At 39.4% G+C, this 133,177-nt stretch overlaps 5 protein-coding genes across 10 annotated transcripts; 1 reads left to right on the plus strand and 4 right to left on the minus strand.

Annotated features, from left to right (window-relative positions):
- Positions 1–789: 789 nt before the first annotated feature.
- On the minus strand, positions 790–34,409 carry tfb1m (transcription factor B1, mitochondrial). 3 transcript variants are annotated; one of them, XM_079633908.1, is made up of 8 exons: positions 34,348–34,409; positions 33,190–33,341; positions 32,886–33,037; positions 23,778–23,886; positions 21,802–21,953; positions 20,655–20,774; positions 4,499–4,626; positions 790–1,755 (listed from the first exon to the last, which is right to left on the minus strand). In XM_079633908.1, the coding sequence occupies exons 2-8, from the start codon at positions 33,320–33,322 to the stop codon at positions 1,476–1,478; spliced, it is 1,074 nt and encodes a 357-aa protein (XP_079490034.1). In that variant the 5' UTR covers positions 33,323–33,341; positions 34,348–34,409; the 3' UTR covers positions 790–1,475. The 3 variants fall into 3 exon arrangements, with proteins under 3 accessions (XP_079490034.1, XP_079490036.1, XP_079490035.1); XM_079633910.1 differs by having other exon boundaries at positions 879–1,755; positions 34,256–34,373; XM_079633909.1 differs by having other exon boundaries at positions 879–1,755; positions 34,151–34,367.
- Positions 4,770–10,419, plus strand: LOC307009811 (claudin-20). 2 transcript variants are annotated; one of them, XM_079633912.1, is made up of 2 exons: positions 4,770–4,887; positions 9,470–10,419. In XM_079633912.1, the coding sequence occupies exon 2, from the start codon at positions 9,560–9,562 to the stop codon at positions 10,289–10,291; it is 732 nt and encodes a 243-aa protein (XP_079490038.1). In that variant the 5' UTR covers positions 4,770–4,887; positions 9,470–9,559; the 3' UTR covers positions 10,292–10,419. The 2 variants fall into 2 exon arrangements, with proteins under 2 accessions (XP_079490038.1, XP_079490037.1); XM_079633911.1 differs by lacking the exon at positions 4,770–4,887 and adding an exon at positions 8,935–9,062.
- Positions 34,410–36,210: 1,801 nt separating the features above from the next.
- On the minus strand, positions 36,211–89,514 carry orc3 (origin recognition complex, subunit 3). Its single transcript, XM_079631976.1, has 20 exons — positions 89,295–89,514; positions 89,102–89,156; positions 88,895–88,986; positions 88,662–88,794; positions 85,313–85,417; positions 83,405–83,553; positions 82,914–83,053; positions 82,217–82,376; positions 82,002–82,115; positions 71,996–72,129; positions 71,853–71,916; positions 69,621–69,737; positions 68,513–68,592; positions 57,308–57,441; positions 55,294–55,373; positions 39,409–39,503; positions 39,185–39,326; positions 36,919–37,035; positions 36,746–36,825; positions 36,211–36,525 (listed from the first exon to the last, which is right to left on the minus strand). Exons 1-20 carry the CDS (start codon positions 89,328–89,330, stop codon positions 36,420–36,422), a joined length of 2,133 nt encoding a protein of 710 aa, XP_079488102.1. The 5' UTR covers positions 89,331–89,514; the 3' UTR covers positions 36,211–36,419.
- Positions 89,515–99,899: 10,385 nt separating this feature from the next.
- On the minus strand, positions 99,900–108,108 carry LOC307008808 (uncharacterized protein). 2 transcript variants are annotated; one of them, XM_079631977.1, is made up of 10 exons: positions 107,624–108,106; positions 107,089–107,355; positions 106,587–106,796; positions 106,145–106,501; positions 105,193–105,287; positions 105,030–105,080; positions 104,406–104,787; positions 104,128–104,307; positions 103,338–103,479; positions 99,902–103,054 (listed from the first exon to the last, which is right to left on the minus strand). In XM_079631977.1, the coding sequence occupies exons 1-9, from the start codon at positions 107,649–107,651 to the stop codon at positions 103,376–103,378; spliced, it is 1,674 nt and encodes a 557-aa protein (XP_079488103.1). In that variant the 5' UTR covers positions 107,652–108,106; the 3' UTR covers positions 99,902–103,054; positions 103,338–103,375. The 2 variants fall into 2 exon arrangements, with proteins under 2 accessions (XP_079488104.1, XP_079488103.1); XM_079631978.1 differs by lacking the exon at positions 103,338–103,479 and having other exon boundaries at positions 99,900–103,054; positions 107,624–108,108.
- A 4,539-nt stretch (positions 108,109–112,647) lies between these two features.
- LOC307009161 (uncharacterized protein) lies at positions 112,648–119,570 on the minus strand. 2 transcript variants are annotated; one of them, XM_079632686.1, is made up of 10 exons: positions 118,826–119,568; positions 118,296–118,562; positions 117,792–118,001; positions 117,350–117,706; positions 116,404–116,498; positions 116,241–116,291; positions 115,617–115,998; positions 115,339–115,518; positions 114,549–114,690; positions 112,649–114,259 (listed from the first exon to the last, which is right to left on the minus strand). In XM_079632686.1, exons 1-9 carry the CDS (start codon positions 118,851–118,853, stop codon positions 114,587–114,589), a joined length of 1,674 nt encoding a protein of 557 aa, XP_079488812.1. In that variant the 5' UTR covers positions 118,854–119,568; the 3' UTR covers positions 112,649–114,259; positions 114,549–114,586. The 2 variants fall into 2 exon arrangements, with proteins under 2 accessions (XP_079488813.1, XP_079488812.1); XM_079632687.1 differs by lacking the exon at positions 114,549–114,690 and having other exon boundaries at positions 112,648–114,259; positions 118,826–119,570.
- Between the last annotated feature and the right edge of the window lie 13,607 nt (positions 119,571–133,177).

Consider the following 133,177-nt stretch of genomic DNA (forward strand, 5'->3'; position numbering starts at 1 on the left):
GCAATCTTGACATCGCAGAATGTTCATTATAGCCTTAATAAAATATAATAATAAAATAGTCAACCTTACATATAAAAATTACACTGCTCTGTTTAAATAGTCATTTGTACAGTTTGTGCCGTTCATAATAAAATGTTTTAATTTTTCTATATTGGAACGTAAGTGTACAAAGTACAAAGCCTATAAAAAGAATAGTTTAGCATCCAAAAATGTTAATAATATATATATTATTATTATATATATAATAATATATATGTTAAAAATAGGGGGAAAAAAAGATTTTACATAATATATATATATATATATATATATATATATATATATATATATATTTTATTTTATTTTTTATTTTTTTATATATATATATATATATATATATATATAATTAAAGCTGCAAGCAGCGATGGAGGGCCCAAGCCGGTGGCACCGCCACCCGGTGCCTTTAGTTGCACTAAAGGCACCAGGGTGGCGGTGCCACCGGCTTGGGCCCGCAATCGCTGCTTGCAGCTTTAATTAAATTAGGGGCCGCTAAGACGACACCGTTCTCTCTACACAGTTTTTAAACGCGAACCTGTGATAAACACTGATGGCGCTCACGTGCGCATCAAGAATTAATTCTATAGTTATGTGCATTTGAATATGTGCGCAGGTTTGCCTACAAACCAAGCCTTAAACTACTTGTCTGGCCTTAACATTTTGAAACAGAATTGTATCACTTCGGGGTAGATGCGCGAAACCGAAATGATCCCAACAACGCTTTATCTGTAGAGTGGTAAAGGGATCCTTCACAGGGGAGAGACTTGTCTTTAATGTTCAAACTGAAAGTCTAGAGTAAGGTCTCAACATAAAGAACATCAATCTTACTAGCACACATGTATCCAAAAGAATATGTTAAATAATTTATTCATCAAAGTCAAATTATTTTAAGGTAACGATGGCAAACGTTTTCCTCTGACAGATGAATGCCGCCTCCAGCTGTAAAATGATTAAAGCGTTTCTATAGCGGTGTTATGATATGACATGTTTTGTGGGCAACCCCGTCTCTTCCTCTGATCAATACAGAGCGAGAGACTAGGGGCCTCTGTTGCGTTGAAACGTCAAAGACTGTTTTTATAAATATATGAATGTTGCCGTGGATTTTAATGTATGCACACTCTAAGATCAAATCTGTGCATACACGAATCAAATCAGGCTCGATGGGACTTATTTCTAAAACATGTATTTTTTCTTCCAATTTATAAAGCAGTCCACAATGTTTTTAATTTCTACCATAACTTTATTTTAAGCTCCTTACATCTTTTAAATGCTTTTTTCACCAAGCCATTATAGAGTGCTTAAGTTAAGTGTTTTATTTTTTTACTTTAGCTGATTTAGCTACTGTACCTCACTGCTGGCTAGTCATCCACACTCCATTCAAGAACAAATTCATGCCAGCTACTGAAAATGTCACATTAAGAGTCTGCTGTTGCCTGAGTTCAGCGGTTGCCAATGACATTTTCCTCTATTGTGGTGTGAAGGTGAAGCCCTTTACGGTTGCTGCCCGACTGTCTCTTTTCCTGAAGCTTGAGTTTCAGCTCCTCTCTGAATTCATAGTCGATGAGGCCTTGATTCTCCTTACAAAGCTGGCTGTAGGCGTCTGCTAAAGCCCTGAAGCCGGAGATGGAGATCTCAGTGGGCCGCAGTGTGGGATCCACATCAGCACTGCGCAGCAACTCTTCCGTCAGTTCCAGACGCTGAGACTCGGGGAACAGCATCCTGCAGGAAACAAGACAACACTCATCACACGCTGACACAATGAGTTAATGTAGAAGACTTGAAAAGTGGCATGGAAGTGACGTTATGTGGTCTGTGCTTTGCTTTTCTAGTTTGACAAGCGCTGTGACGCATGTGGTTTATGCATCTGCTTGTATTACAGATGTTCCCTCTTAGAATTGCCTTAATGTATTTACTTTGTCCGAATGTTGTTTTGAATGTTGCAAGTTAGGAATTCCAGTGAGGAAAACTGTCATGTCTATTTCTAGAACAAACATAAAACAAACAACCGAACTACTGTATAAAAAAGCCATTCACATGAGCACGTTTAAACTGTTTTATACTTTCATTAATATGATTGGCTACTCCACATACTGTAGGAAGAAGACAGGGCAACTAGTAACTGACCTGATGCAGACACGGCTGAAGCGGACTGATAGCGGCTTGTTCTGGACGAGGTTCACGAGGTAATGTGAAAATAAGCAGCGCAGCCAGAAATCTGCCAAACTGGCCTTCACAATGATGCATAATTGCTGAGTTACTTCCAATCCTTTTTTTGTAACACTGTATAATGCATTATAAAGGTATTTATAATGCATATTATAAGCTAATGCATTATATCTTTTCATAAATAATTGTAACCAAAATTAAAATGCATTATAATACTTGCAGATTCCTAGTTAAATCTAATATTGATTAGTTGACATGTTTTTAAGGATTATACTCCAAAGGTGTTCAATGAATAATGCATTATAACTGTGGTTACAATTATTCATGAGACCATACAATGTATTACAAGGCATAATCAGTTTCATAATAGCTTTATAATCCATTATACATAAAGGATTAAGCATTACCCTTTTATATATATACTGTATATATATATATATATATATATATATATATATATATATATATATATATATGAATATATGAGAGAGAGAGAGAGAGAGAGAGAGAGAGAGAGAGAGAGAGAGAGAGAGAGAGAGAGAGAGAGAGAGAGAGAGAGAGAGAGAGAGAGAGAGAGAGAGAGAGAGAGAGAGAGAGAGAGAGAGAGAGAGAGAGAGAGAGAGAGAGAGAGAGAGAGAGAGAGACTAGTTTGGGTAAGCAGTCTGATGCAAATGCAAATGCCAGAGTTAGACGGGGGTCTTGGGGTGTGTTCACACTTGACATGTTTGGTTCGATTAAAACAAACTGGTTTTATTTGGTTCTAGTTTTATTTTAATTAATGTGAACGCTGCCATCCGAACCCTGGTGCGCACCATTCCAGCGGAAAGATGAGTCTTGGTCCGCTTCCAAACTAACTCTGGTGCAATCGCTGAGATACACTCCTTTACACACTTTATAAGCTCTTCACGAGTTCTCAGCCTTCATATGATGCTATTTTGACCAGCTACAGCGAGCACATTTAGCCCCGAACACAGCATTGTGAAAAGCCGACCATTCAGGTTGTGAATGTATCCCATGCCTTTAGGTTCAGTATCTTTAGGTTCGGTGTTAAAATTATGTGAACATGAGTCTTCTATAACTCAATGTTAGGCTGCATAGATTAGGTCAGCCGGAACTGGGAACACTTCCCTTAAATCCTGATGTACTCGTTACATCATAAGAAGAATGGCATCTACGCTAATTTTAGTGTCTTTGTTTATCCCGAGGTTTTCCCGCAGCCTGCCGGATCCAGGCCGTATCCAGATCTGACGAAGGACCTTCGCCTGGACCTGATGACAACGCAGTGCTGAAGTGCCAACTAGCCTCTCCCTATGGAGGATCCCTTTACTAGCCTACTCTACAGATAAAGCGTTGTGGGATAATTTCGGTTTCGCGTATCTACCCCGTAGTGATACAATTCTGTATACATTTTTTTAAGGCCAGACAAGTAGTTTGTATAGGCTTGGTTTATAGGGAATTACAAACCTGCGCACATATATTCAAACGCACATAACTATAGAAATAATTCTTGATGCGCACGTGAGCGCCATCAGCGTTTCTCACAGGTTCACATTTAAAGTCTGTGTAGAGAGAACGTGTCGTCTTAGCGGCCTCTAATTTAATAAATGATCCTTTCGACGGAAGTGAATCAATCAAAACTAACTTTAGCTGGAAAATAACATTATTCAAGAACCGCTATAAAGCCAAAACAATCTGTTACCTTAAATTATACGTTTATCACTGTAAAGCAGCTTTGAAACAATCTACATTATTAAAAGCGCTATATAAATGAAGATGACTTGACTTGAACGCTAAAAGGACCAAGGCTACCTTTTTGTTGGTCTGGACTAGACGAGCCAAGCGAACCGAACTACAAGTGTGAACACACCCTTGGCCTGTCTAAAAGGTTGTAGTTCAAGTCTATTTTTCACAACCTTTGTTTTCACGAGTTCCTTGTCCACACAAGTCATGTGTCCAATCCTGGTCCCGGAGAACCACTCTCCTGCAGAATTTATCTTGAACCCACTGCACACCTGCCTGAAAGTTTGTAGTAATCCTGTTTCTATTAAACGCCTCGATTAGCTTCAGGTTCACATCACCCCTGACTTTTTTTAAATATACATATACCATGTTTTGCTAGATGCACCAAGGTACACAACAGTACATTGCGCGGACTGTACTTCAATCTCTCACAACCTTGTTTCCTTCACCTCTAGATATGGTGTCTACCCTGATTAAGGGAGCCAGATTAAACACATTGAGAAGCAAAGAGAGTAGTTTTGAAAAGTAGTTGACGGAAAGCCTGGGAAATGCTTACTGGAGTCCTCTGCGACAGTGCTTCCTCCGGAACTGGAAGGCGTTCTTGACAATCTTCTCGACCAGCTTGAAGGGCTGCTGGATCTGGGGCTGAGCCAGCGGAGTGAAGTGCACCACCCCCACATCCACCTACGCACACCGCGGGGTGATGACACACACACACACACACACACAACAGTGTTAGAGTCAGACATGGAGACCATATTCAGGAGCTACTCCCACTCGAGTGAAGGGGAGAAACGGAGTGGAAACTAGCCAGAAAAAGGAATATACGCATGAGGAAAAGCAGAGGGTTGGGAGAGGAGGCAGTCGGTGATGCTGCACGATGACGGTTGCTACAGTAACACCTGTTTAAAGGACCATCAAAACAAGCCTCTTCACATGTGAATAGTAAGTCTCTTGTTACACTGTTGTTTCCTAAATGTTCTTATTACCAAAGCCGAGTGCTGCTGTAGGGGGTGTTCAGCTTTTATCTGCCCTGGTTCAACGATCAGCACAGGGGACGTGATTCTTTTCATTATGCAAAACCAGTACAGACGTCTGCGGTTCCCAGACTGAAACATGTTTCTCTCACGTAATTATGCTGTGAAAACATCATTTTGATCGGTCCCGAACCAGTTACAAACCTATAGCAGTGCATTATACCTGTGCATTATTCAGTCTTCTATACAAATGTGCGGGAATGTCCTTAATGGACATGTGGGATGGAGATAAACAAGAAAATGCAAACTGATGCAAACAGCTGCATGGCTCGCTGTAGTTGAACATAAACATTGACATCTGGTTGAGTTGCAATCATGCCGGACTCTTGACTTTGGATAGATTATTCCACTCTTGGACTTTAAATGTGAACAGGATACACGGCTGTGAAGCTCTTTCTGGGGTTTAAGGCTAGAAAAAAGCAATAGACTGGAGATGACAGAAGTGAAGATGTGACAAGAGCTTTCAGAAACCATTGACTCATCTGCCTCAGCTGTGCAGGACTAGAACACATTCAGGAAATCAATTTGGCCCACTGTCATTTACCCCACACCCGGGACGCTGGTTTTAAACGAAACACTCGAGCCCTTTTCCCAGGGGTCTGGCGTTTTGACCAGGTACATTCAAGTCCCTAACAATTCAGAAAGAAACAGGATTTAGGAGCAACCAAATAAAGTTATATATGTATATACGCAGTGGCTTGTCTATAATATACCCTTACATTTAATTTAATATTCAACAATAATATCGATCTGCCTGCATTGACACTATTATACAAGAACTAAACTGGACGATGGCATCACGGTTTACTCCAGAGCGGCTATATATATATATATATATATATATATATATATATATATATATAAACTAAATTAATAACTTTTTAAAAACAAAAATTAAACTCTGAACTTACTTAAGCTGGACTGTGACGCTATTTTTTTCTGGAAACAAACTTTTTTGCATTATTTTCCTGTTATCTCTGTAAAGCTGCTTTGAAACAATCTGACTTGACTTTGACCAACAAATAATTCTCTTCTGGTAAAATAGACTTGTGAGAAACCGTCACCTTAAATCAATCCCATGCAACTGACGATTGAAAATACATTGTTTGCCGTTAGTAAGTATCATGGCCTGCGACTCCACGACTCTCTCCCAGACAACATTCCTGTCTTTGAGTGTGATCTTACAAGAAGAAAAACATTGCACACTACTGTCATTAACAACCTTCACACATTGCAAGTAAAACGTATCACTATTTGCACCTCAGCAGAAGTGCTCCATTACTGCAAAGGGTGTGAAGTTTAATTTGTCATTTCGAATGGAGAATGATCAAATCGAGGTGGCAGTCCCTCGGGGCAATCTGAGTAACCATTATTTCCTTTACATAACTGCCAGAGAACAATGGAGTCCGCAGCTGGGAATGCATACAGTGAGGGGAAGGAGAAAATAGTCCTGCAATGAGTATGGATACATTAATCATGACAGCACTTTCTAAAGACAACCACTCGCACTTCGGCTCAGATGAAGAAGCAGAAAGAGAGGATGTAACCGTGAGGCTGACAGGGCTTTTGCTAGAGAGGCTTGTTTTTACTGTGAGGTTGTTCGTCCCACGCTCCGTGAATCGCCCAAGGCATTGATGCACAGGCACTGATGTGCTTCTCAGATGTGAAATGGTTCTCATGGAGTCTCTCTCCAGCCGATGAGACTACGGGCTTTTAAGGTGTCCGGCTGAAGACAAGGCAAGATGGACAGCGAGAGTACGCATGGTAAGAGGGCCAAACACACAGTGGCCCTATATTTAAAACTTTAAGAATGCCAGGTCAGTGAAAAGCATTGTCAGGGTACGTTTACACGACAACGATATGTTTAAAACGGAGAAGTTTTTCCTTTGAGTTTTCTGCATACAGACGACGCCATTGTCAAAACGATCGGATCCACGAAAATGACTAAAAATGCTGTATTCTGCTGCCAGGCCATTAGGAGGTGAAGAAACACTATAGACTGAACACGTAGTGCATGTGCATGACGCCATCGTCTTCAGAGATGTGCGATATTGTTGTTTACACGGAGACCGTTTTCAAAAGTTTGCGTTTTCAGGCACCCAAAAGTGCATTGGTTTTACTGGAATTCAAGCATTCATTTAAGCATTTTCATTGAACAGTAAACTCACAAGAAAAAGCACACAGGCAATAAATCAAGGTAGTGTGGAAACCCATGCACTGCCCTCGTGCACAGCAGAGAGTAATTTCCATTTATTATCATGAATTTAAACAGCCATTTCTGTAGCAGTCGCAATAAGACCATTTTGACATCTGCGTTACAGGCAAACCGCGACAGCTGGGTAATGAAATGACTCCAACAGCAACTGTGAATAAACAAATGGATCTCATCCTAAACAATAAAAAAAGCACAAACAAATAGGGGGAAAAACACCCCTTCCCTGAAGAAATGACAGTTTCGATGTGCACTCAAGCTTCTGCATGTGAAAGCTAGAGGTGATAAACTCAAGGTAACACGCATATAATAGCTTTCTGTGCCTTAACACGTCAGCTCCCAACACTTCTATATTCCCTGGATACAGTGCATGTAAACAGCACCCCTTATACACTTATTTATTTATTTATTTTTCAGCACAATCCAACCATCAGCACTTAATGTGTGTCCTCCAATGCGAGGGCATACATTAAACCCCCACTAAGGCCCAAATGCATGTCAACTGAGAATCACTTCCGAAAATAGGATTGAACGATATACGATAGAAATCCTGATTTTTAAACCTGATAAGAGTTTACAGAACTTGTTTACAAAAAACTATCTAGATAGATGATAGATAGATAGATAGATAGATAGATAGATAGATAGATAGATAGATAGATAGATAGATAGATAGATAGATAGATAGATAGATAGATAGATAGATAGATAGATAGGATGACATTGATTCTGTCCTTTTGTCATTTCTAAACGAATGGCATATAGCCACTCCCACCCTGCAGCGAGGAGAGGACGGATGGAGGACGGAGGGGGGTGCAGGGGTTTATAGCGGTGGGGGTGTATGGGTTTATAAGGGTGAGGGCGCAGGGGTTTGGAGGGGCAGCAGCTGTGAGTTCATCCTCCTGCAGAGTGAATGTTGCTGCTCAGTGCTAAGTCAAATTATGATTAGGGTGATAGCGGTGCATTGCCACTATAGCAAAACAGGTGAAAGGGACATGCCCATTTACCATTATACATAAAATTGTATAATTTTTAGTGGGTAATGGTCTGTGACAGAAAAAGGGACATGAGGTTTGGTATACAATACCAATTTTTTGCCACAGCTTGTTAGAATTCTAGACATTTAACTTTCAGTAAAAAAAAAAAAAAAAAAAGTATTACAAAAAATGTAAACAGCATTTATTCTGATAAAAGGCTGTTAAAAAAATAACAACGATGGAGAAGTTTATGCATTGAACACAAGAAGAAATATGTTCAACAAGATTAATGACAGATTTACAAGATAGCCTCTCTGTGGGTGATCTTAATAGCCATTTTTGCTTATTAGTAAATGTAATAATTTCAGGACATTTTCAATATATGTAAGCGTCTTTTGATATTTTTCAATAAGAATTGATCTACTCAATATCCAAAACATTTAAATCTATATGCCGGTAAATTAGATAATAAACACTAGGCTATTATAATATGAACAAACCGCAAACTCTCCGTCAAAATGTTTCTATGACGAAAAATGAGACGAGTTAAAGCGTTGAATATCGACGTTAAATATAATAAAAAAGCTTACTAAATGCGATAATAAACGGGGTTTAAATCGCTAAGAGAGCAAATAACAGACTTTCATGCGCGGGAAGTTGAGAGCTCGCTGCTGCGTGACGTAGAGCATCATTCGAGCAGCTTTGAAAACAGCCTCGGCTCTCCATCACTAATGTCCGCTTCTGCTGGAGACACAGACACCATGAACCGAGCGCTAACGACACATCTAAGGGCGTTCATACTCGGTTTACATATTTAGCAGTTTGTAGGTTTGTGTGTGTGTGTGTGTGTGCTCGGAAACCTGACGCGTCACAGCTCGCTCTGCACCAGCCGAGGTAAGTACAGGCTTTCTGCATTCCGCTCCGTGTTATAAACCGCTGTGAGTCATAACCGAAAATATTTCTGTTATTGCCTTAGTAACACGAGATTAAAAATGTGTTGTGTGCTCGTATGTCTGAAACGATACTTTATGTAATTTACCTGACCGTATGGAAAACTGATTCAGACTCCCGTGATCAAATATCGCATCAATGCGTGTATGTACTGCCCCCCCCTCCTGCTAATAACTCAGCTCTCCAGTCTAGATACATGTGTGTGAGGCATGAACAGAAAAGCACTAAAATCACAGTAAGGAACCTGCTTCCTCATCATCCTGTGTTCACGCTTCTCTTTGTTCCCAGTGCGCTGGGGGAGGAGGAGGAGGAGGAGGACACTGGTTTAATTCTCTCACTTGTTTCCTCAGGCAGGCGGTGGTGCTGAGGAGTCTCTGCCGAAGGAGAAGGGACTGAGCAAAGCCTGTGTGAATGTTGGCCGGGTTCAGGAGCGCGGCAGGATGGCGTCCACAGGCACGCAGATCTTCGCCTTTGTGCTGGCATTGCTAGGCATCCTCGGGGCCACGGTGGCCACGTTACTGCCCAACTGGAAGGTGAGCGCGGATGTTGGTTCGAACATCATCACGGCCATCTCGCAGATGCAGGGTCTGTGGATGGACTGCACCTGGTACAGCACTGGCATGTTCAGCTGTACGCTTAAATACTCCGTGCTGGCGCTGCCCGCGTACCTGCAGACGGCACGCACCACCATGGTGCTCTCATGCGTGTTGGCAGCACTGGGGTTGTGTCTGGCCTCTCTGGGATTGAAGTGCACTCGGTGGGGTGGAGGACGCCGGGCTAAACGCCACGCTGCCATGGCGGCCGGCTCATGCTTTCTGGCCTCTGGCTTCCTCTGCCTCGTTCCTGCCTCCTGGTACACAAACGAGGTCATAGTCAGTTTCCTAGACGCCAATGTGCCCGAAAGCAACAAGTTTGAGCCGGGCGGTGCCGTCTATGTAGCCTTCATCTCGTCTGGTTTCCTTTTCGTGGGGGGATCCATTTTCTGTCTGTCCTGCTCGGGTAAGCGACACGGCCCACAGGATTTGATACTTCTCCCTCCAGACAAACTCCTCTTGCAGCAGCAACAGCAACTTCTGCAACAACAGCAGCAACAGGAGCAGCTCCAGCACCAGTACTGTTCTCTCTCGCCGCTGGATAACAAGACTGGATACAGCCTGCAGGACTACGTGTAAGAGACCAACCGTCCAGGAGTGCAATGCACTGCCACTCCACCTCTTGGCTCTTGTGATTACAAAAATGAAAGGGCGAGAGGGACCCTTTTCCTTTCCTTTCCACCTCTCTCCTTTTTCAGATCAGCAAGCACAAATGGTGGAAGTATTCCCTGAAGCGTCGTCTTGAAACGGACAGATTGCGAATGCCGAGGGGCGAGTGGCAGAAGCGCTGCAGTGGCACACGAAAGCAGTGTGAAAGACTGAGCGAGATGATAATAAATGCACATATCCAGCATCACAGTAAATCTTATTAAAGTGTTCCTCTGGGAAAGGATTAGCAACAAGGAAATGTTTATGCTACTTATAAATCCCCAACTCCCCCCCGCCCCTTCCCAAAGATCTGAACTCAGAAGCAATCGTTTAGCTGCTAACAATCGTTCGGTAACCTCTGTTTAAAAGTAAGATGGCAATATGTCTCTAAGAGGCAATAGTATGGGAGAGAGCCCTTGTTTGGGAGATTCTTAGCTTTTCTTTCTACTTGAGTAATGGTTGTGTTAATGAAATATCTTGTCTTATTTTGGTAGCTGATAGGATGATTGATATTCTGCCTAAGCATGCTTTCTGGAGCCTGTGCATAATGCAGTGGAATGCCTGATGTAGACTGAATTGTAGCCATATAGCCTGTGCCTAAAGAGCTGTAGTTCATACACCACTGAAACTGTTTGGAGACAGTGGGAGGAGAGAGGGAACAGGGGTTGCTGGGTCAGGCATGTTTGAGAAACCCATATGGAGGCTGAGCGGAGACTGGCCCTTCTTACGTCAAATGGACAATGTAATGTTGTTCTGTTCAACATTTTAATACTTCGCCCCAGACAAAAGCAAGCTGCCTTCAGCTCAGCGCATGCTGTTTGCCGTTCTAACACACACACACACACAGACACACACAGAGACACACACACACACACAGAGACACACACACACACACACACTGCTGCATGTGTGCTTTTTACTCATGCTGCTACTCACTGCCATGGAAACGGGATTTTAACACCCAAATGCGTGTATTGTCTAGGGGTCGTATCTCTCTGCACACTCGGAGGATCCTGAAGGCCGTCATGAATCACTCCAGATAACAGCGAGGGGGTTTGGGTCGGTGTCTAGAGACAAAGCCTCTCTCAGACGGGAGGGTCCCGGTCCTGCTGACCAACTCCAGTGTAATCAGTGCACAATATATGTGCAGCAGTTTGGTTTTAGAGACGTAAATAACATCAACACAAGCGAAGACGAGATTGAGCTTCAGTAATTGGCAGCTCTTTCACGGCACCTGATGAGTCTGCAATATGGTCATGTCCACTCTCAATGGAAATCTGCTTTGCCAGATGACGTCTGCTTGTCTTACAGCCACACGTCTCCAAATGCCTCGGCGGTGGATCTGCTGACAGATTGTGTCCTACAAGGGGCTCTTAAAATCGCCTTAAAGCAATATTTCGGGTTATTCTTAACGTCTATGGACATTATCTGCGGCATGCTGTCAATTACCAGAGAAAGGGAAACAGTTATACATTTACAGTGTTTTGTGTCTTCCATTGTTATTACTGTAAATGTCTTACAAGTGTAAAAGCATTTCTCATTTGTCTTCACAGACTTGATATTAGTAATCGACCTCTAGCCACCAATGCAGTTTTACATATACACCGAAGAAGTCAAACCGACAGCATGCCACATATGCTGCCCATAGACCTCAATATTCTTTTAATAATGAGTGAGACACTTCACAATCATACTGGACCTCCCTCAGTGCTTGCCATCCCGTTCTTCCTGAGCGCTTGCAGTATGGACAGCCAGAACAGTTGCATGCCATGTGCCAGTTTGCCAATGCATGTACACACAAACCCCCCCCCCCCTCGCTTCATAAGCATGCAACATAACTTGTGCCAAGAGTTGAGTAAGTGTGTGAGAGCTTGGATGCAGCCGTGCGTTTCTATGCTGCTGAAGGGAGGAATGCAATCTCAGTGTTGTTCTACTGGCAGAAAGAGCTTTGGCAGTGATGGATGGCACAGCGCATTCTTCCTCTCAAGCAGATTCCCACAGGAGAGCAGATGGTTGTGCCCAGATCGCCCCCTGCAGGCCGAGCGGGCACTCGAGGGCAGATCACGCCAGCGCATGGACAACAACAACCGCACATGTACCGTTACTGAATGCAATAACCACTCCTCCTACCCTCCAAAGTGACAATGCACTGAAATGTTACAATTGTGAATGTGCCAAACCCATGACTACTTTGCAAATGTATGTGCAGGTGTACCGTTGTTTGCCAAATGCAAGATGATTTAAAGTTTTTGAAAGACTGTCAATTTATAAATATGAAGTTGATCAACTTGCACACTTTCCCCCCTAAAATTCCCAAGCACAACGATTCCAGGATCACAAACTGTCCGGCTTCAGCGCGGGCCGGCTTGACGGGACTGACACCATTTCAATTGTGCTTTGGGATTTCATTTTCATTACAGCTCTGCAAAGATTGCATTTATTTTTATTAATTTCCTGAGAGCACTGTTCAACACCCAAGCATGTTCACAGCAAATCTTCTTTATAAGAAGACAAACATTTACACCTTTAATTGTGTAACCTCATTTGAAAGCAATTTATTTTTTGTTAGCCAAACATGCTAAAAGATACACTGACTGAAATAAAGATGATCATCTGTAGATAGTATTACCAATAGAGGTTTTGTAATTATAAAGACAAACTATTCATATATTGTTATGGTGCAGCTTGTTTATTAGCACGCTAGAAGGAAGAAAAAAAAAAAGTTTCATAAGACCCAGCCCTCGTTTTTGTTCAGGGGCCAATTTAATGATTCCTGGTTGGATAAATAAGGCTTATATTTTGGTGTATGCTTCTGCACTTCTTAATTTTGCAGAGGATATGGTTCAAATATTTCTGTACTGTTCTCTCAGTGTGCTTGTGCAAGTAGTTATATTTTTATTAATAAAAAAATGGTGGAAGCATATGTTCTTAAAAAACATTTAAGTCTTATTTAATTCATTTGTGCTGTTTTGTTCATGAAGACAACAGCCTCAAGCAACAAATGACATACTTCTGATTTATGAACAGACCAGGAACACATTCTTTCATATTTAATTTACTGTGTTTTTAGACAACATCAAACATTAATAAATAAAATCAGCATTATTTTTTTTCTAGATAACCACTAGAGTATTGAACGAAGAAATGTATTCTTTGAGTTGTAAACTATGCAAACTTTATTTAATTTAAAGGATGATGCATTTCAATTATAAAGTACATTTGTATCACAGCATATTTGTAGTCCTGCCTTTAAATAAGGTTGATCTTTTTGCTGGAAAAAATCTGCATCACAACATTGAGAATTTGAAAGAAAACAAACGTTCATGTAACCTTTATTACTGCACCCACACACCGGACGCGAATAGCGCGTCAGGCGCGAGTGATTTCAATGTTAAGTCAATGCAAAGACGCGTTACACGCGTTTTACGCGCGTAACGCGTCTTTGCATTGACTTAACATTGAAATGACTCGCGCCTGACGCGCTATTCGCGTCCGGTGTGAACGCACCATTAGGGAGATATGGTCCTGATCACATAACACAGCTTGATTCCACGAGAGCTAATGAAATGAAATCTGTGTATTACCTTCACTTCATTTCAAAGGTCTTTGCCCTCCAGTAATGACAGAGCCAGGATCAGGGCTCAGATGTTTGAAAGATCCTCAAATCACAAGACTAATATAAGCAGGGATTAACTTCACTGCAAACGTGCACACTCACAACCCTGTGATGACCATATTCTGTGGAACATCACACAACAGGGGCCAAACACTTCTTGCAAATATGAGGTGCCAGTTAAATCATTTCTGTCATGTAACACCAGCTAAACTGATGAAAAACCATCGGCCATCAAAAGCCCATCAGCAGTAATGGCGGCCGAATCCATAGACCGTCAGTCATAGCCAAGCGTTTCTTTTTATCATTATTATTTTCTTTTAGATTCAGTGTTATCTTTATAATGAGCAATGTGGAAAATAGAATAGACTGTCAGACATGACCTTGTCCTGATGGACACACTCCTGGGTCTGTACACACAGACGCACACACACACACACACGAATGATAATACTGCCCTTGCTTGGTGCATTGTGAACTGCTGACACAGGCAGAATTGAATGCCAAGATAAAAGAGCTTGCATGAAAACCAAATTTTTTCCAATTCATAGAATTCAATATTTCCATCCAAACAACCACTCTAGTGTTGGGAGACATTTTTTAAAATGCTAGTGTAAATAAAAAAGATTGAAGCAGGTTTTACAAGAAAACACAACATCAGTCTTTCTACTTCAAAATATCATGTTTTTATTCAATGTGTTACTTTTAATTATGAAATTTACCAGCAATTTCTGAGTGAAAATTTGCTTCAAAAATCCAGTTTAAGTGTAGATCTTACTCTACAAAATATAAAATAAAAAAAATCTTAAAATTGTCTGTAAATTAACTACATTAAGCATTTTTAAAATGTAAACACACAAAGGAGAATAAACTAATTAAATGTATATATATATATATATTAATAAAACGAATAAAAATGGCAAGATCTCTAAAATATCTAGTCAAAACTACTAATGATATTTGTTCAAAATTCAAAGCATTTTATATTAAATAGAATATTTTTAGATTCAGCTTGAATCATAATAGACAGAGGACGTCTGCAGGCATTCTGAGACATTGAAATAACCTTCCTTTACTCCTGATACCTCATTTGACCCCATTTATTAAAATTGGAACACTACTTATACCAATTCTGACCCCATTATTCACTCTGTGAGGTTTCATTGGCTGCTGCACCGTGGGACCATCACGGAAAATGGAGAAAAAGAGTTTAATGATCCTTAAAATGGACACAAAAGGAAAAAAAGGGGGGGGAGAAATCTGGCCTTGCTCTAAAATATCATATAATGGTTGTTGAAATGACACCTTTTTATGTCCAGGGAATCATTTCAGATTTATTTAGGATGTCCTTTTTAAACCTGTCAGTTCAAACTACGCATTTATAGAGAATATTGCCACTTTTCAGAGTATGTACTGTAACCTCCTAATGTTTTGTTATTTTGTATTATACACTGACAATGGTTAGTACATGGAAACAACTTCTACAAAGACGTCAAATGCTCATAAAACCAAAGAACCAAATCCAGAAAAACAAGTAACACCACGCCTGCCGGTAGAAGATACATGTACTGTAGATATACAAAAGATAAAATACGATTGTTTTTTTTTAAAGGTGACAATAGTGCTGTTGTCAGAAATCTTTAGATTAATATATTTGAATTACCATTTTTATAATGTAGGTACTGCATGATTTTAAAACAATTGGCATAAAAAAAAAAAATAGTTAAATATATTTGTGATATGAAAATTGAAGAAACTAGGATAAGCTGACAGTGATGTCAGTCTAGAAATGTTTTTGCATTACATCCTTAAGTAATTTAAGTAAGTTTGTGTTCTGCAGGTTTCCTAATGAACTGAAAGACTTTGGCAGGCCTTTTAGCTCATCTTATTTTCAATTTCCAGTCAAAGAAATATTTACAAGGATTAAATAAATAAAAATACAGCTATATTTCCGGGGTGGCCATATGTACCTGTCCTCCTCCCACATCATGTGCAAATGTCATCCACCCACAAGTGTAGTTGTGTATGACCATCTCCTCAGAGGTGCCAGTTCAGACATTCCTCTCGATATCCAGACAAACATCTGCTGGAGGAGCGCTTCACTCTCTCTCAGATCAATCTCTGTCACGAGCCCTTCCTCCAGCCGTGTGTGTGTGTGTGTGTGTGGGAAGGACACTGCAGTAGCAGCTGGCTCCGCACACGCGTTCGCTCAGGGGACGGCGCTCGTGAAACGCGTGGGGGGGGGGGGTTATTGAAACACTTTAGCATCTGATGACGAGGAGAAGATAATTACATTCATTTAGTCATTCTAAAATATGCAATTATTCTGTCTAAAAGCAGAATTTTGCAGCAGACGCGATGTGGGCGATGACAACTTCATCTGATTGCATTGCAGCTGAATAAGACAAACATGCTAGAAGTGAGAACTTTCCTTTAGATGCGACTAATACAGTAAATGTCAACATGTGGCATAAGTGCTGGGGTTGAGGCCTAGTGATCCACCAGGTGGGGGTGTCAAGTGCGGTCCGTGACGGAGGAGACCAGCAAGTGCATCGTGGGCCTGAGGACATACAATACACGGCCAATCACAGCGGACACGAGGCTTCAAGGACAACCACAGTCACTCAATGTGACAGAACAAGGTGCCTTGCAGCGTCCACACAAAACTGCCAGACAAAAAAAAAAAAAAAGAGCCACATAAAAAATAAAAAAGCACCCCTTGTGGCACGCCGATATCAGCTAATGCTCATGATTATAAATAGAACTGTTCTGTTCGGAAACGCTAATTCCCTCCGACCTTACAAAGGGCAATGAAACACGGTGGATCTAATAACTCAATCCATATTCCTGCATTGCTCTGCTCTACATTTACACTGTTCTCTAAATGCAGAGAACAAGCTCCTGCTAATTACCATACTACAATACTCACTTCTCTAATCCACTTCATTTGACTAGAGCATAACAGGAGGCTGTGTATTATACGACATGTGTGGCAACTTATTCCCAGACGCATCTTCTCTCTAAACCTTCAATAAATCCTGTTAACTTTGCACCTACTTATTTCAGAGAGTTTTGTGCATTGACCAACAATAACACCAGACTCTATACTCTGCAAAATATGTGTAAAAAAAAAAAAAAAAAAAAAAAAAGGTTCCTTTTTAAAACATTCTGTGTTGAATCATGCACAATGATACCAGTATGATACCATGTGAATTAAGTTCAACAGTCATTTTTACAGTCAAATATATCACTGATTACTTGTAATCTTAACTCAATTTAATGAAAGCGATTATACTTGTCTCTGTCATAACCATCTAAACTCTTTTATCATGGAAAATGTTAACCAAATTAATGTAGTGACAAAACTACTGCAGGTTTGATCATTGATATTCAAATTCACTCAAAAATATTCATATCAATATTTATTTTATAAACATTTTTAGCAATGTATTTTCATATTTGCCAGAAATAATATTTGTCATTAAAAATTAAGATTTCTTTACATTTTTTCCCAATTTACAAAAGGAAAATCTGCAACAACTAATAAGGAAATTAAAGAGCTATAATGTTATGCTTCAAAAATTAACATTTTTTGCAAGGCATAAAAAAGATGTACAAGTTCAACGAATAAAAGATTGCCTGATCCTTGTAATCTAATAAGATCTTTATTGTTGATCCCTGATAATCTAAATGATTTTTTTTTTCATGTTGACTTTAAAAGAAAACTAGAGCTGGTTTCAGTCGTCTAGGGTGAGCCTCTTGAACACAGATGGCAGTTACAAGCAGTAACTGCGCAGTCTGTACAGCAAATAAACTGGCAAAGGCAAACTTGCAGTATTACATTCTTGAACTAATATCAAAGAGAATTCACTGCTTGTAATGCAAGCATAAAATGAACACATTGGATCTATCAGTCTCTATGGCCAATAGATTTTTAGTGGTGCTTGCTAGTGCAAAACTCGCCACAGTGATGTTTTGATGATATTAATATGCGGTTAATATAGGGTGATCTGCAGAGCCGGACAGTAACGGAGTACATTTACTTGAGTACAGTACTTAAGTACAATTTTGAGGGATCTGTACTTTACTCGAGTATCATTTTTGGGGAGTACTCATGACTTTACTCAAGTACATTTGAGAGTCAAATATTGTACTCTTTACTCCACTACATTTCTATCCATAACCGTGAGTACTGAGTACCCGTTACTTCTTCTAAAAAAATAAAAAATAAAGGAAAAAAGAAAAATCTCGGAAACCCTCAATTTGTTGTTTCCCTCTTAAACGTGACTGGATTGTGCAGGCGCCACTGATTGGGACAGCCTATCAGCAATCAGCTTTCAGGTTCAGGTTCAGAGGTGTGTCAGAACATTGCTATATTTCCTTCTTTGCTGGTTTAGGTTTATTGATTTGATTGATGAAAAAACAGAGAAACTCACATGTACACACAATTGTTAGCTGAATTTTCTTGTCTGATATTACACATTAATGTAAGCTGAGCATTTGCTTTGATGTTCTTGAGTATGCGGTGTGTTTAACACAGTCAGGTTCAAATGTGGGTGCAAAAAATCCATTAAAACTCTAGCAGAGGTTTGTCAGAGCGTTGCCATTGTGCTATTGCCTTGTATTGCCTTTATTTAATGTTAAATAAAGCAACATGGTAAAAAGATGAAAATGACTTGATTTTACTTTCAATTCCTTTTACATTCTCCAAAGTATTAACATTAAAAATGTTCATAACTCCATGTAGGACGTTTCTGTACATAAATGTAAGCACTGTGGCAGTAGTAATGCAATATTTAGAAAATTTACTCTTGTACTCTTGATACTCAAGTACTTTAAAAACAAGTACTTCAGTACTTTCACTTGAGTAGACATCTGACTGTAGTACTTTTACTTGTACTTGAGTAAAATTTAGCAGGGGGTATCTGTACTTTTACTCAAGTAATGAAGCTGTGTACTCTGTCCGCCTCTGGTGATCTGGATGATATTCATATGCAGTTACTATAGGGTGATCTGGATGATATTAATATGCGGTTACTATAGGGTGATCTGGATGATATTAATATGCGGTTACTATAGGGTGATCTGGATGATATTAATATGCGGTTAATATAGGGTGATCTGGATGATATTAATATGCGGTTACTATAGGGTGATCTGGATGATATTAATATGCGGTTACTATAGGGTGATCTGGATGATATTCATATGCAGTTACTATAGGGTGATCTGGATGATATTCATATGCAGTTACTATAGGGTGATCTGGATGATATTAATATGCGGTTACTATAGGGTGATCTGGATGATATTAATATGCGGTTACTATAGGGTGATCTGGATGATATTAATATGCGGTTACTATAGGGTGATCTGGATGATATTAATATGCGGTTAATATAGGGTGATCTGGATGATATTAATATGCGGTTAATATAGGGTGATCTGGATGATATTCATATGCAGTTACTATAGGGTGATCTGGATGATATTAATATGCGGTTACTATAGGGTGATCTGGATGATATTAATATGCGGTTACTATAGGGAGTTCAGGTTGGCTACTATGCTAGATGGTTTTAAACCTCAATACTCCCTACCCTCAAGTGTGTACAATATTCTGGTCCCTAAAATATGGCTTGAGTCTCTCCTTCAACCCAAGTCTATTCACTTTTTGGCCGATTTTATTATCCACCAGACAGAAATCAGATCTTCTCAATAAACCACACAATGTGAGGTCATTATATCCACAGCTCAAACAGTGTGGGATGAGCAACACACTGAAACTGTGAGCAACAGGATTGTGATGCTTAATTAGGAACTACACTATTACAATAACTGCATATTCGGTCATACTCAATGTGAACAAGATAATAAGCAGTGATTTCTCATTTAATACCGATTATCATTCTACCTTTCCATAAGATTAATGTCTTCCTGACATCAGACACCTGAAGACAAACACCAGTGAAATCTGATCATTAAATATCACACAACTAAGATTAAAGGTCTAAATGCGAATTTCCACTATTCCAGAAATGTGATTTTCTCTTTCAACAGGAAGGTCATTAGATCTTACAAGTGTTAGCCTATGTTTTTATCCCCAAAGAGCACAATTAAGCCTTTCTTCTGTCTACTGCATTATCACTCTCGAGGAGATGTCTCAGTAACTTCTTGTGTGAAACCTCATGAAGCAGCGTATTTCTTTCATCAGCGGTGTAGAAGCCTTGGTGTGCAATGAAATAATCATCCGTGCCATTTAATCCAAGAGAATGCTCAATTCGTCCCACTTTCCTTTCTTCTTGGTTCAAAAGCACTCTGGCTGGATAAAATATTTACAGACAAGGGTACTTTATGTGCAAGGTACTTTCTTTCAGAAGACCCCTCTTATCCACAAACCCCTGGCTTTCCCCAAAAAACCCCAAAATCAGTCCTACACAACCCAGTGGAGTAAAGAAACAAGGCTAAAATCTCAAACCTCCCCACCCCGTACGAAAGAGAGGCGTACCAAATACCCTGTGGGCATCATTACACACTATGCGTCGCCATCTCTGATTCCATATCCGAGACAACATTGACTCTGTGCTCTTCTAATGAGCGAACACCCACATCCCTCCACACGAGCAGTCACACACAGATACAGAGATGTAAATGGCAGAAGAAAGAGACGAAAAGACTTACGCTTGGTTTTGGAACAAAGGCTCGTCCTGGGATGGTGAAGCGGCTTTTGACAGTGCAGAGATATTGAGCCATGACAGAGAGACGGCTTCGCTGGCGGCTTCCAGTGCTGGCGGTTAACCTCTAAACATTAAACAGGGGACACAGATATTGGTTTAAAAACCTTTGAATAAGAGAAGGCGTTTTAAGACCTTTTTAATGCCACTCCAAATGATATGCAAGTCCAATATCTCATTCTAGACATTTTCCCCACAACCATTTCATCCCAAAACTGAAAATGACTTAAATATTTCAGGCTTCAGCTTAATGTTGTACTAAATGCACCTTTGTTAAAGATACTTTTTTCAGGATAGCAAACTGTTAACTAAAAAAATGAAATCTCATTATCATATCAAGATTTTACTCCGACTGTTTTGTATGCTCTACAGTGTGTGCCAAAAGGTTCAATATACACATTATCTATTATAAAATAAATTGTAAAGCAGCAAGACATACATCAAGCCATATATGAAAAAATGTCCTGTAGATGTAAAAGACTCTTTGTTAAGATCTCAACTACTGTTCTTATAAAAATAGAATTTCTTAAATAATGTTCAACATCAAATATTTGATGAAAATCCATACTTTAAATAAAATGATTGTGCCCATGGCTCGGTTGCTCCGTTGATTTGACACTGAAAAGAAAAATTCACCGGCCAAAAAAAAAAACATGTATTTGAAGCTTAGCAGCGGTTACATTTCGGCTTGGAGTCAGTGAAATTCGATAATGTTACAAAATAAATACAAAATCTTCACTTCTTTAACTGTTTTTAACATGAATTTTCACATTAACTTAAGCTACATTTTAAGGATCTGCAGACAACCTCTGATGCTCAAGTCCTCCGGGTCAGACTATCAATTACAGTAGCTTCTACAAATATGTCTTATTATAGTATATTCTTTCATTTTATTTTCACCATTTGTTTCCTGTGTGACTTATTTTCACAAAGTAAAAATGTTCTAACATGATCGATAGATATGATCAATTTCATACACCAAACACTACTGGTTGTTGACCCCTGTTGGACATCAACTACATTTGTAAACTAAACTTTTTTTAAAACCTTGTTATTCGTGGCTTTGCTCCGTTTGGAGGCAGTGTTGAACTTACTTCAGCCACCTCTTTCTGGAAGGTCAGTGTAAGCCTTGTACGCCCAAACATAAAGGAGCCAGTTCTGTTGGACATCTGTTCCAGCCACTTTATAATGAGAGGAGTCGACACATTGAAGGGCAGGTTCCCAATGATGTGCAGGTTGGGGGGAACTGAAACACACAAACTCATATTATACACTGAATAACCTTTTACAAGCACTTATATACAACAACAGAGTACACGACCTTTGTTAAGCTGGCCCTTAAATCAACTAGAAGAGGATCCTGCTTTTGTTATTATAAAAATACAAACCAAATTCAGTTACTGATCAATTAATACATAACCTCACTGCATGCTATTGTACACAGAAAAACGCATACATTCATAAGACTGAATACGGGGTGGCAGAGATTCAGGTCAGCTGACCTAAGCTTGTTTTGTGCCAGTAAGAAAGTGGTTGTTCTATCTTGCTGTTCTAATAATGTGCTGAACAGAGAGGCGATGCATGGAATGACTGCAGAGTAAATTTTGAAAGATTGGGTGTAATGCAGTTCAAGCAAGAACTGGCAGCCAAAGCAAACAGACTGACAGATTAAAACAAAGTTAAAGGTGGGGTATGTAATTCTCTTTTTTGGCCATTTTTTCAAAATCACTTAAAATCTTATTCCTAACCCACTTACAGCCACTGAGTTAGAAGCACTGAAATAAAAATTAAGCAATTTAATAATTTGTGCAACGGGCAGGACTCGAAAAACTCCAGCCAATCATTTCCAAGACCACCTAGAATCATTTGACAGTAAGTGCGTCAATCAATCGGTCGTACCATCCCCCCCTCCCCCCATCCATGTCCATGTTCTTTGAATGGGTGGAGTCAAAGGAAAGAAGGTAGGACCATTTGAGTTGAGTATTTTCAAAATCTGCCAGCCGTTTTGCAAATCACATACCCCACCTTTAAGCTGCAGCATTTGGACATGATCAGTGGGATGTAAGGAAAATAACAAATGTTAGCCTATTTTCTCTTATTATTGAAAATCATTTTAAACCAACTCAAATAACAACATTTCAGACAGGACTTTAGGATTCCAACCAATTCTGCTCATATATTTAATATATACAAAAAGCCTCCTCCACAAATATCGGCACCCTAATCAAATATGAGCAAAATTATAGAAAAGGATTGTGAAAAATGTGTAACTCTCAAAAAACAAGTTTCTCGAAATTACTGGCACCCTTAGAAATTCTTAAGAGTAAAATCTAAGTCAATTGGGCAACTTCAGTCCTGGAGCGCCACTGTCCTGCAGAGTTTAACTCCAATCCTGATCAAACACACCAGAACAAGCTACTCATGTCTTCAGCATTACTAAAAAAGATTTATCAGGGTTTGAGCTCAACTCTGCAGGACTGAAGTTGCCCATCCCTGATCTAAGTGAAGTGTGTTTCCAAATTCCCTCGGAGTGATTAGGAAAACTTACAGGAAGTTGTAAGACATGATTTCCAGCTTCACTGAGGTATAAATATGAGGTGACTATAGCCTAGAGTTTGCCAAGAATAACAGGTCCCATTCAAAGGTCCAGAAAAACACACCTCAAAAGCAACGCAAAAAAAGAAAAATGGTCATGGCCATCCGTGTCACTGACCTACTGTATATATTGTTTGTCCACTGACCTATATATTTTCCCCATGGAAATGATGTGGGATGAGCTAAAGAAGAAAGTACACAAGTGTGGATCTCTGAATCTGGAGGAATTCAGAAGGGGGGGGGGGGGGGGGGGGATTGTTAATTTCCAAACAAAGGGAAATTAAACTGAAATATGAAATTAAAAGGTGCCAATAATTGTGGCACACATTTATACAAAATTTGTTTTAGTGCAAGACTTAAATTGAATTTGTAAGTTTTCTGGATAAGAAGATAAAAGGAATTTTGCCACAACCTGTTTTGCTCATATTTACCACGGACGCCATAATTATTTATTGAAATTCATTGTAGTGTTTACCATCGTCCCATGTCTTGGCTATGTGAGCTGGGAATCCTCTTTCCAGTCTGTGTGTGAGAATATCTCCATGTGCTATCCTCATTCTTCCAGGGGCAGCCTCCGACAAAAGCTGAAGAACCAAAAGAAGACTCAAACAGTTTAATATCAATGCTTATGAAGCCTAACAATAAAATTAATTACAGTCCCAGACAGTAGAACTAAGTAACGTGCGCTGTAAGAGGAAAAAAAATCATCATTGGTAAAAAAGTAATCATAGGTCTACAATGGCACAGGTGTGATTCGGCTGCATCCACACGGACATGTGTCACTAAAAAGTACAAGACTGGATCAGCCGGTGAACAATAAATATAATCATTACTCAGTGCTTCTGACTCTGAGGCTTCAAGGCTAGACTACTACTTAGCATTGAATGCTAGAATGAGACGCTCTAGTAAGTCCACGTCAAGGTTTCCGCCACTGTGCAAAAATACTATTAAAAATAGATTTTGAAAACTACTTTATAAATGTCTGACTTTCTATAAATGCAATACAATGAATGACAATCATCTGTGGTCACCCAATGACTTACATCATGGGCAGTTTAGCATTGGGAGAATCCAAAAACACGGTTTTTTTTTTTCCGCCTTACATTTTATGCTTTATGAACTTAAGCGACCTTGGTGCTGACTTTTTTTTCCCACCAATTCTTTTTCATGAATTGTAATGAGCGCAAAAGTTTGTGGATGTAAAGGATACATGTGTCAAAACACAGTACATCTTAGAATGAAGGCCTCGAAACGAAAGCTATATTCCAAGGACACTTCCATTTGAGACGACCTTGATGACACACACACACACACACACACAAGCTTTCATTTCTATCCTTGTGGGGACATTCCATAGGCGTAATGGTTTTTATACTGTACAAACTGTATATTCTATCCCCTTACACTGCCCCTATCCCTAAACCCAACCATCACAGGAGACATTCTGCATTTTTACATTTTCAAAAATATATAATTTAGTATGTTTATTAACCCATTCCCCTCATGGGGACCGCTGGCTGGTTCCCACAATGGAGGTGATCTCAGGTTTGCATAATAAACCAACCCCCCCCCCCCCCCCCCACACACACACACACACACACACACACACACACACACACACACACACACACACACACACACACACACACACACACACACACACACACACACACACACACACACACACACACACAATATTATACAAACTACAAATCATTCATTCGACACTACATCAAAAAAATGGAGAACATAGAATCCAAAAAAGTATATTGTAACAAAGAAAACACATTTTGCAATTATCTAAAAAAAGTATAGTAATGACAACTTACAGTAGTAAGGTGAATAAATTGTAAACTGTAGGCACTGCAAGTGTAGTATTGTACTGGATATATGGTCAAGTCAAGTCAAGTCACCTTTATTTATATAGCGCTTTTTACAATACAGATTGTATCAAAGCAGCTTCACAGTGATTACATGAAAATAATACAAAAAACAATTTCATCATCGTCCACCTTTAAGGCAGATCTATAATATTGTTGAATATTAAATGTCCCCAAACTAAGCAAGCCAGAAGGTAAGGCAACAGCGACAAGGAGGTATGGTATGGCCATCTGATATGGTAGGCCGATCAGATGTCTGTACCGTATATTCATCACTTATACAGTGTGTATATTCACAAAATACAGTGACCCAACTGCAAAAGCCAAAAGGTGACAGTAAAAAACTGTAAATGAAAAGCATGTTACTGTAAAGTACACTCAGAGTTGTGTAACTGCAGAATCAAGGTCAGTGGTCCGGCTGGAGGAGTTTCTCTTGCCAAGCAAAGGGAAAAACCTGATGTGCCAGATCCAGCCTTGAACATTCTCCACACCATGCTCTTCCTCATCCTCGTCCTCCTTATACACCTCTTTTACACATACTCTTCCTCTTATATTATTGGTTTCAACATTCAGTGCAACATTTTGAGTCAGTTTTGGGACTCTGAACTGACTTGTATTATGTACAGTTGGTTTGATCACATCATTAGAAATACGTGTGAACTGTTTTGAGTCGTTGTGTGTAAATGATGACAACAGTGTTGTAGTTTAACTTTCGCCTGCCTGTGTTTAGCGTTTTGAAAAAACAAATGCATCACAGTGCGAAATGTGTTTTAGTGAGTGAGAATGTGTTTAGAGTTTTGCAAAAAGAGTGCATGAGATTTGCAAACAGTTTTAACTACATGAACTTGTTTAATGTTTTACAGAAAGAGTGAATTATTTGACAAATTGGTTTAGGCTATTGAGAATTTGGTTCAGAGAATGGGATTTAGTGTTTAGCAATTCAGAAAAACTTTAATACACAAAAAATGTCATTTTGTACAAATGTAATTACAAAACAAAACAAATTACAAAAACAAATGTAATATCACTCACTTTATTAATGTTTTTATTCTACATGTGTTGAGGGAGATTTAAGGTATTTTTTTACATTTATATAGGCCTAAATAAATGTAAGAATATTTTTTTAACAGATTTTTATTTTTAAAAATAATTCCTATGTAAAATTCACTTTTTCAAAAACCCATTTTTCTCATTTTCATTCATGGACAATGTGCCATGGTTTAATGGAAGATTGCTGCCATCAATTGGAGAACAAACTTTTAAAATTAAAATACATGAAATTTCCACTACAGCCAGTAGATGGCTTCAAAGCATTCTTCTATTTTTTTGCAGGCAATTTGAAAAAGGAATAGGCCTATTTCACAAATCATCATCAATCGGCTGCGAACAAGACGGTTTCGCAGTCGGTCACAAGTTTTCTCCATTCTGTTCGATTACTGCCAGCTCTTCGCGTCTCGTCAGCAGTTGGTGGCATGTCATTGTTAATTAGTTTGCCGATGTATGTATGATATAATGTGCGTGGCTTTCCTCGGCTTCGTTTGCCATGCCGCTCTTGGGGTGCATATAACACATATTTGTTAATTTGGTCGTTTGGGTCTCTTCTAAGTGAGTGGCCGACGAAGCGTAGCTGTCTTTGTTGAATTTGAAGGATAAGCTGGTTCTTTTCGACTGCTTCGTATACAGCTTGATTACTTATTCGATCCATTTTCTTAATGCCGAGCATGATTCTGTACCAACTGGTGGCGAAGCTGTTGAGTGAGTTTTGCATTTTCTGGTTGATGATCCAACTTTCGCACCCGTACAGGAGGATGGAAATGCAAGCTGCTTCAAAGATGTTTAGTTTGAGTTTGATTGGAAGAGTTTTTGATAGAAATACATCCTTCATTTTCCAGAATGCTCCCCACGCTTGTCCTTTTCGTGCTCTGATATCTGCTTCGTCGACGCGATGTAAGAGCCAAGATACTTGAAGTCTTTTGTCCACTTGATTTTTTGTCCATCGAATTCGATGAATTGATGTAAGTTGATCGGCATCTCTGGCCCGGCAAGCTCTTGGTTGCTAAATGCTTCCGTCTTTTTAATGTTGACCTCAAGTCCTACTCGTTTTGCCCACTTTGCTGTTGTTTGAAGTTGAGCTTGCGACTTTTCTAGATTTTGCTGCTTGTTGTTGTCGCCGCCCTCGAGCAGCGCAATGTCGTCAGCAAAATCGAGGTCGAACAGTGAAGTGGCTGGGTATCTCGATGATCTAGATAGATTCGTCGTGAAGCCATGTGAGCCCGTTGATGTTGCATGCTCTTGTTCTGCTTTCTTTAGGACAAAGTCTATGACGATGATGAATAGAAAGGGAGCTAGTGTGTCTCCTTGAAGAACGCCAGTTGAGATGTTGAACTGTTCTGATAGCTTGCCCTCGACCATTACTTGACTTTTTGAGTTGTTGTAGATAGTGCGAATCACTTACGGTTTTATCAGGAATTCCGTAGTGTCGCAAGATGTCGAACATGACGTTTCGTATGAGCGAATCGAACGCTTTCTTAAAGTCGACGAATATGATGTAGAGGTCTAAGTTCTTGTCGATGGCGCCATCGATTATTCGTCTAAGTATGTGAACTTTTTGACCTCGTCGAACGTGAATGGGCCTATATCGATCTCTAAGTCTCTGGTAGCTGGCTCGATGTGTAGATGTTCCGTGACTGTTTCGTTGTTCAGTAGAGTTTTGAAGTAATTTTGCCATTCGTCTAGCAGTTCCTTAGGAGAATTGATATCGCTACAATCTCTTTTCTTCATTTTATGCTTGTTTATTGATTTTGTTCTGCCGCTGATCTCATTGATAACTTCCCATGTGGTTCGTAGCCTGTTTGCTTTTACAGCTTCCTTGAGACGCTCGAGTTTCTCTGATAGGAAGGCGATCCTGTCCTGCTGGTAAGACTCGAGAAGCTTTTGACTTAGACCGTGGCACTCTTGTTTTTCTTTTCGGTCTCGTTTGGCTCGGTTTCGTTGGTCAAGTAAGTTTGTTGTTCGACTTGAGACCCAATTTTTAGAGGCTTTTTTCTTGATAAGACCGACTGTTGATTTAGCCGCTTTTTCGATAGTTGCTACAAAGTGGTCATATTTAGTTTGTACGTCTTGTTCGTCTTCGCTTAGCACGCTGAAGTGATATTTGATTTCGATCGCATATTTGTTTTGTAGCTCGTTATTCTCTTTTAGCTTCCTCCAGTCGTATTTTGGTCTCTTATTCTTATTTTCGACTGGTGCGCGCAGACTGACTCTTATTTGCGCGTTAACTATGCGATGATCTGAGCCGACATCTACTGTGTTATATGCTCGAATGTTCTTCACTGAGTTTGCCCATTTTACGCTTATAAGTATGTGGTCAAGTTGTGCTCGGTTTTTGTCGTCGTTTTCCTTTCTGTTTGCGTCGGGTTGCCACGTCCAGATTCTAGACTTCTTGTGCGGGAATCTGAACTGAGCAGATCTTGTGTTTGTTGTCTCGCAGAATTCTACAAGTCTACTGCCATTGTCGTTCGTCTTCTCGTGTAGGGCATGTTTGCCTACTGCTCTCGGGTTCGATATACTGCTGTCGAGGCCGATTCTTGCGTTGAAGTCACCCAACTCGTCTTTCTCTGCTTTTGGCTTTTCTTCGGTTGGTGCGTATGCGACAATGACAGTTGTTGTTGGATTGCCAGCGAAATTCGCTTTCATTATTCTGTCTGACACTTTAGTTGTTGATGTCATAGTTTTGGCTGCTTCGCTGTTTGTAAGAAGGCCGATTCCTCCGACATGATTTCCCTGAGATGTTTGTTGCTGAGCAATAGTCGAATCGCCATTCTTTATTGTTGTAGGTTTCTGTATATGTATTGATGTTGTCCGAGGCTGGTAGTCTATGCTCTTGTACTGCTACAATATCTATATTTTTGTCTTCACAGCCATGGATGAGCTGGTGAAATCTTTCTGATTGTTCGAAAGTTTCAGGTGTTGAGAGAGTGCCATCTTTGTTTGTTCTGCGTAGCGTTCGGACATTATATGTTGATACATTTGTTGTTTTACGATGAGAGAAGTGGCGGTGGGAAGCCGAGTTGGTGGTATTTTTGTTGTCCTGTGTTATCGCTGCGTTGTCGGGTGTATACACAGTCATGAGCGAATTAATCGCACAGCGAAGCGACGAAGACAGTTTGTTGCCCGGAATGGGTACTTCTTTTGTGACTTTCGAAGTTTGTTTAAGCCATGCGGGTTACTAGCCCTGCACAGCCGATCGCATTTTTTACGTCATGCGCACGACTTGGCTGATTGCATCCTATGATTTTCATCTCAGGATGGGTGGTGAGGTCCCACACTCTACGCCACAAAACTGCGTAGAGTGTTCACAAAACTGCAATGGAAACATTTTTTTTTTGCATTTACAGGTCATCTGACGTACATAAAAGTCGATCATTCTTTAAAGATGGTGCGGTATGTTTTGAGAGAAGACAATACTGACTTCTTTATTAAATTCATAAAAGAATTATGGGAATTTTGGATTCTAAACAACAAAGAAATGCCACAATTTATCAAGACCTCGAAGCAGATACACCCAGAGAAGGATACAAGGAGAAACACCCAGAAACACCTCATACGTGGCACTGCAAAGTATACGGGTCTTTCCTTGCCATTAATGCTTGGATAACATGCCTACGTCTCCTTGGATTATGAATAATAATGGCTAGTGCAGTGGCTGGGATATACAGTGGGGAGAACTGTACTTACAAAGCATGTAGAAGTCTGTAATTTTTATCATGGGTACTCTTCAACTGTGAGAGACAGAATCTAAAACAAAAATCCGGAAAATCACATTGTATGATTTTTAAATAATTAATTTGCATTTTATTGCATGACATAAGTATTTGATCACCTACCAACCAGTAAGAATCTCAACTCATTACCTGCATTAACTTCACCAGTTTGAACTCGTTACCTGTATAAAAGACACCTGTCCACACACTCAATCAAACAGACTCCAACCTCTCCACAATGACCAAGACCAGAGAACTGACATCAGGGATAAAATTATAGACCTGCACAAGGCTGGGATGGGCTACAGGACAATAGGCAAGCAGCTTGGTGAGAAGGCAACAACTGTTGGCGCAATTATTAGAAAATGGAAGAAGTTCAAAATGACAGTCAATCTCCCTCGGTCTGGGGCACCATGCAAGATCTCACCTCGTGGGGCATCAATGATCATGTGGAAGGTGAGGGATCAGCCCAGAACTACACGGCAGGACCTGGTCAATGACCTGAAGAGAGCTGGGACCACAGTCTCAAAGAAAACCATTAGTAACACACTACGCCGTCATGGATTAAAATCCTGCAGTGCACACAAGGTCCCCCTGCTCAAGCCAGCGCATGTCCAGGCCCGTCTGAAGTTTGCCGATGACCATCTGGATGATCCAGAGGAATGGGAGAAGGTCATGTGGTCTGATGAGACAAAAATATAGCTTTTGGGTCTAAACTCCACTCGCCGTGTTTGGAGGAAGAAGAAGGATGAGTACAACCCCAAGAACACCATCCCAACCGTGAAGCATGGAGGTGGAAGCATCATTCTTTGCGAATGCTTTTCTGCAAAGGGGACAGGACGACTGCAACGTATTGAGGGGAGGATAAATGGGGCCATGTATCACGAGATCTTGGCCAACAACCTCCTTCCCTCAGTAAGAGCATTGAAGATGGGTCGTGGCTGGGTCTTCCAGCATGAGAACGACCTGAAACACACACGCAACTAAGGAGTGGCTCCGTAAGAAGCATCTCAAGGTCCTGGAGTGGCCTAGCCAGTCTCCAGACCTGAACCCAATAGAAAATCTTTGGAGGGAGCTGAAAGTCCTTATTGCCCAGCGACAGCCCCGAAACCTGAAGGATCTGGAGAAGGTCTGTATGGAGGAGTGGGCCAAAATCCCTGCTGCAGTGTGTGCAAACCTGGTCAAGAACTACAGGAAACGTATGATCTCTGTAACTGCTGTCCGTAGCTTTTCCTCTTTGTCGCTGTTTGAAATCTGCCATTACAGTTATTCGCAGAATTATCAACTTTACGTGAGTTGTGCCTCGGCACGGCACAGCGCGGATGGATGCAATATTTTGAGGAGAATGTACGGCTGTATATTATGTCACTGCGCCGGTGTGGATACTGTCATTCAGAATCACAGATTCTACTTTTTGGAAGTATGACCAACATAATAATTTTCACCGGAAAATGTCATCTAAAAAAGTAAGTAACATCCACTTTTGTTCTGACCAACTAAGGAAAAAAAAAGAAGCATTGCAGTAAATTGCGCTGATTAAATAACGATCGCTTGTCATATCACGTCAAATCGTGCAAATTATACTTTGTTCTCAAATTGTTAATGTTAACAACACCAGCATTGCGTGACTAAGTTACACGTATCATGTATGTCAGTAGCCTACTCAGTAACTGAATGAATTAAGCGAACAAGAGCGGTATACGGTTACATAATTGAACCGTTGAAATTTCTTAGCGTTACCTGTCCAGCAGAAGAAAAAAAGCCGTGTTTGTGTCCGTTTTGAACCCCTTTAAAATACGGAGTTCACGCCACCTTTCAAAAGCCCTTCAGATATTTATCCTTTGTTTTCGCATGGGCCGGTTGCAGTGTCTTTTTTTTCCTCCTGTAGCCACTCCAAAGTCTTTTACTTTTTACAACGGCTGAATCTCACTGGTGATTGTCGTTTGAACCTTTCTGGATCCGCCATCAAATAAATAAGTTTAATTATATCAAGTGCTGTGAGAAAAGACTACAAATCTCCACCTCCAGCATCCTCACACGCAATATAGCCTATTAGCCGAGACTCTTCTTTATGTGTACAGATGTGACGTAATGATGTAAAGACAGGCTCGAATTTCCCGCGGAAATCCACCAGTACCACTAGAATTAAAAACATTATTACAAGCTTACCGTTTTGAATTGAGCTACGGCAAGCAGATACATTTGAACACTGGCTGGTTATGTACTTGCTCAATTTTGTTTTGGATAATTTTTAACCCAAAAAACTTACGGACTGGAGCTTTAATTAAAAATCATACAATGTGATTTTCTGGATTTTTGTTTTAGATTCCGTCACTCACAGTTGAAGAGTACCTATGATAAAAAATTACAGACCTCTTTGTAAGTGGAAACCCTGCAAAATCAGCAGTGTATCAAATACTTGTTCTCCCCACTGTAAGAAAACCTACTAACCTCCGTTGCCATGATTCTTGGAATTACTTATTGGTGCGAGAAAAAAAAAGACGTTTAGTTACATAATATCGGTTAATGGAAACGCCGTCATGTCGCTTGTACTTTTTTATCCACGTTAAGAAAATATCGCAAAGGTTTTGCACAAATCTGTAAAGGAAACATGACTAATGATTTATTTCTTTTCACAAGTTTTTTTTATTTTGATTTATGTTTAGACATTTTTACCCTGAATAGCGTATATGGGTTAGCAACAATTGTTGTACACAACATTGTTAAAAACAAAAAAATGAACACTACTTATTTAAAACTACATTTCTTTAAAGTTAATAATAAATAAAAATTGGCCAGGTGACACATTTTAAAAAGTACACCAAGTCGAATGAACACTTCTGTCTGCCAGATGAGCAGTTATCAGCTGGTGTCAATCTCAAAATGGCCACATTGGGCATGACCAATTTATCGCTCTACCAAATACATTAATGTGCAAACCTGTAATCCTGGCATGAAGCGCATGTCCTTCTCCACCACTAATAAGTCTGCCGCTCCAGCTTTGAGAATAGACCTGGTGAGACCCCCCGGTCCAGGTCCAACCTCACACACATGCGCATCCTTCAGGTTTCCCGCCTGCCGGACAATCTTATCTGAAATACAATCCATTTGGTTTAAAGTTTACATTTAGTCTCCACATAAAGAGTGTGCTACGTTATTGAAATGTGCCAAGTATATAATATATACCTTACAATATTTCCTTATTAACACATTTCAAAATAGAGTGAACAGTAGTTGGACGTACCTGTGAGTCGCATGTCGAGGAGGAAGTTCTGAGAAAGCTGTTTCTCGGCTCTCAGGTTATACAGTTTGATGATCTCCCCTATGGTAGGCAGGGGGGGTAACCGAAAACAGGCCAGTTTCTGTGTCGCTGCCATCGGACTTCAGTTCAGTCAACTGAAAAACATGAGTCTCTTCTCAATTACAGTGGGGATACAAGAGTCTGAGCAAAATTTGAGTTGTATTAGACAATTAACATGATTTTCAGAATTTCTTAGTATTTGGTATGTTCCCCTTTTGCTTTAATGACATGCACTCAAAGTGACATGGATCAGGTTTTGAACAAACTTCTTTGAGTTATCAGAATAATGATTTTGTGTACAATTTCCTTCATTTAACATTTCCTGCCGTTGAATCTTAAATGTCTTAAAAGTTTTATATAACTTTTCATTATATGAAAAAAATCCCAGATTTTCAATGTGATCCCAGATTTCTTTTGAGAACCCAAATGCACAAAGAAAAACGTATTGTCATTATGGACAGTCCTGTAGTGTCACGAGCTATTTTTTACAGTCTATGGTCACGAGGCTTCCTCAGGTCTCATCCAGAGGATAGTTTCGATTGAATTCGTAATATTCGAGCAACACCTTGTGGTTAATAATCTGAACTGCAGCGACTTTGAGTCAAACTGTCGATTTAATACTTCAACTGACATTATTAATGGTAAAATATAATACATAACGTTAAGTTAGCAGTTTCAGAATTATCTCAATTTATGAAAACATTGGTTTAATTAAAATATGTATAAACTATAATTCAACAAAGGAACCCTGCGAGTAATAACGACTAGTCTGCCCTGGCTCAGAGAGCACTCTTGCTTAGATAAACAGTGTATAGCATAAGTGTTTCATATTTGTATGAAAGCAAAGGCATATATCCCTGGATGAGAGATTTATAGAAAGGATTGCATGTTAGAATATAGTTACCTCTAGAATGTAAAAAGACTCCGTTATGCTAACAAGTCAACACGGTGTCTCTGTTTCATCAATTTAAAATGCTTTAAAAAGTGTTCAAAATATTTTATTTCTTACTTAGCAACATTATTAAACAACATATATCTTCAATAAGAACGCCGCTGTTTTATGCCAAAATACAACACAAACAGGAAACACGTTTTCCTCACCAGTGCAGCTGTCTTCCGATAGCGGAGGCGGTAACCATGACGCTATAATCATTTTATCCAATGAGGTGTCTACAATGATCAAACTAACCAATCAGGTCGAGAAGGGGCGGGGACTTTTGGTGCCCTTGAAAATGTGTCATTTGACGTCGTAGTAGCTCATAGTAGCCACCAGAGAAGCTTTACTGTATATTTTCTTTTCCTATTTGTTGTACTCTATATTCGTTCAATATTTCCATACTATATGTTGGACTATGGTCATGTTTATTATTTGTAATGCGACTGGCATTTAATAAAAAAATGTTTAAAGAATAAAAAAAAAAACAGACTACAATTGCAGACTAAATAGAATTATTAATAATTTTAAATATTAGTCCATGCGTTATAGAAGAGCATGTCCCAGGGCATTTGGGGGGAAATGAATAGGGACACTAAAATAAAGTGTTACCTAATATTGAAATATTCGTATAACAAACAAATCACACAACCTCAACAAATATTTGATTGAAACACGTTTTGCTTTGATCACAGCCAGTCCTTTTGAATAGGAGTATAACTCATTCCACAAGTTTTTTTCTTCTTCCATTGCTTTAAGACTCAGGCTGGGCCATTCCAGAACATTCTTCTACTTCTGAAAGCATTCCTCTGTTGACTCAGTTCTGTTTGATGTTATTACCATGATATAGGATAAAATTCCTCTTCATCTTCAGATTTTTAATGTACTCCTGCTGGTATTAAGCCAAAATGCATGGCATTTGCCACCATCCATGATTGCTTCTATTCTGCCCCAGAAGAAACAGCCCTATACAGGCAGCATAATGCCATGCTTCATGTGGTTATGGTGTTGTTTGGGTGATGAGCAGTTGTCTTTATGCCAAATGTACCTATTAAAATGATGGCTAAAAAGGTCAATTTGGTTCCATCAGACCAGAAATGATTTTACTACAAGGCTTTGGATAGATTTAGACAGGCTATATTTTTTCTAGAGTATACTTTTGTGAGTGTGAGTAATGGCTTATGCAGAATACAGGATATTGTTGTAACACACAGTGACCAGTACTTGCCAGACATTTAATGTTACTGCAAGTCTGGAGTCTGCTGGCAGCCTTGATGATTTTCGACAAGTTCTCGATGTTCTTTGCAATGTCATTGTCCTTCCCCTTTGTCTCGACCTGTTGATGACCTTTCATGGCACATCTGTTCTGGTAATACTTCTGTACCCTTCTCCTGATTGAAACTTCTTCACAATGAGATACCACACAGCCTTTGTAAGCTCTTTGCTGGCCATGGGTCTACAAGATGCTGAGAAAATCCTACAGAAACAGCTCGTTTCAATCAGCATCACTAACATGACGACTGGAGGATTAGAATTACTTTATTTAGTAAGTTTAAATGTGATCGGTTCATTCCAAAACGAGTAACACGACCCATTATGAAAGAGTGTGGACACTTATGCAGACAGGCTAGGTTTTTATTTTTTTCTCCCCTTAATAGCTCTTTGTTTGTTACATTCATCTTATTATTTTCAATATTACATTAAATGTTGAAAAAGATCTGGCATGACTGATGACTCATGATTCTGAGCATGTACCGTAATAAACACATAATTGCTCGCTTTACTGTCCTAATGTAGTGTATTCACAAATAAAATAATCTTCAACCAGCACTTAATTTACAGTTATTGAAACTGCTTCTGCAATTGTGGAATTTCATTATTTATGTATAATTATTTGTATTGTTGTATTTTTATGTTGTCTTATAAATATAATTTTGAATATTGCTTTTACTTTCTGTAGGCTCAATTTGAAAATGAGCATTTTTTCTTTACAGAACTATCGCTTTCAAATATTTGTAATAAAAAAAAAACATCTTTCAAATTCATTTTCATGTTTATTATCTCATATAGTTTGATCAAATTAAAACTTTACAGATCCAATTCATTCAAATATTTGACAGACATTAAAACAGTATTTTTTTTTTATTCCAATTGTAAATTAACAAACGGTAACAAAAATGATTTTCTGAATGTCAGGCCAATCTCTTGTGTTCAGTAAACTGCTTTGTAAATGGTTTCTTCAACATCCTCCCCAAGTCAGTCTGGCCACATGATCAGTTTTCTGTTTTGTTGATTTAACAAAACCAAGAAATTCCAACTCAGAAACAGCCTGAATGAAACGAGCACTGTTAATGTTAAGAGAAATAAATAAGAAATGTGCTTTCATAGACCTTTTTAAAAGATAAATAAGAGTGAACATTAACAATCTGTTCATTTATGATAGTCACATGCTTTTACCTTAAACATTCTCTCTAAAGAATGCATTAACAGTACTTTTTAATAGTAAAAAAAATATTATATTAAGATCAACACTTTCATAACTAAAGAAAAGTCAAAAAAGGATACTGCTTAAGGCTGTCAAATTTGCCCTTCTCCTCAGAATCAGCATCTTGGTCCTCAGCAGCGGACATCACAGTTACAAATGCCTGGAAATGACACAAACAATGACAGGTACAATCCACACGGTTAGAAAAAGATAACCCACCGCTATATGTGATTTTGATTTAGCATGTTCATACCTCAAGCCAGTCATACAGATTTATGAGTCTTCCACACTCGAGATGAAGCTTGTACACAATGCAGAGGTCAGGAGCAGCACTGGAGATTGTGCCAGCATTCGTCTTCAGGCTTTCATTCTGCAGCAACAACAGAACACAGTAGCAGAACTAATAAGACGGCTAGTTTGAAGAATGTTGGAGCATTGTATCCCATTGACCTTCACTGAACTTTTTTCTTTTAAAATATCATCTTTTATGTTCCACGTCAGAGTCAGTTTTAACATAAAATGAGGATCAGTAAATGACAGAATTTATTTTTGGATGAACCTTCCCTTTAATTTATGGACTCTGGCAGCCTGCCCAAGACATAACTCAATCTGTGACTTAAAAGTGAAAATATAAATATCGTACGAGTATGTTGGCCAGCTTGGCCTTAAGGTTATTTATTATAATAATAATAATAATAATAATAATACTTTTTATTTATAGGCGCCTTTCAAGGCACTCAAGGACACCGTACAGCATAAAAGCAAATCAGTAAAATACAAAGCTATGCAAAAACAGACATACAGACCAAGCATACAATCAAACTATAAAGTTTATAAGCTAATGTGCTCCAAAACAATGACAAAATTCCCATGTAGTGGATATATGTGTTGAAAATTGACAGTTTATATCCACCACCACTGCAGATCAAAAACTTTGACATTAGGGCTGTGCAGTATGTCGTTTCCACGGTATAAAATGTCTATAGTTTGAAATTTTGCTATATCTAGTATATCAAGGTATGTAAATATATAGCACTATTGACACTTCAGAGTGATGAAATGAATGAGAGTATAAAGAGTGGACGTGCTTGATGTTAAAACGGTTATAAGCGCAATAAGTCAGCTGTGCTGTTAGTTTCTAGTAGGCATATATATCTGTTAGGGGTGGAACGGTACACTGAAGTCACGGTTCGGTTCATACCTCCGTTCAGACATCACGGTTCGGTACGAGTTCGGTACAATGCAGGGAAAAGCAAAACAAAAATGCAGAACGCAATTTTTTTTTAGCATGTCTCAGGCTGTACCAGTACATACAGTCTCTCCCCTGAGCAGCAGCGACAGCCTGCCCTGAAGTGTGTAAATGGTAATTGGACTGCATTTATATAGCGCTTTCACAGACCCAATGGCCTCCAAAGCGCTTTACATGTTGCCTACATGTTGCTGTAAAGTAAGATGTAAACAAAATAAGACAACCATCTATAAAACTGAAAATAAACCATCTCTTATTTATGTGCGGACGCGCGAGCGTGCACGCGGCAAAAATGGCATCATTATCGATCGCGTTGGTTGCGCAAGACCACATTTCGCATGGCGGTGTGCAGTGCACGGCTTTTTAGCGCGCGCGGCTCCGCATCCGAAGATGTACGACTTCGAGCCGAATCTGGCCGAGCGTGTACATCTCACCGCACCGGCACCCAGTCCTTGCGTCTAAAATTAGTTGCTTACATTAACAAAATGAGCCTACAATAGCAGACATAAGCCCTTTATATAAAAATAAATGGCCATGTTTTATAAAAAGGTTCACAAAACTAAGAAAAAATGTTTAGAAATGATGTAAGATAACGTTAATTTAGTTGTAGGTTACGTTCTCATATCCATTTTTTTTCTAATGTCACAAGGATCAATCTGGTTTACTGCTTTACACGATTCTTTTGTAGTGTGGTTTTGGTGTAGCCTACTAAAGTGTTGTTGTACTAAAATAAACATTCACGAGTGTACCTTACTTCTTCTCACCGCTGATTCTGATGGTTTAGAGGACATGTAAATTCATGCACCGAACCGTGACGCCTGTACCGATTCGGTTCAATACGAATACATGTACCGCTCCACCCCTAATATCTGTGTATCACGTGGATTTCTACTTGCATTCACACATTGGTAGTTAAAACTCAAATGTTGCATCACAACCCTTTAGATGAATTCCTCACTGCAATTAAAGTTTCTGAAATATACATTGCATTACCTTTCATATCTATACAGCGATGCTTTCCAACCACCTATTGCAAAATGCATCAATGGATGCTCACTAAATGGGGAGTATGACAGTGCTTCAGCTTCATCAAGTGGACCTGATTGACACCTATAGAAGCCATTCACAAGAAGCTTTTGCTGATGTTTTGGGGGGGTTTATGCCTTTGAGTTTGGGAAGCTCTGACAATACAACATATTGGCTAATGAAAATGTAGGCCAGAAACTAAGATGGGAATTTAAATGTAATAGCAGAACGAGGGGCGAGTTACCTGCAGGTAGTGGAAAGGATGGCTGAGAGCGGTCTGGATGGATGTGCGAGGGCTGACATTGAGCCGCTGTCGCAGGACCGCTGAGGAACTGTAGTAGCACACTTCACTGAGTGGCTGGAGTTCTGCTGGAGTCAGGTATTCTCTGAACAGAGGCCCACAAACTTTTTGTGAGATAAGCAAATAATGAAGCACACCACGCTTATAGTGTTGTGTTGTCTCCTTACCTCACAAGGCTGTCGATAAACTCGATCACCTGGCTTCGAAGCACTTCATATGGATTCACTCTCTTTGTCCTTCGGGACTCTTTTTCGAGCAGCGTCTGCACATAGAATCATGTCAATAGTTCATTTTAAATCCACCAATACTATTTATCCAAAGCTGAACCAAAGTACTTGATATATAGTATGGTCTGAAGACTAGTACTTAGTGTTGGCACGATACCAACATTTCAGTAGTCAGTACATATTAGGGCTCTCACTTTTGTGAAAAAATCCTGTTAGATTTTTGAGACATAAGTGTTCATTGAATCGATTGTAAAACCGACTGTCGGAATACCGGTAGAATTCACATTTTTGTTGTAAAAAGAGACACATTGTGCAGAAGTATAATTTGCTGTTATTGTAACGTCTGTCAGAGAGTTTGAAGTCTGCCCAGATGAAGAACAGGAAAGACTGGTAGTCTTTTATAGATGTTTCCTCTCAGTTAAGCACACTCTTCACACACATGTCAAAAAGCAAAAAGGGAAAAGAGAACACTCTCAAACACGCTACTAAGGGTGTCACGATTTCGATTTTAAATCGAAATCGATCGAAATTAAGTCACAATCTCGATCATCGAATTAAAAAATGGAATCGTCGATGCTGCCACGCCCCCATGTCACGTTCGATCGGCTTGTCAAGCAGAAATCTATGCGTCTATGACAACTCGAGGTATCGCACACACCGGACGAGAAGCGTCGCGTCTTTGACAACTCGAGGTATCGCACACACCGGCGCCGCGGCGCGTCTATGACAACTCGAGGTATCGCACACACCGGACGCGCACTTTCATGTGGCCTGCAATATTATGTTTAAGGACATTATGGAATTAAGATCATGTCTATGTTATGAGGCTACTGTACAACGTTGCTTAGTCTGCACTTTATCTCTATCTCAGAGAGCGTCCGTTAACTGAATGTATCCTGAAAATCCGATAACATCAGCAATTTTCATTCAACCAGCTGATTTCTGTAAATGAATGTAAAACATGTATATTGCAGCAAAGTCATAACGACGATTTGAGACAAATAAATGTATATAAAATGTATTAATTTATAAATGTAATATACAATGTGAATGGCGCTCTCTGGCGCGGCAGGATTCATTTTGAACAAGGTCCTGAGCCGTTGCTGGGCGCCGCGGACAGACGGCGAATGGCGCCGCCGGTGTGTGTGTGTGTGTGTGTGTACACTCAGAGAATAAAGTGTTAGAATTTTAAAGACGTGGCTCTGCACAACGCATAGATTTATCTGTTAAACTGTTTGTTTGTTTGTTTTGCTGTGAACTTGAATGTCATCTTCTGTGAAGAAGAATGCAGTTACAAAAGAGAAACTAGATCGCAGGTTATTTTGCTTTAGTTTCCAATTGACTGAAGAAGTATTGTTACATTATGTTCTTAATAAATGTTTTAAATTTGACAATGTAGTGTGGTACATTGCGAACAAAGGTCAGATATTATGCATAAAAGTTTGGTCTAAAAATGGCATAGCAACCTGTGCTAAAAAAAAAGAGAAAAAAAAAAGAGTAAAAACCGAAAATCGAATCGAACTGTGACCTTAGAATCGAAAATGTAATCGAATCGAGGATTTGGAGAATCGTGACACCCCTACACGCTACAAATGAAAGTGTAAGTAAACACATTATAATAAAACAGCAGGAGAGCGGTCATCTTCCTCTTTGCGCGAGCATTCTCACTCACTGTGCGAGCGCGCTCACATAAGAACAGCACGCATACAATAACGTACGCCATAGAAGTCATCTTAAAGGCATGGTTCACTTTAAAATGAAAATTCTGTCATCATATACTCACCCTCATGTTGTTTCAAACCTGTATGAATTTCTTTCCTCTGCTGAACACAAAGGAAGATATTTAGAAGAATGTCAGTAACCAAACAGTTACCAGGTCCCATTGACTTCCATAGTAGGAAAAAAGTATACTATGGAAGTCAATGGGACCCAGAAACTGTTTGGTTACTGACATTCTTCTAAATATCTTCCTTTGTGTTCAGCAGAGGAAAGAAATTCATACAGGTTTGAAACAACATGAGGGTGAGTATATGATGACAGAATTTTCATTTTAAAGTGAACTATTCCTTTAAAGGCATATCAACATTCAAGTCATGAACACTACTTAACACTAGGTGGCCGTTACATTATGTGTGTTTGCCAGAGCCTGCAAGTTGCTGTGTGACGCGCATTCGCTGCGGGCATATCGCGACGAGCTGGACGCGGTTGGTCCGATCGATTGTGCAATCGATTTTCGAACGTAAAGTGACAGCCCTAGTACATTTTAGGGCTATCACCGACAATGTCACGATAAGGTATGCATCACGATACTAAAGCCATGATACGATACGCATCACAATATGAATCAATTTGGAATTTATATTTCTTTTGAGCAGAGTTTAGTAACAGTAATATCCGTTTATTGAATAGCCAGTCTTATAACAGTTGTGATAACTGAAAAACTATTTAGTTTTTGTCATTAAAAAAACAAGTTAAATTAAAAAAAGTCACAAAAAAAGCTTAGAATGGCTCTTTCTTTCACTTTTAAGTCTCTGCCTCAATAACTGAAATGACAATTAGTGTCAATTATAGTTGCTCAACGCTCAATGACTAAACAAAACTTAAAACATTCCATAAAAGCAAAAACTATAAAACTTAAATTTAACTTAGTTTTTTCTAACTCTTTTAAACATCTAGTAGTTAACGGTTTGGTCTTAAGTGGTGGAATGTGCACCAAACAAAGTCATTTCTTCACATTACATTGAAATCATTTTAAACGATTACATCTTCAGATTTTTATGCAGAAGCAACAATTGATCGACATGCTCAGGGTTAAGAGAGAAACTCTCTGTGCAGAAGAGAGTGACAGCAGAACGTCTTCATCATACAACCGGGGAATTGTCGTTTCTGTGAAAAACTGACGTGTTGGTATTGGGTAACTCTCGTGAAGCAATTGTCTGAAGCCGTTATTCTCGACAACGCTGTATGGCCGTAAATCCTGACATATGAAGCGCATTAATGCATTTGTAATCTTTTGAGATTGATTTAAATTGTAAAAAGTAGTGTGAGTACTTCAACTGAATAGTTTAAAATCGCTTGAATGTTTAAACGGGTAAGAATTAAAAAGACGTGCAAATGGTAAACTTTAGTCACGATGCAATGCTGGCCCGATTGTGCAAGTGACAATCCCGTCATGTCCGTCACACGCGAGCGTGTAGCATCACCGCCTGCAGCGCTTGACGTTTGCCTTGTGGTGAGAGAGAAGACGCAGCACCGCTGAACACTCGAACACACCTGAACCTGAACACACACCGCTGTTTGTGAAATTGTGTCTTGCAGAAAGTTTTAAAATGACTGATTTGATTTTATAATCTATGTGGATTCATTTACTAATACAACTTACATGCTAAAATGTCAATGTTTGTAGAAATTTAACGCATTATAAGTGGGAGACCTGCGGGAATTATTAAAATTATGCGCAATACCCGTAATCCCGCGCCGCAATTCGAGTTCATGGCGATGTATTGTTGTATCAATATTCTGAGCACAGCCCTAGTACATATACCAAGTGAATTGTCATAATTCTTGATACAAATTAAAATAAAATAAAAATGCCCGTTGCTGATTGAGGCTGTCAACACAGGATGTGTCAAATTGAACGCAAAAAAATTAATTTGATCTGTTGGTCAATGTAGCACAATCATATGATGTCAGAAATTTGATGTATTTAACGTGTCGACAGAATCACTTAAACCCACGCAAGTATGTTGCAACAGTGCGCATCATACACTACACGATAATCTGATTGTAATCGGAATAATAGCAGTCGGAATAAAATAAAAAAAATTATCACGTAACCACGACAATCTGAATGAATTGGCAAAATACAATTTAAATTTCATTCGGATTGTAAGGAGTCGGTTTAAACCCTTTCTAATCTGTTCCATGGGACATTAACACTTGATTGGATTGAAAACTGAAACTGGAAAGTTCTGTGCACGTGCAATGACTAGGGATGTCAATTTTCATCTCAAATTAACAATCAAATCATCGATTAATTGTTAGCCTTAATATTGTAATATGCGTCTGCTGCAGCGGCCAACAGCATGACAGGGTCTGCAAACGCTATCTTCCTCACCAAATTAATGAGAATGGTTTTTAATCTAAATAAAGGGCTAGTAGGATTGTAAAATGTTTCGATGTGATTGATCATTTCATTAAATTAATTATTTAAAAATCAAATATAATGACTATTACTAATACAACGTGTCACCACCGCCGCCTCAGATGCAGAATGTGTGACTGTGGACGAGCTCTCCCTGAACACCGCACTGAAGACGGCAACTAAACCCAATGCATTTACAACCATTCAATACAATAGTGTTCTCATGTTATGTAATATGTCAGACCCAAATTATTCATCGTTATTTTAGTCGTGCATTTCTGCTTGAGCTGCGCGCGCTGAATTAATCTATAGTATCCAGCTGCAGACCCGCAGCACCACCAGTTTCAGAACGCCAGCGCCAGAACCGGAAGTAAGGGGCGGAGCTTACATTCTAACACCAGCGCCAGAACCGGAAGTGAGGGGCGGAGCTTACGTTCTAACACCAGCACCGGAAGTGAGGGGCGGAGCTTACGTTCTAACACCAGCACCGGAAGTGAGGGGCGGAGCTTACGTTCTAACACCAGCACGGGAAGTGAGGGGCGGAGCTTACATTCTAACACCAGCGCCAGAACTGGAAGTGAGGGGCGGAGCTTACGTTCTAAACCTAACGTTTTGGAGCGTAATTTGCTTAGACACGAAACGGTATGCTTTTATTACACACGAAACGTCATACTTTATACGTATGTTATATTGATACATTAAGGTACAGAAACATTGGGCTTCAACATATTTTTAATATCGTGGTCCGTTGTATGCATTTATATTTACTATGGTTCTTTTTTTATAATAATTTTGACAATGTATTTACCTACATATTGTAAATACAGTTGTTATGATAACACATTTATTTCTATTTGTATATAGGACAGTTAAGCTGTCATTTGTAACTATACAAGAATATAGAAACTATTTAGCTATTTTAGTAAAATGTTCTTATTAAAGTGGTACTACAAGCAGGAGTATGTTGTTTGTGCACCACAAATTGACACTTACCAATCAGGTATTTCAAATAATTGTAAACTAGCATGAGAGAAAATGCCACAAACTATTGTAAAGTGACACTGACACATACCATTGTTAAATTAATTATGAAAACTGGCACCAATCATTCAGAAGTGTGCTGGACCTTGATACTGGCTTTTCACAATGCAGAGTAGTGTACATCTGTAGATCCTATATCTATTATAATGTGGATACAGCAAGTCAAATATTTAAACAAAACATTCGGGCATCTCCAGAAGGAATTTATATTAAATTAATTTGTAGTTATTGTAGACTTGTATTGCTTGTCTCAATGTCAATAACTCAGCCCCTCACTTCCGGTTCTGGCGCTGGGGTTCTGGCGCTGGGGTTCTGGCGCTGGGGTTCTGAAACTGGTGGTGATGCGGGTCTGCAGCTGGATATATCTCGAATGAATAGGCTACCGTAGGAGCACTTAGTTTGCTAGCGCGTTATTTAACTCAAAGAACCGCATCCTATATGAGATTCATCAGATATATTAAAATATAATTATTATAATTATTTCTGCACAAAATGACGCGAATGCACAAGTGAACTTGAACCAAGTTAAGTAAGCGCTCTTCCAGGAGCAACGCGACTTCCGCTCTTCCGACACGGCAACTAAACTCAAATAATGCACAATGTTTTATTACAATATTGTTCTTTTTATAATGTTATGCAATATGACAGTCCTCCCAATAGTCATTATTAGTCGTGCAGTGTCGTTGAGGCTGCGTACAAATGCATCCAATATAAGATAAATCAGATATAGATAGGCATACACAAAATAAACACAATATTACAACTTACATTTGCACAAAACAAAAGGCTGCAAATGAACACACAAACTTATAGTAGTCATAATGAAGGTGTAAAATGGTCCCAAACAAAACACGCTCGCTTTGTTTCGTGGTTGAGCAGCACGCACATGAACCTGCTTAAAGGATAATTCTGGTATTTAACACCTTGAGTCTATATTGTAGTTTGTTTTGGATGAACAAGAGTGGTGGACAACATTTTTTTGACAATGGTTCCTCTCTCGAGTTTTTGACTATAATAGAATTGGCCATGGACCCATTTAACATTGGAGTCAATGGGCATGTCCGAAAATGTCATATTATAGTCTATTATAGTCAAAAACTCGAGAGAGGAACCATTGTCAAAAAAATGTTGTCCACCACTCTTGTTCATCCAAAACAAACTACAATATAGACTCAAGGTGTTAAATACCGGAATTATCCTTTAATCGATGATCGAGAAGTTGTATAGATTAAATGTATTATCGACAATTAATCGATCGTCGATTAATCGTTAACATCCCTAGCAATAACGTATCATTGTCAATATAAATATTATGATAAATGATAAATATTAACCCTCTGGGGACCAAGGTGTTTTTGGGGCCCTTGGGATGTTTTGAAATGCCCTGACATTTGTGCTTTTTTCAGTTATTTATAAACATGTTAATGGCAAAGGTGTAAATTCACTCTATATAGCACAAACAGGGCTACTATAATATGTGAGCAACATATATGTACATGTTTGTATTTTTAAGAGAATAATGTTTATGCGTGGTTATTGAAAAAAATAAAAATGAAAGTTGCTGAAATAGACCACAAAACGCATACTAAATATGTGTTCCGGAGACTTTTGACTAATGGATGCTGTCACTTCGAGTTCTGGCTTCAAAATGATGTGAAAAACATCCTGCCTAATCGTTCACATAAAACAATACATTGATTTAAACTTTGTAAGACCGTTTTTTTGTAAGACCGAGGATTATGCATGGGTGTGGTGATGGCCCATCAATATTAATGAGATTCAGACCCAGGGTGTGACAGACACACCCCCAATGGCCCATCATGAGGCAAGCCTAAACAAAGAGCTTTGCATCTTTTTTGTTTTTCAATCTGTTTTATTGTAATTCCTTTATGTGGAGGAACTAAATAGATTCATCAAGAGAGCTAGTAAATTCAATTTAAGAGGAACTGAAGTCTTTCAGAAAGGAAAGATGTGTCTCAATACAAGGTGTCAGTCTGTGGAACAATCTAAATAGTGAAATTAAAACTTCAACATCGTTTTTTGTTTTTAAGAAGAGTGTAAAAGCATTACTAATAGAAAAATATAATGCATCAATTTAGCAGGAAATGTGATATTTGATTTATGTCTTTGTATATGTGTTGCAAAGTAGATGTGTGTTGTAAGCGCACCTCTTTGGAATTGTAATTTAACTTATGTTGATAAGGGGCAGATATTATAAGTTTATCTTCTTTCTGCTCATTTTCATTTCTTTTTCAAAAGAATGAAATGAAAATATAAATGAAAATGAAAAATGAAAAAATGAACTAAATGTTCAACTGAAGACACAAGTGAACATTACTTGCCTGGCATTTGGTGTGTCCTTCTTTTTACCAAGCTGTCCTTTGCAAAGCACACAAATCTTGCGACCAACTGTGCAAAAAGGAATATTTCGCAAAACTGCAATGGAAACAGTTTTTGCGCATTTACAGTCACCTGACTTAGAAGATGCGGTGTGTTTGGGATCCGTGTACGCAAATAATAATTATTATTATTATTTTATTATAACATTTATTAGGCTACATATTTAGAGACGCTTTTATCCAAAAAAGGAACAAAGCAATTCGTCAAATGTCATTCATAATACGGGTTAGACTGCATGGCACGGAGCCGCGGATGAGAACACTTGCATTTTCCTATCAACAGTGAAACAACTTAAAATAGCCTACTCTTATCATTTCTGGTCATACAGAAAATAATAATACATTATTCGCAACTACTTGTATTTGTGTAAACTCACAATAACAAGAAAGCGTTGTGCTTTTGTAAAATAAAATAAAACAATCAGGCGCGCTTTCATGATCTCCGTGAACTGGAGCGCGAGAACTGAAACAAAATATAGCCTATGTAGGCTAAAGCTTGAAATGTCCACTTTAAAACGAACAAATTCGAATCGAAAGCTAATACCTTCTGATTATGTAATGCGTATGAAAGGAGCATTTCTCTCTAAAAGCGCATCTGCTTAACAGCGGAGATGGAGATGTTTTTAGCCACTTAGAAAACAATAGTTTATTAATAATATTAATGGCTCTTCTCATTCAGCACTGCGGGAAAAATATAAATTCCAGGTTCTAATTTGGCCATAGAAAACCAGTAAAATCGACATGTTTTCCATATTAATTTGTGAAAATATCTGTAAAATATCTGTAATAATAGTGGGTAAAATATGTAGCCTACTTACTCTTTCTGATTTCTGAATCTGTTGCTAAGCGCACTCCGAGTTGCAGGCGTAGGTAGTGATGAAGCTCCATTCCTTTTAAAAAAGTTGAAGAATATTGTGTCGTGCCATCTTCCCAACGCGCAGGTGACTGAATGATGAAACTAAAAGCATTTGCTTGGGGGCGTTTACCTGTTTTGCATAGATGGCTTAACACATTATCTTGTGAATAGCGTGCTCCGTCAGTAGGCGTGAACGAATTAAAGTCAATGAGCTCGTAATGAGCTCGACTGGAATCGCTCTCTTTTCATATAGATTACAGAAGCTGAGAATATTTGTTTTTTATATAAATTACTTCATTTGAAAGATGCGATCTCAAGCTTTATGCCCGTGGGTATGTTTGCCCGTTTGACTGAATTTTCGCGGAGTTACAGATCATTTTCGAAACGCGTTCATTGACAGAGAGAGTGCAGAACTCGCATCATGTTAATTTTTCTTTATTTGGCAAAAAGCAAAACACTTTATTTTTATTGTGAGTATACAGAAAAAAAATAAAAACTGAACAGGATCGATTGATGTATAACAAGAAAATGAAAGATCAAAATTAACAGAGCATTTTGAGTTTATTTTGCATTGCTAAAAAAAAACACGAGCAAAACGCGCGGGCGCGTTCTTGGTCCCCAGAGGTTTAAGTCTGCATTTTAAAACAAAGAAAATAAGCTATAGTAAGAGGATGGTTAGTATGCGGCAACAGAGGGAATCTCTGTATATTCATGCATTGTGCGCATGTTTTAAAGTCTGTGACACAAACGCACACATCAACACTATCACTTTATTTAGATTTCATGTAACCGTCATGTTCATTCCGGTTGAAACAAATGGTGTCCATTTAAACATAGCTAGTGATTATAAACACAAACCAGCATCAATATTAAGTACTTCACACTGTCAGATAGTCAAGTAGACTGAAGTTTGGGAAAATGTAGTAAGTTTTTTGCAGCTAAATGAGGATAAAACAGAGGTTTTAACTCTAGGTTATCCTGTAAGTTCCTTACCTGCTCTGGAAGTCCAGTTAGATCCTCTCTCAACAAATGTACGCAAACAAAAACCTTGGGGTGATCTTTACTCACTATTTTTTGATAAATAAATTAGTGCTGTTAAAGTCCTCTAAAGGAATCTTTTACCATTAGATCTTTTGTAAAGTTAAATCATCTTCTTTCAAGCAAAGATTTAGAAGTTGTGATTCATGCACTTGTAACCTCACGATTAGATTATTGGAACTCTCTTTATTCTGGTCTCCCTCAATCTTCCTTAAAACGATTGAAATTTATTCAAAATGTGTCCGCAAGACTTTTGACTGGGTCTAAAAAGAGGGACCATGTCTCCCCTATTTTAGCATCTTTCCACTGGCTTCCCATTAAATTCAGTTGATAAAATCCGTATGTTTGTATTATTGTCCGGCCGTGCACCGAGGAATATTAGTGAACTTTTGTGCCATACTGTCCTGCTAGGGCACTTAGATCTTTTAATCACTTGCTCTTGACTGTGTCACGGTGTCGCTACAAATTAAAGGATGATCGGTAGGTTTGGGAATCGAATACTTGAGGTCAGGAATAGGATATTGGTTATAATTTTTCGATTACTTTTATCGATTCCTTTGTGAGCATTTCAATATGACTTTAAACCATTCAAGCGCGAGACGACTCGTGCACTGTTTTTTCTGCTGCACACACGCCTAATATTCCTGCTGGCATCTCTATAATAACACTAAACAAACAACAAAAGACAAAGAGATAATTCACTCGTTCTCAACTGAATAACTTTTGTAACTCCACTTTATAAAAAAAAAAAGCATTATAAATATAGTGTCATTTTACATTTGATTACAGTTTCTGTACCTGAAAATCTTACAACACTTTACTTCAATCACATCTTTGTTCAGTTGTATCTATTTGCAGGGCTCCAGACTGCGACCAAATGGTCGCATTTTGCGACCAAAATTTGAGTGTACGGCTGAATTTTACATCCAGTCGCACATGTGCGACCAGTCATTTTTTACACGTTAAATGTGGAAGGGGCTTATCAATGAATCCGAAATGTGTGGCAGGCTAATGAGTGCGAGAAGAATAGGTAATGGCCACTGTAAGTGGCTAATGTGTGGAGGGGGAGGGCCCTAGAGATAATCGAGCGCGCGTTTAAAGGGGCCATGACATGAGAAACCAAATTTGCCTTGATCTTTTGGTATATAAGAGGTCTTTGTACCATTAAAACGTCCTGCAAGTTTCATAGCTTAAGACGTCCTCCCCATTATAAACGAATCATTTATTTAATCAAGCTCGAAATACAGCTCGTTCTGGATCCATGGTAAGAAGTGACGTCACGGTACGAAGTGACGTACCAGCGTTTGCATATGACCGCCTCCAGCACAAGACAACTACGCTTAAAGCGCAAGACAACTACGCTCATTTCGTATCGTAGTCGCGCCCGCGCGCTGCACGCCTCACAAGTGTTCAGTCGACGGACAGCGAGTGGGTCTGTGTACAGGGAAATTACGATGCCACGCAGATGTGCTGTTCCTGGCTGTGGACAAACAACATCTTTGAATACGCTGCGAAAGATCCAGACGTCAGGGAAAAATGGATGCACTTTATTTTTTGCGGACGTCTCAGTCACGGCAGTGTTAGTTTAAGCGTTTGTTCTATACATTTGAAGTATGACTGTTTTGAGAACAGACTGTTTTGAGCTTTGCCAGAAAACTGTTGCTCAAAGATAAGTCCGTGCCGACTATTCTGGGCTCAACAACGACGACGCAAACTTACTTTTTATCATGGCTAATATGAACACATTTGTATAAGAGAATCTTGAAAATATGTCGCCTTTCTAGTAGGCCTACATGTGATAGAAAATTAAAAATGTTGCCTTTATCAATGCTGCATCTTCAAAGATGGCCTGTGCATGCATTTTTGTCCGTGGTACACCCGATCATTTAATTGGAATTAGTTAAATAATGTTAAACTGTTAGCCAATTAAGCTATAGGATAATTATGCAACAATAATAGGGCTGTAACGATTTACGATATTAAACCGAAATCGCGACACTCAGATCCACGAACCTGTGTCGCGGTATGAGAAGGCAGATCGCGATCGACACACCCCTTCCCAGACTTATCTTTCTCGTCCAGAATAGATCCTAGGGCTGTGACGGGGTCTTTTACATATTAGGTATGGGAATTTCAAGCAAAAATAATATTCGAAGATCGCTGGGTATCATTTGATTATTATTCAAAAATCGCACCTCTCCCCCACACGCACACACGCGCGCGCGCGCGAGCACACACACACACACAAGCAAACACCAGAGCAAGTGAGCAAAGCGCGCGGTGTTTGCTTGTATGTGTGTGTGGCACCGGCGCGCGCGTGAACTGGAGCTCACCTCATAAACGAATCGAAACTTAGAAAGCTTGAAATACTTTTACTTGATTTAACGTTAATTCAAAACATAAAGAAATGGCGGCTTAGGCTAATTAGGAAGTGTGCATTTCTCTATATAGGCGCGTTCACTTTGTGGCAAGTGTTATTCCTGCGCTTGAGATGCGGGTCATGCGGAATAGGCAATATATTATTTGTGGTTTACAGCACAGACAGTAAGCCTCGGTTACCTCAGAAGAATTTTTAACATGCTCGAATCATCTCCACAATGGAGTATAGTTCTGTTTGTTTTTCAAAAGTATTTTGTTACAAGAAAACAGAGTTATAGCTTTAGCTATTTATTTATTTATTTGGCTTTTAAAATCCTTCCTCCTCGCAAGAATCGCGGTTTGTATCGAATCGTGGGTCAGAAATCGGGATACGAACCGAATCGTGGGTTTGCTGTATCGTTACAGCCCTAAACAATAATCCGTTTTCAAGTGTCTCGGGTTAATTTTTTTTTATTAATTCAAAATAGTTTCACTTTCCATGTGGACACGGGCTGATCCAGTCTTCGTTGTTGTGGTGATGGTTCATTTTCCTCTGATTCCTCATCTGATTCCGGCTCAAACATAATAAGGTTTTATCATTGCAAGAGCCATCGCTTCGCATGCATCACCCGCTATTAAACAGTTGCGCCGAATCCGCAAATGTTCTGGCTGGGGGCGTTAATAATTGATGCATAGGCACTGACATTAGCCAATCATAGCAGTGGGCGTTAACACTGAACTCTTAAAGGGGAAACACCCCCAAAACAGACTGTTTGAATCAGAGGATGAGAAACAGGGTGGGAAAAGGTCATAAATCACTACATTTTAAAAAAAAATTGTAAAAAAAACTATAGTAATACTATAATTGCACCTAAGGGAACATAATAATAAAATAAAATAAACCATGTCATGACCCCTTTAAACGTCTGTGGGAAGGAGACGGAGACAAATATCACAGACTGCTATGAGCGTCTGAGCAACGAGCAAGCGAACTATTGACTCGTTCTTCCGACCTGCGGCTACTGTGCAAGTTAAATTCACTTGCTGGCTTACCAAATAATACATTACAACAGCGATAATCAAAACGATTACTCTTTGTAAACATTGTTCAATGCAAGTGCCAAATGCTCGAACATGACCTGTCATTTACGCCGTCATCACCCGGGAGTTGATAGCGCACGAGCGCCGGCGAGACCTGAACTGCAGACGTTACCATCGGTGTTTAAACTAAACTCATTTATGTTTTGCCAATGTAAACATTCAAGAGCAAGACGTGAAAGAGAACTCGTGTCTAGATTTGTGAGCGCGCGTGCGTGTATTCGTAGGCTACTCATCTCAGACAGCGCACAAATATTGAGTTATCTTTCAAGTCGAAAGTGCAAACTTTCATTTGCACTTGAATGGACAAATTTACACAAAACATGGCCGTCTTGATGAGTATCCTAGCAGATATAGTATCTGTTATGCCTTAAGCTCTGAATTAAATACCTTTTGTAACTTTAATAAGGATTAATCTTTCATTTATACAGTCAAATATGCAATGTTATTTTACATTTGATTATTTTATTCAATTTCTGTACCTGAAAACTAATGTTAGACCTGAAAAGCATAGTTTATATTATTAGTAGGCTATCTTTGCTCTATTGTATTTATTTGTGCTTTTGCTTGGTTAGATTATTTCTTCTTATTTTCTTAATTTTTTCTGACAGTAGTCTTTTTCCCCCTGAACACATACCGAATCATACCGAAACTGTGAACCTAAAACCGTGATACAAACTGAACCGTGAGCTATTTGAAACGTTGAAGCCCTAGTACAGTGTCACAGTCGGATGATGATTCAGAGTGAGAGGTTTTAGTGGCGAAAAAGGCCGAACCCACCATTTTCGGGAAGACTGGTTGAGGTAGTACTGTACTGGTAGTACTGTAAGGAGACGAATTCCATAAACTGCGAATGTTGCAGTCGCTACCCCATAACTGCGGGGAACACAAAGTTTGCCGACAGTGCAGGCACTTCACAGTTTAAACACAATACTCTATTTAATAACAAAGCATAGAGTATGCGGTGTTAATAAATCAACTGCCGGTTGCTTTTAGAAGACAAGAGGCTGTAACGTTAAATCAGAGCGCAAAGGCATTGTAATTTCTGCATCTATTATCAAAGTATTTATTAGTAATACACTGGAAATGAGTAGAAATGTGAATATTTGATAAGTATGTTGATTTACGGTGTGTGCTCCTAAATTTTCTTGTTGTGCCCCTAAAATTTTCAGTTGGGGGCCACTGTGCTCCTAGTGAAAAAAGTTAGTCTGGAGCCCTGTATTTGTTGCGATTGCTAATTTTTTATTTGCTCTTTTTTAATGTTTATTGTCTTTAATAATGCTTGAAATGTTTAGTTAGGCTAGTTGTTTTTCAATGGTATATTTAAACCACAGGGATTCTTTAGCCTGTTGATTTTTGTTCATGATATTCAGCTACAATTAAATGTTTTGCAATAAGAAGTTTTGTTTTCTTTTACCTTACTGAAATCGAAATAATGAATCGATAGGAATCGGAATCGATAAGCAGAATCGAAATCAGAATCGATAAAATTAAAACGATAGCCAACCCTATTGATCAGCCTTTTCTGTACCCCGAAACAAGCGCTGGAATGGTCTCCTCGATCATGTGAGGTCTGTGAGGTTTTTAAATCTACTCTTAAATCGTCTTTTTATTCGTTAGCTTTTGGAAACATGCAATTATTGTTTTTATTGCGTATACCTGCTTTGTACTGTGTACATAATTTTGGATCAATCTATATTGTGTTTAAATGTGCTTTATAAATAAAGTTGTTCTTGTGTTGTTGTTTTACAGTAATTTTATTATTTTTTACTTTAAAATGATGAACCAAAGCAAGATCATGCTGTATTAATGCCTCCTGTTACAACATCTGTGTCTTATTCACAGTACCTGAGAATAGGGCTGTAACGATACAGCAAACCCACGATTCGGTTCGTATCCCGATTTCTGACCCACGATTCGATACAAACCGCGATTCTTGCGAGGAGGAAGGATTTTAAAAGCCAAATAAATAAATAAATAGCTAAAGCTATAACTCTGTTTTCTTGTAACAAAATACTTTTGAAAAACAAACAGAACTATACTCCATTGTGGAGATGATTCGAGCATGTTAAAAATTCTTCTGAGGTAACCGAGGCTTACTGTCTGTGCTGTAAACCACAAATAATATATTGCCTATTCCGCATGACCCGCATCTCAAGCGCAGGAATAACACTTGCCACAAAGTGAACGCGCCTATATAGAGAAATGCACACTTCCTAATTAGCCTAAGCCGCCATTTCTTTATGTTTTGAATTAACGTTAAATCAAGTAAAAGTATTTCAAGCTTTCTAAGTTTCGATTCGTTTATGAGGTGAGCTCCAGTTCACGCGCGCGCCGGTGCCACACACACATACAAGCAAACACCGCGCGCTTTGCTCACTTGCTCTGGTGTTTGCTTGTGTGTGTGTGTGTGCTCGCGCGCTGCGCGCGTGTGTGCGTGTGGGGGAGAGGTGCGATTTTTGAATAATAATCAAATGATACCCAGCGATCTTCGAATATTATTTTTGCTTGAAATTCCCATACCTAATATGTAAAAGACCCCGTCACAGCCCTAGGATCTATTCTGGACGAGAAAGATAAGTCTGGGAAGGGGTGTGTCGATCGCGATCTGCCTTCTCATACCGCGACACAGGTTCGTGGATCTGAGTGTCGCGATTTCGGTTTAATATCGTAAATCGTTACAGCCCTACCTGAGAATGAATAAACCATCACCTTTGTACACAGAAAGGCATATCACTGTTTGGAAGTGCAATTTGTGTATAACAACATGCTTTCTATAATCTATAATGGTTGTCCCTGTCTAAATGTACACATTACTCATTACATCCATGTAAAACGTGCTAGAAAAAAACTAATTCCAGTTTAGCTAAATAAGTCAACAAATCCTTTACCTTTTGAAGCTGAAAGAGATCTGTTCTTCTGTTCTTCTCCAAGATGACACCATCCCCAGTGGACTCTTCTGAAGTGACACCTGACAGGCAAAGCAATGTATTACTAAGGGTATTTACAGTACATCTAGTGATGACATTTTTAATAAACAATTCTTTGCAAATGATTGCAAATTATAAGCAACTCAGGCTGGCTTATTGGCACACAAACTCTAAATAATCAAATACAGCATAACATAAATATGATGATATATCTTAAAGATCTCGACACAGAAATAAAAGTGCATTATTATTTGCATGCCCGTTTTTTGCAGTGAAAACAACCCAAAAAAAGAGAAAAGGTTCCGACCCCTTGTCTAGTCTTACAAGTAATTCATCAATTTTTTTATTTCAGGACTTTTTAGTTTAGTAACATAAAAGTCAGTTACATAAAACAATACATTGCTCTATCTGAATCATAAAAATAAGACTACTATTTGATTACTCTTTTTATTTGTGGGTCAACTATCCCTATAAATCGTTGTTAACACTCCAGCGGTGAGAGACCTGACCATGCCCACCAACATGAGAAGGGGGGAAAAAAAAGAAAATTGTCTAGTAACACGCTGACAAAAAGGATATAATTTTTGGAAATATTTACATCTACTCAATCGTCAGCCCAAACCAAAGGACGTTAACATTCTGTTTATTATGAGCATGAACTGAAGTTATGCTGTCTGCTGTTTTAAAACCAGTTGGATTCTGATTGACTTTCAAAGTTTTTATAATTTTTATCAGCTGGAAAAAGTTATTCTAATGACATCATTTCTGTCAGGTCCATTAAGTCAAGAACACACAACAATAAAAATAATTTAGAATTTGTATTGAATAGATTGCAAACAAGTTGATTTTCCTGAATTGAAATTTGGAGGTATGGCTCTGTTCAGGGAGTCCTCTGACCTTTCATGAGCACCATGAAATAGCAGAGAGTCAGAGGACAGCAGCAGCAGCAGCATTAGGGAACGCTCACAGTTTAGGACTGTGAGAGTTGAAATATCCCCCTGTGAACAGAGCAGGCAACATGACGTCAGCAATTGTCATGTTATGCATAAGGAGGAGCTGGGGAGGTGGCGGGCAGCATAAGTGAGCAGCAAGCATAAATGAGCAAGCTGAATGAGCTTTAAATAGGGCGCCTTGTTTGAGCTTGGCCATTGAGCAGCGAGGGGAGTTAACCAGCTAATGCAGCTCAGCTGGAGCAGCTCAGCTGACGGGACGGTGTTGTTAGAAAAAGCATTAGCAGCGTCTTGACTACCTGGCCTGCCAGAACTGACGCTGACGCTCAATTTGTCAGTGTCATTATTGTTATGGTGTGGGCTTCTATATTCTCAAAGAATTACAACGATTATTAAAACATTATCATTATAGCTGTTGTCCTTGGTGTGAATGGGCACTTCATTCATTCATTCTCGAGTTCTGAAACTTCATGTAAATACAAATTGAGCTTTCCCTATGCCGTCCAGAGATTAAGAAAAATGTGTGGATAAAATTGTCTACTGATGATGCCACATGTATACTAGTGTTAAGAATACACAGCTCACACAGTGAATGTACATGGGACTTGAAGACGCTCACTTGAGGTGGATACATGTTTTATTAGATAAGAAAATGAGCATGAACTACCGTAGAAACATGTTTACAGAATAAATTGATTGATGTGATCTGAGTTTACAAGTCAACATGGCTTGAGAAGTCACAAGAAAATATCAGCAGATCAATATTTTTGCATAGCATTCCAAATGTTGATCTGAAGAAGATTGCCATTAAAATTATTAATAAAATGAATTACATTTACTAACAAAGTTCAGTTTTGTTCCCAAAAATAAGGCATTTCATATTCTCATCCAATTTCTCCAGAAGTGATTACCGGTAGTTTGTTCTCTTGAACCCACTGAATGGAAAAGCAACTAGTTTGTGATATTCTGATTATTTCTATAAAATACATTTGAAACTTGGATGGAAACCACACATACTGACTTACCCTCCAGCGCTTCTAATCTGCCAATAAAATCTTCCACTTGTTGCAGAACATTCTGCATTCTTTTGGTTTTGGCAGATTTAAGAATCTCAGCACACTTCTCTAAAGCTGCAACAAGCTCATCTTTTGCAAGAATCCTGGGGAGAAATAATCAAGAGTGACACTGAAACTGGAGCAATTCCTCCAATAAATACAGGAACCACTGAATCATAAAACAACAACAACAACAACAACAACATACTCATCAGGTGTTTACATTCCAGCTTCTATGACTATGTTCATTGCAAGAGCCAGGTTTAGTTATTCAAAAATAAAAATAAAGATGTTTAAGTATCAGTCTATGGAATGATATTCCGGATATTATTCAAAAGGAATTGCAAATACAATTTGCAATTGCGTTTTCAATTTGTGGACGCATAAAATGTGACAATCCAAACGCAATTGCAAATCGCGCATTACCGTTTGCATTTTCATTTAAGCGAACGCACACTGACAGCCACATTTCAAATGGAAAAGCAAAGTCCGTTTGCAACTGCGTTTCCCATATCTGACGAGTTTTGACCCTGTCATATATAAATAGCAATTTCAATTACCACGTCTGCTTTTTCACTTTCTCAGCGTCGCGTATGTAGTCCGCCAAAACTCAAATGGAATCGCAATTCCCTACTATTTCCATTTCCGATGCCTTACACGGAAAACCTGTCAATCCGTGTCAAGGCTGGGATTATGCTATGGGGCGTGTTTGTGTTGGAAAGTAATGTCACTCACAGTCGACGGCATTTGTCGGGCCATGCGTTCATATTTAGACTTTATAAAATCATTATTTTAACATTTACAATCACATTTTGTCAAAGTTCATCTATTGGAGTATTACTATTGACAACTGTGTCACATTGAGAAATGGAAATCCTGAAAATGAAAGTAAAAAAAACACCATTTTATTTCCATTCATTCACTTCAACTGTAAGATGGAGGCTGCAATACCACTGTTGTCCACTAGAGGGATCAGCAGGATTATATTTGTAATCTTTTTATCAGCTTTCAGCATTGGCTAACAAACAAATGCTTAATGCAATATATTTTTTATTATGATGGACGTGTAACGTGTGTAAGCATGCATAATGGAGTTAACATGGTTTGCATGAAAACCATGCAAACTGGTTTGCTTTAGTGCAAAATACTGGTAAAAATCAAGACTTGTAAAATGAAAGTAAGCCCATTCTAGTATGATTTAATATGATTCTAGTATGATTTACCATAGTGTACCATGATTCATCTTAGTTTAGCTTGATTTACCATGTTACAGGATGATTTACCATGATATACTAGGATTCTAGCATGATGTACCTTATTTACTATCATTTACCATGTTTCTAGCGTTATTTACCATGATTTACCACGTTGCTAGCAATTATGTGAAGCATCAGAACAAATGAAGTGATAAACTCTGACAAAATATGATTCTGTTATAATAGTAATTGTTATGTAAGGGATTTTTTAGTGTCTAAATATATGAATGCAAAAGCACATGTGAAAAGACTATTAATAAGTAGAATGTCCAGCAGAGGGCAGTAGAAGACCACTTATTGGCTCTTTCATTTTACAAGTCTTGATTTTTACCAGTATTTTGCACTAAAGCAAACCAGTTTTTCCATGTTAACTCTATTATGCATGCTTACACACGTATTACACGTCCATCATAATAAAAAATATATTGCTTTAAAGTAACACCAAGTAACATTTCCTCTGCGGTCGCCCTACTGGTTGGAAGCTGAATTGTCCATTAGCGCTGTCGTAAATAATTTAGCCTACCGCAGCCTGGCTGTTTAGCGGGCTCTGTGTAAAGGTGGCCTGAGGAATTCAACTGACTTTTTGTGGATTATACGCGGGTTTTTATGGACTACTACAGCATCCCGGCGGCTAAACAGACTGTGGCGAGGTTGCGTGAGTTCATGGAGGAAATGTGTTGACTGCGGCGTCTCGCCACGCTTCGCCCGGTATCTTTTTTTTTTTTTTTTTTTTTTCCCTTCTCTTCGCGGAGGACATCTAGTTCAGTCCGGACAATTTATGTTTGATTGACTGAGTATTTGATCTGCTGGGACATTGGGTTTCTGGGGTTTAAATGTGTGTGGAATTGAGTTGCAATGTTTGTTTGATGTAGCCTATATCGGAGCGCGGCCGCGCCTCCAGCGCTGAATAACTCTGTGTTGCCCGACGTGTATAAACCTTATATATCTGTCAATACACGTTGTTGAACCTGAGTATTGTGAACTTTTCGTTAATGTACAATTATTTTAAGTTTATACATGTATGATTGCTTGTTTATTTTGTTGATTTAAGGGGTTTCTTAACCAAAAATAAGCTGGGTTCTGTCTGTAATCACCCCAGTATACATCAGATCCACCCGTTACCTTATGTTTTGCGTGATGTACTTTTCCCTTACTCTTTTAGTGTAAGGTAAATTGTTAGTATGATGCATGATTTACGCTTACAAAAGCGTCCGAATTTGAGGAAGTGGTGGGGGGAGTGACGTATGCCGTAAAGCACTCGAATTTTGTAGTTCTTTTTGTGCACGGGTTCCGACCCGAAACCCGAAGTTACATAGTGCCAGTAAAAGCGATACAGACCACGTCAGGCTATGGCAGACGTGTCATTTAACTTATTTTAAGTCGATGTACCATCACAAGGGTCTTGGAAATATATTATGAAGGTTGAAAAGCTACTTAGTGTTACTTTAAGCTTTTGTTTGTTAGCCAATGCTGAAAGCTGATAAAAAGATTACAAATATAATCCTGCTGCTCCCTCTAGTGGACAACAGTGGTATTGCAGCCTCCATCTTACAGTTGAAGTGAATGAATGGAAATAAAATGGCCTAAATGGCGTTTTTTTACTTTCATTTTCAGGATTTCCATTTCTCAATGTGACACAGTTGTCAATAGTAATACTCCAATAGATGAACTTTGACAAAATGTGATTGTAAATGTTAAAATAATGAAATTGCTATTTAAATATGACAGGGTCAAAACTCGTCAGATATGGGAAACGCAGTTGCAAACGGACTTTGCTTTTCCATTTGAAATGTGGCTGTCAGTGTGCGTTCGCTTAAACGAAAATGCAAACGGTAATGCACGATTTGCAATTGCGTTTGGATTATGTCACATTTTATGCGTCCACAAATTGAAAATGCAATTGCAAATTGCATATAAAGGCTAGGAGAATCAGAACAGTGCAGGACAAGCGTCAGCGTCAGTCTGCGTGAAGAACGAGAGCGCGCAAGAGGTTTTTTCTTAATATTCAGTTCTCTTGTTGTTTAGTGTATTATTTTCCAGAAAGTAGGGCTATTTTCGATTCTGTGGTTACTTGTACATTTTACCTTCAAACAAATCTGTATTTGAATTAGACGCGTGACTACTTTATATAACAGCCGCGTCTGAGAAGTGGGCTATTGCAGTTTAATTTATATAGCACTTAAGTGTAGCTGTCCATAGAGGCAGTTTCGATTTTCTCCCATTTTCGGATTATTTGCTTTGCCTGTGTTAATTGCTTGGACTAGCAGCTGTCCTCACTCAGGCGTTGAAAGCACTATATTTCTGTAGTGTGCGCGCTGTCGCGCAAGCGTCAGCGGAAGCGTTCAGCTCTCCTCGTGTGAAGACCGACTCGGGTAAAGACCATCGACTCTACCTGCGCGACTCCACCGAGCAAGGACACCGACAAGGCACTTAAGTATCCTATTCTCCCTCTTCCTTTCACACAGGTATAGTATTTCCCTACTAATTATGTGTTTTCAATACATTCCTGTTGTCTCTCGACGACGCTCTCCCATCACGCACAGAAGGCAGCGCAATACTGCTAATCTGTGTCCCATTCTCTCATCCTCTCACACACCTCTCTCTATTTCTATGGGTCTATGGAATTGTCAGTCAGCAGTCAACAAAGCTGACTTCATTCCAGCCTTTGCATCTCACTCTACTCTTAATATTTTAGGCTTAACTGAGACCTGGATTCGTCCAGAAGACTCAGCAACCCCGACTCCTCTCTCTAACAACTTCTCCTTCTCTCACACTCCTCGCCAGTCTGGGAGGGGTGGGGGCACAGGTCTTCTCATTTCTAACAATTGGAATTACTCAACTCTCTCCTCTCTCTGCAATAACTACTCGTTTGAATATCATGCTATTATACTTACATCTCCCATTAAGATCCATATTGTAGTCATATATCGCCCCCCAGGTCAACTGGGAAGCTTTGTAGAGGAGCTGGATGTGCTGCTGTCTTCTTTCCCTGAGGATGGCACCCCACTTGTAGTCTTTGGTGATTTCAACATTCATCTAGAGAAGCCGCATGCAACAGACTTCATCGCTCTCCTAGCCTCATTCGATCTCAAACGGCTCATCACCTCAGGTACTCACAAATCAGGCAACCAACTGGACCTGGTTTACACACGCAACTGCATCACAGACAACATTTTGGTGAAACCTCTCCATGTTTCTGATCATTTCCTCATTACATTCAATCTACAACTCACTACCCATGCTCCACCAACCCCCCTACCAGTTACTTTCAGACGAAACCTGCGCTCACTCTCTCCCTCCCATCTCTCCTCTGCTGTGTCATCTTCTCTTCCCTCACACTCACACTTCTCATCTCTGGATGTTAATACCGCAACAGATACTTTATGCTCCACTTTAACTTCTTCTTTAGACAATATCTGCCCTATCTCCTCCAGGCCAGCACGTACTACTCCCTCTAACCCCTGGTTATCTGAGGTTCTTCGTGAACACCGGACTAAACTCAGGGCAACAGAGAGGAAATGGCGCAAATCAAAAGACACAACTGACCTTTAGGGCTGCAACTAACGATTATTTTAATAATCGATTAATCTGTCGATTATTTTTTCGATTAATCGATTAATCGGATAAAAAATAAATAAAAAAAAGCATTCATTCCCTTTATTCAAAAACAGAAATGACAGTGCAAATTCACAGTGCAAAAAAATCTTCAGAAAGTGCACAAACAGTGCTCCTTGATAGGGATGCACCAATACCATTTTTTCAGAACCGATCCGATCCGATAACAAAACCAATCCGATACCAAGGCAATTTTTTTTCAAATCAAGTAGAATTTCTATAACTATGTGTGTTGAACTGATAATCACTATTTTGTGTGTTAAACACAATCTACTTAATACAGACAACTTCATTAAAAAAAATAAAAATAAAAAAAAATAAAAAAAACACCATAAATGCTATTATAAACTAGAATAGTGGATAATTAAGCATACAATTTAGTCTAGAAAAATCACAAGTGCACAATAATTGTATTAAATCTGAACATGAAAAAACATTTAGTGAGGAACAAATATTAGAATAAGTGTAACACTAAATTTGGTCAAACGTTACACATTGCTCTTTGTATTGTTGTAAAATACATTCATGAAAAACAAGATAACAAAAATCAAAAAGATTAATTATTTTATAGCCTACTATAAAATTGAGACTAAATTAAATGTATAGCACAGCGGTTTAATGAGGCAGCAACATGATGGATAGTACAGAACTAGAAAGGCTATTAATAATCGTTCATTGCGTCGCTGTATTATGATATAAAAGGCTCCAATACAGTGCGGCACACAGCGCTTATGCGCATCGCGAGCGCAGAATGATGCGCTTGAAGCAACACGAGTCACAGCGCGCTGCGCTTCGAGTCCACATTAAAAAGTTCAAATCACAAAGGAAAGGCATATGGAGCGTAGTGTATTATACAGTATCTATCTATGCAATAGTTTATTGAGCATTTTCTTTTAACAGTTTTAAATGTCAGTTACTGTGCGCGTGAAGAACAATTATAGTGCTCTGAGTCTGACTCCAGTGTTGAGAGAAACCCGGTAGAAAGTAACATGATGATGCAGCAATAAAGTCTAGCAAGATAAAGTTGTTTAATGCAAAACCATAGACCTTTATCTACAGATCACGTATAATTATAGTAACTTTGAATCATCTTGGAGAGAGTTTTTCATCGTGTTGTTGACCGTCGTAACCGAACGCGACGCGCTGTTTGATGCTGAATGGAGAATGACTGACAGCCGCAGCGGAGGGAAAAGTGTACGTGATCTTGAATTTAATGACTTAAATATTAATTTCTATCTCACATTATACTATATAATGGCTTCAGAACACTTATAATATAGTGCACGACAACTTTATGATGCTTTATAATGTTTTTGTCCCTTTTGTGGGGCTTAACAATAGCACAGAATATACGCACAATTTTTTTTTTTTTTACATCTCCGTGTCGCGCGACACAACGAATCGATAATGAAATTCGTTGCCAACTATTTTAATAATCGATTTTTATCGATTTTATCGATTCGTTGTTGCAGCCCTACTGACCTTAGTATGTATCAATCTCTGCTCTCTTCCTTTTCTGCTGATGTTCATGCTGCAAAATCTTCTTATTTTCACAACAAGATCAACAGCACCGCTAACACACGAACTCTTTTCAAGACATTCAACTCTCTCCTCTGTCCACCTCCACCACCACCCACCTCCTCTTTAACTGCTGATGATTTTGCTAACTTCTTCACCAACAAAACAACAACTATCAGCAATCAGTTCTCAGCTCCACACACACAGGAACCCAGTCCAACCCCTCCCACTCCCAAACACATTCTCTCCTCATTCTCTCCACTAACCGAGGAAGAAGTATCTAAACTTCTCCTCTCCAGTCACCCCACCACCTGCCCTCTAGATCCCATCCCCTCACACCTTCTACAAGCCATCTCTCCCACACTTCTACCAGCACTCACACACATCATCAACTCATCCCTCCACACTGGCACTTTTCCTACAGCATTCAAGCAGGCTCGGGTAACTCCACTGCTTAAGAAACCGACATTAAACACATCACTCTTAGAGAATTACAGACCTGTCTCTCTCCTACCATTCATTGCGAAAACACTTGAACGAGTTGCCTTCAACCAAGTAACATCCTTCCTCTCTCTGACCAACCAACTAGACGTAAACCAATCTGGCTTCAAGAAAGGGCATTCAACCGAGACTGCATTGCTGTCAGTCACAGAAGCCCTACGGATCGCAAAAGCTGCCTCCAAATCATCAGTTCTCATTCTCCTGGATCTGTCTGCTGCCTTCGACACCGTGAATCATCAGATCCTCCTGTCCACCCTCTCATCACTGGGCATCACAGGAACTCCTCTCCACTGGTTTGAGTCCTATCTCACAGGTAGGTCCTTCAGGGTCGCATGGAGTGGCGAGGTATCCAAAGCACATCAACTGACTACAGGGGTTCCTCAGGGTTCAGTTCTTGGACCGCTCCTCTTCTCCATTTACACCACATCACTGGGACCCATCATACAGGCACATGGCTTCTCTTACCATTGCTATGCTGATGACACCCAGCTCTACCTCTCATTTCCACCTGATGATCCCACAGTAGCTGCACGCATCTCAAGCTGCCTGGCGGACATCTCGGCATGGATGAAGGAACATCACCTGCAGCTCAACCTGGCAAAGACTGAGCTTCTCGTCCTCCCTGCCAATCCGTCTCTACAGCACGACTTCACTATCCAGCTAGATTAAACTTTAATCACCCCATCAAGGTCGGTCAGAAACCTTGGAGTAACATTTGATGAGCATCTGACCTTCACAGACCACATCACAAAGACAGCTCGATCATGCAGGTTTGCACTGCACAACATCAGGAAAATCAGGCCCTTCCTGACTGAGCATGCAACAACTTCTCGCCCAGGCCTTGGTTATCTCTAGGCTTGATTACTGCAATGCTCTTCTGGCTGGTCTTCCATCATGTGCAATTAAACCTCTACAAATGATCCAGAATGCTGCAGCCCGTCTTGTCTTCAACGAGCCCAAAAGGGCCCACGTCACTCCTCTGTTCATCTCTCTGCACTGGCTACCACTCGCTGCTCGCATCAAGTTCAAGGCATTGACGCTCGCTTACAGATCGACCACAGGCTCAGCTCCCTCCTACTTTCACTCGCTCCTACGAGTCTACATCCCTACCAGAAATCTGCGATCGGTCAATGAGCGACGGCTCGTGGTACCATCACAGAGAGCCACAAAATCACTCTCCAGAACATTCTCATTCACGGTTCCTTGCTGGTGGAATGATCTCCCTACCCTCATCTGGAATGCAGAATCCCTGACCACATTCAAAAGACAACTGAAAACTCATCTCTTCCGTGAGCACTTGACATTTAAAAAAAAAAAAAAAAAACCTCTCCTTTACCCTCCCTTGTTTTGGCTTATGCTACTCTGAGCAATGCCAGAACTTTGTATTTTGAGCACTTCTTGCATTATTTTTATTTTTTGCCTCTTCACGATGACTCGCTTGCTGTAGTCCTCAGTTGTAAGTCGCTTTGGATAAAGGCGTCTGCTAAATGACTAAATGTAAATGTAAATGTAAATTGTATTTGCAATTCCTTTTGAATAATGTCCGGAATATCATTCCATATCAGTCATTTTTTGACACAATTTCAAATATTAATATTACCCTTTTACTAAAAAAAAAAAAAAATCTCACTTGAGAGAAGTGAGTGAGGATTTAAGGAGAGAAACAAGAAATTCCATGTGTACTCATGGAATATTGTTAAAATCGTGGAAAATCAAGTGCTCGCAAAGCAGATTAAAACTTAATCTGAATTTATAGGCTCACATCCCTTTCACTCGGCACAAAACCAAACGTTTATATATTCGCAATGTAACAATTGGTTGCTAAACTATTATTTATTATGTAAACAAGGCTTTGTAATTCACTTAAGTCCTTCATTTTCCTAAACAATTTGAACTGCCGTCCAAAATTCACTCCTCAGACTCCGTCTCCCCGCATTACACCACGTTTCCAGCCCTGCTTCAAATCAACAAATGAGTTGAATCAGGGGCCGTATTCACAAAACATTTTATCTTACCACTAAGAGTTCTCCTAAATAGCAGTAAAAGTTATTAGGTAAGAGTTTCCTCTTAAAGGTTGTATCAGCGATTTCAGGCCCAAACTTAAATGATCACATTCATCTAATCTTTCCTAACGATCCGCTAGCTGCCCGCCCCATAAGCAAGCTGTCAAAAAACGCGTCTCTGTAGGCAGCCTAGGCTCTGAGATTTGCACACAAAAACAATTGGTTTCACCAACCACTCAAAACCAAAATAAACAGTGTTCCAACCAATCACCGACAGGGGCTGGGTGTTGTGAGGTTTTGCGCTCGTGCGCGGTGACGGCTGCACACGAAGTCGGAGCTGAAGAAGAAGCCAGTGTCTATCAACAAGAGAAATTGAACATGGCTGAGTCAATCCCCAAGAGGAGGAGGAAGAGGGCAAGAGAATACCATCGTGTTTATTCCAAGACACGTATAGTTATCGGGAAGGCTTTTGAACGGTGGAAAGAAATTAAAGTAAAAAAAAATGTTAAAAAATGTTTTAAAAAAATTATCGGACGCCGAGGTTGCACTGTTTCTTCTGGACAGGCGAGTAGCTGCTAGTGCTCACTTGTTTGGATGTGAACTGTGTGTGAAAATATCCTTGAAATAACATGAGCGAAGCTCGACTAAACTTGGGTAGCTCTAGCTAAGAAATGCGCTTGCATGATCTTTTTTTTTTTCATGATGCATGAAATAGTTAGAGGGGCGAGCTAACTTGGTTTGTTTGGGATCTCGCTTCAAACACAAACAGAAGTGACGTCACCCATAATCGCTGATACAACCTTTAAAACCTATTGACAACGCTGCTGAAACTAACTTTTACTGAGGAATAGAGTGAAGTCTTAAGCTAAGAGAAAGGTTGGGATGACGTCGTTGCTATGGATGATGGCAACACGCTTACTATCCATGACCACATTCATTAGCTAATAGGCGAGGAGTCTCTGTCAGTGATTTAATCATAGAAATAGTGTAGAACGAGGGATCACATTGCCATATTCAAATAAAGGTTTTAAAATGTAGGACTTTATTTTTTTAACTTGACCGCAAAGTTTTATTCTCCATCATTCAATGCATTTTGTCTGTACATAAATTAACCTTTATGTTATGTCATCGCAGATTATGCACTATGCGGTCATGTAAGACGACAGATCGGATATTCCCCATCAATGAGTCAATACATTGTTGAAAAAGCAATGGTGGCGCTCAACCTTACTCACGCAAAGACAAGTTTCATTGGTTCTTGCGGAAGCTCAGGCGTGCTGGTGTAACATGCGAGAATGAACTTCATTGGTCCCTGCGTGTTAAGCAAGCATGCTTGACGTCAACTCAGGTGGACACCAACCACGATCACATGGTAAAAAAACAACATTCAGGGCCAGATGTACTGACGCTTTTGCGTCCACTTCAGGCGTGTTTGTTTAGCAAAGTGCGCATAAAACCATGTAAGAAACGAGACGCACCGAGATGAAAGCGCAGACTGCCTGTCTGAACTGAAAATGGCAAAATGCGCTTTTCGTGTCATGCATAGGCATTCATGGGATGGTCAAGGGGAAAGTGGGAGTGTCACATAAAGAGACGGGAGGGGAAGCGTAAACTGTACCTAATTATGTATTCCGCGTTATGTTCAGAAAAAGCCGGTGAAAGCGCGCCTCTATTTTGCGCTGAAAATTCTCCGCCTCTTTAAAGCCGGTGTAATTTAGGAAGCGGGTTTCCTGGCATATGCCTCCTGGTGAACTGGCAGCAGTAATCCAAGCAAGACGAAGACATAGGCTAAGGAGACAAGCTGAAACTATTTTTGCCACAAGGATCACACTTTTCCAGTTGAGTGAAAATTAAATCATTAAGCGTTACAGATTAAGCAGCTCCGCAACATTACAGTTACTGGAAGAAATCAAAGATGACATCGAACTCAGCGTTCACATTCCAGCAGTTGTTAAACTCCTCGCTACATTACAATCATTGGCATCAGGATAATTTCAAACAGTCACAGCATGATGGAAGGACAGGAGGAGGCCCATTCAATTACGCGTTTAAATATGCGCAATTTACGGTATAGTGGGCGGGGACAGGCGCTGATTACCTGATGAACTGCAGGTTTGGTACATGACACGCACACTGCGGTTTCACATCAAGCGCTTTCTGCGTCTTGGCCATGGCGCTATTAACGCTGCGTTCGCAAATGTACGTACATCTGGCACTCAGACTCTTTTTGTAGAATCAGACTATAATTCCATCTAAAATAAAAAATTAGTAGACTGGGTTACCTCAGAAGTTGCATGGCTGAGTCATACTCCTCAGTCTCCCACAGATTCTTCTCAATGCAGGAAACATGGAGCTCTCGTATCTAAGCACAATAACAGTTGCATGTGATGATCATTAAACACTAGCCATTGTCTTTAGGTCTTAATTTAGCTGAAAAAAGTATATAAATCAAACTTTTTTTTCTAGCAAAATGTACCTATTAATGTCTAATGGGACACCAGTGTCCTGTTTCTATGCTTTTTTAGATTCACTGCATGATAGCCAATAAATCCTTGTTTAACAGGATCAACAAACCATAAATTGTTAGACAGGTTTTACAATATAAATTTAACAGTAACAGTGTCCGAATTTCTGATAAAACGTTGTGAATAGAGACTGAGACTGGTAGGCCACATGACAACGGCATCATGACAAATGTAGCACATCTTGATTATATTCATACTATACAATCTACATCGTGTTCTGAAAAAGAAAAGATAATTTGACCATTTTGTCTTGGAAGTAAATTATTACTTGATCACTTAATTTGGTTTAAATACTGAGTAATATTAATCAACATGTACTTACTATAAAGTTTGGGTTTGGGGTTACAGGTAACATTATTTTACAGTGTCACAGTTACATGGTACATCTAGTTAGTTAAGTAATAGTTATAAATTATGCATAATTACATGCAACTAACCCTAAACAAAACCAAACTCTAATCCTAACCCTATAGTAAGTACATTAACTTACTTAATATTACTCAGTACTTAAATGTATAGTTACAGTGTAACAAAGACATTAAAATAAAGAGTAACCGTGTCCCTGTCACAGTGTAATTATACATTCAAGTACTGAGTAATATTAATTAAGTACATGTACTTACTATACAGGGTTAGGGTAGGATTAAGGTTTGGGTGAGGGTTAGCTTCATGTAATTATGCCTAATTTATAGTTATTACTATAGTAAATACATGTAACATTTAACAAGGACACATTCAAATAAAGTGTTACCGGGTTTAGTTGCATTTAATTATTTATAATTTACTGTTATTACTATTAAGTACATGTAATGTGCACTAAAGACAATGTTTTAAAAAAAAAAGTGCTGCCAAAAGGTCTACTTACGTGCTTTCCGAGAGGAAACTTAGGCAGTAATGATGTCAAAGAGTGCAGACATTGAAGAATCGGATAGTAATTGTTGTGGTATTTATGGAGGTTTTTCAGTAATTTTTGACATGTATCCTGAAAAGACATAAATCACAAAAAAAGATTTGTTTATTGCTTGTATACAAAAAAAAAAGAAAAAAAAAGCAACCCCTTTTAATCTTGTTTTATAGTTGTGGAGCAGCCAATAGTTGTATATATTTAGGTTGTTCACAAACCTAAATACATACAACTATTTTACTTTCGTTTTGTTAGTCTAACCAAAACCGATGGATACAGCATGAGCCAAAGAATCCATAGGCACAAAGTTCACAATTCAGGTAAGTAGTGTTGGGGTAACAACACGTTGGGGTTTTATACGTTTGGTTTACTGTATATTAACTTAAAAAATATGCTACTTGTTGCAGTTTTTTTTTTTTTCGTTTTGTTAATCTATAAATTATTTAAGTGAAATATATTTACGCGTATTTAATCCTTTTATATATACAATTTTATTGTATTTCTCCGTTCACAGAAGCGCTGCAGGTGTGTGACGTGACAATATGTGAATCCTCATGTTGTTTATGCTGCTCTATTTATGCATTTAAAACTAAACCCCTGGAAAACAAATTGTTAACTTTAATGGGTCACAGACTTATCCATTCTTCGGTTGTCAGTTAAATGAAATAAAAATTAAATGAACATCCCTACTGTGAGAAATAAGCCTTGAATTTACCTCAGAACAACACAATGCAGCTTGATCCAGTAGATGATATTACTTCTGATTAGTAAGTAATTTATTCTTATTTGCATTAGTTACCGTTATTTTTACAAACTTGTACACATTTTATTCCACAACTGCCAATTTGCCAAAACTGAATGCTGTAAATATTTACAGAAATTAAAAAAATGTCTGCCTGTAAATCTCGGTCTGCTGCTGACATTAATGTTGCATGTGCGTTTTGTTCTGCTCTAACCAAACTTCATAAACAGATTTCTAATGGTTGTCCTCCTTCACCCAAAGGACTGGACGCTGAGTTGTTGCCGTATTCATGGTTTTTAGTTGCTTTTATAGTTGTGCTATCACCGTTTAATGATCTAATTGTATGTTCCAGGAAAACTGAAGTTGTAATATGGTGAGTGTCGGTCACAACGCCTTTTAATTGCCATTTTTTATCTCGCAATTATTAACTTACAAATTAAGCATTGCGCACAAGTTTTTCTTTTAAACCGGTATTCTGCCCACCAATAAATCCTATACATTTTATGAGAACAGCAAAAAGATCATTTTGGTCATTTGTCAAAGTCTACAGCAGTAAGCGGTGGGAGTTGCAGCATGAGTTACGTATTTTGTATTTCTTAGGTTTGTGGTGCATCATCTAATACAGGGCTCCAGACTGCGACCATTTTTCCTGCCGGTGTAACCAAATATTTATATAGGTCGCACTGGCTCGACCACAACGTTGCAGAGCAGCGAATGCAAACAAAATGAAAGGAGAACGAAAATGCGCTACTCATTTATGCTTCACGGACCGTTTATTAGTTCAGACCAATAATAGACAGCACAGCCATGAGAGCAGCGCCCTGAACTTGCTAGTCGCGGGCCGATCTTCATCACGCGACACTGTTACTAGGAGATCCAGACTCTGGAGATCCAGTGAAGAAATCCATTGAATTCGCCTCAGAATTAATAACATCATCGCTGCGAGATCCAGTGAGAAACATTCCGATTCGGCGCAGAGTTCTCTGTTATAACTCTGTTATAACTCTATGTCATCTACAGCCTACATTAAGCTCAGTGCTTTGTCAGCCCCAGTGCTACCAGATACTCTCTGTAGACCTCAGTGGCTCCGGTGCTGCTGCCCTCAAATATTAGTCTGGAGCCCTGGGAACTTAAAACTGCACATTGTAATATCTGTACGTTAAGTCTATTTATTATTATTAAAGAATTTGTCAGTATTACAGTTATTTTGGGGGGGAATTTGAATAATTGCATTGCAAGCTGATAAGGTGTGCCCCTAAATGTTCTGCTTGCACTCCTAAAATTCAGTCAGGGGCTACAGCGCTTCTGAAGCCCTGTAAGAGACTGTTGAAATTGTCAACCAGACTCACAAAACAACTACTACACAGAACTTGTTACACTCTCCATGTAATAGAAATAAAGAGGAGACACAATTCAGTCAACTACATGGACTAATATTTAGTAGTAGTTACCTTGACATGTTCATCACTGGTGAGGAGCTGCACCTGCTCCTGGGGCTCTTGAGTCTCCACATACCTACAGTACAAAGACATATGTTGTGTGGTTACAGAACTGTTGTGGTAGTCATTTACTGGAGTAAAAAAATTGTGTATACCTCATGAATGAGGGTAGATGACGGATTCTTTCCACATTTTTTTGGCTCAATGTCTTGGCAAAAAGCAAAGCCTCTTTCTTCTGACAGCAAAGCACACTGAGAGGCTGTCCATTAAAGTGCTCTAACATAGAGAACTGGAAGACAAAAGGAGTAATTGCAGTATTTAATTGCAGTATTCTCCAATCCCATCCAGTTAATAAATAATAATCCCCTCACATTAATAATAATGTTTTAGATGCTGTTGTAGAGCTGACCGACTAATCGTTAAAACATTGCAATCTCGATTCAAACACCCACGCGATATTAATCGTACTTTAAAAAGATTTGTCTATGTCTTTTAAACCTTTGACAAAGATCACACCAGAACATTCAAATCTGTGTTTGCGCTGTGGCTGACCCAGAGAAAGCAGTTACCATGTATAGGTATAAAGTAGCTTCACAAAGAGTCTTTTGAACCATAAAATATCTTTGTTTCTGCGTTACAAATATTACGATTAATACAGAAGTACTTTTATCTTTTTAAAGAAAAAAAGTTCTTAGTTTGGATATAAACAAAGATGTCTACGGAAGCGATCAAAATAGAGCATATCACCTTTTGAAAGTAACTTGGGCCCGGTTCCCCAAAACGTTCTTATCGCTAAGTAGTTCTTAACCTATTCCTTAACCTCTCTCTTAATGTTATGGCACAATTCCCGACACGTTCGTACACTATTAAGTATATCTTCTGTAAGTCACACTTTCGTAAGGTTGGTCTGGACCATTCATAAACTCTCTCTTAGCGTTGTTTGAGCTCAAGACGCTAGTCGCCACCACTGTGCAGCAGTTTTTAGACATCAGCGCAGCGCAGTACACGTCAAATTATGGTATGTTGACAATGTTGTGGCTCAACAATGATTTTATGTTATGGACATTTTAAGACTAATAATAAAATATGTTTGCAATGGATACAGGCCTATTTATGAAGTTGACTTTATTTGGTATCGGAACTAATGTGGTGGTAAATAGCCTAGGCTATTTCGTAATGTCATTAAAGCGTTTAAAGGGTTAGTTCACCCAAAAATGAAAATAATGTCATTAATGACTCACCCTCATGTCGTTCTAAGCCCGTAAGACCTCCGTTCATCTTCGGAACACAGTTTAAGATATTTTAGATTTAGTCCGAGAGCTTTCTGTCCCTCCATTGAAAATGTATATACAGTATACTGTCCATGTCCAGAAAGGTAATAAAAACATCAAAGTAGTCCATGTGACATCAGTGGGTTAGTTAGAAGTTTTTAAAGCATCGAAAATACTTTTTGGTCCAAAAATAACACAAAATAAGACTTTATTCAGCATTGTATTCTCTCCCGGGTCTGTTGTGAATCTGCGTTCAGGACTCCACAGTGACGCTGCTGACGAAAGACGCTGATGACGTGTTATCTGGTGCGCCCGAGCTTCGTTTACAGTCTGAGGGAGACGCACGCTATATTCAAGCTATTCTACATTGTTTGCGTGGATATCATTTTTTTAATGGTGCGTAAATGTGCATGTCGCGGATGAGACACTTTTACAGCGTGCGTTTCCCTCAGTCTATAAATGAATTCGTCTTACGCCATCAGCGTAACTGTGAAGGATTGACAACAGACCCGGGAGAGAATACCAATGCTGAATAAAGTCTTATTTTGTGTTATTTTTGGACCAAAAAGTATTTTCGATGCTTCAAAAACTTCTAACTAACCCACTGATGTCACATGGACTACAGTGATGATGTTTTTATTACCTTTCTGGACATGGACAGTATACCGTATATACATTTTCAATGGAGGGACAGAAAGCTCTCGGACTAAATCTAAAATATCTTAAACTGTGTTCCGAAGGTGAACGGAGGTCTTACGGGCTTAGAACGACATGAGGGTGAGTCATTAATGACATTATTTTCATTTTTGGGTGAACTAACCCTTTAAATTGGCAATCACTTTTGATAATTAAAATCTGGCAAACAATTTGGCTCTAAATGGCTAAGATCTATAAATGAGTAAGCATTACCATAGCATAACTAACTATGGCAGCGATCCAACGTGTCCTTGTATTGAATCAAATGTTTTATTGAAAACATTAACCAATGGCAATCAATAGGGACGTGCCATTTGGAGTAGCCATCTTGACGGAATAGAAAATATCATCGCGAAATATTCCTATCATGCCCGAGCGATGCTGTGCAGTTGGATGCGATCAGATACGTGATCATACAAAAGGAATATCTTTGTATCGTATCTCAAAGGAAATAAAACGGAGAAACAAGTGGTTGGTGGCAATAAACAGGTGATTTTGTTTTGTGTTTTCCCCTGTAAACTCAGTTTAAAGATTATTACAGCTAACGTCACTATAATTTGGTGATAAAAATACATTGACCAACTTTTGCGGTGATGATTGAAAAATCCTTCCCCGCTGGCGTCCAAATAAAAGAGTTGCTGACCCATCCGGACTCGTGATACCGATAGCCTGCTAACGTTAAGCTTTTGTATGCTTTTAATGAAGCTCCGGTGTAGCGTGATGGGAAGTGAAGGTAGCTGTAAATGTCACCGAACTCAGGAAGTTTTTCTACACATTTAATGCCTGTAAAAAGAACTTGGTGCTTCATATGGATCTACGATTCCTAATTCCTTTATCTTCCTCTTGTATCTTTTTGTGATGCTTATAAGTGTGAACATATCGTGTGAATATATTACTGACAATTTGATAATTTAATTAATAGTCTATATTTTACTGATAACTTAAACTATGTTAAAATAAATGTTACTGGAATAATTTGAGGAATGTTTCATTTGCATAGAACGTGTTGTCTTTCTTAACGCCGCAATGCACCTACGGGTGAAGTGGAAAATCGATTCCTGAGCAATCGATGCCAACTAATTCAGCACCTTCACTTGGGACAGCCCCTTTGTAACGTCGAACGTAAGAGGCAGCGTGTTAAGAAGCTTCCTAAGGGACACCCCGGGGAACACACAGGAACATACACTACTTTGGTAAGATATATCTTTCGAGTCTTCTAAGAGTGAGCGTTATCGGGGAACCGGGCCTTGGCTCTTCAAATAACCATTATGTCAATCAATTACATCGTTACGCCAGTAGGTCTACAAAAGCCAACAATTAAAAATTGTGCATGTGATATATAAAAACGAAGTAGTGCTGTACCGGTCAACTTGACACTATAAGGTGCACCGTCAGTGGTACACTAAAACACATTTTTTTGTATGAATGCTGTTTTACAAGAATATTACAACACGAGTGAAGCTCAAAGCATGTTCACACAGTACATGAGCCCATATATTTTAAGCCATTTGTCAGCTTTGTATTGATTTGTGATCTTCTGGGGCCAGGTGCATAAACATAGCCGCTAAGTTACAGTAGACTGTTAACCAACTAGCAGTTAATTAGAGCTAAGTGTTACTTTTCAGATTCAAATTAGACCAATCTTTTATGTCTGGTCGCCTGATTTTCCATGAATTTAACAATATTCCCTCTGAGTTATTCCACTGGACATGGAATCTCATTTCTTTTCCCAAATCTTCACTCACGTCTGACCCATTTTTGCAGGTGAATAAATATATATATAAAAAAATATATATATATTTCTTCCTTTCAATAAATGTTTTAAATAATTATACATATACATACATGTATATATTATATTATATTATATATATATATATATATATATATATATATATATATATATATATATATATATATATATATATTTACACTTGACATAGATCTGAAACATCACGCATGTTTAAAGGGGGTTCTTCTTGCACAGATGGACGAACGCGCCGTGAGAGAGATCTCAGGACTGGTGCCAAAAATTGTTTTTGCGTGCATACGATTACACGCCATAAAGTGCGAATCATATGCACGTAAAAACTCTTTTTGGCGTAAATGGCACGATAAATAAAATTCATGCTATAGACGCACATTCATGAGATCGTGGCGGGCTTTAATGAAGAGCAGGTCGCACTCTAGAGCCCTGTTTACAGTTGTGGTCAGAATTAATGGCATCCCTCGTAAATATGATGAAAACTGGCTGTAAGAAATAAATCTGCATTGTTTATCCTTTTGATCTTTCATTTAAAAAAAAATGCAAAAATATAACCTTTCTTAAAAATAAGAATTGAAAGTGGGGGGAAATCACATTATTAAATAAATGCTTTTCTCCTAGGGATGCACGATGATATCGGCACAACATCGGTATCGGCCGATGCCGATGATGGTCATTTTAAACTTTTATCGGCCGATACCGATGTTGTGATATGAATATTTCTGCCGATGAGCCTTGCCGATAGGGTGGCGTGTTTCCTATGTGCACGTGATAACCGTGAAAGTAGCATGAGCGCCAGCAACTTAAACTTCCAACATGTGGAGGCATTTCGAGCATGGGCGTCAGTTTGGTTTGAAATGTGCTGGGGACAGAGACGCATTCGGAAATGCATTTTCAGAAGTGCTGGGTAATGACGCAATCATTTTTTTTCCTCTTTCGCGCAGGTCATGTTTTGAAAGACAATGTCCTGTAGCTTACTAATGTAAGCTCTCCTAGCTACTATGCTCTCCACAGAACATAAAATATTCATTTTATAAAAATTTTCGTGTTCGCATTTATGAGGAAAAAACAATGTTACGGATGTGATAGTTCTCTGTTATGGACGTGACCGCTCTGAAAAAACAATGTTACGGACGTGATAGTTCTCGGTTATGGACGCGACCGCTCTGAAAAAACAATGTTACGGATGTGATAGTTCTCGGTTATGGACGCGACCGCTCTGAAAAAACAATGTTACGGATGTGATAGTTCTCTGTTATGGACGTGACCACTCTGAAAAAACAATGTTACGGATGTGATAGTTCTCGGTTATGGACGTGACCGCTCTGAAAAAACAATGTTACGGACGTGATAGTTCTCGGTTATGGACGCGACCGCTCTGAAAAAACAATGTTACGGACGTGATAGTTCTCAGTTATGGACGCGACCGCTCAAATCGTCTCTAAATGATTGCAAAAACTTCCTCAGAGACCTCAATCAGAAAGCACAAAGTCTTTCTTTAAAGTGAATTTCGTTTTGTATTGATTGTATCTTAATTTTAATTAATGTTTTATCAACCAATTGCCTGAATTGAATAAATAAGTAAAGCAGATAATATATCACGACACAAAGGCGCATGAACTGGAGCTCGTCTCATAAATGAACCGAAACTCAGCAAAGCGAGAAATATATATATTATCTACAGAACGCTTTAAATCAAACTTTTAAAACAGAACAAATTCAAAATGAAAGAAAACTATGTAATCCGTATGAAATGTGCATTTCTCTCTGGCGCGTTCACTGCTGCGAAGATCGCGAGTCAGCATCGTCAACTTCATTTTTGCAGCCAACACAGAAAAAATGTCTCCTTGCTATATTTGACATTCATAATCATTACTTTTGCCGGTTCTTTGTGACAGCTTTTAGGTGCGCTGCGCTTCTCGGTGTGCGATACCTCGAGTTGTCATAGACGCCGCGCGGCGCTGCGCTTCTCGGTGTGCGATACCTCGAGTTGTCATAGACGCCGCGCGGCGCTGCGCTTCTTGGTGTGCGATACCTTGAGTTGTCATAGACGCTGCGCGGCGCTGTGCTTCTCGATGTGCGATACCTCGAGTTGTCATAGACGCTGCGCGGCGCTGTGCTTCTCGATGTGCGATACCTTGAGTTGTCATAGACGCTGCGCGGCGCTGTGCTTCTCGATGTGCGATACCTCGAGTTGTCATAGACGCCGCGCGGCGCTGTGCTTCTCGATGTGCGATACCTCGAGTTGTCATAGACGCGGCGCGGCGCTGTGCTTCTCGATGTGGGATACCTCGAGTTGTCATAGACGCGCCGCTGCTCTGGGCTTCTCGGTGTGCGATACCTCGAGTTGTCATAGACGCGACACCACGTAACTCTCTCTGCCTGCCTTGCTTGTGCTAACAGCTGTGCAGGGCTCTCTTGCGTGCGCAATCTGCACCATAGAACTGGCTTAAACAGACGATCTGACGGGTTTTAGAAGATTAAATACAACCCGAAACAAAAAAAACAGACCAGGCCTCTATTTGAGACCGGCCTTTTTTTATCCAAACCTGTAGCCACACCAGGCGTGTAAAAGAGACAGGCGTCTTTGGGACTCGTTATTATTTGAAGTTTTATTGTATACATCGGTATCGGGTCTATATTGTCTATATTGTAGTTTGTTTTGGATGAACAAGAGTGGTGGACAACATTTTTTTGACAATGGTTCCTCTCTCGAGTTTTTGACTATAATAGAATTGACCATGGACCCATTTAACATTGGAGTCAATGGGCATGTCCGAAAATGTCATTAAAACAACCTTTAACATTAGTTTTCAAAACTGTGCAACTCACCGAGTGATTAGTGATGTTAGTTGATGTTCCAGAAACAAAAAGTGTTGCGAAATACAGTTTCTGTCGTGTTTTATTCGTCATTTTGTAAAATCCCATTGAATTCTGTTGAAGGACTGAGTGCTCGTTAATATAAATGCGCTACCGGAAACGGAAAGGGGGCTGTTTACATTTGGTCGATTTAGTCTTTTTGCTCGCTTCCGTTTCTCATAAGGCTAGCGAGCAGAGCAACTGTGCTCCGGGAGAGTAAGCGAAATAAACAAAACAAAACCTTCATTAATTGTTACTTGTAATATGAAGTTGAACTCGACTGTGACCGTGAGTGTCCCGCGAGACAAACATCAGTTATCGCCATCAAGTGGTCGGGAGTGTGCTAACGCTTCAGATTCAAATATTGAGCGGAAGTTACACAGTTGTGAAGTGTCTGAAAAAATAGTTCCACTATAGCAAAATAAACGGATTGGAATCATATATTGCGACGATATATTGTTTATAATCATCAACGAACACCACTAACCACTCGGTGAGTTTAACAGTTTTGTAAACGAACATTATTGGCTGTTTTAATGACATTTTCGTACATGCCCATTGATCCCAATGTTAAATGGGTCCATGGCCAATTCTATTATAGTCAAAAACTCGAGAGAGGAACCATTGTCAAAAAAATGTTGTCCACCACTCTTGTTCATCCAAAACAAACTACAATATAGACTCAAGGTGTTAAATACCGGAATTATCCTTTAAGAAATTCCAATCAACTGAAGATGTTACGAATCTGCCAGGAAGAGGACGTGTGTCTATATTGCCTTAATGGACGGTGAGGAGGAAAGTTTGAGTGGCCAAAGACTCTCCGGGGATCACAGATGGAGAATTGCAGAGATTACTGAGTCTTGGGGTCAGAAAGCCTAAACACATATATCAAACAACCCCTACATCACCACAGAAAAATCCTCCTCCAAAAATAAACTCCAGCATATTCAGTTGTCAGAGTCAGACATGACTGGATCTTTAAAAAGGGACCAGATTCTGTGGTCAGATGAAACTAAAAAAGGGCTTTTTGGCAGCAAACCCACCAGATGTGTTTGGTGCAAAAAGGGGTAAAAAGTACCCCATGCATACAGTTAATATACTGCTGGATCTGATCTTATATGTTGTGGGCCTATTTTTTTGCTGGAGGTCCTGGACTTCTTGTTCAGATACATGGTATTATGGATTCTAGCAAATACCTCAAACAGATAAAAAATCGAAACCTCACTGCCTCTGCTAGAAATCTCATAATGGGCCGTGGTTGGATCTTCCATCAGGACAACGGTCCTAAACTAACATCAAAATCAACACAAATTTTTTTTACTGAGCACAAAATTAAGCTTCTGCCATGAAAGTCCCAGTGCCCTAAACTGAACCCTATAGAACAGGGGTCGGGAACCTATGGCTCTTTTCAGGATTTTATATGGCTCTCCAATTTTCAAATGTTGACTGAAAATGCACCCTCTAACATGATGATAAAATAAATTTTAAACTATTTGCATAGGCCTACTTGATTAATTTATGACGTGGTTAGTGCTTCATGTCCAGATCAAGTTAACAACTACCTAGCTAGCTAAATTAAAAATCATCATCAAACGAGAGCAAGATGTCGAAAAGAAAAAAGACGACGATTACCATTCATTCCAGTCCGAATGGACAGGTCAATTTGCATTTGTGGAGAAGTCGGGGTCCACAGTGTGTCTCATTTGCAATAAACGTATTGCGTCACTCAAAAGGTCAAATGTTAAGAGACATTTTGAGACGCACCATGCAGCATTCGGCACAAAATTTCCCGATGGGGAATGCAGGAAAAAAAGCTTGCGCTGAGCTTCAGTGGAGAATGGGAACCGGACAGCAGCAGCTGCTGGCATGGACTAATAAAGGTGGGAATCTGAATTCTGCAAGCTTTGCTGGCGCTCTGGAGATTGTGCGGAGTGGGAAACAATTTACAGATGGAGACTACATTAAGGGTTGCATGCTCAATGTGGCTAAAGAACTGTTTAACGACCTCCCAAACAAGGATAAAATTATCCAAAAAAATCGAAGACATGCCTTTGTCTGCTAGAACGGTTCATGATCGTGCACTCGTGATGGCACGCCAGATAGAGATGATGCAGATCAACGACATCAGTTCAGGTAGTTACTTTTCTCTTTCCTTGGATGAGTCTATCGATGTGAGCAATGTGACGGGTGATACGTGAAGAGAGTCTCGCTGTTTTGCCAATGAAAGATACCACAAGAGGTGAGGATGTGCTAAAATCTCTGATGGACTTTGCTGCAGAGAAAAAGCTACCACTGAATAAGCTTATATCTGTGTGTACTGATGGAGCACCCAGTATGTTGGGAAGTATGTTATGTCACACCCTTCTGTGTGAGCAAGACAAGCGGCCCATTCTAAACTTCCATTGCATTGTGCATCAAGAGGCACTGTGTGCTCAGTCGTGTGGAGAGGAAAATAAGTGGGCTGCTGAGCTGAAGAGAAGAAGCACCAACATGAACTTGTAAATCTGAAGGATCTGGAGAGACTCTGTATGGAGAAACGGTCTCTGATCTCTTGTCAGTTGTTCTCCAAACTCACCAGGCATTATAGGAGAAAACTGTGATCTTGGCAAAGGGATGTTGCAAAAAGTATTTAATAACAGGGTGCCAATAATTGTGGCCAGCGTGTTTTGGAGAAAAGCATTTATTTCATGTGATTTACCTCCCACTTTCAATTCTTTTACTTCAATGAAAGGTTAGATTATTGCGATTTTTTTAATGAAAGATCAAAAGGATAAACAATGCAGATTTATTTTTTTCCAACCATTTTTGATCATATTTACCAGTGCCATTAATTCTGACCACGACTATAAGTGCTTAACTCCATTAATGTGAATGGAATATTTAATCTAAATGTGTATATCAGATGTAAAAGGGTTTAAATAATTATTTTATTTATTTAAACTGTTATTGTGAACATGCACTGTATTTATGATTAGGACTCAAAATGATGATTTAAAGTGGGTTTCCTTCATCTGTCGTCAGTCCCTCAGCTCACCATCGGTGTCGCCAAACTGCTGTCTCTCAACATTAAAATATGCGTATACATGGCTCAGAGTTTACGCACAGGAGCACACATTCTCCCATCAAGTTTGTCTTTAATAGCTCACAACCTTTGTGTGGGAAGTGGCGTATGCACGTTTCTAGCCCCGTTTATAAATGACACCCTAGAGTATTTAATTGACATACCGTTATCTTCAAAACACTTTTTAATAAAATCATGAGGATCTTGGGATGACGCATGCCAATTTTTGTGTGAATTGGACCAAAGACTTGGGTTAGTTATTAACTAAAAACACAAATGTACTTATTACGGCACCACCTAGTATCCGACAGATATATTTGGTGTGACATGCCCTGTAATAATGAAAGTAGTGCGTTTCAATAGCAGAATACAACAAAGGCCAAATAAGTAACACTTCTGTCACCGACATTTGCTGTTAATAACGTACATTCCAACACATGATCAAGAAAGCATACACGTCACAATGACATTTGAAAGAAACAAGCATGGCACTATATTTGACAGCTCACCTGTAAGCCCTTAACAAAGTTTTGAACCGAGAAGTCGTGGTAGAGGAAGATGCCAACCAGCACCTGAATCACTCGACTGCTGAGCTTGAACGGAAACTGGGAGTTCAGAATCAGCTATGAAAGACAAACAAATAATGAAATCAGAATAACAAAAAGAGAAGATTACTGAAGTACTAAAATGTTAACTTGCATTACAAAACATAATGGTTATTTACCTTGTCAAAAACAGAGGCTAAATGCTGAGTACACGAGAGAGACTGAAAGACCTCAATACAGAGCAGAGACGACACAGAGTGGGGAAGCCTGTGCTGGATAGCACTGGGAGATGTGGCAATGCCAAAAATAAAGATGAATGGAAGCTCCTGGGTGTATCGACTGTAACAAAAAAACAAAAAAAGATTAGGGTTTCTCAGATCACCACCATTTACATTAGCTTTTCAATGTCATGTACAATATTAACATTTCCTGCAAATAATAGTGCTTTCAAGGCAGGCAAAAGACAGTTGTCTTAACATTTTAATCTCAGGTATTAGGTTTAGGTTCTGTTTAAATGAATTGCAATGCTGAATTTTGCTATAGCCATAGATGTTTCTCCTCCCATCTCAATGGGAAATTGTCAACCAATACCGTCAACACGGCAGAGTGCATATGTGTACACTGACTGGGGTGTCAATATTTTAATTTAAATTTTTTATTGTGCGGCTTTTCAAAAGCAGAGAAGGTGTATCCAGATGAAACCACATTGTAAAGCCTACAGTGATAAGGGTCTGCTGATTATAATTGAAGTAATTTACTGATGTACCCCTCATGTCCATATACAGAGGGTGAAAAGAATTAAAATAAAATAAAAACTTAACAATATTATTCTATCACACTTCACATTATTACTACGTTTCACTAGACAAATCCCACCTGCAGATAAGGATAAAGTCCTGTAAAACTTGAGAGTTGAATGCCTCAAAGTCTTTGAAGATCACAACAACAGGCAAACTCCGAGGCAAGTCATTATTTTTCAAGTTTGCTTTCCTTTGCGGGGAAACTTGTGGGCATTTCTGCAAAAGACCAATTATTCAGAATGTTTCAAGTACAAAGTTCAGTAAATAACAGGACATAATCTCTTTCAAACTTCTATTAGAATTGACCAAACTCGTTTACTAATTTTAAATCTGACCCAAGCATTCTAATATTTCTGATATAATCACATACAGTACTTCATCATTTTGATGATAATATACACAATAATCCACAAAAGAAACCAAACCAAAGAGCATCATATCGGGGTTTACCTTACAAGGCCTTTTCAGCAAGTAGTGCTGCTAAATCTAATCTATTCTTTCAGAATATACCGTAAACATATTTGTATTGTAGTTAAGCATAGTTGATCTTCTCTAGTCTTCTCCTACCTTGGTAACAGTCTTGTACCACTGACACAGAGCACTAATAGTACACTGTGTCCTTTGCAGTAAAGCGGTTTCATCCTCCTGTTCTTCATCCACAGACACTCCTTTTCCCATCAGCTGCTCTAGAAGCTTCTGAATCAAGAGCTTCACAGCTGTCAAACAAAATTACATAAAACTGCAGGATTATTGTTAAACCCAGTGTTATCACGCCTTGAGGACAACATGCAAATGGATTTTTTTTTGCAGGTGAGGCTATGTAAGGGTTAATGCCCGACGAGGTGTCCATTGTCAGGTTTTAATGGACGACGGCGAGGTGTGAACCGGCCGACGCGCAGCGGAGGACGGTTGCCTCTGCCGAAGTCCATTAAAACCTGACAATGGACACCTCGTCGGGCATTAACCCGCTTATACCATGGTCACTTGCCAAATAACACATTTTTAAAACATTAGTTTATATTTTAATTAGTTTTACAATCGAAATCTAAAGTTACAAGTTACAAACAATAACTTGGTTTCCTTGGTTACGCCTGACAGTTTATTTAGGTGTCCTCCATCACTTTTTAACGGACACCCTGCAGCCAATCAGAATCGAGTATTCACCCAGACCATGGTATAAGCATATTTAATCATTGTGAGCTCAATACCGGTATATGCTTACTTTGAGTAGACGGGTGGATAATATAGCTTGTCTGCACAATTTTCCTCTAGCTGAGATTTATATGAAGCAATATGTGCATAGTTACTGATGTACATGGCTTTTAATAAATCTGAAATTGATTCTACATGAAATCTAAGCAAGATTTTTTTTGCATTAGGCCCCAGAACTCAAGGATGATCTTATACAGAAAGTGACAATTTTTTTTTAATGATGTGGAGAGAAAAAAAACTGCTGAAATGCTGAACTGCAAAAACCCTAATTGACCCTTCGCTAAGCCACCCCCGAAAACCGTCACTGGCCAATCGTGACTTAGCAACCGTAACTAGGTCTGGCAAGCTTTCGAGCGAGGAAACATGCCGAAGTGTTGTGTGTAGTATGGATTGTGCAAATCTGATACCCGGTATTATATCCTAAAAGTTTTGGACGGGGGGTGGAATTTCTTCCCTTCCCGAAACCTAAAAGCCGAGGGGAGAAATGCTGGGTGTGGATCAAGCAGTGTGGGACGCCCCATTCACAACTAAATGTCGACAGGATTAACAAAAACACCTATTGCTTGGAAATAATGACAATTCTTTGTTCATAATGCATATATTTAAACGTAAAATAAGACGATTAAAGGCAAGACGGCACTGACATAATTTAAAATATATTTCAGCATTTTGTTAATCGACGGCCTACCCCTGAGTAACTTTACCCCAATCCGATCGCGGCTCTCCCGGTGTTAGTGTTATTCAACACGATTTATGGATAAGCTGTTTGATTTATAATTATTCGATTATTTTCACATTTCACTTACCCTGCTGTGGATGAACAGCTGTTCCTCAATCTGTGTGTTTCACATTTGAATGGTCAGCGTATGAGGCGGCTGCTGCTTGCGCTGGGACCTATAGGCTTTAGCTTAAATTTTGATTAAATTATTCTCTAATCAGTTGCATTTAATGTCGTGGATATATCCCTCGAATGCATAGTGCAGTCCCTTTTGTCTTGCTCTCTCAGATATTTCACCTGTTCGCCAAAAAATACTAATTATCTCCTTGGGAATGTCTGACACCGGTGCATACACACTGTAATAGACGTGCCAGGCGCGAAAGCTTGTCAGGCGTAGCAACAGTAACTAAGGAGGGCGGGGCTTAGCGATGGGTCAGTTGAATCCTGTAATCAACACTTTGCATGTTTGAAAACCTCAGCTTTTATTAAAAGGTAGTGCATATGTACTTGTTCAGTTATATTTAAAAGTATAGTTTTATACATACCAGCACATTCTTTGGCATGGACAGACACCACAAACGGGGTGACAGAATCCTGAAGGAGATTACACAGACTTCGAAATGTCATGGCATGATCCGGCACATTTACCCCTAGAAGACAATAAAAGGTTTAACTAAGCACTAAAATAGGTGGAACTAGGAGTGGGGCTATGGGGCAAAAAACATCAGTGTTTGTTCTTTCAAGGTGGCGAGAGTACCACAAGATCGCAAGTCCGTTCTTTATATTCTTATAATTGAGAGAGCCTAGCTCTCCAGGAGCAGGATTGAAGACCACTAATCTAAACACACAAACCTCGGTTTACAAACATTAATCTGGTCAGTTGAAACAAAGAAAAAGGCTGTCATATTATTTGGATGGATTTCATGATATTAAAGTCATCATGAAATCAAAATTATAAAAAAAAGTCCAAGGAATATTGCCGTATTTATTATAAATGATTTTATCCGTGCACATAATTGTTTTTTAAAAATCATGTGTCCTCGTAATCTTTAATCAAAATATCTTCCCCTCCCTCTTGCAGCGACATATTTTCTATCATGACAACATGTCACTCACATGACATCACAACAACAGCAAACCATCTTTTTCAAGACCATCACAAAAATCTAGTTCGAGAAGCCGTTTCACTCAGATATACATCACAACAGGGAAGAAAAGACTATGGAAACTTTATTTTCATGCCGACTTTAATGCCTGCTACAGACTGTGCGATTTTCGGCAATCTTATAAGATCATTACAAATCACACTGTACGACATGGATCTAATAAGTAAGGGATAATGTATAGCGAGGCGGTTGTTATAGCGAATACAACCCCGACAGGCTGATCGGGACTGGTCTTGAATCAGCCTGAAGGGGTTGTATTCGCTAACGCTGAAGTGCCAACTAGCCTCTCCCAATGGAGGATCCCTTTACCACTCTAGATAAAGCATTGTGGAAAATTTGCGTATCTACCCCGTAGTGATAAGATAAAATAAAATAAAATTCTGTATAAAATGTATAGGCAGGACAAGTAGTTTGTTTAGGCTTGGTTTGTCAAGTCAAGTCAAGTCACCTTTATTTATATAGCGCTTTTTACAATACAGATTGTATCAAAGCAGCTTCACAGTGATAACATGAAAATAATACAAAAAACAATTTCATCATCGTCCACCTTTAAGGCAGATCTATAATATTGTTGAATATTAAATGTCCCCAACTAAGCAAGCCAGAAGGTAAGGCAACAGCGGCAAGGAACCAAAACTCCATCAGTTGACAGAATGGAGGAAAAAAAATAAAAAAAATTACATGTTTGTAGAGAATTACAAACATGCGCACATATATTCAAACGCACATAACTATAGAATTAATTCTTGATGCGCACGTGAGCGCCATCAGCGTTTCTCACAGGATCGCGTTTAAAGTCTGTGTAGAGAGAACGGTGTCGTCTTAGCGGCCCCTAATTTAATAACAAATTATCCTTTCGACGGAAGTGAATCAATCAAAACTAACTTTAGCTGGAAAATAACATTATTCAAGAACCGCTATAAAGCCAAAACAATCTGTTACCTTAAATTATACGTTTATCACTGTAAAGCAGCTTTGAAACAATCTACATTGTTAAAAGCGCTATATAAATGAAGATGTCTTGACTTGGCTCACAGCCGCCTCGCTATACATTATCCCGCTTATTACATGGCTACCTACCAAATAAATCAATAGTTTGACACAAAAATTTTTTTTAAAAAGGAGTTTATTGATTTAAAAATGATTGTATTGCTTCCGTTAAAGAACACTGTGTCCATGGCAACGCTCTGTTTTTCATGGCCACAGTGTGTTATACTTATCAAGAAATAATAGACCGCATTCTACATTAGAATTGAACCAAGCCATGTAATAAACATGGATACGACATGTATGTAGACTGTACAATAATGCCAGTAGGCTACAAAGACGTCGTAGGCTATGACGCAAGTTTGTATAGAAGAATAAAGCCTCATCAGCATGCGCTAGTGGTAAACAAATAGATGAACTTTGGCAGTTGTGGTTTTTATGTGTGCTGGAAAAAAAAAAGAAGAAAGACATGGACACGGTCATGACTAGGCAAAAGACGCTAACTTGGAATAGGAATTTTGCAAATGGAGCTCGAGGTAAGTAGTTTTAAGTCTTAGCGCCATGTCACGTTGATCAATACTGTACGCTATTTCATGTTGCATTTTTATTGGCTAGTCAGTAGACGTAGGTCGTAGCAGCAAACACACTGTGAGATGATCATGCTAAAGTTCTGACACTGTCACAGGCTATCTTTGGTCACAAGAGACTGTCTTTGAACCTCTCTCACTGTACGCCACTGTTTAGGAGACAAGAACACAGAAATCGCCACGATTGGTCATATTTTGTCTGGGACAATCCAAAATCGTACAATTTGTAACAGGCATAAGGGGAGCACACAAGCTTACTCTATACGTGTATGCGGCCATGCACAATACTTCAGTCTGACCACCTTTTTTATTAAAGCTGCAGTCGGCAAGTCTGGCAGATTGAGGGGACTTGTTTAAAAAAAATGTTTAATGTTTACAACTCTCATGCCCCTACCACCGAGCACCCTCCCATCGAGTTTGCGAACTCGTCAGTGCGTGTGCATTTTTTCTCTCCACCATCACGCTTCGTACAATCCAACACGCCTGCGAACTTCAGGCGTGTGCATGTGATATTGTACCGTACACGAGGGGGGATCTGTGGCGTGTGCACGAACTGTGATTGACAGTTAGATCTCGCACAGCCCCGTGCTGATTGGACCAGAAGAACCGGGAGCGGTGGATTTTTGCAAAACAAATAACAGGTTCTAGGTTTTTCTAAAACCAGCTGATTTATGTTGTTCTGTCGGAGCATAGTGTCGGTTTCAGTGAATATGATCAAAAAACCTTGCTGACTTCAGCTTTAAAGAAATGCAAGTCAAGTCAAGTCATCTTCATTTATATATAGCGCTTTTAACAATGTAGATTGTTTCAAAGCTGCTTTACATAGATAAACGTATAATTTAAGGTAACAGATTGTCTTGGCTTTATAGCGGTTCTTGATTAATGTTATTTTCCAACTAAAGATAGTTTTAGTTAGCAAGAACAGAATACAAACAACATCTCATTAAAGAATGAAACAATTAGACAAGGGAAGGCTGTACATGACTAATTACAGATTACATATTAGTACTGTACAAATTAATAATTTACAAAAACAAATACATACATGCTTTCATGCATGTACTTTACTTTCTGAAACAATCTTCAAATATTAGATCAAATCTCTATTCTAATGATTTAGAAAGTTTAATTTAAGGATAAGAATAAGGCCATACCCAGCATTAGAGCGGCTGTGGGGATTTCACTGCTTCTCTGTCTCCAGACATCAGGTGAGTTGCCGAGGTCATGCTTTTTAATAAACTCGACAAGACTGTCAAGTACATGTTTATTCAACTGATCTTGTATTACCTGTAAAAAAAAATACATATATATTTATTAAGAAACAAAAATAGATGAATTAATGACTGAGACAATTCAAGCGTTTGCAAACGCAGATGAGGAAATATACCTCTGTGTTCATTTGAACCGTTTCCCATAATTTCTGACAGATCCTAAAGCGATCGCTTCCGTTATCGTCACTACCATCCACCAAATATCCACCTAAATGGGGGAAAAAAACGAAACAAAATGCTGGAAATGGCAATAGTATTTGTAAGGTGGCAGGGATGAATCGATTTGTTTTTGTAAAGGTGGTAATGATTATATCATTACTCACCAACTCCGACATGTCTCTTTCTCTTTTTAGAGGTTGACTTAAAAACAAAACATCCCTGAAAAACATAATAATAGTCTGGATGTATGAGTTTATTTTTTATTATAAGTGTATATCATGAATGTATAATTATCCTCAACAAATGTGATTAACTCAGCAACTATGGGAGGATGAACGCATGTCTGCTCAATATTACCTTTGACACTGATGAAGTTACAGGAGTTTCGCTCATTTCTGTTCTTCAAAATTCAGTGGTGGACAAACTTTAATAACACAAAGTACAGCACGCGTTGATTCTGCCGCTCAAGTTCCTCTTCTTTGTATAATTCTATATTCGCTAAACCATCGTTAGGCGTTTTACTGCCACCAACTGCACTGGAGGAGGAGACAGCAGAACTCAAATTCTTGCTCTGCTGGAGAAACCTGACAGTTTTTACTGCATTTGTAGTATCTGGTGTATAATTAACTCGATTACCATATATTAAGATACTATTTCTTTATTTGACTAATTGTTTGAACTATTTGTTCATCTCATTTACACAACATTTTTATTTTTGGAAAAAAATTATAAAAAACACTGCTGAACAATATTAATTTGTATTCTAATATTTTTTGCCCTAAATTTCCCTAATTTTATGATTGGTTTATGTACTACAAACGTGTGCAAAACTCATCATGGATTTTATAATGTATGTAGGCCTACATTTTTTTAATTTTATATAAAGAAAATATAGGCTATTTTATAGTTTCTATACTGTAGCCTAATAAAGGCAATGAGCGCTGCATTATTGTCAATCAGCACTGCATTTTTCGTATACTTTGTTATAAAAAAAAAATACCCAGAGATGGCTTGAAAAACACACATAAACATTATTTTTGCAAACTTCTGTTTATTGTTTTCACGCAGGGCTGCAACTCTCATTAAGGACATCTTAATTTGAAGGATCCTTGGAAGGCAGCCTTTGTTTCACGTCCTTTATTCAGCTCATTTGGAAGGATGCTCATTTTAAATCACCCGCAATCCTTTGCACATATCCCAATACACGAAAAAGAACCGTCAGTGAGCACTGAGCACTCAGCTCGTCTTGAGCTCGTTATGAAATGTAAGACAAAAATAATGTTTTCAGAGATGAAGGCATATCTATTATGTTTGGGTGTAATCTACTAATTCACTTTTCACTAAACTGTCAACAATGAAAGCCACTGGGACACCACAGACGGTTGTCAATCAACTGCAGAGGCAGCCTTTGCAATTCGGAGACCCCCCACACACCCCTTTAAAAAAAGACAGACAAATATTCAAATATTGTATGTAATGCGACTGCAATTACTTTATTATCTCTGTTATATTTAACAATGTTAACTCATAATTCACTTTTAAAGGTACAAGAAGTAAGATTTTTGTAATAAAATATTCAAAATCCACTTTCACAGTGTGATACATCTCAATTTACACTTCTAGATGATCAGCCATTAGCGACCGTTTCAATGGGTCGCTATACTTAATTCGCTAATGAAGGGTCTATGTATATAGGCCTATATAGGCTATATGATACAGTATCTCGCCGCTGTTGTGTCATTCAATCATCATGGTTCATGAATAACGATTATTGATTGACAAATACGGAAATTCCCAAAAACTTAAAAGATCAACCGAGGCAAGAAATAAAAACAGAATAAAAACAGAAATAAAAGGATCAATATCGGCGTGGCGTTTCTGAGGTGGAGAGAGTTTCGCGATAAACTTGGACTTGACTGAGTCTCCGCTCTCGCATGTTTTAATAGACAGGTAAGCAAATATATAATATTTATTGTACACACTTTGTTTGAAATACGGTAAAGCTTTTTATCAAAACTGGTGACAGTCTATGACAGTGAACGCCAGAGCCTCCAGCCATCATGTGTGTTACAACAGAGCCTCCAGCCATCATGTGTGTTACGCCAGAGCCTCCAGCCATCATGTGTGTTACGCCAGTGCCTCCAGCCATCATGTGTGTTACGCCAGAGCCTCCAGCCATCATGTGTGTTACGCCAGAGCCTCCAGCCATCATGTGTGTTACGCCAGAGCCTCCAGCCATCATGTGTGTTACGCCAGATCCTCCAGCCATCATGTGTGTTACAACAGAGCCTCCAGCCATCATGTGTGTTACGCCAGAGCCTCCAGCCATCACGGGTGTTACAACAGAGCCTCCAGCCATCATGTGTGTTACAACAGAGCCTCCAGCCATCATGTGTGTTACGCCAGAGCCTCCAGCCATCATGTGTGTTACACCAGAGCCTCCAGCCATCATGTGTGTTACGCCAGAGCCTCCAGCCATCATGTGTGTTACGCCAGAGCCTCCAGCCATCATGTGTGTTACGCCAGAGCCTCCAGCCATCATGTGTGTTACAACAGAGCCTCCAGCCATCATGTGTGTTACGCCAGAGCCTCCAGCCATCACGGGTGTTACGCCAGAGCCTCCAGCCATCATGTGTGTTACACCAGAGCCTCCAGCCATCATGTGTGTTACGCCAGAGCCTCCAGCCATCATGTGTGTTACGCCAGAGCCTCCAGCCATCATGTGTGTTACAACAGAGCCTCCAGCCATCATGTGTGTTACGCCAGAGCCTCCAGCCATCATGTGTGTTACGCCAGTGCCTCCAGCCATCATGTGTGTTACACCAGAGCCTCCAGCCATCATGTGTGTTACGCCAGAGCCTCCAGCCATCATGTGTGTTACGCCAGAGCCTCCAGCCATCATGTGTGTTACGCCAGATCCTCCAGCCATCATGTGTGTTACAACAGAGCCTCCAGCCATCATGTGTGTTACGCCAGAGCCTCCAGCCATCACGGGTGTTACAACAGAGCCTCCAGCCATCATGTGTGTTACAACAGAGCCTCCAGCCATCATGTGTGTTACGCCAGAGCCTCCAGCCATCATGTGTGTTACACCAGAGCCTCCAGCCATCATGTGTGTTACGCCAGAGCCTCCAGCCATCATGTGTGTTACGCCAGAGCCTCCAGCCATCATGTGTGTTACAACAGAGCCTCCAGCCATCATGTGTGTTACGCCAGAGCCTCCAGCCATCACGGGTGTTACGCCAGAGCCTCCAGCCATCATGTGTGTTACACCAGAGCCTCCAGCCATCATGTGTGTTACGCCAGAGCCTCCAGCCATCATGTGTGTTACGCCAGATCCTCCAGCCATCATGTGTGTTACAACAGAGCCTCCAGCCATCATGTCAAGTCAAGTCAAGTCAAGTCATCTTTATTTATATAGCGCTTTTTACAATACAGATTGTATCAAAGCAGCTTCACAGTGATAACATGAAAATAATACAAAAAAAAACAATTTCATCATCATCCACCTTGTGTGTTACGCCAGAGCCTCCAGCCATCATGTGTGTTACAACAGAGCCTCCAGCAATCATGTGTGTTACAACAGAGCCTCCAGCCATCATGTGTGTTACGCCAGAGCCTCCAGCCATCACGGGTGTTACGCCAGAGCCTCCAGCCATCATGTGTTACAACAGAGCCTCCAGCCATCATGTGTGTTACAACAGAGCCTCCAGCCATCATGTGTGTTACAACAGAGCCTCCAGCCATCATGTGTGTTACGCCAGAGCCTCCAGCCATCATGTGTGTTACAACAGAGCCTCCAGCCATCATGTGTGTTACAACAGAGCCTCCAGCCATCACGGGTGTTACGCCAGAGCCTCCAGCCATCATGTGTGTTACTCCAGAGCCTCCAGCCATCACGGGTGTTACGCCAGAGCCTCCAGCCATCATGTGTGTTACGCCAGAGCCTCCAGCCATCACGGGTGTTACGCCAGAGCCTCCAGCCATCACGAGTGTTACGCCAGAGCCTCCAGCCATCATGTGTGTTACGCCAGCAGTGCCTCCAGCCATCATGTGTGTTACGCCAGTGCCTCCAGCCATCATGTGTGTTACGCCAGAGCCTCCAGCCATCACGAGTGTTACGCCAGTGCCTCCAGCCATCATGTGTGTTACGCCAGAGCCTCCAGCCATCATGTGTGTTACGCCAGTGCCTCCAGCCATCATGTGTGTTACGCCAGTGCCTCCAGCCATCACGAGTGTTACGCCAGTGCCTCCAGCCATCACGAGTGTTACGCCAGTGCCTCCAGCCATCATGTGTGTTACGCCAGAGCCTCCAGCCATCATGTGTGTTACGCCAGTGCCTCCAGCCATCATGTGTGTTACGCCAGTGCCTCCAGCCATCACGAGTGTTACGCCAGTGCCTCCAGCCATCACGAGTGTTACGTCAGAGCCTCCAGCCATCATGTGTGTTACGCCAGTGCCTCCAGCCATCATGTGTGTTACGCCAGAGCCTCCAGCCATCACGGGTGTTACGCCAGAGCCTCCAGCCATCATGTGTGTTACGCCAGAGCCTCCAGCCATCACGGGTGTTACGCCAGAGCCTCCAGCCATCATGTGTGTTACGTCAGAGCCTCCAGCCATCACGGGTGTTACGCCAGAGCCTCCAGCCATCATGTGTGTTACGCCAGAGCCTCCAGCCATCATGTGTGTTACGCCAGAGCCTCCAGCCATCATGTGTGTTACGCCAGAGCCTCCAGCCATCATGTGTGTTACGCCAGAGCTGAATTTTCAGCATCATTACACCAGTTTTCAGTGTCACGTGATCCTTCAGAAATCCAAATAAAATGCTGCTTTTGTGCTCAATTATTATTGGTGGTCAATTATTATTACAGTTTTTCTCGATTGCTTAAACACTATAACCAGGGTTTTGAACTAAAATTTCAAAACCATAATGCCATTTATCAAAAAGCACACCCATTTCACTAAACTATAAACACAAATCCCTTCATTTCTCATTGCCTACACCATGTGGTCATTTAGAAAGCACTAGTATTCAGTATTGTTCACTCAAGTCAGCACAGCTTCAGCTCAGTTAGCACACAATTCCCCAGGTGAAAACACTAAGAGTCAAAATTTAACACACATCAATCAGATCCTTCAATAGATAGATAAAAGGGCCCGAATCAATGAATTGAGTTTTGGAACAATAGATCCAGAAAGACATGAAGAAAGAAGTCGAGGAGGGATAGGAAGAGGAGGAAAGGTAAGGGGAAGGGCAAGAAGACAAGTCTCGGATGAAATTCAAGCCACTTTAGTTGACCATGTCCTTGTCCATGGTATGACTATGAGGGAGGCTGGGCTATGATAAGGCAGAATTTGAGACACTTCACCGTCGCCTCCATCATCAGAAGCTTCAGGGAGGTGTGCTGGTGGCAAACAAAATTCTATCACTGAATAAGAGGCAAACATTTCCCATTGTCTTTGATGAGGTTTATTTTCTAGCAAGAAAAGGCTAGCAGTCATACAGTCACACAGAGTGGCTGCAGAGTGTGACAGTGAAGGGAGAGCATCCTTCCTCCTTTATAGTCTTGACTCCCAGACTGTTAACTTTCCAGGCCAATGATGGTTTTTCAACCATACGTGGAACATTCTTAGACTTGTTCATCATATTGTATCCTTGAGTGGAGGCCCTCCTGTCACGACCAACACTCTTTACCATTCCAATACAATTCCATATTTGAATAAGGTTTGTGTGTGCTCTTTTACTGTCATATGATGGTTACACACATATCTTATGTAAGTAAATATATTTACTGTAAAAAAAATTAGAGGAGAGAGTAAAAAAAAAAAAAAACAGTACTTTTACAAGAGTACATGAATGAATAAAAATATGCCAATGTATCCATTGGTTGTGTCTTTTGTGTTCATCATGTGAAAAGGTTTGTGAGGGGGGGAACCAAAAGCAACATAACTTACCAGTTTTGGAAATGTTGTTTTGAATTTATTACACCAGTGTGTAAGACTATGTTGTAGTGTGTGTGATTTTGATGGCTTGTGTGTCCAGTCTGAGGACAAAGTTTGGTTTTTCAGCAAGAGTGAATGGTTTTGAGTGTAGAGCTTCATTTTGACCTGAAAATAGGATGTTTGGGGAATTGGGTGAGACGTTATGGATTTGTGTTTACTGTTTTGAGAATATGAGGCATAGTTTCAAGAAATGTGTTTAAGCAATCGAGAAAAACTGTAATAATTCTTATTTTTTTACCAATTTTTGGAAAAAAATTGTATGCTATTTTAATTGTAATATTATTTCACAATTCTACTGTTTTTACTGCATATTTGATCAAATAATACAGCCTTGGTGAGCGAAGAGACTTCTTTCAGAAACAAAAAAATCTTAATGTTTCCAAACTTTTGACTGGTACAGTATATGATTATATGTTTATAAACAGATGTTTTGTTTTAGAATTTAATATATGTAAGGGATAATGTACATCCAGCCGGTTGTTCTCTCAAAATAAACCCCCGACAGGGTGATCAGGACCCCGAAGTGCTCCAGCTGTATATTTTTGGAAATAAACATTAGAAAATCATAAATGGGCTTTTTCGTTTGGTCTTGTTTTGGGATACTTTATTCATTTGGATTTCTTCACCACTATGACCCGTTCGTGATACTGAAAGCTGATTGTCCTTGGTGGTTGTATGTGGTGTAGCGACAATGACCTTGTCACTTAGAGGTGTTGTAGGATTATTTCTGACGCGTGAGATCCAAGCAAGTCCAGTCCAGTACTGCATTTATCCCTTTATTTGTCACAGTTCAGAAAACACATTATAATCCACAAGTTTGCATGTCCACATACGTTCCTGACAGTGTCAAAAATTGTTTGCTTCCCTCATTAGTTTTTACAGTCTGTGGTTACACCTGATTTCACTTGCTCTCTACCTATCAATTAAACCAACACTCCACCCAGTGTCCAACAGTGGAACTACAACAAATTATAAATAGAGCATACTGGCTCTTACATGGCTTTTGGCTTGCTTAGTTGGGAACATTTCATTTAATATTCAAATATTTAAAATATAATATTAAAAAACAAAAATTTTACAACAAAATGAATCATCACTGAACTTACTTAAGATGGACTATGACGCTATTTTCTTCAGGAAACAAACTTTGTTGCATAATTTTCCTGTTATCTCTGTAAAGCTGCTTTGAAACAATCAGTATTATGCGAAGTGGACGCTTTTGCTCAATAATGAATAACAACGAATAATTCCACAGATTATAATAATAATACATATTCAGAAACAATAAATCTCAAGAATGACTAAAAACATCAAAAATAACTTTGTACCTAGCCTAACTGGAGCCCACAACCTAAACCAAACTGGGGCCCATAATAACTCCATCAAAGTGCCCACTCTGAGCCCATGCCCACATGACACTTATCCTGAGAAACCCCATATGGGGCCCAAATGGACATGTTGGTTGGGCTATTTAATAATAATAATAATGTATTCAGTTTGTTTACAGTCTATGGTTCAGATTAGATGTGTGCTCAGCTCACCATAGACTGTAAAAAATGCTCACGTGCTTTGAGTGATTCGATTTTTAGTTGCTATAGCGACACGTGTTATGAATGCCTGTACATTTACATTCAAATCGATCGCTAGCTGTGCATTCATATGATGGATTCGCATTTTAGTTGCCATGGCGACGCGTGTTATGTACATAGACTGTAAAAAAATATGGACGTAGTGTCCGTGACGTCACCCGTAGGTTTCTGAAGAGCATTTTTGAAGCCTAAAGTGGGCGGAGCCGGCCGTCGCCATCTTGGCCTCGCGTCACCGCTCGTCACTCCCGGATAACAGAATATGGGCAAAGAGGCGGAGCTGAGGAGCCTGGCTATCTGAAACCACGCCCACCTAGCGCGACGTTATGGAGTTAGCTCCATGGTTAGCGCCAAGGGGGTAATCCATCCGCCGGAAACTGAAGCCTCCGCGGGCGCCGCCATTGTAGCAGAACTTCACCTGCTGTTAGCATTCCATTGACTCCCATTCATTTTTGCATCACTTTGACAGCGAATAACTTTACATCTGAGGCGTCCAAAGACTCCATTTGTCCATTATTTATTTCTAAAGAAACTCGACAATGTATAAAAGGCTCCATTACCTTGTACCTTACGTTATGGCCCCGTAGAAGCCGTTTTTGTAAAAATAGGCTAACGATTGCGTCATAACTCACGCGACTCTCTGTCGCACTGTAGAGAAATTACAGTATAGACCGGCGTAGAAGCTCGCAGGCAATCGGGGGAACGTGGAGGCATTAAGTCCGATAAAGTGAAGGGAGTAGCCCACAGAGAGTGATAAAGTTGATCCTGCTGCTAGTTCATGGACAGCTAATACTCACGCTCTCCGTCTCTGCGAGATTCGGAAGGGAATGATTCAGATTTCTCTCCGCACAGCTACTAGAAGACTGACAGCTGTCAGACACGTTGCTCACGTGTTCAAGCTCAGTTTGAGCCTGCGCAGTTCGCCTGTCGATCAGGAAGTGAGTGCTTCAAATGGGCTTCACTTTTCTCCGTTGAAGTCTATGGGGTCGCTGTGTCCATCTTATATACTGTCTATGGTTAGCGCAGGCTTGGGAGCTAATGCTATATGCTACTGACAGTACCAAGTCTGCGACTGCACAGGGGCTCGCGCTAAAGTGACAGTTGATGATTAAAATCAGAATGCCAATTAAAAAGGTCCTGTTTTTGCCCTTCGAAATATTATAATAGTTAAAAGACATAGCTACAAGTGAGACTGTGTATCGTGATTCTGTACAGCTATTCTGCTAGTTGAAAATGTATTATGCAGTAACTTTACAATATTACTCCGAGAGTGTGTGTGAGTGTGACCGTGATTATGTGCATACATGTCAGTCACTCTTTTATTACAGTCTATGGTCCTTCAGGGTGGCATCGCTCGTCAAGTTCGTAGAGAGCTTTATTATTCAGTCCATTTTAAATGGAAAACAACTGAAATACAGCGCTGGTTGTTCTCTCGTATGATACTCGACGACAACGGCGGAATCCAAAGCCGTGGGCGAAGTAATGGGTGTATTAAATTATATGAAATAATCCCGAAAAAAAGAACAAACACGGCAGAGATGGCAAGTTCAGCAGCTGGAATTTGCTGAGGTGAAGTGACGGCTAACCGGCTAGCATTTACATCAGCGGGAATCCACCTGTCACTCAAAAGTGGACACACCCTTAATTTTGCAGAACTTTAAATATTAATCAACTAAACGGGTGAGTTCTAAAAAAATTCACCCCCCTCACAGTTGTTATGAAGGGCAAAATTAGCTGTATCTATAAAGCCACAGAGAGAACCAGGCTGTAAACATGTTTTTTTCTGCTGTAAAGTTGGACATTTTAACATGCGGGAGTTACAGATTTGACTCCCTTCTGCAGCCAGCCTCAAGCGGCCAGTCGACGAATTGCCGTTAAATTCACTTCCGTGTTGGTTTCAAGAGAGAGACAGGGAGGTTGCCACTTGGTAAATATACAGACATTCATAACACGTGTCGCTATAGCAACTAAAATCGAATCACTCAGAGCACGTGAGCATTTTTTACAGTCTATGGTGAGCTGAGCACACATCTAATCTGAACCATAGACTGTAAAAAAACGGAATACATTATTATTATTATTAAATAGCCCAGCCAACATGTCCATTTGGGCCCCATATGGGGTTTCTCAGGATAAGTGTCATGCGGGCATGGGCTCAGAGTGGGCACTTTGATGGGGTTATTATGGGCCCCAGTTTGGTTTAGGTTGTGGGCTCCAGTTAGGCTAGGTACAAAGTTATTTTTGATGTTATTAGTCATTATTGAGATTTATTGTTTCTGAATATTTATTATTATTATAATAATCTGTGGAATTATTCGTTGTTATTCATTATTGAGCAAAAGCGTCCACTTCGCAAGGCACTTACAGTCTAATAGTCACATTTATTTATATAGCGCTTTTTACAATACTGATTGTTTCAAAGCAGCTTTACAGAGATAACAGGAAAATGATGCAACAAAGTTTGTTTCCTGAAGAAAATAGCGTCATAGTCCATCTTAAGTAAGTTCAGTGATGATTAATTTTGTTGTAAAATTTTTGTTTTTTAAATATTATATTTGAAATATTTGAATATTAAATTAAATGTTCCCAACTAAGCAAGCCAAAAGCCATGTAAGAGCCAGTATGCTCTATTTATAATTTGTTGTAGTTCCACTGTTGGACACTGGGTGGAGTGTTGGTTTAATTGATAGGTAGAGAGCAAGTGAAATCAGGTGTAACCACAGACTGTAAAAACTAATGAGGGAAGCAAACAATTTTTGACACTGTCAGGATCGTATGTGGACATGCAAACTTGTGGATTATAATGTGTTTTCTGAACTGTGACAAATAAAGGGATAAATGCAGTACTGGACTGGACTTGCTTGGATCTCACGCGTCAGAAATAATCCTACAACACCTCTAAGTGACAAAAAGGTCATTGTCGCTACACCACATACAACCACCAAGGACAATCAGCTTTCAGTATCACGAACGGGTCATAGTGGTGAAGAAATCCAAATTAATAAAGTATCCCATAACAAGACAAAACGAAAAAGCCCATTTATGATTTTCTAATGTTTATTTTCAAAAATATACAGCTGGAGCACTTCGGGGTCCTGATCACCCTGTCGGGGGTTTATTTTGAGAGAACAACCGGCTGGATGTACATTATCCCTTACATATATTCAATTCTAAAACAAAACATCTGTTTATAAACATACAATCATATACTGTACCAGTCAAAAGTTTGGAAACATTAAGATTTTTTTATGTTTCTGAAAGAAGTCTCTTTGCTCACCAAGGCTGTATTATTTGATCAAATATGCAGTAAAAACAGTAGAATTGTGAAATAATATTACAATTAAAATAGCATACAAAATTGTTTTCAAAAATTGGTAAATTGGATTTCTGAAGGATCACGTGACACTGAAGACTGGTGTAATGATGCTGAAAATTCAGCACCCGTGATGGCTGGAGGCTGGTGTCATTCATCTTAATGTAAGATAAAACTAAACAGAAACATGGTTATTTCAACGAATATACATCAAATGTGAAGAGTCACGTGGGGAACTTCTAGAGGCTGCAGACCTGGAGCAGATATACGGCCCTGTTGTTCCTGATGCGTCCAGATATACGGCAATATAACATCATTAAATCGGCACTCCAAACATTCATATATAAGATAGACAGTGTAATGATCTGCACTACGGATTAAAATATCTGTAGAAAATTCACTGTTGGTCTTCATATATAGCCTACAAGAGACAATTGAATTTTGTGTTTTTGAAAATGAATAATGCACATAGTTGGATCAGATGGACAATGTAATATTTCATCCAGAGACACAGAACATTTTTTATTTAGTATTTTCCATGTCATTACATTGCTTTGGCAAGGCAAGTTTATTCATATAGCATATTTCATACACAAAGGTAATTCAAAGTGCTTTACATAGAATTAATTTAAATAATTAAAACAGTTTAGAATAAAAAGGAAATAATTACAGTGCAAACTGTCGGACGTACAGTGGCACAGTTCTCATTCAGTAAATGCACAGCCAAACAGATCATAAATAAACAAATGGAGAGACAAAAACATTTTTGAAAAAATATATTTTATTCATATCTTATGCTGTCCTCCAGGACTCAGTTGTTTAAACAATTCAACTATGTTACCATATATATAACGGAATTAATTGATATATCATTTTACTTTATGCAATATGTGGGTAAAATGGCCATTAATGGGTAGTCCCGTTTGATACAATGTATCACTGTATCTAATTCGCATATTAATGTGTTCTTACAGGGAACATGAAATGAAAACAGAAGTGTAATAATGGGAGTAATAATTGGCAACATTTTCATAATAATATCTAATATTTCATAGGAATATTGATATATAATTTCTTTCCCTATTCACTTGTTGTGTTTCCCAAAATGCCTGATGTTGGATGAACATGATTTAAGTCGTGGTGTCCTATACAGTGGACATGTATGAAATCAATGCCCTGTTTTGTAACATAAGGTCATATTTCGATTAGAAACCCCACAACATTTTCCTGAGATATTGATTTAAGACAAATAGTTTGAAGTTTAGTCAGATTTGAATGATGATTACAACATTTTATTATATTTCCATAAGAGCGCTAAATTTGATCACTAAATTAATGTCAGTCATTTTTAAACTCCAGGGAGTTGTTGTTGTCATGGTAAAACATCCAAACATTTGTTATCTCTGAATGTGCTCTTTACAGGACATCCAGACTTAAAACTGTGAACATGTATGGTGTCAGAGAAATTCACTAAAATATAATACAGTGGAAAAAAGTTTATTCCTGGATATGATCTACTGTAGCCTAGATATATTCACCATAAGTTTTCATATATACATGACTGTATTTAATTATCAGTTAATTCAGTTGGAGCGCGCTATAACTACAGCAAATGCTAACAAAGTATTTGAAGGTTGAGCAAGCGAGCTCATTGGCTACTGATACAGCAAGAACCAATCAGCAATAGTTTTTATTTCGGGAAGCACAGAAATAGGTCTTTGCCTTTTCATTTCACGGGTTTCTCATAGGCTGAGACTGTATAAAAGCATTTCTTCTTTTGTATTCATTGAAAGCATTTATTCAAAGGGCTCATATATAAGGCGCTGTATAAATAATAGGGGTGTAACGGTACACAACTGACGGTTCGGTACGTACCTCGATTTTGACGTGATGATGGGTGGGGTGGTTGTGGTGGACTATACATAAAGTTGCTTTTTTTTATTAAACAGTGGTTTACTAAACAAATTGTGTCTCTGTCTTTAAATGAATTCAGTTATACAGTAATTATAAGTTTCTTTAAAAAAGTATCTCTACTAATGCTGTAAACTATTTAGGGAGTCTTTACTTGCACATTACTTTAATATTAATGGTTACAACAGAGCCCAGATTATTAAACTATTAAATTCAGTTGCTATTTATTTTTAGATATAATAATCAACAATCAAATAACAAATTGTATGTAAACTGCACATAAGGCAGTTTTTGCGTTAACTAAATTGAATTATATGTCTTTACTCCAATTCATTGTTGAAATATAATCATTTTCATGACAGATATTTTAAACATACATTAAATAATCAAGATATGACTAACAGGTTAAGTGAAATATAATGAATATATAGGCTAATATAGTGCATATATTTAGCGAAATAATACATTTCTGTAGCTGACAACAAGCTGTGAACACTGAGTGACTTGCCTGAGGTAAATGTAATGCTACGTGAGATATTGTTTATATGCCGTTTTACTGTCTTTCCGCCGTTGAAACACTGATTGAGCGATTACACGAGATATACTACATTTCAGTGAGTCGTACTGTATCTTTCAACATACCTTCAGATGTTCATTCATGTTTATTAGGATGAGAAACTGAGGCGCCTATATAGTGATCTACGCCACATTAAAGAGCGTCAAAACGGCATTTATTGTTAGAATTTCGTGATAAAATGGACATCATTTTTAAAATGACACGTTGTTTCTTATCGAAAACGCAGAGCTTATTGGGATTATTGGTGGTTAGGCTACAACGCTGTGTTCGTCTTGCACACATAAGACACACGAAAATTCGCAGGACGAAAACGTGTTCTGTTATTCCCCTAATTACTAATTAATCAAATGTCAAGGAAGAAAAATGTTGTTTTGTGACATAAGGTAAAGTGAGGTCAAACTCAACAATGGGCTGGGCGGGGGGCGGGGGGTGTCCCGCGTACTGGACGGCATGAGAGTATCGCGATACGTACTGTGGGTGGTGTATCGCGGTTTTTCAGTTCGGTTTGAATATCATTCATTACACCCCTAATAAATCAAGATGACTTGTCTAGCCTTGACTGATGTGCCTGTGATGACTTGATGACTTCTTTCCAGTCTTGCAGTGACTCATGTTCTTGCTCAGACGTGGACAGGCTCTGAGTTCCTGTCAGGTTGGGGTTGGACTTCAGGCTTCGGTCAAGTCTCGAGCTCAAGCCTTCCACCAAGGACAGCAAGTATGTTATTTCCTATCCAACACAAAGATTATATAAACAACTCAACTCATGAATGATTTTTTACAACAGAACTGAATTCTGTTTGCATCACTGATTCTGTTATTTTCCTGTTTATTACCATGAAGCCGCTATAAAACAACCTGTATTGTATAAAGTGCGATATAAATGAAGGTGACTTGTCTTGACTATAACAATAACATTACAATGAACACACATTTGAAAATCTCACTCCAAATAATCCAGAATTGAAAACAAAAGATAATAATCCTACTCTATCTGTTACACTTCCTCACACCTGAAACTGATCGAGTGAATCTCCTGAACTTCTTCAATCTACTGTAGATCATTAGTAATCCATCTATGTTGTAACATCTGCTCTAACGTCGGGCGTTTAGCTGGATCCCGGGCTAGGCACTGGCTAATCAGATCCCTGCACTCTGTACACATTTTAATAAGGAGAGAGCTGGTTAGTTGGCATCTATGAAAACAGCATTTAAAAAATGATTAATGTACTGTAAAATGTTCCTTATCTTTAATACTGTAAAAGTGAAGTATGTAGTTTCTGCAACACTAGTGGCAGCGAGCGGAATAAATGACAAAATAAAGCATTTTCACAAAACCTTGCAAAGGCCCCCTCCGTGCATCGCGTCTTCCCCGACTTAAACATCTCAAACACAGCTCTTACTGGTTCTTGTAAAGCATGTTTCAGGTCCAACATATTAGGAATACTTTTAGCTGTGCATTTGCCTTTATGAAAATGTGCCTTTCTGAACGGGTGCATGATGATGCTGTATGGTATTGAATGCTTTGCAGCGCGTAGCATCACAATGCTCTGTTCACTTTGACGTGTTCATGACGTGTGTAATCTTTGAAGGTATGAATGTAGCGAATTTTGGCTTTCACTTCTGTAACTAAAGCTGCCTTTCTTTTCCCATGGGTCCGCCTGCTACAGTATCAACGCCCCAAACTCTCGCTATACGCTGAGCTATATATAAAAATCTTACATACTTCACCTTTAACTGTTTCTGTACAAAGCCTTTGCTTTATGTGTGTGTTTATCAATGTTATCAATATTATTCACTCACCTTTGGATAAGTTGGAGTTATGAAATGTAACTTTGGCTTCTGTGATTTCCGTTCTATTACAAAAAGGACGACATGCGTTCACCATCTTGTACAGCAACACTCCTAGAGACCAGACATTTGCTGGGACGGCGTGGAATCGAGGTTCTGTCAAGACTTCAGGTGGGCAGTGATCCTGTATTCCTGTAAGAAAGACATTTGCACATTGTTGAGCTTTTTTTAAAGCATCAAATAATTAGTAAGTCACTACATTCAGGTTTCCACACTCCCAAAATGCTCACCAATGTATGTTTTGCTCTCGTAGCCATCACTACTAAATAGCTGACCGCAGCCAAAGTCTATCAGCTTGAGGTCTACCGAGTCTTTCTTCAACAGGAAATTCTCCGCATGAATGTCATTATGGAAAACACCATGCTTGATGCAGTGTTGCACTGCCAGCACAGCCTGATGCATGATGACCCGTGCTCCTGGTTCATACATTCGAGGATGATCAGTCATGCAGTCCAGCAAGCTCTCGCAGGGTTCAGGATACTCCATAACCAGAGTGAATTCTCTAGGATGTTCAAACCACTCGTACATTTGTATGACGAAGGGGCTTATGGGTTCTCGCATCATCATCGTCAGCAGCGCCACTTCTGTAACGAGAGGTTCGGGATGTCCAGGCTAGAGAAAAGTAGTAGACAGAAGGTTAGCTGGGTAAAAATCTGGAGAAAACATATCATTTTTTAAAGTAATTTTCTTTGATCTTTTTAGATACGTTCAAAAGAGCCTTTCCAGCTCAAAGTTATTTGGTGCCTCTAGGCTTATATTGATCACATTTACACCTAATGCTTCCTACGGGTGTATTGACTACAGTAATCTGCACTTAAACAACTAAATACATATTCAGGTTTTGGCCAACTTACAATATTAAGATAACGATCGTTGTCAATCTTGCGAATTCGCTTGATGGCAACCTGTAAAAAAAAACATTGACATCAAGAACCTGACATTGCACTTGTATTAAAGTATTAATTTTTTGATGCATGCAAGAGCAAAATGTTAGTACAATTCGTTAGTAAGATTTACCTTTTGGCCATCAAATTTGCGTGTTGCATTGTACACCCTGCCAAATCCTCCGGATCCAATCATCTTTCCCACGTTATAGAGAGACTCAAAGAACTCTGAAAAACAAACAGAAAAATATGAGAAAAATATTAGCTTGCTAGATCCATTGTTTTATTTAAAAAATCTCAGTGCTGGTTGTGTTGAGAAAATAATATCCTCTGAAAACAAGCCTTAAGCCTTATTTTTTGTGGAAAACAAAACGACAAAATTACTGTTAAATTTACAGTTTAAAAAAACATACATTTCCAGGCTTAATTGATTTTTTAAAAATGCATAGCAATGCCTTATTTATGACATAACCGACTCTGTAATACTCGGCAGGACAGACATTTTGACAATTTTGCGTGTATTTGACAATTCAAGAGCAATAAGTCGCCAAATTCCTATTTGGATCGTATGCGGTCTGACAAGCGGCTTTCTGTGTGTGTGTGTGTGTGTTTCGGGTGTGTGTCAGACAGCGCAAGTACCATCGAGTTCATGCCTTATTATTGAGAACGTTTTTGCTAATGTTCCCATCAAATTAAGAAAACGTTAATAGCCCGTGATACATCATACATGAGCACCGATGGTGAGAGGACCCTATTGGAATTGCTCCGTTTATTTCTAAACGTTCCCCTAAACATTCAAAACGTCCAGTTTTTTAAAAGTTTTACAAATATTTTTTCTTTAAAGGAACATTTCTATTTTATAATTTTGCATATGAGAATTTTACTTTGAATGTTCTGAAAATGTTAGACGAACTTCCAATTAAAATATTTCTAACAAATAAATAAAATCAAAAATCTGAAAGAAAATTTCTGCAAAGTTTTGCTGAACGGACATTAACATGTTAAAAACTTGAAGCAGTTATGCATGAAATAGCAAAATCTCCTATCTGTACATTTTACACTGCCCAGCCTTATTTCGATCTCACCTGTTGAGATCGAGTTCACTGGAGAATCCTCCATGGCACCCTGAGCAGTTCGGCTATTTGTCTCTGTCTCTGTTGGCTCGACAGGAACTTGACCTGGCAGTGGAGGGCACAGAAACCCTTCGAGGCTGACGGACCCGGACAAACAGCAGTTGCTGCAACTGCTCTGTTCGTTTCGGCTATCCGAAATATCACCACTCCACCTCCATTCAACGATGTACGAGCCTCTGCTGCTAAGGCTTATCCACTCTCCACAGAACCTCCTCTCTACATTGTGCTCAGAGAGGGACAAAGATGATGATGATGTGATTCCCGGTGAAGAATCTGTGGTCCAAGCAGTTCTCAAGGATCTGGAGCGGCCTGAGTTTGGAAAATGTTCAGAAATCAAATTTTCTTCACAATTTTTACATTATTATAAATTTGGAGAAATAATGACGATATTTACCATTATTCGGCTTGACGCCGGAGTGATCTGGTGCAGGGGATGATGGCTCAGGATCAGGCTTTGGCTCCAGATCTGGTGGAGGGACGAAAGGCTCCACAACATCCACAGCACAACTGTGGCAACAGCAGAGGAAATAACTCTTCGTAGCCTTCCATACCCTGTTGAGGAAAGAACTAATTCCTTTCCTCTTCCCAGATTCTGTAGGTTTTTCTGAAATTAAGAAAAACAATTGAAAACACACTATTAGAAACAGAAATTGAAAATAATTTTCTTTATGGGAACGTTACTTTTGAATGTTCTCTAAATGTTCTGAAAATGTTAGACGAATGTCCATTTAAAATATGTATAAAATTCAATTTAAAAAAAATAATAATATTAATAATCAATGCCAGTGGTCACATCAGATTGTTACTTTTTTTTTTTTTTTACTTTCTATTTGCAATGGCAAATCAGTCAGAGCTGGAGACTGAGCCATAACGTCTTTATTAAAGCCTATTCTGACCTCTGCGAGAGCGTTTAGTTGAAGTGGACGGGCGTCCATCATCTGGCCTCTGCTGGCTGCCGCTCTGCCACCACGCTTTCTTCCTGCGACCTGTGGACACAGAAACAGAAAACTCAGAAGACAGAGGTGTTAAATCTCCAGGAAGCTCCTGGATCTGTGTCTGTGCCGGGTCTGGCCGTGGATCCTGATCATGGTCATCTGACCCGGTTCTCCGAACCTCCTGACCAGCCGTCTGAGAGAAAGCAGCTCTCCTGGATCTGAAGCGGCCTGAGGATGGAATATTTCAGACATTACATAATTAGTCATGTTTTAATTATTATCCTTAATCAATGTCAGTGGTCAATTACAAATTGTTACAATTGAAAAGTTTATTTCACATGCAAGGAATCCAATACATATGATCACTTTGCTGGGGAAATGGGGGAATCAAATGTTATTCCTCGCACAATTTCCATCACATTAAAGTAGTCAATCATTGTACAACATAACCATAACAAACATGTAAGTTACCATAAAGCAAATAAAACAAACAAACCTCCTCTTCCACCAATCATGTGAACCATATCCTCCTCCAAACTGCAATAAAAAACAATACAACATACAATACAAAACAATACTCAGAAATACTCCTATAAAACGAAATAAAAAAAACAAAACAAAACAAAAATAGTAATAAAACTACTTCTAAATAAGAAAAGAACAATAAAATAAAAATATACTCAGAAATTATATGAACTATTTCAAAAATGCAACTCTATAAAGGATATATCTTCCGATGTCGTTGTAGAATAAAGTCTTCTCTCAGAAAATACTCTGAACAGCTTCAAAATCTCACAGAAAATAGTCTGGAAAATCTGAAAATTTGCCTCGTCTCTCAATCAGATAGCGATCGATTCAGTGCAAATGTATGCAGTGAGAATACATAACACGCGTCGCCATGGCAACTAAAATGCGAATCCATCATATGAATGCACAGCTAGCGATCGATTTGAATGTAAATATACAGGCATTCATAACACGTGTCGCTATAGCAACTAAAATCGAATCACTCAGAGCACGTGAGCATTTTTTACAGTCTATGTCTATGGTGAGCTGAGCACACATCTAATCTGAACCATAGACTGTAAAAAAACGGAATACATTATTATTATTATTATTAAATAGCCCAGCCAACATGTCCATTTGGGCCCCATATGGGGTTTCTCAGGATAAGTGTCATGCGGGCATGGGCTCAGAGTGGGCACTTTGATGGGGTTATTATGGGCCCCAGTTTGGTTTAGGTTGTGGGCTCCAGTTAGGCTAGGTACAAAGTTATTTTTGATGTTATTAGTCATTATTGAGATTTATTGTTTCTGAATATTTATTATTATTATAATAATCTGTGGAATTATTCGTTGTTATTCATTATTGAGCAAAAGCGTCCACTTCGCAAGGCACTTACAGTCTAATAGTCACATTTATTTATATAGCGCTTTTTACAATACTGATTGTTTCAAAGCAGCTTTACAGAGATAACAGGAAAATGATGCAACAAAGTTTGTTTCCTGAAGAAAATAGCGTCATAGTCCATCTTAAGTAAGTTCAGTGATGATTAATTTTGTTGTAAAATTTTTGTTTTTTAAATATTATATTTGAAATATTTGAATATTAAATTAAATGTTCCCAACTAAGCAAGCCAAAAGCCATTTAAGAGCCAGTATGCTCTATTTATAATTTGTTGTAGTTCCACTGTTGGACACTGGGTGGAGTGTTGGTTTAATTGATAGGTAGAGAGCAAGTGAAATCAGGTGTAACCACAGACTGTAAAAACTAATGAGGGAAGCAAACAATTTTTGACACTGTCAGGATCGTATGTGGACATGCAAACTTGTGGATTATAATGTGTTTTCTGAACTGTGACAAATAAAGGGATAAATGCAGTACTGGACTGGACTTGCTTGGATCTCACGCGTCAGAAATAATCCTACAACACCTCTAAGTGACAAAAAGGTCATTGTCGCTACACCACATACAACCACCAAGGACAATCAGCTTTCAGTATCACGAACGGGTCATAGTGGTGAAGAAATCCAAATGAATAAAGTATCCCATAACAAGACAAAAACGAAAAAGCCCATTTATGATTTTCTAATGTTTATTTCCAAAAATATACAGCTGGAGCACTTCGGGGTCCTGATCACCCTGTCAGGGGTTTATTTTGAGAGAACAACCGGCTGGATGTACATTATCCCTTACATATATTCAATTCTAAAACAAAACATCTGTTTATAAACATACAATCATATACTGTACCAGTCAAAAGTTTGGAAGCATTAAGATTTTTTTATGTTTCTGAAAGAAGTCTCTTCGCTCACCAAGGCTGTATTATTTGATCAAATATGCAGTAAAAACAGTAGAATTGTGAAATAATATTACAATTAAAATAGCATACAAAATTGTTTTCAAAAATTGGTAAATTGGATTTCTGAAGGATCACGTGACACTGAAGACTGGTGTAATGATGCTGAAAATTCAGCACCCGTGATGGCTGGAGGCTGGTGTCATTCATCTTAATGTAAGATAAAACTAAACAGAAACATGGTTATTTCAACGAATATACATCAAATGTGAAGAGTCACGTGGGGAACTTCTAGAGGCTGCAGACCTGGAGCAGATATACGGCCCTGTTGTTCCTGATGCGTCCAGATATACGGCAATATAACATCATTAAATCGGCACTCCAAACATTCATATATAAGATAAACAGTGTAATGATCTGCACTACGGATTAAAATATCTGTAGAAAATTCACTGTTGGTCTTCATATATAGCCTACAAGAGACAATTGAATTTTGTGTTTTTGAAAATGAATAATGCACATAGTTGGATCAGATGGACAATGTAATATTTCATCCAGAGACACAGAACATTTTTTATTTAGTATTTTCCATGTCATTACATTGCTTTGGCAAGGCAAGTTTATTTATATAGCATATTTCATACACAAAGGTAATTCAAAGTGCTTTACATAGAATTAATTTAAATAATTAAAACAGTTTAGAATAAAAAGGAAATAATTACAGTGCAAACTGTCGGACGTACAGTGGCACAGTTCTCATTCAGTAAATGCACAGCCAAACAGATCATAAATAATAAACAAATGGAGAGACAAAAACATTTTTGAAAAAATATATTTTATTCATATCTTATGCTGTCCTCCAGGACTCAGTTGTTTAAACAATTCAACTATGTTACCATATATATAACGGAATTAATTGATATATCATTTTACTTTATGCAATATGTGGGTAAAATGGCCATTAATGGGTAGTCCCGTTTGATACAATGTATCACTGTATCTAATTCGCATATTAATGTGTTCTTACAGGGAACATGAAATGAAAACAGAAGTGTAATAATGGGAGTAATAATTGGCAACATTTTCATAATAATATCTAATATTTCATAGGAATATTGATATATAATTTCTTTCCCTATTCACTTGTTGTGTTTCCCAAAATGCCTGATGTTGGATGAACATGATTTAAGTCGTGGTGTCCTATACAGTGGACATGTATGAAATCAATGCCCTGTTTTGTAACATAAGGATATATTTCTATTAGAAACCCCACAACATTTTCCTGAGATATTGATTTAAGACAAATAGTTTGAAGTTTAGTCAGATTTGAATGATGATTACAACATTTTATTATATTTCCATAAGAGCGCTAAATTTGATCACTAAATTAATGTCAGTCATTTTTAAAGTCCAGGGAGTTGTTGTTGTCATGGTAAAACATCCAAACATTTGTTATCTCTGAATGTGCTCTTTACAGGACATCCAGACTTAAAACTGTGACATGTATGGTGTCAGAGAAATTCACTAAAATATAATACAGTGGAAAAAAGTTTATTCCTGGATATGATCTACTGTAGCCTAGATATATTCACCATAAGTTTTCATATATACATGACTGTATTTAATTATCAGTTAATTCAGGTGGAGCGCGCTATAGAGCATCACAGTCCCGCCCACAGCCCGAGAGAGCTCTGGTGCCGGAAGTAAATTTCCCATTCATTTCTCCCATTGACTTTTGGAAAAATCTGTATCTAAAGAGTTCTAGAGCATGTCTGAGGATAACCAGCTACGGCTGAACTCATAAGCATACAACATATCATTTCGAGTGAAAAAACGAAGAGAAAATCCAAAAAAAGGCAAAGGTACAAGACTGTGTACATATTTTCATTTCCGAGCGAAGGAACTACTCATCCCATAAACCACCGCGCCTCACTGAAATCGACTGAAGCAAACCGCGAAAGAGCCTTTTGAGTGAATTTTATATAGTGAATGTTTAGTTAATAGCAGTTATTTCAATAGTAATCGTGTAAATAAAAATACTAGTGTTTTATATAGGTATTGTGTATTGAATTTTATATTTATCATCGTGTATTTTATATTGTGTGCGTGTGTGAAAGCGGTTAACGATAACGTTAGCAACATGGTGCAGTGCTTTGTACCTGACTGCAAATCACCGCTCAGTCTCAGTCGTCAACACATGTGTGTTCAGTCAGTGTGTAACGTTAGTTTGTGTGTTTATTTCAAAGCCCTTTATGACACAGGACACTCTGCTGACAGAACAGGTTGAGGTCCATGCTCATTTTCATGAAGTTATAGTTCATTCTTAATTGTAATAACATTTAATGTATTTTCTTAATATCCACGAGTGTAAATTAAAAAGTGATGGTCAGCAAACCAGAAAGTGCACAACGCCACCGGTCTGATGCATGGTCTGCTCTTGGACCATCATATTCAGTTTATTAACTTGCCATGAATTATTATACAAATGTTCAGTAAATGCATGAAGAGGTAACGTTATGCCTAGGTTATCATAAAATGCTTGATATGACTCATACCATATGAAGGCTACAGTAGCCTATCTAAAGTGAACGATAAGTAAGGGATAATGTAAAGCGAGGCGGTTGTTATAGCGAATACAACTCCCGAAAGGCTAACGTTAATTAACGTTATGAGCCCGACGCGAAGCGGAGGGGTCTTGAATCAGCCTGTATTCGCTATAACTACCAACTCGCTATATTACATGGCTACCTACCAAATAAATCAATAATTTGACACAAAATATTAATTAAAACAGGAATGTATTGATTTAAAAACTATTTATATGGCTTCCGCTAAAGAAAACAGTCCGTTCCGTCTCTTCTGTTAGAATCCTGCTTCCATGGCAACGCTCTGTTTTTTCCACGGACCTTCGCGGGGTTTACACGATTTCCACCAATCAGATGCATCACTGTGGGATTGTGGGATTGTTTAGGATTGTGGGTAATGAAGTACTTATCCAAGACATCGCGAATAAAAGGCATTTATCTCAAAACAAGGTTAGTGCCCCATGAACTTTTGGCGTTTATATGAGCATATACAATCGCTTAGTACAGCCGTTGCTGGTTTTAAGTCTACCATGTATGGTTACGTTTTTATGGCTTATACCCCAAATGTCTATGGAGAAATTGTATTGAATTTTTACTTCCGGCACCGGCTGTGGGCGGGACTGTGATGCTCTATAACTACAGCAAATGCTAACAAAGTATTTGAAGGTTGAGCAAGCGAGCTCATTGGCTACTGATACAGCAAGAACCAATCAGCAATAGTTTTTATTTCGGGAAGCACAGAAATAGGTCTTTGCCTTTTCATTTCACGGGTTTCTCATAGGCTGAGACTGTATAAAAGCATTTCTTCTTTTGTATTCATTGAAAGCATTTATTCAAAGGGCTCATATATAAGGCGCTGTATAAATAATAGGAGTGTAACGGTACACAACTGACGGTTCGGTACGTACCTCGATTTTGACGTGATGATGGGTGGGGTGGTTGTGGTGGACTATACATAAAGTTGCTTTTTTTTATTAAACAGTGGTTTACTAAACAAATTGTGTCTCTGTCTTTAAATGAATTCAGTTATACAGTAATTATAAGTTTCTTTAAAAAAGTATCTCTACTAATGCTGTAAACTATTTAGGGAGTCTTTACTTGCACATTACTTTAATATTAATGGTTACAACAGAGCCCAGATTATTAAACTATTAAATTCAGTTGCTATTTATTTTTAGATATAATAATCAACAATCAAATAACAAATTGTATGTAAACTGCACATAAGGCAGTTTTTGCGTTAACTAAATTGAATTATATGTCTTTACTCCAATTCATTGTTGAAATATAATCATTTTCATGACAGATATTTTAAACATACATTAAATAATCAAGATATGACTAACAGGTTAAGTGAAATATAATGAATATATAGGCTAATATAGTGCATATATTTAGCGAAATAATACATTTCTGTAGCTGACAACAAGCTGTGAACACTGAGTGACTTGCCTGAGGTAAATGTAATGCTACGTGAGATATTGTTTATATGCCGTTTTACTGTCTTTCCGCCGTTGAAACACTGATTGAGCGATTACACGAGATATACTACATTTCAGTGAGTCGTACTGTATCTTTCAACATACCTTCAGATGTTCATTCATGTTTATTAGGATGAGAAACTGAGGCGCCTATATAGTGATCTACGCCACATTAAAGAGCGTCAAAACGGCATTTATTGTTAGAATTTCGTGATAAAATGGACATCATTTTTAAAATGACACGTTGTTTCTTATCGAAAACGCAGAGCTTATTGGGATTATTGGTGGTTAGGCTACAACGCTGTGTTCGTCTTGCACACATAAGACACACGAAAATTCGCAGGACGAAAACGTGTTCTGTTATTCCCCTAATTACTAATTAATCAAATGTCAAGGAAGAAAAATGTTGTTTTGTGACATAAGGTAAAGTGAGGTCAAACTCAACAATGGGCTGGGCGGGGGGCGGGGGGTGTCCCGCGTACGGGACGGCATGAGAGTATCGCGATACGTACTGTGGGTGGTGTATCGCGGTTTTTCAGTTCGGTTTGAATATCATTCATTACACCCCTAATAAATCAAGATGACTTGTCTAGCCTTGACTGATGTGCCTGTGATGACTTGATGACTTCTTTCCAGTCTTGCAGTGACTCATGTTCTTGCTCAGACGTGGACAGGCTCTGAGTTCCTGTCAGGTTGGGGTTGGACTTCAGGCTTCGGTCAAGTCTCGAGCTCAAGCCTTCCACCAAGGACAGCAAGTATGTTATTTCCTATCCAACACAAAGATTATATAAACAACTCAACTCATGAATGATTTTTTACAACAGAACTGAATTCTGTTTGCATCACTGATCCTGTTATTTTCCAGTTTATTACCATGAAGCCGCTATAAAACAACCTGTATTTATAGTGTATAAAGTGCGATATAAATGAAGGTGACTTGTCTTGACTATAACAATAACATTACAATGAACACACATTTGAAAATCTCACTCCAAATAATCCAGAATTGAAAACAAAAGATAATAATCCTACTCTATCTGTTACACTTCCTCACACCTGAAACTGATCGAGTGAATCTCCTGAACTTCTTCAATCTACTGTAGATCATTAGTAATCCATCTATGTTGTAACATCTGCTCTAACGTCGGGCGTTTAGCTGGATCCCGGGCTAGGCACTGGCTAATCAGATCCCTGCACTCTGTACACATTTTAATAAGGAGAGAGCTGGTTAGTTGGCATCTATGAAAACAGCATTTAAAAAATGATTAATGTACTGTAAAATGTTCCTTATCTTTAATACTGTAAAAGTGAAGTATGTAGTTTCTGCAACACTAGTGGCAGCGAGCGGAATAAATGACAAAATAAAGCATTTTCACAAAACCTTGCAAAGGCCCCCTCCGTGCATCGCGTCTTCCCCGACTTAAACATCTCAAACACAGCTCTTACTGGTTCTTGTAAAGCATGTTTCAGGTCCAACATATTAGGAATACTTTTAGCTGTGCATTTGCCTTTATGAAAATGTGCCTTTCTGAACGGGTGCATGATGATGCTGTATGGTATTGAATGCTTTGCAGCGCGTAGCATCACAATGCTCTGTTCACTTTGACGTGTTCATGACGTGTGTAATCTTTGAAGGTATGAATGTAGCGAATTTTGGCTTTCACTTCTGTAACTAAAGCTGCCTTTCTTTTCCCATGGGTCCGCCTGCTACAGTATCAACGCCCCAAACTCTCGCTATACGCTGAGCTATATATAAAAATCTTACATACTTCACCTTTAACTGTTTCTGTACAAAGCCTTTGCTTTATGTGTGTGTTTATCAATGTTATCAATATTATTCACTCACCTTTGGATAAGTTGGAGTTATGAAATGTAACTTTGGCTTCTGTGATTTCCGTTCTATTACAAAAAGGACGACATGCGTTCACCATCTTGTACAGCAACACTCCTAGAGACCAGACATTTGCTGGGACGGCGTGGAATCGAGGTTCTGTCAAGACTTCAGGTGGGCAGTGATCCTGTATTCCTGTAAGAAAGACATTTGCACATTGTTGAGCTTTTTTTAAAGCATCAAATAATTAGTAAGTCACTACATTCAGGTTTCCACACTCCCAAAATGCTCACCAATGTATGTTTTGCTCTCGTAGCCATCACTACTAAATAGCTGACCGCAGCCAAAGTCTATCAGCTTGAGGTCTACCGAGTCTTTCTTCAACAGGAAATTCTCCGCATGAATGTCATTATGGAAAACACCATGCTTGATGCAGTGTTGCACTGCCAGCACAGCCTGATGCATGATGACCCGTGCTCCTGGTTCATACATTCGAGGATGATCAGTCATGCAGTCCAGCAAGCTCTCGCAGGGTTCAGGATACTCCATAACCAGAGTGAATTCTCTAGGATGTTCAAACCACTCGTACATTTGTATGACGAAGGGGCTTATGGGTTCTCGCATCATCATCGTCAGCAGCGCCACTTCTGTAACGAGAGGTTCGGGATGTCCAGGCTAGAGAAAAGTAGTAGACAGAAGGTTAGCTGGGTAAAAATCTGGAGAAAACATATCATTTTTTAAAGTAATTTTCTTTGATCTTTTTAGATACGTTCAAAAGAGCCTTTCCAGCTCAAAGTTATTTGGTGCCTCTAGGCTTATATTGATCACATTTACACCTAATGCTTCCTACGGGTGTATTGACTACAGTAATCTGCACTTAAACAACTAAATACATATTCAGGTTTTGGCCAACTTACAATATTAAGATAACGATCGTTGTCAATCTTGCGAATTCGCTTGATGGCAACCTGCAAAAAAAAACATTGACATCAAGAACCTGACATTGCACTTGTATTAAAGTATTAATTTTTTGATGCATGCAAGAGCAAAATGTTAGTACAATTCGTTAGTAAGATTTACCTTTTGGCCATCAAATTTGCGTGTTGCATTGTACACCCTGCCAAATCCTCCGGATCCAATCATCTTTCCCACGTTATAGAGAGACTCAAAGAACTCTGAAAAACAAACAGAAAAATATGAGAAAAATATTAGCTTGCTAGATCCATTGTTTTATTTAAAAAATCTCAGTGCTGGTTGTGTTGAGAAAATAATATCCTCTGAAAACAAGCCTTAAGCCTTATTTTTTGTGGAAAACAAAACGACAAAATTACTGTTAAATTTACTGTTTAAAAAAACATACATTTCCAGGCTTAATTGATTTTTTAAAAATGCATAGCAATGCCTTATTTATGACATAACCGACTCTGTAATACTCGGCAGGACAGACATTTTGACAATTTTGCGTGTATTTGACAATTCAAGAGCAATAAGTCGCCAAATTCCCATTTGGATCGTATGCGGTCTGACAAGCGGCTTTCTGTGTGTGTGTGTTTCGGGTGTGTGTCAGACAGCGCAAGTACCATCGAGTTCATGCCTTATTATTGAGAACGTTTTTGCTAATGTTCCCATCAAATTAAGAAAACGTTAATAGCCCGTGATACATCATACATGAGCACCGATGGTGAGAGGACCCTATTGGAATTGCTCCGTTTATTTCTAAACGTTCCCCTAAACATTCAAAACGTCCAGTTTTTTAAAAGTTTTACAAATATTTTTTCTTTAAAGGAACATTTCTATTTTATAATTTTGCATATGAGAATTTTACTTTGAATGTTCTGAAAATGTTAGACGAACTTCCAATTAAAATATTTCTAACAAATAAATAAAATCAAAAATCTGAAAGAAAATTTCTGCAAAGTTTTGCTGAACGGACATTAACATGTTAAAAACTTGAAGCAGTTATGCATGAAATAGCAAAATCTCCTATCTGTACATTTTACACTGCCCAGCCTTATTTCGATCTCACCTGTTGAGATCGAGTTCACTGGAGAATCCTCCATGGCACCCTGAGCAGTTCGGCTATTTGTCTCTGTCTCTGTTGGCTCGACAGGAACTTGACCTGGCAGTGGAGGGCACAGAAACCCTTCGAGGCTGACGGACCCGGACAAACAGCAGTTGCTGCAACTGCTCTGTTCGTTTCGGCTATCCGAAATATCACCACTCCACCTCCATTCAACGATGTACGAGCCTCTGCTGCTAAGGCTTAACCACTCTCCACAGAACCTCCTCTCTACATTGTGCTCAGAGAGGGACAAAGATGATGATGATGTGATTCCCGGTGAAGAATCTGTGGTCCAAGCAGTTCTCAAGGATCTGGAGCGGCCTGAGTTTGGAAAATGTTCAGAAATCAAATTTTCTTCACAATTTTTACATTATTATAAATTTGGAGAAATAATGACGATATTTACCATTATTCGGCTTGACGCCGGAGTGATCTGGTGCAGGGGATGATGGCTCAGGATCAGGCTTTGGCTCCAGATCTGGTGGAGGGACGAAAGGCTCCACAACATCCACAGCACAACTGTGGCAACAGCAGAGGAAATAACTCTTCGTAGCCTTCCATACCCTGTTGAGGAAAGAACTAATTCCTTTCCTCTTCCCAGATTCTGTAGGTTTTTCTGAAATTAAGAAAAACAATTGAAAACACACTATTAGAAACAGAAATTGAAAATAATTTTCTTTATGGGAACGTTACTTTTGAATGTTCTCTAAATGTTCTGAAAATGTTAGACGAATGTCCATTTAAAATATGTATAAAATTCAATAAAAAAAAAATAATAATATTAATAATCAATGCCAGTGGTCACATCAGATTGTTACTTTTTTTTTTTTTTTTTACTTTCTATTTACAATGGCAAATCAGTCAGAGCTGGAGACTGAGCCATAACGTCTTTATTAAAGCCTATTCTGACCTCTGCGAGAGCGTTTAGTTGAAGTGGACGGGCGTCCATCATCTGGCCTCTGCTGGCTGCCGCTCTGCCACCACGCTTTCTTCCTGCGACCTGTGGACACAGAAACAGAAAACTCAGAAGACAGAGGTGTTAAATCTCCAGGAAGCTCCTGGATCTGTGTCTGTGCCGGGTCTGGCCGTGGATCCTGATCATGGTCATCTGACCCGGTTCTCCGAACCTCCTGACCAGCCGTCTGAGAGAAAGCAGCTCTCCTGGATCTGAAGCGGCCTGAGGATGGAATATTTCAGACATTACATAATTAGTCATGTTTTAATTATTATCCTTAATCAATGTCAGTGGTCAATTACAAATTGTTACAATTGAAAAGTTTATTTCACATGCAAGGAATCCAATACATATGATCACTTTGCTGGGGAAATGGGGGAATCAAATGTTATTCCGCGCACAATTTTCATCACATTAAAGTAGTCAATCATTGTACAACATAACCATAACAAACATGTACCATAAAGCAAATAAAACAAACAAACCTCCTCTTCCACCAATCATGTGAACCATATCCTCCTCCAAACTGCAATAAAAAAACAATACAACATACAATACAAAACAATACTCAGAAATACTCCTATAAAACGAAAAAAAAAAGAAAAGAAAAAAAATAGTAATAAAACTACTTCTAAATAAGAAAAGAACAATAAAATAAAAATATACTCAGAAATTATATGAACTATTTCAAAAATGCAACTCTATAAAGGATATATCTTCCGATGTCGTTGTAGAATAAAGTCTTCTCTCAGAAAATACTCTGAACAGCTTCAAAATCTCACAGAAAATAGTCTGGAAAAGTCTGAAAATTTGTCTCGTCTCTCAATCAGATAGCGATCGATTCAGTGCAAATGTATGCAGTGAGAATACATAACACGCGTCGCCATGGCAACTAAAATGCGAATCCATCATATGAATGCACAGCTAGCGATCGATTTGAATGTAAATATACAGGCATTCATAACACGTGTCGCTATAGCAACTAAAATCGAATCACTCAGAGCACGTGAGCATTTTTTACAGTCTATGGTGAGCTGAGCACACATCTAATCTGAACCATAGACTGTAAAAAAACGGAATACATTATTATTATTATTAAATAGCCCAGCCAACATGTCCATTTGGGCCCCATATGGGGTTTCTCAGGATAAGTGTCATGCGGGCATGGGCTCAGAGTGGGCACTTTGATGGGGTTATTATGGGCCCCAGTTTGGTTTAGGTTGTGGGCTCCAGTTAGGCTAGGTACAAAGTTATTTTGATGTTATTAGTCATTATTGAGATTTATTGTTTTTGAATATTTATTATTATTATAATAATCTGTGGAATTATTCGTTGTTATTCATTATTGAGCAAAAGCGTCCACTTCGCAAGGCACTTACAGTCTAATAGTCACATTTATTTATATAGCGCTTTTTACAATACTGATTGTTTCAAAGCAGCTTTACAGAGATAACAGGAAAATGATGCAACAAAGTTTGTTTCCTGAAGAAAATAGCGTCATAGTCCATCTTAAGTAAGTTCAGTGATGATTAATTTTGTTGTAACATTTTTGTTTTTTAAATATTATATTTGAAATATTTGAATATTAAATTAAATGTTCCCAACTAAGCAAGCCAAAAGCCATGTAAGAGCCAGTATGCTCTATTTATAATTTGTTGTAGTTCCACTGTTGGACACTGGGTGGAGTGTTGGTTTAATTGATAGGTAGAGAGCAAGTGAAATCAGGTGTAACCACAGACTGTAAAAACTAATGAGGGAAGCAAACAATTTTTGACACTGTCAGGATCGTATGTGGACATGCAAACTTGTGGATTATAATGTGTTTTCTGAACTGTGACAAATAAAGGGATAAATGCAGTACTGGACTGGACTTGCTTGGATCTCATGCGTCAGAAATAATCCTACAACACCTCTAAGTGACAAGAAGGTCATTGTCGCTACACCACATACAACCACCAAGGACAATCAGCTTTTAGTATCACGAACGGGTCATAGTGGTGCAGAAATCCAAAATAATAAAGTATCCCAAAACAAGACAAAACGAAAAAGCCCATTTATGATTTTCTAATGTTTATTTCCAAAAATATACAGCTGGAGCACTTCGGGGTCCTGATCACCCTGTCGGGGGTTTATTTTGAGAGAACAACCGGCTGGATGTACATTATCCCTTACATATATTCAATTCTAAAACAAAACATCTGTTTATAAACATACAATCATATACTGTACCAGTCAAAAGTTTGGAAACATTAAGATTTTTTTATGTTTCTGAAAGAAGTCTCGTCGCTTACCAAGGCTGTATTATTTGATCAAATATGCAGTAAAAAGAGTAGAATTGTGAAATAATATTACAATTAAAATAGCATACAAAATTGTTTTCAAAAATTGGTAAATTGGCTGGAGGCTCTGTTGTAACACACATGATGGCTGGAGGCTCTGGCGTAACACACATGATGGCTGGAGGCTCTGTTGTAACACACATGATGGCTGGAGGCTCTGTTGTAACACCCGTGATGGCTGTAGGCTCTGTTGTAACACAAATTCATTCATTTCATTTATTATACAGGAAAATTTTAAGAGCAACAGTTTAGTTACAATAAAACGGGCCTGACTCAGTTTAAAAACTGGTTTACAGCAGGTTCCTGTTCTGCAGCAACATAGAACAATGATCACAATCACAATCACATCTTCAGCACATTTATACAGGACGTTATTATCGACTAGACAGATACAACAAATAAAACATTAAATACTAAGAACAATACATAAACAGTCAATGTGTGCAAGTATGACTATCAAGTAGAAACAGTTTGTATGACTTTTTAAAATATGCAATGGATGATAATGTTCGAATGTGATGGGGAATGTCATTCCAAGTTTTCGTGTAAATATAAAAAAAAGATTTCTGACCATAGTTATTTTTGTATGGGGGAACTGGGATAAGTGCCTGTGAGACTGACCTAGTGACGCGTAATGGTCTCATATTATTTGTCGGAAGAAGAACTGTAAGTGCTGGTGAAGAGCTGTTTTGAATCTGAAAATAAAATGCAATAGCATGACTGTTTACATAATTCTGATAGGTCAAAGCATTTGTGCGTGTGAGCGCACTACAGTGATGGGACCACTTTGGAAGATTACTGTGGATCTTAAGTGCTCGATAGTATAGGCGTGCAATCGGTTCAGTAATGGCCTTAGTGGTTAGAGACCAGATTGGAAGACAGTAAGCCATTGTTGAAAACACAATGGCATGTAGGTATGTTTCAGAAACCGAAAAAGATAAATATAATCTAATCTTGCTATATACATATAGTTTCTGATTCAGCTTTTTTGTTAATTTAGAAATATGTTCTTGATATGTAAGGTGTGAATCAAGTATCACACCAAGGTAGTTGTATGTCTTTGTGACAACAAGATCTTGGTTTGCAAAAGTAATACAATCAAAAGAAAGATTTTTTCTGGGTGAATGAAAATACATACATTCCGTTTTCTTTACATTAATGGTCAGATGGTTCTTTTTCAACCAATCATGTAAAAGGTGAAGATCAAATGATAATTTGGAATTGATGACATTAGGGTTTGCATCAGAAAGAAAAATCACAGTATCATCAGCATACAATAAGCATTTTGAGTGTTTACACACTCGAGGGAAATCATTGATGTATAAAAGAAAAAGTAAGGGTCCAAGAATGCTGCCTTGTGGAACACCCATGTCACAAACTAAAGGTTGGGATATGACATGATTAATTTTGACTGTCTGTAGCCTGTTCGTCAAATAAGAAGAGAGCATTTCTATCACAGATGAAGATAGTTTAAATGAGTGAAGTTTGTTTAGCAAGATCTGATGGTTCACAGTATCAAAGGCTTTACGAAAATCAATAAAAATAGCTCCAGTGATGTGACCTTTGTTAAGAGAGTCACGTAATTGCCATCACGGCAAAAAAATGATGGCTGGAGGCTCTGTTGTAACACACATGATGGCTGGAGGCTCTGTTGTAACACACATGATGGCTGGAGGCTCTGTTGTAACACACGTAATGGCTGGAGGCTCTGGAGTAACACACATGATGGCTGGAGGCTCTGTTGTAACACACATGATGGCTGGAGGCTCTGTTGTAACACAAATGATGGCTGGAGGCTCTGTTGTAACACACATGATGGCTGGAGGCTCTGTTGTAACACACATGATGGCTGGAGGCTCTGGCGTAACACCCGTGATGGCTGGAGGCTCTGTTGTAACACCCGTGATGGCTGGAGGCTCTGTTGTAACACAAATGATGGCTGGAGGCTCTGGCGTAACACCCGTGATGGCTGGAGGCTCTGTTGTAACACAAATGATGGCTGGAGGCTCTGTTGTAACACACATGATGGCTGGAGGCTCTGGCGTAACACCCGTGATGGCTGGAGGCTCTGGCGTAACACACATGATGGCTGGAGGCTCGGGCGTAACACACATGATGGCTGGAGGCTCTGGCGTAACACACATGATGGCTGGAGGCTCTGGCGTAACACCCGTGATGGCTGGAGGCTCTGTTGTAACACACATGATGGCTGGAGGCTCTGTTGTAACACACGTGATGGCTGGAGGCTCTGTTGTAACACACATGATGGCTGGAGGCTCTGGCGTAACACCTGTGATGGCTGGAGGCTCTGTTGTAACACACATGATGGCTGGAGGCTCTGGCGTAACACCCGTGATGGCTGGAGGCTCTGTTGTAACACACATGATGGCTGGAGGCTCTGGCGTAACACCCGTGATGGCTGGAGGCTCTGTTGTAACACACATGATGGCTGGAGGCTCTGGCGTAACACCCGTGATGGCTGGAGGCTCTGTTGTAACACACATGATGGCTGGAGGCTCTGGCGTAACACACATGATGGCTGGAGGCTCTGGCGTAACACACATGATGGCTGGAGGCTCTGGCGTAACACCCGTGATGGCTGGAGGCTCTGTTGTAACACACGTGATGGCTGGAGGCTCTGTTGTAACACACATGATGGCTGGAGGCTCTGGCGTAACACCCGTGATGGCTGGAGGCTCTGTTGTAACACACATGATGGCTGGAGGCTCTGGCGTAACACACATGATGGCTGGAGGCTCTGGCATAACACCCGTGATGGCTGGAGGCTCTGTTGTAACACACATGATGGCTGAAGGCTCTGTTGTAACACCCGTGATGGCTGAAGGCTCTGGCGTAACACACATGATGGCTGGAGGCTCTGTTGTAACACACATGATGGCTGGAGGCTCTGTTGTAACACACATGATGGCTAGAGGCTCTGTTGTAACACCCGTGATGGCTGGAGGCTCTGTTGTAACCCACATGATGGCTGGAGGCTCTGTTGTAACACACATGATGGCTGGAGGCTCTGTTGTAACACACATGATGGCTGGAGGCTCTGGAGTAACACATATGATGGCTGGAGGCTCTGTTGTAACACACATGATGGCTGGAGGCTCTGTTGTAACACACATGATGGCTGGAGGCTCTGTTGTAACACACATGATGGCTGGAGGCTCTGTTGTAACACACATGATGGCTGGAGGCTCTGGAGTAACACACATGATGGCTGGAGGCTCTGTTGTAACACACGTGATGGCTGGAGGCTCTGTTGTAACACACGTGATGGCTGGAGGCTCTGTTGTAACACACATGATGGCTGGAGGCTCTGTTGTAACACACGTGATGGCTGGAGGCTCTGTTGTAACACACATGATGGCTGGAGGCTCTGGTGTAACACACATGATGGCTGGAGGCTCTGTTGTAACACACATGATGGCTGGATGCTCTGTTGTAACACACATGATGGCTGGAGGCTCTGTTGTAACACACATGATGGCTGGAGGCTCTGTTGTAACACACATGATGGCTGGAGGCTCTGTTGTAACACACATGATGGATGGAGGCTCTGTTGTAACACACATGATGGCTGGAGGCTCTGTTGTAACACACATGATGGCTGGAGGCTCTGTTGTAACACACATGATGGCTGGAGGCTCTGGCGTAACACACATGATGGCTGGAGGCTCTGGCGTAACACACATGATGGCTGGAGGCTCTGTTGTAACACACATGATGGCTGGAGGCTCTGTTGTAACACACATGATGGCTGGAGGCTCTGTTGTAACACACATGATGGCTGGAGGCTCTGGCGTAACACACATGATGGCTGGAGGCTCTGGCGTAACACACATGATGGCTGGAGGCTCTGGCGTGCACAAAGTGAATGTTGTGTTCTTCCTCCACGCCATCATAGTAAATGCACAGCTGCTCAGAATCACTTCAAGCTTCAAGAATCCCTGAACTTACTTAAGCTGGACTGTGACAGTATTTTCTTCTGGAAACACACTTTGTTGCATTATTTTCCTGTTATCTCTGTAAAGCTGCTTTGAAATGTAATGCTATATTAGCCTGTTACTGATGATATGTGACTATATTTGTCAAATTATTTGGTGGGTTAAAGCTGCAGTTTTACACATGTAAAAAAATTGTATTCTAAAAGTAAATTTGAACAAACCCACAGTATTTGCAAAATGGCTAAATATTTTTGTGCAACACATTTTGTTTCACTGTCATAGACTGTCACCAGATTTGATAAAAATCTTTACTGAATTACAAACAAAGTGTATACAATAAATTTTATATATTTGCTTACCTGTCTATTAAAACATGCGAGAGCGGAGACTCAGTCAAGTCCAAGTTTATCGCGAAACTCTCTCCACCTCAGAAACGCCACGCCGATATTGATCCTTTTATTTCTGTTTTTCAAAGCCTGCTTGCCTCGGTTGATCTACGTTTAAGTTTTGGGGAATTTCTGTATTTGTCAATCAATAATCGTTATTCATAAACCATGATGATTGAATGACACAACAGCGGCGAGATACTGTATCATATATATATATATATATATATATATATATATATATATATATATATATATATATATATATATATACATATACATAGACCCTTCATTAGCGAATTATGTATAGCGACACCCATTGAAATTATCAAAGAGCAGATGGTTTTTGTATACAAATAATGTCTGCCTATTTTGATTTGACAACGGGAAACGATTTAATTTGTTTGTTTCTCCACACAAAAGAATATGGGAACTGAGCGACAAGGGCCCAACCCTAACCGGGGAACTTACCCTCCTAGAGACTGTCCTACATCAGGTCTTACAGGGTTATATCATGATAACACCACCAATGGGACTTATTTCAGTTTGGATGTTTTCAAGTAGACGTTATTTTACTTGTTCAACTATGTGTTTTTGGTTTGCTGCCGTTCTATACAGCTTAAAATCTGTTCTTGGGACAAGTGGAAATACTGGGTCTGAAAACATGTCTTACCTTAATAATAATGACAGACACTAATCAATTATTGAATATCCTCTCCTTCAATGTAAATGGGGTGGTTAATCCACAAAAGAGAACCAAAATATTGGCTAAATTGAAAAAGGAAAAGGCTAGCCCTGCTCCAGGAGACACACTTATCGGACGAGGAGCACAAAAATTAAAGAGGTCCATATAGGTATGTTTTCTCATCATCTTACAAGTCAGGACATCGAAGGGGGGTGGCAATCCTAATTTCCCACCAAACCCGCTATGAGCACTTGACTGAAAAGAAAGATAAAGATACTACTGGTCAAGGGGAGAATTGATGGCTTACTGGTCACTATTCTTTACATATATGCACCGCCTGGAGCGACTGGGTATTTTACAAACAGTTATTTGAAATGATGACGTCGGAAACCCAGGGAATGTTGATATGTGGAGATGATATGAACATGAGATTATCTAAACTAGATAGTTCATGTACAAATTTACTACAACAAAAGTCACTCACCAGCAAGATAAAACTGCATCATGACCGAAACTGGAATTACTGATATCTGGAGAGACTTGTACCCCTCTGGTCGAGACTACACGCATTATTCTGCACCCCACTCCACGTACTCTAGAATAGATTACTTTTTTACCTTAAGTAAAGACAGACACAGAATTAAAACATGCAACATTAATTGATTTATCGGACCACTCTCCTGTACCTCTATCCATCTACACTAATAATAAACCTAAATTAACAATCTGGAGACTCAATTCAAGTATGTTAAATGATCCTTAAATTAAAGAACAACTAAGAACTGAAATTGATTCATATTTTAATGAAAGAATGAAGAAGTTACTCCATCCATTTTGTGCCCAGTTAACCTGTTAGCCTGCAACGCTACTTTTGAAAAATCCCCAGAAATGGCATACCCAAACTAAAACAGATACAGTTCATGAACCCTTTGTACTAAAAGCATAAGTATGGTCTCATTTGAAAGCTGACACCTGGCACTTTATTGGAAATGTAGAATTAATTATTGTCATAATGAAAAAAAAAATTCTGAATAGCTTCAAAGTTCTGTAAGTTATTAAAATTTTATTTTTATGAAACATCTTCATGAAAATTAAATTGAAGTTGGCACCAGGGACGTGCAGAGAGTTCCTCAGGGGCAGGGGCTCAAATATAAAAAGGGGCATATATATATATATATGTGTGTGTGTGTGTGTGTGTGCTTTGCATCACAGAAATAAATTATATTTTTTAAGTATATTAAAATAGAAAACCATTATTTTAAATTGTAGTTTTTTTTCTGTATTTTTGATAAAATAAATGCAGGCTTAAAGTGCATAAGGGACTTCTTTTAAAAAAAATAGTAATGTGTGTGTGCAAAAATAAAGTCACCATTTCGCGTGTTGTTGTCAGGCACTGCAGCCTACACTTGACATAATAGGCCTGCAGTAGGCCTGGGCTTCATTTAACAAACTATATGATAGTTTCATAATGGTAAACGGTGTATCAATATAGACTAAATACAAGTGACTTGAATACTATACTTACCATTTGGTGCTGGTTTGTAGTCAATTAACATCCATCAGTTTAACGACGGAGATTCAGATCACTTCAATGTAAATTCGTCTGTCCATGTAATTTTCAAATGATTTATTTATAAATGACCGTCCAATGATATTTGAACTTCTTGTGCCAGATGACGATTGGTCGGTGTATTATGCATGACAAACAGGCTTCAGCGAATTAAGTAATATTTTAAAATATGTGTTATGTGGATTTTTAATTGAATCGACACGCAACCTTTTATTATAAAAAATAATAATAATAATTTTAAAAAAAACTTTATTTTTTTTCTGCCGTCGAGCCATACTCACTGAAAGACGCTCGAGAGCATCGGTTTCCAAGCAGACTCTGTGGGATACCTACGTGTACACTAGTACATTTTCATTTTAAAACGCATAACTTTTGCTACGGTTATGCCTGCCGCCCACACACTACTCCGGAGTTTTAGACCCTCGAAAACGGAGACCGTCAATCAAGACCGAAGCAAGACACGCACAACTTGACGCAAGTGACGCAACCCATAGCAACGCGTTATAGCAACGACACCTCAGACTGACAGAAACGTAAAAATAAACGTGAATTTAGGCTGCTTTAGTCTTGTACACATTGTCATGTAAATTATAAGCAAATGCATTTTGTTTTATTGACCACAATATTATCAATGATATTTGTTTGAGAAGGGCACTTTTGATTAATTTTGAAAAAGGGCAGGGGCTCGAGCACCCAAAAAAGGGTCTGGAATGGCATAATAGAGAAGTGTTTTCTCTCTCGCTAGGGGGCGCTTGTCTGAAGTTTAAAATCATTGGTTACCCATAAGCCAATCAGATAAGTTTAGTTAGGACGTATGTTATGCGCCTGTACAGCCGCATAGAACCACAGACATCATGCATCGAACTCAAATCTATGATCGAACTTCCACTGTAAACCTGCTATAAACACATGATGATGCGAGCGAAATACCGGAGTGAACATGGCTGTAAACTACTTTTGCAGATTATGCGAAGTTAATCTGCGCATCCACGGTACAATCACGGCCTCTAAACGTATTTTTGACAGAGTGAAACAAGAAAATATTTGTAGCCAACTCTCAAATTTAGGATTAGATATTTTAAACACAGCCGCTGCTAGCCATTTTGGTGCCCTAAGCATAATTCCTTTATGATGCCCTCTACCCTGAGAAGCTTCATGAGGCACGCGGGCGGTCTCTTGCTCTCTCTCCCTCTCTGCCGTGCACGCGCTACACGGTTTGGAGCACTGTCTCGCGGGCGCGATCGCTCTAGATTCAGGAGATTTTAACTAATTCGCGGGCGTCAGTGAGCCGCTATCAATATGCGTGAGACTCCCGGAACGCTATTTTTTTGGTGCCCCTTCAGCTCTTGGTGCCCTACGCACAGCGCGTGGTGAGAGCGGCGGCACTGGTTCAGCAGGTTCACCATAACAGAGCGAATTGCATCCCGTGTCTCGTTTCGGTTTTCGATTTCTCTGACCTACAATGTAAAACTCGGCGCTTAGCGTCACGTCACGGCTCTCAGCCCGCCCTCTGTTCGTTGATTGGCCCGAACGTTAGTCCGAGAACGAGCTAAAAAAAAGCCGGTCAAATTAGTTTGTCGAACTAACGTTTTCGGAGTTGTGACAAAATACTACCGTTATTGTGTCACGAAATGTAGTTGTTATAGTTTTTCTAACTCTCCGTTGACTTTCGAGCTGGAAAAACCTACATTGGGTCAGGCCAATCACATCGTGTATAGAGTAGACGGGGCGGGCTTAACATAATGACGACAGAGTTGCGACGGTTCCCTGCCACTTGAAAACAAAGAATGGCTGCTGCTGCTGGCGAACAGTGGTCTTTTGAATCGGCTTTGGTCGCGATTCTGGAGGACTTGTTTCTTTGAGAAAAGAGCAAAGAACGGCACTTAAGTCTAGAGTTCTCAACGGGCCTGAAAATTACAACCCGACCCGACCCGGCCCGTGGCTTTTAAAGCCCGGACCCGAACTAACCCGACACATCAACATGAATTATCTGCCCGAACCCGGCCCGCGGCCCAACGGCCGTGTATTTTTTTTTCTCATACACGTATTGACCAGCAGACGGTAATTCAAATCAACCATTAATGTCCACGCCTTTTAACAATACAAACAACTGAAACAATAAACTTTAAATATATAAATATAGGCTATATAAATATGCCTTAGTCTAAATAAAAATCTTCACACAATAATAAATAAAAAGAACTCAAACATGTACCCATCCAGCGAGCGGGCTGTACATAACCTGTAGAATTTCCATCAGAATCCAGCACCAGTCCAAACACTTTCCAGACCTCTGATTTCCCACTCCTGTAGTAGCGATGGTGAATTCACCTGCGGCAAGTTTACTTTTCACCAACTCCATCTTCTTCTCCCGGCTAAAGGAGACGCAGCGCGCACGCAGGCGTCAGGTCTGCCCGCACCCCTCTCCATGATGCACGCCACGTTACACGCACACGCAGCAGCCAGACTTTTTTACGGTGAACAGCAGCGATGATTAATAAATGTTTTTTTTTTTTTTTTTCACTGAGCGGAAAAGATTAAGCCCGAGGTCCGACCCGACCCGAGTCATTTGCTTATATTTTCGACCCGAACCCGGCCCGACCCCGCGGGTCCCGTCGGGTTTGTCGGGCCGACCCGACCCGTTGAGAACTCTGCTTAAGTCATTCTTAAAAAAGGAAGAAGTGTTCAGAGTTTTGCCGGACCGGATCTTTGCCGCTCTGACTACGTCACGTTGCTCAGGGGTGCGTTTCCCGTACAACTACATAGCTCGCTGCTTTACTACCATAGTACGATGCATCGTTGGAGAAATCAACTAGCTAGTCACGACTGTTTCCCGAAACCGTATGTCACAAAGTATCGTTCAACCACTTTGGTTTATGACGTCTCGCACGTGGTGGACTAATAACTTATTTTAATTAATCTGTTTGAGATCGAATTAACGCTAGATTTTGTCATATAAGTTTCAGACATGGCATCTGAAGACCATTTCTATTTTTTCTCAGTTATTTTGCTTTATTACCAGACTCAATATTTGTCTCGTTCTTACATAGTAGAGCACGTTCGCACATGCGCAGTCTTCAAAAACGGTGCTTTAAATCTCTTGATAAACTAAAAGACGTAAATTACATTTGTATTCTAAATAAATAACATGGGTTGTACTGAATGTCAGCTTGCTTATTTTGCTAACGATAAGGATTTATTCAGTCTACATCTCATGTAAACTAGAAACTATGCTTCTAACCACAGCTCGAGAGCTGTCGTTCCAACCACACAAATTTGCGATGCTGTTTGCGAACGTTCGTTGGAACGGTGGTTTCGGGAAACACCAAATCGTTGAACTATGCTGATAACGACGGAAGTTGCGACCATAGTTGGCTAACGATGCTTTTGGGAAACGGACCCCTGGTTGGTTTTAGCGCTATCCTATTGCGTGCAGAGAGAATTTGAAAGACAATCGTTTATCCCGGCCCTCGGATTGAACCATCCCAATGGTGAGTTGCCAGACCTAACATCTTGATGTAGGTCTGGCTTGCCAGGCTAGAACCTCATAAAAGAAGGTTACTATGTCTGATTTCGAAGAAACAGTACAGCACCTTAAAACATCAACCTGCCATTAATTTCTTCGAAATCAGACAGTAAATTTCTGAGGATTTGGTCTGATTTGTCTCATCCCATCGCAACACGAGAATATGCTGATCACCTTTCTGATATTATTATTTTTCAGAGAAGAAGGAAGCAAACTCACTGCATTTGCTTTCTGAAAACATTTAACTGGGAATGTGGCTTGGGGGGTTGTTAGTCTCTCTACAGTAGCAAATAGACTGCATGTGTTGTTCATGTTTCTGTTTATAATATTTGAGAAGAAAGTCTGTCTAGCTTTGCCTAGTTCCACATTGAAAGCATGAAGGCTGTCTTTATAGATGTTATAATGGACAACACGTTTTTTCTTCCGCCACATGCGCTCTGCTTTTCTGCATTGTCTTTTCATATTTTGCTCTGCTGTTGAGTTTCTCCAAGGTGCTTTTTGTCTACTCTTCCTGACTTTCACAGGAGCAATATCATCAATTACACTTTTAACTTTTGAGTTAAAAGAATCAAGGGGAAAAGTCAGCAGATATGCTTGGTGTTAAAGATATAGCCTTCATAAATAGCACACTAGTGTTCTCATTTAAGCAGCTCTTCTTGAAACCTTGGATCCAGATCTGATGGAGGACCTGCGCCTGGACACGATGACAACGCAGTCCTGAAGTGTCAACCAGTCCCTTCCCTGTTACTGAAGTCAACGGGATCCCGGCCATATCCAGATCAGATGGTGGACCTGCACCTGGACTCATCCATGATGCATCCCTGAAGTGCCAGCCGGCGTGATGACTCCGACCTCCAACCAGATGGAAATGGATAAATACTCTAAATGTTCTGATCCAATCTGACTTGTAATGCTGCCTGAATCATAATCATATGTTTCCCTCTTTGGCCCCCGACTGAGCCTGTGTTCTCCCAAGGGTTTTTCCTCCATTCTGTCACCTGATTATTCTGTTCCTTTGCCACTATTTGCCTTGGATTTTGGCTTGCTTAGTTGGGGACATTTATTATTCAACAATATTATTGATCTGCCTTACTTAAGGTGGACAATGATGCAATTTTCTTCTAGAAACAAACTTAAATATGACATAGCATGACAGTACGAAATTTGTATTTTTTATTGTGTGTTAGTTGTGAGACAACATCTGTAATATTAGAAAATAAAATATTGTTTTGCCCACTACTGTTATAACCATAAACATAAAATAAGAAAAGTACCTTCACTATTAACCACAGCAGCAAATCAATGTCCATGAGCATCAGACTGAAAAGTCACAACGTTCCCAGGGCAATTGTTAAGGCATATGGCGACACCTGCTGACCGACTGGAACTCACAGTGAACGGACAGAGAGTATCACTAAGCAGTCAGCAATGAGATCAGAAGAATAAAAGCCTTTCGGAAATCAACATTTTCGATTTTCCAAGTCTTCATAGTCAGGCAAAAATTTGCTTCCCCTCAACGAAAGCAAAGGGACCACTAAAGTACGCCGTTTTCCCTTCAGCTTGCGCTTGTTTAATGCGTGGCCAAAGTACTCCCCTAGCGTCTCTGTCCTCTCTGTTTAAGTGCTCAGCAAAATGAATGCCTGCCTCCTTGCACACGGTTGAGCCCTTTGACACTGCCCAGACTTGGTCTCTCGCTTCAAAAACTAAAGGATGATCTGGCGTGTGTTATTTCCTTCTCTTCTGCAAATACGATGAACCGTGTCGACCACCTCTTCCATTTCCCAGGGCACACCAGGCGCAATCTTGCCAGCAAGGTAATCACCTCCTGTCCACAACAATGTATAAAAGGCTCCATTACCTTGTATCTTACGTTATGGCCTCGTAGAAGCAGTTTGTGTAAAAATAGGCTAACGATTGCGTCATAACCACTCGACTCTCTGTCGCACAGTCGAGAAATTACCGTATAGACGGGCGGAGAAGCTCGCAGGCAATCGGGGGGACGTGGAGGCATAAAGTCTGATAAAGTCAAGGGAGAAGCCCATAGAGAGTGATAAAGTTGCTCCTGCTGCTAGTTCATGGACAGCTAATGCTCACGCTCTCCGTCTCTGCGAGATTCGGAAGGGAATGATTCAGATTTCTCTCGGCACAGCTACTAGAAGACTGACAGCTGTCAGACAGGTTGCTCACGTCACATCTACGTCGTCAAGCTCAGTTTGAGCCAGCACAGTACGCTCAGCCAGAAGTGAGTGCTTCTAATTGACTTCACTTTTCTCCATTGAAACCTATGGGGTCGCTGTGTCCATTTTATATACTCTCTATAGGAGTAACAGGTTCTCAGCACCATATTCCCCAAGAAATGCTTGTTAGCCTCAACC

The sequence above is a fragment of the Phoxinus phoxinus genome (assembly GCF_949152265.1).
Source record: "Phoxinus phoxinus genome assembly, chromosome: 13".
NCBI lineage: Eukaryota > Metazoa > Chordata > Actinopteri > Cypriniformes > Leuciscidae > Phoxinus > Phoxinus phoxinus.

Coding starts and splice junctions, on each gene's coding strand:
- LOC307009811 (XM_079633912.1), top strand. CDS start 9,560: ATGGCGTCCACAGGCACGCAGATCTTCGCCTTTGTGCTGGCATTGCTA.
- tfb1m (XM_079633908.1), bottom strand. CDS start 33,322: ATGGCAGCGACACAGAAACTGGCCTGTTTTCGGTTACCCCCCCTGCCT. Junction 20,775..21,801: donor TCCAGAAAGAGGTGGCTGAA/GTAAGTTCAACA, acceptor TTTAATGTTTAG/AGGTTAACCGCCAGCACTGG. Junction 4,627..20,654: donor CCTTTGTTCCAAAACCAAGC/GTAAGTCTTTTC, acceptor CGGTGTGCGTAG/GTGGATGTGGGGGTGGTGCA.
- orc3 (XM_079631976.1), bottom strand. CDS start 89,330: ATGAGCGAAACTCCTGTAACTTCATCAGTGTCAAAG. Junction 72,130..82,001: donor ACTTTGTTAAGGGCTTACAG/GTGAGCTGTCAA, acceptor TTTGTCTTCCAG/TTCTCTATGTTAGAGCACTT. Junction 36,526..36,745: donor AAATTTGACAGCCTTAAGCA/GTATCCTTTTTT, acceptor TAACATTAACAG/TGCTCGTTTCATTCAGGCTG.
- LOC307008808 (XM_079631977.1), bottom strand. CDS start 107,651: ATGGTTCACATGATTGGTGGAAGAGGAG. Junction 106,797..107,088: donor AACTAAACGCTCTCGCAGAG/GTCAGAATAGGC, acceptor TCTTAATTTCAG/AAAAACCTACAGAATCTGGG. Junction 105,288..106,144: donor AGTGAACTCGATCTCAACAG/GTGAGATCGAAA, acceptor TTTGTTTTTCAG/AGTTCTTTGAGTCTCTCTAT.
- LOC307009161 (XM_079632686.1), bottom strand. CDS start 118,853: ATGGTTCACATGATTGGTGGAAGAGGAG. Junction 117,707..117,791: donor CGGCGTCAAGCCGAATAATG/GTAAATATCGTC, acceptor TTCCAAACTCAG/GCCGCTCCAGATCCTTGAGA. Junction 116,499..117,349: donor AGTGAACTCGATCTCAACAG/GTGAGATCGAAA, acceptor TTTGTTTTTCAG/AGTTCTTTGAGTCTCTCTAT.